General features: G+C 33.2%; 9 protein-coding genes across 9 annotated transcripts; 3 read left to right on the top strand and 6 right to left on the bottom strand.

The window, feature by feature from the left end:
• Nucleotides 1–31538: 31538 nt before the first annotated feature.
• Nucleotides 31539–33169, top strand: LOC125829248 (F-box protein At1g67340). Its single transcript, XM_049508500.1, has 3 exons — nucleotides 31539–31861; nucleotides 31944–32106; nucleotides 32209–33169. The coding sequence occupies exons 1-3, from the start codon at nucleotides 31608–31610 to the stop codon at nucleotides 32950–32952; spliced, it is 1161 nt and encodes a 386-aa protein (XP_049364457.1). The 5' UTR covers nucleotides 31539–31607; the 3' UTR covers nucleotides 32953–33169.
• Nucleotides 33170–42916: 9747 nt separating this feature from the next.
• Nucleotides 42917–44657, bottom strand: LOC125829254 (REF/SRPP-like protein At1g67360). The gene is made up of 3 exons (XM_049508507.1): nucleotides 44474–44657; nucleotides 44097–44327; nucleotides 42917–43573 (listed from the first exon to the last, which is right to left on the bottom strand). Exons 1-3 carry the CDS (start codon nucleotides 44486–44488, stop codon nucleotides 43127–43129), a joined length of 693 nt encoding a protein of 230 aa, XP_049364464.1. The 5' UTR covers nucleotides 44489–44657; the 3' UTR covers nucleotides 42917–43126.
• Nucleotides 44658–45338: 681 nt separating this feature from the next.
• On the bottom strand, nucleotides 45339–51173 carry LOC125829267 (meiosis-specific protein ASY1-like). Its single transcript, XM_049508518.1, has 21 exons — nucleotides 51116–51173; nucleotides 50926–50982; nucleotides 50183–50279; nucleotides 50021–50089; nucleotides 49837–49929; nucleotides 49503–49626; nucleotides 49336–49405; nucleotides 49206–49247; nucleotides 48588–48716; nucleotides 48391–48501; nucleotides 48239–48281; nucleotides 47888–48012; nucleotides 47784–47796; nucleotides 47515–47591; nucleotides 47303–47410; nucleotides 46371–46521; nucleotides 46199–46275; nucleotides 46090–46111; nucleotides 45815–45981; nucleotides 45553–45687; nucleotides 45339–45460 (listed from the first exon to the last, which is right to left on the bottom strand). Exons 1-21 carry the CDS (start codon nucleotides 51116–51118, stop codon nucleotides 45407–45409), a joined length of 1767 nt encoding a protein of 588 aa, XP_049364475.1. The 5' UTR covers nucleotides 51119–51173; the 3' UTR covers nucleotides 45339–45406.
• A 13096-nt stretch (nucleotides 51174–64269) lies between these two features.
• Nucleotides 64270–69007, bottom strand: LOC125829244 (cytochrome P450 78A5-like). Its single transcript, XM_049508492.1, has 2 exons — nucleotides 68069–69007; nucleotides 64270–64875 (listed from the first exon to the last, which is right to left on the bottom strand). Exons 1-2 carry the CDS (start codon nucleotides 69005–69007, stop codon nucleotides 64270–64272), a joined length of 1545 nt encoding a protein of 514 aa, XP_049364449.1.
• Nucleotides 69008–77639: 8632 nt separating this feature from the next.
• Nucleotides 77640–79635, top strand: LOC125829275 (uncharacterized). The gene is made up of 2 exons (XM_049508525.1): nucleotides 77640–77978; nucleotides 79474–79635. Exons 1-2 carry the CDS (start codon nucleotides 77640–77642, stop codon nucleotides 79633–79635), a joined length of 501 nt encoding a protein of 166 aa, XP_049364482.1.
• Nucleotides 79636–96249: 16614 nt separating this feature from the next.
• Nucleotides 96250–96848, top strand: LOC125829260 (nuclear transcription factor Y subunit C-2). The gene has a single exon (XM_049508511.1). It carries the CDS (start codon nucleotides 96279–96281, stop codon nucleotides 96723–96725), a length of 447 nt encoding a protein of 148 aa, XP_049364468.1. The 5' UTR covers nucleotides 96250–96278; the 3' UTR covers nucleotides 96726–96848.
• An 878-nt stretch (nucleotides 96849–97726) lies between these two features.
• On the bottom strand, nucleotides 97727–102879 carry LOC125829243 (65-kDa microtubule-associated protein 8). The gene is made up of 11 exons (XM_049508491.1): nucleotides 102690–102879; nucleotides 102401–102604; nucleotides 101307–101564; nucleotides 100958–101170; nucleotides 100560–100715; nucleotides 100317–100476; nucleotides 100080–100231; nucleotides 99909–99996; nucleotides 99592–99665; nucleotides 98543–98617; nucleotides 97727–98311 (listed from the first exon to the last, which is right to left on the bottom strand). The coding sequence occupies exons 1-11, from the start codon at nucleotides 102771–102773 to the stop codon at nucleotides 97988–97990; spliced, it is 1788 nt and encodes a 595-aa protein (XP_049364448.1). The 5' UTR covers nucleotides 102774–102879; the 3' UTR covers nucleotides 97727–97987.
• Nucleotides 102880–106619: 3740 nt separating this feature from the next.
• On the bottom strand, nucleotides 106620–111027 carry LOC125829245 (small ribosomal subunit biogenesis GTPase RsgA 1, mitochondrial). The gene is made up of 5 exons (XM_049508494.1): nucleotides 110285–111027; nucleotides 108543–108764; nucleotides 108251–108445; nucleotides 107939–108132; nucleotides 106620–107046 (listed from the first exon to the last, which is right to left on the bottom strand). Exons 1-5 carry the CDS (start codon nucleotides 110948–110950, stop codon nucleotides 106866–106868), a joined length of 1458 nt encoding a protein of 485 aa, XP_049364451.1. The 5' UTR covers nucleotides 110951–111027; the 3' UTR covers nucleotides 106620–106865.
• A 28516-nt stretch (nucleotides 111028–139543) lies between these two features.
• LOC125829251 (BURP domain protein RD22-like) lies at nucleotides 139544–141637 on the bottom strand. Its single transcript, XM_049508504.1, has 3 exons — nucleotides 141565–141637; nucleotides 140680–140794; nucleotides 139544–140562 (listed from the first exon to the last, which is right to left on the bottom strand). The coding sequence occupies exons 1-3, from the start codon at nucleotides 141592–141594 to the stop codon at nucleotides 139688–139690; spliced, it is 1020 nt and encodes a 339-aa protein (XP_049364461.1). The 5' UTR covers nucleotides 141595–141637; the 3' UTR covers nucleotides 139544–139687.
• Nucleotides 141638–144179: the final 2542 nt, after the last annotated feature.

Here is a 144179-nt window from a genome sequence, read left to right as displayed (position 1 = left end):
TTCATATATAATAAAGTGCACCAAACTCTGATTGCCTTCTCTAACTTTTTGCTAATGAAATTTCCCCTTTTTTCCTTGCTATATTATGTTTAATTATACCTTTTGTGTCTATTCAATTTTCAATAGTGTTACTCTCAAATATCATGTTAGCTACAAATTACTCTATCTCCAAGGGAGGAAATAAATCAAATATATTGCAACAATTTGATTACTACTACATGCACAATATGTAATATATTCATACTCAAACACAAAGTCCAACTGAACTTAAATACACTCCCGATCTTGTAACATTAGTGAAATACTCTCCTAAATTCTCATCAAGTTTAGAGGTGTTTTCAAAACTTTTATTGGATTTTTATTAAAAGTCTCATGTTTCTACAAGAGTTTGAGACCACTTGTTATGTTATGTGGTAGATTGAGGGTGTATCTAAATTTAGTTAGTAAAGTAGAAGTATTTTTAAGGTTATAATTGTTGGGTATAACAATTGTTGAGTATAGCAAGAGTTAATGAAAAATGAAGGGAAGATGAAAAGATGAATTGGGAAAGATTCTCTTATGCTTTAAGAAAGGGCATTTCTCCCTCATTGGTGGTGGAAAGAAAAATAGATGTGTTTAAATAGAGAAACACTTCTATTAGTTGTTAAAAGGGTTGGAAAAAGGGATCCCCTTCGCGTCCGCGTCGCTCACTCAGCTTCGGCTTCGGAAAATGATCAAGAGATTATTTTGTTGACAAAGTTTTGTTTTAATTATTTATTTAATTTATTAAATTAAATTAAATGGCCAAAATGTTTCAACTATTTAGTTAATTAACCGAAACGTTACGATCCGACTCGGATTCGTGCGACCCGTTTTATTTAAAGTCTTTCCCATTTTATTTTGAATTTTCCGCCGTTGCAAATGATTGTTCTGAAAGGTTGCAACTTTCAGGAACAACCATGACCATTTGAAAGGTTGCAAACTTTCATGAATGGTCGTGTGGATTCTGAAAGGCTGCAACCTTTCAGAACCAGTTCCTCTTGGCTATAAATACCCGTAACTCTTCAGACTTTTTACTTACGAAAATTTTTTATTTCTTCTTCTTCGTCTGCACAAATTTTCTTGGTCTGCATAAATTTACCAGTGAAGAAACTCCGGTGCATGCTGTTGAAATGCCAGACAGAGAAAAATTCATGATTATTGAAGCATGGAAACAGACAAACTTCCTATGTAACGGCTACATTTTGAGTGCTTTAGCGGATGACTTATATAATGTCTATAGTGCAATAAAAACTTCGAAAGAATTGTGGGATGCACTTGAGAAGAAATATAAAACAGAAGATACATGCTTGAAAAAGTTTGTGGTCGCAAAGGTTTTAGACTATAAAATGTCAGATAGTAAAACTGTTGGATCACAAGCGCAGAACTTCAACTTATTTTCCATGATCTGATTACTGAGGATATGGTAGTAAATGAAGTTTTTCAAGTGGATGCAATGATCGAGAAGTTACCTCTTTCATGGAACAACTTCAAGAATTATCTAAAGCACAAACGTAAGAAAATGAAGCTTGAAGATCTTGTGATTCGGCTCAAGATTGAGGAAGATAACAAAACCGCCGAAAAAAAGTCTCGTAAGAGTTCAACAATAATTGGAGTTAATATTGTTGAAGAAGCTCCTACCAAAAGCAAGAAGAGAAAGAAGTCCAACGGACAGAAGTCAGAACAGACCAAGAAGAAATTCAAGGGCAACTGTAACAACTGTGGTAAGGCTGGTCATACGTCTTCTGACTGTCGTGCTCCAAGAAAGGATTAAGACAAAGACAAAAGCAAAAGTCAAGTAAACATCGTGGAAGAGATGGAAGATACAGATGACCTCTGTGCAATGATCTCAGAGTGCAGTGCAACTTAGTTGGAAATCCCAAGGAGTGGTTTCTCGACTCATGTGTCACTCGACATATTTGCTCTGCGAAAGAAGCATTTGCAACGTACACTCCTGCTGAGTTCGATGAAGATTTGTTCATGGGGAACACAACAATAGCAATGATTGCAGGAACTGGGAAAGTGATGTTGAAAATGACATCCGGCAAGGTGTTGACTTTGAACAACGTTCTGCACGTTCCTACTATTAGAAAGAATTTAGTTTCTGCTGAACTGCTCATTAAGAACGAATTTAAGTGTGTCCTAGTTAGTGACAAAACTGTAATAAGTAAGAATGAGATGTTCTTAGGAAATGGCTATTTGAGGGCCTCTTCAAACTGAATGTAATGGTTGTTGACAATATTAATAAGAATTTTTCTTCTGTTTACTTATTGGAGTCAACTGATTTTATGGCATGCCCGTTTGAGACATATAAATTACAAAGCCTTGCGAAAATTGATTACTTTAGAAGTATTGCCTGATCTCAAAAGTGATAAATTGAAATGTGAAATCTGTGTGGAATGTAAGTTTGTTAAACATCCGTATAAGTTTGTTGACAAGAATTCTAAACCTTTAGACTTAATTCACACAGATATATGCGATATGAAGTCAATACCATCTCGCGGTGGAAAAAAGTATTTTATAACTTTTATTGACGATTGCACTCGATTTTGGTATGTATATTTGCTTAATAGTAAGGATGAAGCAATTGATGCATTTAAGCAATACAAAAATGAATTGAAAAATTAATTGAATCTAAAGATAAAAATAATTTGGAGTGATAGGGGTGGAGAATACGAATCTCTTTTTTGTAGAGATATGTTTGGAATATGATATTATTCATCAAACCACAGTCAAATGATTTGGCGGAACGGAAGAACAGAACATTAAAAAAATGATGAAAGCATTGATAATCAGCTCTAGTTCATCGTGAAACTTGTGCGGGAAGCCATCCTTACGGCTAACAAGATACTCAATAGAATACCCCGTAGCAAAACGCAATCAATTCCATATGAGTTATGGAAAGGAAGGAAATTCAACTTGAAATATTTTAAAGTGCGGGGATATCTAGCCAAGGTAGAGGTTCCTTTACCCAAGAGGGTGAAAATTGAACCCAAAATAGTGGATTGTGTATTTATTGGATATGATGTGAATAGTAAGGCCTGTCGATTTTTGGTTCACAAATCTATTAATCCTGAAATTCATGTTAATACGGTAATTGAGTCAAATAACGCTGAGTTCTTTGCACATATTTATCCGTAAAAAACTGAATGTGAGTCGACAAGTGAAAGACCTAAACGACCACGTGAAGAATTAATGGAAAATACACAACCTAACAAGGATCCTAGGCGTAGTAATTGCCAATGCAAATCCACTTCTTTCGGACTAGATTTTGTGGCATTCCTGCTTGAAAATGAGCCTCAAACATTTAAAGCAGTTATGTCTTCGTCTGAGTCAACGTATTGGAAAGAAGCAGTCAATAGTGAGATCGAATCAATTTTAAGTAACCATACTTGGGAATTGGTTGATCTTCCTCCATGAAATAAACCTTTAGGATCAAAGTGGATCTTTAAAAGGAAAAATGAAAGTCGATGGGACTATTGACAAATATAAGGTTAGACTAGTAGTCAAAGGATACAGACAAAAGAAAGGGTTGGACTACTTTGATGCATACTCTCCAGTAACAAGGATAACATCAATTAGGATGCTAATAGCACTAGCGGCAGTGCATGATCTTAAAATCCACCAAATAGATGTCAAGACAACCTTTTTAAATGGAGAGTTGGAGGAAGAAATTTGCATGGAACAACCTGAAGGGTTTGTAGTTTCTGGTAAAGAATAAAAAGTGTGCAAGCTTGTAAAGTCGTTTTATGGGTTCAAGCAAGCACCCAAACAATGGCATGCTAAATTTGACCAAACGATGTTGGCAAATGAATTCAAGATTAACGAATGTGACAAATGTGTTTACATTAACAACGTTCCGAATCATGAAGTCATTGTTTGTCTGTATGTTGATGACATGTTAATAATGAGTAGATATATTGACGATATAAATGCTACTAAGCACTTGTTGTCCAGCAAGTTCGATATGAAGGACTTAGGAGTTGCTGATTTGATATTAGGGATCAGGATTCTCAAAACTCCCCAGGACTAGCATTATCTCAATCTCATTATATTGAAAGAGTATTGGATAAGTTCAAGTACTTGAATTTCAACAATGTCAAAACTTCAATTAATCTAATTAAGCTTTAAATTTCAAAAGAGTAAAAGTGAAAGTGACTCTCAATTGGAATATGCAGAGTGTTGAAAAGTTTGATGTACATTATGAATTGTACGCGATCAAATATAACATGTGCTATTAGCAAATTGAGTCGATTCACTAGTAATCCTAATCAAACTCACTGGATGGCAATGAAACGTGTGTTGAGGTATTTGAAACATATCCTGCCGTGATTGAAGGATATAGTGATGCAAATTGGATCACCGGGTCAAATGAAGTAAAATCCACAAGTGGTTATGTGTTTACACTTGGTGGAGAAGCAGTCTCTTGGAAATCGTCCAAACAGACACATATTGCTCACTCCACAATGGAATCTGAATTTATTGCCTTAGATAAGGCCGGTGAAGAAGCTGAATGACTCTGGAATTTCTTAGAGGATATTCCATTCTGGCCCAAACCTGTGGGACCTATTTGCATACATTGTGATAGTCAAGCAGCAATAGGTAGGGCAGAAAGCGTCATATACAACGAAAAGTCTCGTCATATACGACAGAGACATAGTACCGTAAGACAACTGTTCTCTAGTAGAATTATCATAATTGACTATGTGAAGTCAAGCGATAATGTGTTAGATCCACTAACGAAAGGCCTAGTAAAAGAGGCAGTTGAAAGATCATCTAAGGGAATGGGTTTACGGCTTAGGATAAGTCATCATGGCGGTAATTCTATCTAGCAGACTGGAGATCCCAAGAGCTATATTCAAGGAGAAAAACAAAGTTGTGACTGACGGTTCGACATTGTGAATCAACTCAATCCATTCTCATGATGAAGACAATGTTCAGGAACGAGGTTAAAACATTAAGGCTTGTTAATGAGTTAATAAAGCTTAAAGTTTTTGATAATTTGCTAAGTTTGGCAGATTTGACCAAATAGTATATCTACGAGATGACACGGTTAAAATCACCTATGTGAGTGTGAAGTGTAAGCCGCTTCAAAGAGAATTTTATGTCAAAAGCCTATTATCTATACACTAATGAAATTATGAGGTGTTCATGGCTTAAACGAACACAACCGTAAAAACCATAAACAGTAAAGGGTTAATTGTGTGACATATGGTTGTCTAGGTATACACCAAACCTCGACGGTTCAAAGATATCGCATCTACCGATTGACCGAGTATATCCGACATATGTTCACTATGGAAAGTCCAAAGGGAAACCTTATTATCCAGATGCAATTGATCCTTGCTTGTAAAGTACACACTCGTTCGTGCATTCCTTTATGTTATGACCATTCCCCATTAATGTGGGGGATTGTTGGGTATAACAATTGTTGGGTATAACAAGAGTTAATGGTAAATGGAGGGAAGATGAAAAGAGGAATTGGAAATGATTCTCTTATACTTTAAGAAAAGGCATTTCTCCCTCATTGGTGGTGGAAAGAAAAATAGATGTGTTTAAATAGAAAAACACTTCTATTAGTTGTTAAAAGGGTTAAAAAGAGGGACCCCCCTCGCGCCGTCGTCGCTCGCTGGCTTCGACTTTGGCTTTGGAAAATGATCGATCAAGAGATTATTTTTGGACAAAGTTTTGTTTTAATTATTTATTTAATTTATTAAATTAAATTAAATGGCCAAAACGTTTCAACTATTCAGTTAATTAACTGAAATGTTCCTACCCGACTCAGATCCATGTGACCCATTTTATTTAAATTATTTCCCGTTTTATTTTGAATTTCCTGCCGTTGGAAATGACTGTTCTTAAAGGTTGCAACTTTCAGGAACAATCATGACCGTTTGAAAGGTTGCAAACTTTCATGAATGGTCGTGTGGATTCTGAAAGGTTGCAACCTTTCGAAACCAATTCCTCTTGGCTATAAATACCTGTAATTCTTCAGACTTTTTACTTACGAAAATTTCTGATTTCTTCTTCTTCTGCACAAATTTTCTTCGTGTACTTTACTGTCGTTGAGTGGCTCATTGACACCAGCATTTTGGGTATCAATACACTGGTGATTGAGATCATTCTATCCTGGGAGGACATATTCCAAATCAAACCTCGGATACTAGAGGGGAATAATTTCCTTAAGGGGACATTGTGCATTCAGTGGGCGTGATCTTCTTCCTGTTCTAGTTTTTACAGATTTTGGTATGTTTTTACATATTTTAGTTTTGTGAATCAAATTTTGTTCTTCTGTTCTTCACTGGTTAATTAAACGTTGGTAACTTCGTGTTTCTGCAAAGTTTGTTGTAATCAGTAGTACTGTTTTAAACACAGATTGATCAACAATCACTAATTCAGAAACAAAACTACTAATAATTTACATCAAATTCAGAAATACTCTAAGTACTTCTCTCTCTAAAGTAAAACTAATAAAAGGAAAAAACATTAGTGCTTGTCTGATATTTCACAAATTATTTGGAGGCTGATTATATGCCTCCCCTTCTTATGTTGACATTATTCCTTGTTTCATTCTTTCCCCACAAATTATTATTACTAAAAATGAACCATCACGTCCTGCTAATATTTTACTTATATATATATATATATATATAATAAAGTTCAATAATAGAGAAAATTTACTAATTAAGTTCCAGTGGAAATTTTAATGTGTCGCCTAACATCTCTTCACATAGAAACCTCACTAATAAATTAATGTGTAGAAATTAACAAGTTTTAATAAAAACTACCCACTCTTTTTTCCTTCCTCCAACCCTTCAATTAGGTGCTAAAATTCAATTTATTATTTTTAGTTACATTAAGTACTATAGGATGTGTAGTAACAATTATATAATGTACCATCATCAAATAACGTGGTCCAGTGGATTAGACTATTCCTCTCTTAATTAGATGTATCGGGTTCAATTTGGTGGGGAGATTTTTGCCCTACATGACGCGAATTCAAAATAATCAAACTGTAATACGAGTACCAAACACCGAATGAGTTCTGAAAAAAATAGTATAATGTGTAAGCTAATAAGTAGAGCTAAAGGGATGGCCTAGCTAGTAGTGGCATGCAGTTAAGTTGCTAATGGCATAATAAAGCAGTATTCATTCCGCCCCACCACCACCAACCTTAATGCTAAAAGTAACAAACAATGAGATTTGCATTCCACCAGATCCACATCTTGAACCTTATCACATTACTCTCTCCTAAGGGGAAAAGACATTTTACTTTTGCCTCCCACAATTAGATGGTGTTTTGATTGGCTTAAAAGTTAGTCAAATCTACTTTTAAGTTAGCTTTTGATTTATGAAAGTATTTTTTATGTCCACTTTTAATTGTCATGTTGCACTTTTCGAAAGTCAATTTGACTAATTTTTAAAATTAAATTAAATTACATTAATTCGATAATTTAAACAAAATGTTTAGATATTAAAAAACTATACGAAAAGTACTATAAATTTCAATTTTTACATATCAATATGATGAAAAATAAATTGTAAAATGTTAATCAAGTTACTATCGTTTGACTCTAAAAAAGTAAACTATCATAATTAAAAGTGGATGGATGTAGTATTTGGCAAATATAAAAATAACTTAAAATAAAAAAAATGACTTAAAATAAGTTAGGAAGTATTTGGCAAGGTTAAGAATAACTTGAAATAAGTTAAAAACCAAAAGTAGGTCTCCCCTACTTTTTGTTTTTTGACTTAGAAATCATTTTAGTTTAACTTTTTTTTAGTTAAAAACTAAGTATTTTTTAAACCAATCCAATTGGGCGCTTAGGGGTGAATCAATATGTTCTGTTCCATGTTTAATGCACTCATTGCGTAATACATGTGTTGTTTTGTATATAATTAGTAAACGTTTTGATCATGAAAATCAAAAAAATATTTACAACTTTTAAAGTTTGAAATTTTGTTTGGTAATATTTTTTAAAAGAAATATTTAGAAATTTGAATGTATTTTACTAAAATATGATTTATACCTTGTAATTTTTAAAATTAGCAAAATCATCCAACTCGACTAATTTACCTCAAACATACAGTTAAATTTGCTTTAGAAAAGTACTATCTCAAAATAGATAGTCACATAATAAAGTTTAAATTAGATATTATATACGAGCTACTATCTATTATTACAAATATTTTTTTCACTTTATTTAAAAAATTTAAAGTTGGAGTTGAAGATGAGTTGTGTTTGGTTATTGTTTTTGTAAATGATAGTTGTTAGTTTGAATGTAATTTTGATAAAAACATGAAATACGATTAAACGAAAAATATAACTTTATGGGATTATTTTTATAAAAAAATTAGGATAAATTTGTAAAAGAAAAATATAATGAAAATTAAAAAAATGAAGATAAGATTTTGATGTTTTCAAGTTATATTTAAAATTTTCATGATCAAATAATAATTTTCAAATAAAATAATCTGAAAAGAAGTAAAATATTTTGTGTATAATGAGTAAAGAAGTTATAACAAGTATAGGACATTTCATTTTTTTTTACTCCTTCCTAAAAACTTTCATCTTTTTGCTCTTTTGATAATCGAATTCATAATCTTAGAATTGAAAGTAATGAATACTTACTATCAGAGCAACTTCTCCAACTATAAAAGTATAATGATTTGTAGTAGGAACCCAAAACTAGCATGATGAGTTGGTCAATAAATTTGAAGGGTAAAGAGCTCACTTACCATGCACGTAAAGGCAATTGTCTCATAACAAGGGAGCAAAAAGCAATCTCTTTTGCTTACACGGTCCTCCAATTAACTTACTTACATTTTCTTCTTCTTTTTTTACACCTACCTAATAATTAAGCAACTTAATCCATATCCTTAAATAACAAAACTAAATATTCGTTAATGTCAAATTGCTGAATTTAAGAATTCAAACGTTGTGAATAGGATAGCTTGTATTGTGCATTAGATCTCATGATACTATGCAAAATATTTAAAATAAAATATTTTTTATAATTTTGTCAGTCCAAATTATTATCTAAAAATTAAAGTTTAGAAGAAGATTTAATTTATTTTCAAGTCGCGCTAATTAGCATGAGTTAAAAAAATTCTTTTGAACTTATATGTATTGATAATATAATTATTTTTATAGTGTCCCGTATATATATGCTATCATACTTTTAAAAAAGAAATTTAGTAAAATTAATTATTAAAGCTATTTGACTAATTATTATTTATATCTTTTTTCTGCAAATTGAGTTTTATTTTACTCTATCGAAAAAATTATACTATTTATTTTCATGATATAAATCGACTTTATTAAATTAATTTATTAATTATATTTTGAAATTTTAAATTTTCCTATAATATTACTTTATATAGTTATTTAATAATGAAAATAGTATTGGAATGAAAATAATAAATTTATCCTTATTTGTTAAAATAAATAAAGAAAATAATAAAATAAGAAAATTATTAAATGACAAAAATATCTTCTAATTCTATATTAATTTCAGAAAGCACACACGTTGATGCTGTCATGAATAAAGTAAGTCGTAATTATATTAGTACTACTTTTTTGTTTTTGTATAATAACAGTAGACATCAATCCAACCTCCTATAACCTGGGTCCAGCAGGGTATTTTATAATTATACTTAAAATAAATTGTTTGATGTTTTTCTCAAGGATTTTCTTTCCATGGTGAAAAGAAAAAATAGGTATATTTCAGCATTAGCATAATGTTATTGAGTACGTACTAGCATAGGATATTTTCGTAGATCTCAAAATTCTATGGGACTCTCTATTAGATCAGTTTTGTTTCTATTAGACTTTTTAAAGATTGGTATACCTTAAAATTTAATTTATGTATAAAATAATTATAAAGATCATATCTCACAATGATGTTGAACTCTTCTTGATAATCAAATGCTTCAAAAGGATTCACAAAATATTTTTACACGAAAATCAAATAAATTTTAAAGAGGTCAAAATCTTTTTACATTCGCATGAAAATTCTAAGAGAAGAATCAAGAGAACAAACAGATTTGTATTCATATTATTTTATTAATATAATTTATTTATTTTTATATTTTCCTTATGATTACAATTTATTTTTATCACTTAAAAAAATGTTGCAAACAATTAAATATTCACTATGTGCCTTTTTAGTTGTCATAGTGCGCTTTTTTAGAGTTAATTTTACTAATTTTTAAAACTAAATTAGATTACATTCATTCGATATTTTAAAATAAAATTTTTAATATTTAAAAACTATACGAAAAGTATTATAAATTTCAAACATTTTTCTTATCAATTTTATGAAAAAATACTTCTTAAAATATTCATCAAAATTTATATTATTTGACTATAAAATAAAAAGCTATGACAACTGAAAAGAAAAGAGGGAGTAATATTTTCTTAGAATTGTTTCCTTTTTGGGTATGGATAAGGTTTAGTGATAATTGAGTGAGATAAAACCTAAATGTGGGGTCCACAAACTCTGTTTGACCACATTGTGACTCCTGTCACCTGTGCCACCCCTCATTTCTTTATGAGATAAATAAATGTGGAGATTCATTTCAATTTTCAACAGACGGGTTTAACATTTATATGCAATTACATTTTATTTTATTTGTTAATTTCAAAATTATTTATTAAAAATATACTTTATAGTTTTGAATAGAATGGTCTAATTTGATTGATATGAACTTTAAATAATAAAAAAAGTTTTTCATCTTATAATTTTAAAATAAAATTATGTCAAATATATCAAAATACTCTTTAATCTTATGGCTTTAAGTGAAAAACTGAAATTAAAGTGTTGCAAAAAAAAGAGTGGATCATTCTCAGTGGCGTATGCATGAATTTTTTAAAGCGGTGTCACCATTTAAAGAACAAAAATGGCTAAAGAAGAGAATCAATGAAGTTTTTGCTTTACCTCCAAAAATTTGAGGCACATTAATAGTGAACTTTATGAAAAAATATTTTTCTTAAAAATATAAAATTTTGATTAAATTAAAAAAAATTAAAAATTGTTTATTCTTTAAATTAGATAATATTATAGAATTTTAAATTAAACCACTCACATATTCATATTATTAAATAAAGTTTTATACAACATTATTTAAAAGATTAACATCTTTAAAAGAAAATGGAAAAAAAATAAGTTATAGGGCCTTATATTTAAAATTGATTTAGACCACTAATTTTGTTGGATAACATTTGTTAAGAATTCAAAAAAATGAACAAATTATTGTAATAATATTATATTAGAAAAAGATGGTTCAAACATATTAATAAAGCTCAATTCAAGTACATTACTACCGTTCTCCGAGATTTCATATTTTGAAAGGTATACATAATATCCTCATTAGAAACACGACTAAAAAATTCAAGTACATAATAAAATAAATAGAATAGCAAAAAAATACTAACATGATATGGAGATTCGAGATACCGAATAACAATAATGGATGAACAAGAACGGAAAGAAAATTGAAGAAACTCATAAGTAAATATATAAATATAAGGATTTAAAGAGTCAACACTACTTTTATTTAACTATAATTCTAATCGATAAAGGACTCAAAGATTTTGAGTTTTATTTTAATTCTAAAAATAAAAAGAGTAGTTAAATTTTGAATGAATTAGAGTGGATCGGTAGGTTTTTAATGAAGGGACCTATTGTTTTGAATTTAAAACCAAAAAAAAACCAAAATGTAGAGAAAAAACCAAAAATTAAGAGAGAGAAAAAAGTGAGGGAATCGAACTCAGGACGCAACACATTCGATGTAGTGCCTCTATCATCTGTACTAGGAGCGTTCTCATATAAGGAGTGTCCTTTTAATTGTTTTTATCTTTAAATATTTATTTTTATTTTTTATATAGGTATATTCCGTAAAAAAATTCAATGAAGCCGTGTCACGTGACACACCTTTCTTGTACATAAATCAGCCCCTGATCATTCTTTTTTAAACAGACTAAAAAGAAAAGTGAGTCATGTTTTTTTTAATTAAAGGGAGTATATTTTAATAGTTTAAATTTTTAAATAAGATAATCACACATTTTAATATAGTATCTCATCGTCCTTCATTATTAAAAGAATTTCTATGTGTTTGGTTCATGAAAAGAAAAATCAGATTCATGACTAAAAAGACATGTTAAAAATATAATTAAATAACAAAAAAATCTAATATATCTCTAACAACTTAAAATTTCTATGATTCACTTAAAATTTCATATGAGAATCATAGAATTTTAACATGGTATTAATTCCACATACTTAAGTCTTAACCATGAAAAAAAATTATGTCCACATATAAATGAACGTATCGAGAATATAATTAAACCATTAGAAATATATTCAATAATAATTTAACTTTTTTAATAAGATGGGATAGCTAGTACTTGAATTCTATATCGTGAAACTTAAAATAATGACAACTAAGTAGGCGTTTGGCCATGTGATAGTATCATATCACGATATGAAATCGTGAAATGGAATCAGCGTTTGGACATGCAATTTTACGCTGATTCCATCTCATGATTCCATATCATGAGATGTGATTCCATATTCTCCAAAAATCATGATATGGGAATTTCATATCATGATTTGAGATATTTTTAATACAAAAATTGATCCACAAGTTTATATTTTGTTAAAACAACCTCACATTTATATCTACTAACCATTTATTTTATATGTAAATAAAATTTATAATGACATCATTACTTTTTAAAATTTATTAGTCTCACCGACATAAAATTTATTATTTTCACCAACATATAGTCACTTTAACGCACACCAACCGATTGTTGAGTAATATTAAAGACTAGTACACTACAATTTATGTTCAATTTTTTTTTATTGAATTAAAGTTAGATGTAACAGTTACTTAAGTGGAGAACAAATAACAATGTAATAATTTATTATGTGATTTTATAAATTTTTGTTTATTTGGTAAGATTGAATAAACAATTGAGGTTATTTTAATAATTTTACAACTTATGAAATTTTTTTATATTTATGAGAAAATATACAACATCAAAATTTCATATCGCATGTTCAAACAAAACTTTAATTTCATCTCATAATTTCATATTATGATATTATATCATACTCCCTCCTCCGTCCACAATTGTTTGTCAGGGTAAGGTCATGCACATCCCTCAAGGAAAATTTAATACAAAGTGTAATTTGACTAATATAACCCTATTATATCAAGAATACCAAAAGTCCACATAACTTTTCAATTGAACTACACAATCATTAAGGGCAAAATTGGGAAAAAGTGACTAATTATTTTTTGATTGTTTAAATTGACAATTAATCTTGGACATCCATTTTTAGTATACTTGCCAAACAATTGTGGACGGAGAGAGTAATTTCATATCATGATATCATATCGCATGGTCACACGGGCCCTAAATAAAGATAGTAATGGATATGGGGTGGATAAGAAAGGAAAGTGAAAGTATGATTTTGGCTTGGAGGAGACTCAAGCATCACGTGTTTAGAAGCGTGCTAGTATCTGACTCGAATTACGAGGACGGAATTGGTGTTTAAACATATGGAAAATGCGTTAAGCAACATCCTCTGTCATTCCCACATATAGAAAATTCATTTTTACGTTAATATATTTACATTATTTTACTAAAATATTGAATATTAAACTATCCCACTTGTGCCGTCTTAAATACTTATCTCTTTTCCTTCTTAATCTATACACGTGTGTAATCCTGAAACTACTTTAATGATCCTTCAAACTATGCTATAAAATAATAGTAGTATCACAAGTTTAACTTAAATGGATAAGATTTATCTAGCTAGGTTTAAAGTTGAAGTTCTAAAAATAGAAAATATATGAATTTCGAATACTGAATGATTAAATAAATAAGTAGTGAGATTGAACGAACCAATGCATAAACATGCATGGAGGAGGGGTAAGTATGAAATTCTCGAATTAAGAGAAAAATTTTGCTTAGATTTTACTCTGTTTAAGAAGTGGGAAGTAAGGAATTGATGAGTAAATAACATATTCCAAAAATTTAGTTGAAGAGTAGTAGTACAATATTTTGTTTTTAATCGATCTATTTTTTTTCAAAAGAAGAGTGAATACTAACGTAACAAGTCATTCGAAGATTCGTCAACAACAATCAACCCTAGGGTACATAATTTTTTTTTTTTTTACTTCATCAACACTTAATCCATAGTTAAAGAAATTGTGTCAAAGTGAATCCTTTCCTCACATTTACACTTGCAATCTTTTCTTTAATTCTACTTTTCTAATAAAGTACAAGTGGTTGACTTCTTTAATTTTCCTACTTGATCCACGAGATAGTAATAAATCTACATATATTTTATTCTTTTCAAACCTTCCTCGTGAGAATTTCACGAAATATGTTATGATTTTTAATATATATTTACATAGAAATAACAAGAAGAAAATAATTTATTTTCATACCACAATATGTGGAATATAATATTTTAATTTGAAACCTATAGTTATAATGATATAGACTTGTGGAGGGTCTCGCTCCATTATCCAATTTTGATTCAAGCAAGTAAATTAATAATGCATATTCTCTTATTCAGAGGTAGAGCTAGGCGGGGTTCAAGGGTTCGGACGCACCCACTAGCTTTTTCGTAAATTATGTATTTCTATTCGATAGTTAAGTATATATATATATATATATATATATATATATACATATATATATATATATATATTAACTGGTGAATCTCCTAATAAAATTGATTTGACAGCTTAGGCATAAGAAAAGGTAGTGAAATTTTTTTTCACGCTAGCTCCGCTGCTCTTATAAGTCTATATTAAGTGAACTGTTGAAATAATTTAAAATAAAATATTATTTAAAGTAAAAGAGGATTTTTGAGATTTTTTTCTATATTTAATCCATTTTTAGTGAAGTCTTTAACTACTTTATATTTTCTATTAATTTTTTAAAATAATCAAAACGATAATATTAAAAAATAATTTGTACTTTATGTCTTTATATATTTTCTCAAAGAGTCAGTACGTGTCATACGCCAAGAATTCACTCGGATAGATCCAGGGAATATATAATTACATCAAGCGTTTGTTTTAAAAGTCGAAATATTAAAATTTGAAATTGAAAATAAAAAAAGAGTACTACTTATTTTCTCCTTTTGAATTATACCTTTCCTTAACAGAAACTCTACACAGAATATGTAATCTTTATTTTGTGACGTGGCAGGCGCATGCAGGTGCCACGTGAACAAAAATGTTTGCTGATAGGGCATGATATTGTGCCACGTGTCTCGTTAGAAAGAAAAGGCGTGCACCATTCCAAGGGAACAAACTTTACCTGTCTTCAAACCCTCCAACCAAAAAAGTAGGACCCACAACTTTAACAAATTCTCCATATTTGTTACAAATATGAGCACACTAGTCCCCCATATTGTTACAAATTAGTTTTCCAACTCTAAAAGTTTTTTTCTATTAATAGAAAAAATCAATTCTATCTTTTTTTTCCTTTTTGAATTATTAACATCATAGTATGATCAAACAACTAATAAGTCTAATCAACCATTTTTTCAACATTCTTAACTAGAGGTTTTAAATTTGTATTTTAGATATGTATGGAGAAAATTATATTAAAAGTATCACCTTCAAATAAATTCTGCAATGCGTAATCTAAATTTAGTCGAAGCACTAATAATTGAGGATTCAAATTTCATTTTGTTACACAACATCCGTTCAAGTTATAACTAGTGTATACTTTTGACTTGTCTAAATTTATTGTAATAAAAGATATTGGTGGAGTCAGAATTTTAATGAAAACATCGAATACAAAGAAGCTAAGGAGATTCGATATCAATATCCACCATTTTTTACTAACAAAGATTATGATAAATGGTAAATACTTTTATATCGTTTTTTAGAAATCTCAAGTTTGAGTCTTTGTTAAATTCAAATTATGAACCGCTTATCCCTATGTAGCTCCATGCACCCCACTAATGAAGACATGTGGATTTACACTTGAAATATACTCTAAGAAAAGAAAGTGCATCACATGGTAGATCGATTAGAAAGTAATTTGGCATAATATAATTGGATGGTTAACTTGTGATTAATGTTTGTATTCCAAATTAATCTTTTACAATTACTTCTTTATTTGCCTCTTTTTAACGCCTTATATATACTATATAATATAATATACTACTAGCAAGGAGACAAAGCCATAACGTACGTACCTAACATATCAATTATATTACTCTACCATTTCTTAGGCCATGCCCCCTCCTTTCTTTAAATTTAATTATGTCACAACTTTAATCAACCATAACTCAATAATGCATAACTACAACAATGAACTAAGAAAACAATAATTAGAATTCAATTAGAATTTTTTATTTTTTTTTGAATGGCTTCTTCAAGCAGTTAAGTAGATTGTTACAATTATAATTAGTGCTAAAATTTAGGTCATTTTTACGGTGGTCGAGATATTAAGTGTCTTTTCCCCATATATATATACGCAACTAACCAATGAGGATGTGATGAAAATCCTGCTAGATACAAACAACGATTTTCATTTTTTTCCCTCATTTGATATCTGATATCTGATACCTATATTAAAGTTTGATTATCGTAATATTCGTGCTACATAAGATTAGTGTCAGAGCTAGGAATTTGGTGAAGGATGAGTGAATTTTCTTCTCAGATGTATTAAGGGTGTGCAAAATTAAATATATACTCATATTAACTACTCTCTCTGCCTCAATTTATGTGACACATTCTGCTTTTCGAGAGACAAATAGTTTAAGTTTGACTGAAAATTTACGCATCAATCTTCAATTTTTTTTGAAATGAAATTTATATATTTGTAATCTAGGTAAAAAGTACTATAAATCACAATACTTGACAATTCAAAATATTTTTAAAATATATGAAAATTTTATAGTCAAAGATAAACTTATTTGAATCTCAAAATCTGAAATGTATCACATTAATTGAGACGAAGGGAATAACATTTAACATCTATACATCATATAATTTTCTACGAAGGGGTGTGCACCAGACCACCCTTCGCCTAAGATGGCTCTGCCCTTACATAGGACCCTATTTATAAGAAAACGCTTCTTATCAAGAATTTTATCAATACCTAAAGCTCGAATCCCAAAATAATAATAATAGTTAACAATAATAGGTAGGATTAGAGGAACCCCACTACAACTAGATAGAGGGTGTCTTGATATTTGTTGAATCTTGAGATCTTTAGGCTTTTTATCCAAGCATGGAGAAAGTATAGAGTATCCACTTGACACCATTCTTCACCATTCCTTCCAAATCCAAACTTATCCTATTCTTTTATTTTCCAAAGTGTTAAAAAATTGACACGTGTCCCTAAAAATGAGTATTTTTTTTTCTTTTGGAAAATTACATGCAACGATGCACGTAGCCATCACTCAACGGCCCCAGCCCTATTGAAAATTTCTAACTACTTGAACAAACAAGAGGCACGCCTGCACATATTATTTATTGCCCAATTTTATTAAATTAGTAATTAATTACTTAAGCTGGCCAGTACTCTTCATAGCAATTATGAACTATTATTATTATTATTTATATTCCATTGGGCATGGGGAAGATAAATGTGTCCATCTCAAAATAAAAATCATACTATTTATTAAAAGTTTAAATCACAAAAACTTTATCTTATTATCTCTGTTTCATGTTAATTAACTTTGTTTTAATGCTTTTTGATTAGGTTCGCCTTTCTGTTATAGCATTTTGTTTGAATATTTATTTTTTAAAATTAAGAAAGGAGTACTCGTTGAGAAATGGGTAATTACTAAGTAATAAATACACAATTAAGTAACTATCAATAAATCTTTTTTTGAACCCCAGGATAACCCGCAACCATTACAACTTCTGACCTTCGAGTGAGCACTATGTGAGGAGCACTTTATACACAATGGATAAACCCCCATTGTATAATAGCCTGCAAATCACACGGGGGATAACAAATCTTTTTTTATTAAAGTAAACCATACAAAATCTTTTTGACATTTTCTTTTATAATTAAAATAGAGGTAATATCAAGGAGTAATATTGTTATAATATTCAATAAAACCTTGTCAGCTTCAATTGTAATAATCTTCTCGTCTACGTGAGATGATTTAAAGTATGAAGGTTAAATTATCTAACTTTTTATGTGAAGTTGGGCATAAATTTTTCTGAATTTTTTTAAAAATAAATTAACTTATTAGTAAATTATATTAAAAATATTATAAGTCATATAATATCCTTCAAATATTTAAAAGATTATAAAAAAATTCATTTATAAACAGACTCCTTATGATTTAGCTAATTTGGCATATTATGATTCAAAAATTTCCGTGGACCAACTCCAATTTTGATGCACTCATTCATCAGAATTTTTTCTAGTTAAACTCCTTCCAAATTTGAACACTTTTAATAAAATATTTGACTGCATCATTATAATTTAGACATATCCATTTAACAACTATCTAAATATGCATTCTCTCTTGGACAACAAATAATAAATAGGCACAATTAATTAAGAGATTTTCAATTAACTAATATAAACACAGTTTATATATATATATATATATATATATATATATATATATATATATTCGTTTCTAAAAGATTCCATCAAAATTCCAAGTTAAAAAATTAACTACTCTTTATAGTATGTAAAAATATAATACTAGAATTCATAATCAATAACAAAAATTAAGTACTCCCCCTGTCTCAATTTATGTGACACTTTTCGTTTTTCGAGAATCAAACAATTTAAGTTTGATCTCTAATTTGCGCGTATGTAATCTTCAAAATTTTTAAAATAAAATTTATATATTTATAAACTTTTCCACACACATAAAATATGTAATAAGCTTAAAAATATCTAAGATAATACTATAATAATACAATTATAACAAACTATGAAGCAATAATGTAATATAAATATAGAGATTAAATTATTATTAGCCATATATATAAAATGTTGTTATGAGCCATTAGTATAGTGTCTGATGGAAATCAACAGCTTGTAAATAATAATAGATTATATTAGAGTCATGCTTTGCTAATTTATGCCGACCATGTTATAAAGTTATTTTATTTGGTGTTTGTAGTCACAATTATTTATTAAAAAAATTCCGGGCAGGTTTATTAGCTATTCATCATGAAATCGACATTATTTTAAATTTGTTGCCGTGCCGTCATTATCGATCTTATCTGTTAATTATAAATAATATAATTATTATTTAGCCACCAATTAAAAGAAAATAATTATGCACCTCCACAACGTAACGCAGGCCATTACATTATTATTGTATGAGTAAGAGGAGAATTTAACATCAACTTGCTAATTAATCTATAATAATATAGTGACTGTAACAGGGGAGAATAACGTAACTCTTTTAATGTCCCATTCTGTCAATATTTTTATTAAATTTCATCCGACAAAATTTGTGTCGTCAAACCTACATATTCTTATTATAATGTCTTGAATCATTATCTCTTAATATCGTTTGCCCTTGAAATACAAGTTATATACGTGCTTTAAGAGAAAGTGAATTATAATGAAACAAATTACAAGATATTTAAACCCTATGGTTTCATTCCCATAAATCTCACTCGGTTAAGATAAGTTGATTCTATGTTTATCATCAGATTGTTTAGAGACTCCTATTCAAATTATTTTATGTAACGTTTGGCAAAGATCTCGAGATCCCCTTTAAAGCCTGATTGTTCAAAGACCCTTATTCAAATTATTTTATGCAACGGTTGATGAAGATCTCGAGATCCCGCTTAATTTCTAATTGTTCAAGAGACCTTTATTCTGTAACAATTGGCGAAGATCTCGAAATCCCGCTGATTGTTCAAGAGACGCCCTCTATTCAAATTACTTTTTGTAATTTGATTCGAACTTCCTCCCTTAACACTAGCCACATATGTTCTCTTAATTAGCGAGCTAGCTACTAACTCATGCCATATATGCTTGTCTTCCCCGTATTGATTCTTGATTCGAACCCCAATTAAATTCGAATTCCACCTCATACAAATACTCGTATTACGAGTTATAGTCTTTCTCAACCAAATTGTCATAGCAAGAGTACTTATATAATCGACATGAGAAAAATGTATGGTTAGAACATTGATTAATCATATAATATAAAATAAGTTCAATGTTTGCGTACGTATAAGACTATAAGAGGATGCTTACATTTGAATATTAGATTAAGAGAAGGAACCAACATGGGTTTTGGTGCACTAGTGAGAGTGTTTCACTCTTAACCAGATGTTTCGGGTTTGAGTCCGGGGTACGAAGAAAATCATATTGGGAGCATCACCCCCGAATGGTTCCTGCAGTGCGCGATTCGGATTTAGTAGGAGCTTTAATGTGGGTTTCGGACATCGAATGAGAAACAAGAAAAAAAGATTAAGAGAGGGAAAAAATATTTTATTAGGTTTAATTTTACTTCGCAATTGGACAAATTGTAATGTGTAAACAAGTTAGCACGCTTTGCAATTGAAAAATAATCTGAAACGACTAACTATATGTTTGTTCATTGTGGGCGGCCATAACTCTACGCTTAAGGCTTCTTATAGATTGAGTCAACTAATATTTTTTGTTTTCATTATTATGTCAATTCACACACACTATTTGTTTTAATTTCCAAGTCTACATTATATGAACCATATTATATAATCATATTTCATCATACATTTTAACTTTACACGTTAAGATGTTCTTACATAATGTTTATCGGTGAAGTTAAAATTTTCTTCAAGTAATATTTGACCTAGTTAGTTGTTACTCTTTTCGTCAAACAATAATTGTGCACTATAATATTTTGGGATGTCCAACAATATTTGTCTACTTTATAAAATCAATAGATAATTTTATTATAAGTTCCTAATTTATTCTTATCATTTCTCTATTACATTTTTCCAAGACATTGTATTTATTATATTAAAGGGTAATATTGTAAAATTACCTTTCTATTTATAACTGGTAAGAAATGAGTTATCAAGAGAATTTGGTTATAGCATCAATTTTTATTTATATATAAATCACAATTATTTCCTTTAGGACGATAAACTCATGAAATTATCATTTTCAAAAATATTTAAATACCATAAACAAACATTTCCTTTCCTAATTAACATGTCATGTACGTTAAAATTCTAGTTTTTAATAATAAATATATTTAACTAATATAAATCAGTATCCACTTTTAGAAACTAGAAAATACACATTACTTCTACATGACATTTAATTATTTCGATCCTAATAATTAACAACTTCTTTTATAATTGCCTTTGATGAAGAAAAAATGTTTAATTAGTGAATGAAAGTGAAATATGACAAAAATGGAACATAAAAATGCCCCTTTTGAATTTGGCTTATAATGAGTTGAAGACGTTCGAAAATCTCTAAAATAGCATCACAACGACACTTATAATTTGCATTTTTTGGTTGCCGCCATGCAATATACAACAAATTAAAAAGAATTGGCCAATGTATGAAACTCTAGAATTGCTAGTAATTGTCAGAAAATCATTCTTAATGATTGTTTTTGTTTTTGATCGGGTCTAAAATTGGGTATAAGACATTGGTTAAATTGGATAGCTAAATTAGTAATTTAATATAATGTATATTAGTTAAATAAATATATTTATTACTATTAATTAAGAGAAAATAAAGTTTTTATGATGTTTGATATTTCTTTTTTTAAAATAAAATAATTTAGTAATAATTAAATGATTTTATAATTTTAAAAGAAATAAGAAAAAGTTGTCTAATACTCGAATGAGTGGAATTAACTCTTCAAAAACATGTCTTTTTTTTGTCTACATTTGGAGTTTATATTAGAGTATCAATTAAATTTGGATTACACATTGCACAATTTATTTGGAGCCAACGCTCCTAACAAAAAATTTCTATCCTCAAAATTCAATCAGAAACTTCTGATTAAAAATAAAACAGTCATGTCACTGCATCGAACGAAATATATGTTGTATGTTTGGTGAAGAGGGAGAAGGGAGACGTGGGGCGTAGAGGATTGATATGAGTGGTCGACATCACTTGTTTAGATCCTCGTCATCTCTCAACTTATCCTTTTCTTCTTGACTACACAAAAGGCCATCCAAATAAATAAAGTGGAATAAGCAACCTAATGTTTTCAACTAATTCCCATTTACACCTTTAATTAATTTTAGATGGTATACAATTCTAATTTTGTGTTTGTATTTGTATTTGTAGAGGGGGATTTTTGTTTTTTTTTTAAACTCTTGCTCTTACATTTGACTAATGCACTTACTAATTATGTGAAATAATAATACAATTATTAGTTTTATCGTAACAAATAATAATGAAAATTATTACGTGATAATTAAATATGAAACAATTTTTATGTTGCAATTAATGGAAAATATTATTAAGTCAAATCCATACACAAGAGATGCTAGATTATCCACGAACTATTCATAACTTTTCCATGTAAAATTTTAAATATAAACACCATGATGGATGTTTAAGGTGAGGCTTTTCACGATAATAGAACGCCTAGGGTTTTGAGGAGTCCTTTGCATCAAATAAGTTTTTTAGGTTATGATAACATGAAAGTTCATCTGTCTTGTATGAATTTCCACAATCAATAATCCAAGTTGAATTATTGCAAACGCTCCGCTTTTGTTGAGGAGAACTATCGTAAGTCTTGAAGATAATTTTTACGTCAGTTTCAACATCACAACCAAACAACCCCTTAATAAATCAAATTGGAGCATAAAGTACATATCCTAAGTTAATAAATATAATTATTTTTACATACCAAGTCAAACTCTCCATCTCTATATAATGCTTATTACTAAAGTCATTATCGGCTAATCTTGATAGGAAAAAACTCTTCTACAATATTTTTAAATTTAATGCAATACATAGAATTGGAGCTCCATGATCTATTATTTTATTCTAGCTTCATGTTTTATCACCTTCTTGATTATCCATTCTTAATTTAGAAGGACAAAAATTGAAAGAATTGGACATAATTAGCACATTTGAACCATTTTTGTTTAAATTTTTTAATTCTTAGAATTATACTAATTACTTTTCAACAATAAATCTTGATTTTTGGTATGGAAATGATAGCATTCTATATAGTTTATTCTATTTCCTGTTTTTTTTCTCTTACTTGGTTATTAATTAATTATATATCCTTTTAGGCCAAAAATTAAATAATTGGTCAAAATTAGCAGATTTGAACCATCTCATTTATTTACTTAATTCCTTTTCCTTTTTAATCAATTACTTTAATTATATGACCTTTTTCTTTCAACAATAACACCTTGATTTTTGGTAGGCAAATAATGAAACCAATGCCTTTTAATTCACACCGATCATTAACAAACTTTATTATAAAGTATACACATTTAATTTGGCTATATGGTATAATATATATTTATGAAACAGAATATATACGCTTTACATGGAAAATAAATGCTCCTAAAAATTATAAAGAAATTAATTGTAGCTGATGTGAAATATAATACTTAATTAATTAATACTGTATTTATTTTGATGATAAAGAGGGTCAATGGAGAAAACGTTAGAAGGGAGATTTCATGTAAAGTCAAATTGAGCTGTCATACCATACGCATATAATTATCACAAAGTTGAAAATTATTATTAATGAATAATGTAATTTGAACTTTGCATTTATGAGGTATTTGGTTAACCGTTCAAAGATAAAATTCACGTTAGAGTTTCGACTAAATTTAAATTCCTAAGTCCTTCCATTTTAATATGTCATACTACAAAATAATTTTATGAGCAAAATGCGTTATAAGGCTATATTATGAGCAAAATAATTTAGTAACTTGAATGTACAAACTATTTCATGATAGGTTAACCATTGTAGAATGTAGATAATATAGTTCTAGTGGGAATAAAAAAACTACTAACATTTTCTTTCACTAATATAATATTTTTCACATTTATTGAAAAACATAGAATGAAATTAAGATCGTTCGGTAGTTGAATAAAAAAGGAGTTGTTCATGTATTAATTTCTTTATAACTTATACGACGTTTGATAGGTAGATATAAAATAAGTTATTCATCTGGTTGACAATTTAGAAATCCGAATACATATATAAAATTACAAGGAAATTTTATATACTCCTATTTTATACATGATAGAAAATGAAACAATTAATACATAGAAAATCAAATACTTACGTAATTAATATCTACATAAAATAATATTTATTTTTTGTTATCTCCTGTATTCAGGTTAAGAAAAAACAAAAACAGAAAAAGATGAAACAGACAGAAAATAAAATCTGAATCCATAAAACCCACTATGTTTCCTTAAGAAATTTAATCCCCTCAAGTACCCGAGGTTACAGATTAATTCCTCCCAAGATAAAATAGATTAACTATTAGAGAAGTAGCGGTACCTCAAACTTCACTAATTTCAGCGAACGCAAGAACAACAATGAGAGCACACACAGACTTAGTCGATCGACAATTTTGTTTTGTAAGAAAATGTATGCAAAGAGGAAAAAAATTTCAGTGTCGAAAACTGAAAAATACTCTCTATTTATAGTCACTTGCAGCAAGGAACACGTCTGTTTGGACAATGGTGTGTCTTGCCAGAACGTTGTGTCTTTTGGAAAAAAATAACGTCTTTTCGGAAGGAACAGGTCCCTTCAGAACTATTGTACCGTTACATGCGAATTTCAAATAAATTCCGTTACGCGAAATTAATTATGTTAATTAAGTAACATTCTGAATTAATTTATAACAGAAAGGAAATCAATTAATGAGATTGATTAAATAAATTTTGTCCAAAAATATTATCAATCAATCATTTGTCGAAGACGAAGCCGAGTGAGCGACAACGACGACGGTGTGAGCGAACACCTTCTTCTTAACCCTTTAAGAACTAAAGGAAGTGTTTTCTAATATAAGGACAACAATTTTCCTTTCTTCAACTAATATGGGAGAAATGACTTTTCATTTGCAAAGACTTTTCATTTTCCCTCCAAAATTGGTTCCCACACATTTTCCATTTTCTCTTCTTAATTCTCATTCACACCTTGCTAAAATCCAACAATCCCCCACATGAATGTGGAATGAATATTGTTAAAACATATGCATGAAAAATTTGTGTATCTCGTTAGTAAGGGTATCACATCTGGATAAGTAGGTTTCCCTTTAAACTTTCTGTACTGAACATATATCGGATATACTCGATCAATCGGTAGATTTGATATCTTTGAACTGTTGAGCTTTGGTGTATACCTAGACAATATAAGTCACACAATCAACCCTTGAACTATTTTTGGTTCTCATTGTTTTGTTCGTTTCAGCCATGAACACGTCTTGGTTAATAAGTTCTTAGAGAACTGGCCTTACCGAATTCTCTTTGAAGTGGCTTACACTTCACACTTACATAGGTAGTTTCTAACTGTGTTATCCCATAGATACACTATTTGATATACCCTGTATCAAACTTAGAAACCATTAAAAAGTCCTTAATGTTTTTATCGTGGTTACTGAACATTGTCTCATCATGAGAATGGACCATAAAATAAATTTTGACAATGTTGAACCGTCATTTATGACTTTGTTTGATCTCCTTGCACCTAGATCTTGGGATCTCCAGTCTTCTAGGTAGAGTTACCACCACGATGACTTGTTCTCGGCCATAGTCCCATTCCCGTCGATGATATCTCAACTCCTTTTCTAGTTAAGCCTTTTGTAAGTGGATCTGACACATTATCATTTGACTTTACATAGTCAAATTGTGATAATTTCACTAGAGAGTAGTTGTCTAACATAGTTGTGTCTTCATCGTATGTGATGACACTTCTCGTTATACATAACGTTTCCAGCCATTCCTATTGCAGTTTGACTATCACAGTGTATGCATATATGGGCCATTGGTTTGGGCAAAATGGAATATCTTCTAAGAAATTTCAAAGCCATTCAGCTTCTTCACCTGCCTTGTCTAAGGCGATGAATTCAGACTCCATTGTAGAGCGAGTTATACATGTTTGTTTGGATGATTTTCAAGATGTTTCTCCTCCACCAATAGTGAAAACATATCCACTCATAGATTTCGTTTCAGTTGACCCAGTAATCCAATTTGCATCACTATATCTTTTAACAACTGCTGAATATTTGTTGTAATGTAAATCATAATTTTAAGTGTCATCTAAGTACCCCAAAACTCTCCTCATTACCATCCAATGATTTTGATTGGGATTGCTTGTGTATCAACTCAGTTTACTTATAGCGCAGGCTATGTCTGGTCATGTACAGTTCATGATATACATCAAACTTCTCAATACTTTGGCAAATCCAATTGAGACTAACTTTCACATTTATTTTTAGCAAGATTAAGGTTCATATCAATTGTGGTCTTTGCCCTTTTGAAATTCAAGTACTTGAACTTTTGAAGTATCTTTCGAATGTAATGAGATTGAGACAATTCTAGACCGTTAGGAGTTTTATGAATCTTAATTCCCAATTTCAAATCGGCAACTTCTAGATCTTTCATATCAAACTTACTAGCAAGCTGCTCATTATCAGCATGTCATCCAAATATAGGCATACAATGACTTCCTGATTTGGAACGTTTTTAATGTAGACACATTTATCACATTCATTGATCTTAAACCCATTTGCCAATATGATTTAATCAAACTTTGCATGTCATTGTTTCGGTGCTTGTTTCAGTCCATAAAGTGACTTAACAAGTTTTGCATATTTTCTTTTCTTTACCGGGAACTACGAAACCCTCAGGTTGTTCCATGTAAATCTCTTCTTCCAGCTCTCCATTTAAGAATGTGATTTTCACATCCATTTGATGGATTTCAAGATCGTATACTGTAGTTAGGGCAATTAACATTCGAATTGATGTAATCCTAATCACTGGCTAGTATGTGTCAAAATAATCAAAACCTTATTTCTGTCTAAAGCCTTTGACAACAAGTCTTGCTTTATATTTGTCAATAGTTCCATCATCTTTCATCTTATTTTTGAAGATCCATTTCGAACCCAAGGGTTTGTTCCCTGGAGGAAGATCAACCAACTCCCAGGTATAATTGCTTAAGATTAATTCAATCTCACTATTGACAACCTCTTTCCAAAAGGTTGAGTCGCTAGACAACATAACTTCTTTGAATGTTTGAGGCTGACTTTCAAGAAGGAATGTTACAAAATCATATCCAAATGAAGTAGTTGTCCTTTGAAGTTTATTGCGCCTTAGACTTTCTTCATTAGGTTCATTCTCTTTTGGTTCTTCTCGAGGTCGTTTAAAGAATTCAACATTATCTGATTCCGTTACCATATTGTCATGAATACCCGGATGTTCGGACTTAGGAACCAAAAATCGACATGCCTTACTATTTGTGGCATATCCAATGAATACACAATCCACAGTCTTAGGTCCTATTTTCACCCTCTTAGGTATAAGAACCTGGACTTTGGCTAGACACTCCCACACTTTGAAATATTTCATGTTGGGTTTTCTACCTTTCCATTTCTCATATGAAATAACATGTGTCTTGCTATGAGGCACATGATTGAGTATTCGATTTGCTATAAGGATAGCTTCCCCCCACAAGTTTTGTGGTAAACCTGAACTTATAAGTGAGACATTCATCATTTCCTATAAAGTTTGGTGTTTCCTTTCCGCAATTTCATTAGATTGAGAAGAGTAAGGAGTAGTAGTTTGATGGATAATTTAATTTTTCAAACATATTTCTGCAAATGGGGATTTATATTCTCCACCTCTATTCTGATCATTTTGATCTTTTTATCCAACTGATTTTCAACTTCAGTTTTATATTGCATAAACGCATCTATTGCTTCATCTTTACCATTTAGCAAATATACATAACAATATCTAGTGCAATCGTCAATAAAAGTTATGAAATACTTTTTCCCACCACGTGATGGTGTTGACTTCATGTCACAAATGTCAATGTGAATCAGTTCTAAGGGATGTGAATTCCTTTCAATAGATTTATAAGGATGCTTAACATACTTAGATTCAACGCAAACTTGATATTTTGATTTATTGCACTCAAATTTAGGCAAAACATTTAAGTTAATCAGTTTTCGCAAGGTTTTTGTTATTAATCTGTCCCAAACGTTCATGCCATAAACATTTAGACTCAAACAAGTAAGAGAAAGCAGAATCGTTATTCATATAAACTACATTGAGTTTGAAAAGGCCCTTAGTGAGGTAACATTTTCCTACATACATCTCATTCTTACTTACTACAACTTTATCAGAAACAAATACATATTTGAATCCATTCTTGGTAAGAACTGGTATAGAAATTAAGTTCTTTCGCAATTCTGGAACATACAAGACCCTGTTCAAGTCACCACCTTGCCTGATGTCATCTTTAAGTGGATCTTGCCAGTTCCTTCAACCTTTGCAGCAACGAAGTTCGCCATAAATAACTTCTCGTCTGCTGGTGTTGGAGTATATGATGCAAATAATTCTTTGTTGGCACAAACATGACATGAGGCACCATATCTATCCACCATTCTCTTGGATTTCCAGCCAATTAGTTGCATTCTGAAAGCATTGCACAGAGATCGTCCATCTCTTCTTTGGATTCAACCAAATTTGCTTGATCCTTCTTCTTGTCCTTCTTGGGACCCCGACATTCAGTAACCTTATGACCACGTTTTCCACAATTGAAGCAGTTTCCATTGAATTTCTTCTTAGGAGGATTGCTCTTTGGACTAGATGTTTTCTTTCTTTTCTTTGATTTTGTGGGATTTTCTTCAACAATATTTACTCCAGATATTGCTGAATTACCACGTGACCTATTTTCTACGGTTTTGTTATCCTCTTCGATTCTCAGCCTTACCATGAGATCTTCAACAGTCATCTCCTTGCGTTTATGTTTTAAGTAGTTTTTGAAGTCCTTCCACAACAGAGGTAACTTTTCAATAATGGCCGCCACTTGAAAAACATCATTTACAATCAATCCTACATTAAAGATTATGTGAGCATTAAGAATAGACTTAATATGTTCAATATAGGCATTAAATAAATTTATACCTTCCGCAAGGAGATCATGGATTATGACCTGCAACTCTTGAACTTGGGTGACGACGGTCTTACTGCCTATCATCTTATAGTCCAAAAACTTTGCCACAATGAACTTTTTCATTCCGACATCCTTTGTTTAGTACTTCTTTTCTAAAGCATCCCAAAGTTCTTTTGAGGTCTTGACACTAGTGTACACATTGTACAAATCATCTTGTAGGCCACTCAGAATATAATTTTTACACAAAAATCTGATTGCGTCCATGCTTCTGTCACCAAGAATCGTTCTTCGGCCGGAGTTTCATCCGACAAAACAGGAATGTTCTCATTAATGAATCTCTGCAGACTCAACGTAGTCAGATAGAAGAGCATCTTCTGCTGCCATCTCTTGAAGTCGACTCCAGAAAACTTTACATGTTTCTTAGCCTGTGCAAGGGCAACAATTGAACGATTGTGTGCAACCGATGTTGTTGCAGCACTCACTCTTCCAACATTTACTTGACTTGAATTTGTCATTTTTCTGTCACAAATGACAGACAATTTTAGTATGTGAAATACTAACAGTAAAGAATAAATCCTTACACAGCCTGTTTCTGATTTAACGATGAAGTTTTTATGTTCTTTTAATCGTTAATCGAATGAATTTTAAAAATTCAAACAGAGTAGAAAACCATAAAGGTTTTAATCTCCAGAAACCTCAAATACAGAAACTATTAGATTTCTTAAGCTTGTTATTTCTTGTATTCAGGTTAGAAAAAAACAGAAAAGAAAAAGATGAAACAGACAAAAAATAAAATTCTAGTCCACATAACTCACTGTGTTTCCTTAAGAAATTTAATCCCCTCAAGTACCCGATGCTACAAATTAATTCCTCTCAAGATAAAACAGATTAATTATTAGAGAAGTAGCGGTACCTCAAACTTCACTAATTTCAGCGAACGCAAGAACAACAACGAGAGCACACACAGACTCAGTTGATCGACAATTTTGTTTTGTAAAAAAATGTATGCAGAGAGAAAAAATTTCAGTGTTGAAAAACGAAAAAAAGACTCTATTTATAGCCACTTGCAGCAAGGAACGCGTCTGTTCGGACAATGGTGTGTCTTTCCAGAACGTTGTGTCTTTTGGGAAAAATAACGTCTTTTCGGAAGGACTAGGTCCCTTCAGAATGGCTTTACCGTTACACGTGAATTTCAAATAGATTTCATTACGCGAAATTAATTATGTTAATTAACTAACATTCTGAATTAATTTATAAGAGAAAGGAAATCAATTAATGAGATTGATTAAATAAATTTGTCCAAAAATATTATCAATCAATTCATTTGCCGAATTCAAGCGAGCGACGACGATGACAGCGCGAGGGGGCAACTTCTTCTTAATCCTTTAAGAACTAAATGAAGTGTTTCCTAATATAAGGACACCAATTTTCCTTTCTTCTACCAATATGGAAGAAATGACTTTTCATTTTCCTCCAAAATTAGTTCCCCCACATTTTCCATTTTCTCTTCTTAATTCTCATTCACACCTTACTAAAACCCAACAATTTTTTCATAATTAATTTTTATATTTTAATACTTTTACATAACCCTAATCAACTATCCCATTTAGTATATCTTAAAATTCATGAAAAACAAATGAATAGTATGTGTAACGTAAACTGAGAATGCAAGTAAAAACAAAATAGCAGTAAAAAAGTCGTGCAATTGCTGAAATCACCCCTTTGACCTTTAAAGTGGATGGGTCGTTCAGTCCCCAAAATTTGCTACCTGAATTTTGTTACAAATGTTTCCCCTCTCTCATCTACCATACGTATTCCTCAATTTCTACTTTACCACAAATACACTATTCCTTATAAAATAGTATTTAATTTAATCACAACAAAATTAACCGCTTTTAAAACAAAGAACGTAGAAATTAAAACAAACTGTAATTAGTTGCCTATTTAAGTTAATCACAACAAAATTAACTACTTTTAAAACAAACCCCATAGAAATTAAAACCAACAAACAGAAATAACAACTACCTCGAATCTCTACTTAAACAACATTAGTAGCTCCATTGTATATACATACCATATTATTATTATTACGATTAATCAGTTTGTTAGAAAAAAGATATAGCACAAAATTAATTCTTTTGTTTGTAATTATATACATCTTTCTCTTTTTGTGAAAAAATGAATTATTTTACTTTTTTTAAACCTTTTTGGCGTATGCAGCAAATAAATAAATAAAAAATTAAAGCAAGTGTCCTCGACGACGGATCTGGTCAGCGCCGTTTGACCAACTTTTTATTATCTTCAAAGGTAGAGACCAATTTGAAGGGGTATTTAAGTCATTTCATCTGATCTCTAATCCTGCGCCTGGGTCCTGAGTTTTTATATATATTATACACAGAGCATTCGGCTTTTGTCGTCGTTGGTGTTTGTTTGTTTTACTTTACCCTTCTTTTCTTTACTCTCTCTATCTTTGTTTGTGTGTATAAAGGAATGAGAACAAGGAGAGGGCTTTGTTATCCAAATCCAAAAGTAAACATGTGTATAGAAAACAAAATTATTAAGAGGAAAAGAAATGATTTTTCTGGCATCGGAGACCGTCGGAAAAGATCTAAACTTTCGCCGGAGATTACTGGTCATCATCCTGATCTTTTTGATTCTTTGCCGGATGATCTCGTTGTTTCTATTCTCTGCAAACTCACTTCTTCTGCTGCTTCGCCGGCTGATTTCGTTAACGTTTTGATTACGTAGGTTCCGATCCTCTTTTTATCAAAACTAAACTAAAAAAATCTGTATCTAATGGGGCTATGCTTTTTTTTTTATATGCAGATGCAAAAGACTAAATGGGCTAGGTCATCATTCGCTTGTATTATCAAAAGCTTCTCAGAAAATGTTAACCGTGAAAGCACAAAACTGGTCGGAATCTGCTCAACGCTTTCTCAAACAATGCGCCGACGCCGGAAATGTTGAAGCTTGTTACACCCTTGGCATGGTGAGTATTAATAACAATTAATTTTATTAATGAGGAATTAAAATTAATTATATATATATATATATGTATATATTAAGTGCGATTTTTTATTGTTGGACACAGATTCGATTCTACTGTTTACAAAATCGAGGAAGCGGCGCGTCCTTGATGGCGAAGGCGGCGATTAGCTCTCACGCGCCGTCGCTCTACTCTCTGGCCGTTATCCAGTTCAACGGCAGCGGTGGTTCGAAGAACGACAAGGACCTCCGGGCCGGAGTTGCTCTGTGTGCACGCGCCGCCTTCTTAGGCCACATCGATGCTTTGAGAGAGCTTGGTCACTGTCTTCAAGATGGGTACGGCGTGAAGCAAAACATCGCGGAAGGTCGGCGATTCCTCGTCCAAGCCAACGCGCGTGAGCTTGCTGCCGTTTTATCGATGACACCTTCAGCTCTGACCGCCGGCGGGTGGCTGACGTGGAACCCACTGCCTCATCACCGGCACGGAGCAGGTAGCGGGTGCCCGTTACTGAGTGATTTCGGGTGTAATGTTCCTGCCCCGGAAGCCCACCCGGCTAATCAGTTTTTAACTGAATGGTTTTTGAATTCTTCAAAAGGCGGAGTCCCGGGTTCGGGGCTCCGCCTTTGTTCACATGCGGGTTGTGGAAGACCCGAAAGTAGGAGGCATGAATTCCGTCGATGCTCTGTTTGTGGTACAGTTAACTATTGCTCACGCGCTTGCCAGGCGCTTGATTGGAAGATGCGTCATAAAGCAGAGTGTACACCGGTAGAGAGATGGATTGACGAAGACGGAGAAAATGACGGTAACGGCGAAATGGGTGAGGAGGATCAGAATATGGTGGAAAGTTAAACGGCGAGAGTAACAGTGTGCTTGACTGTGAAGGTGACGGTAACGGCACGTGAGTCTCAAAAATTCACTGGCAGGTAAAAAAAAAGGAAGAAGGGCCAAGTTAGTAGTGGCCGTTTTTGGGAATATAATTATGGTGGTCTTTATTTTTGTATAGAACAAGTAAAACAAAAAAATTGGGATGTATGAAGAGGAAAAAGGAGAAAAGCAAATTATTCTGAAGTTTTTTTAGTTTGTTTTTTTAATATTTTTTTAAAAAAATATTAATAGGAGTATTAATTTAGAGTATGGTTGGAAAAAAGAATAGAAAATGAATGGGGAATATGATGATGGGTTCTCTTTATGCTTGCCTCCCGACCAAATGATATCTCTATTCCTCATTCAACTTCTCTTTAAATTTACATGAAATGTGGGCCTATACATTTTACAGCTATTCATTTTTGCTTGCTTTAAACAAAAATAATACTTTATCTGTAGTAATTTATATGAGTTATTTTTATTTAAGCCGATATTAAAGATAAAGAGAGTTTTTTTAAATTTGTGATTTAAAATAAGTTATGTAAATATTTATGAGGTTAGAAAAATGTGTTATTTTCTTTAGACCTAAAAAATTAGGTGATGAAAGATTTGGTTAAGAACCAACTATACAACAAATATATTGGAAGTAGAAATTTGTCTTTTCGTTTTAGGTTAAAAGGCTTAAAGCTGGAAAAAGTCTTGAAAAGCAAAATTCAAAATTTAATTGTGCTTTCTTTTCTACTAGTTTAGTATGTTTACTTTAAAATTTTATTTGATTCTTTCCTCTGATCAATTAATCAAATTTCGCCTTCTCTAAAAAAAAATTAATCAAGTGAATTTGTTGAATGAGATCTATATCAATTCTTTTTTGATAATGTAAAGGAGTTATGGCGAAATAATTGAACTAACAAAGTGGATAATCGACAATAAAATATTAACAAAATAACAAGAGAGAATTTTATCAGAAGATGATAAATGTTGTTGAAGAACATGTGATGAACAATCGTATTTACATAAGTAAAGCATAAAAAATTTAATACTCCCTTTGTCTCAATTTATGTGGCACTTTTCGTTTTTAAAGAGTCAAACAGTTTAAGTTTGATCGGGAGTTTGTGCATAGAATTTTCAAATTTCTTGAAATGAAATTTATATATTTGTAAACTACGTAAAAAGTACTATAAGTTACAATAATTGATAATTCAAAATGTTTAAAGGATCTATAAAAAACTTACAAGCAAAAACAGATTCATTTGAATCTTGAAATCTGAAAAGTGTAATATAAAATGGAAGAGAGAGTAATAAAGTGGAAATTAAATGATAATTGCGGAGAAGTCTTCTTTGTAAGGTAGCTAACAATAATAGTTCTCCATGACCTCTGCCTGTTTCTGTCATTACATAGTGAAGATCGTAGCATTTCATGAAATTAACTAAGATCTTGGAGTCTTGACTGAATTATCATTATTCTATACATATAATACTTAGCATTAATGTTTACTCCCTTCGCTTTATAAAGAATGATCTAGTTTGACTTGACACAAAATTTAAGAAAATAAAAAAGACTTTTGAATCTTGTGGTCCTAAATTAAAGTTATATCAAATGTATAAAATTACTCTTTAATCTTATGGCCTTAAACATGTCACGTAAAAAATTGAAATTAAAATATTAACAAAAAAAAAAAAAAAATCATTCTTTTTTAAATTGATTAAAAAGGAAAGAAGTGAAGAAGTATTATAAAAGTACTTTTGTACTGTTAAAAGTACAAAAAAAACCTGCAATTTGTACTAGAAATAAGTACTAAGGCATCCCTTAAATTTTTTTATTTATTTGAATAAACACCTCTTGTTTTGATTTACTTTTAAACCAAAGTGTTCATATTGACAGTAGATAAGTTTACCCAAAATAAAAAAGGTAACATCGCAAATGAAGAAAGTGGATTTCTTTGTCTTGTGATTTTTCAACTTCTTAATTAATTAATTTATTTATTTTGTGTTTGGTCAAATAGTGTCAGATTACTAGGATCAAATAATGTCAGAACAAGAGATTGACCAAAGAAAAAGATTAAAAAAAAAGGACTAGAAAGAAAGCAAAATGGGGGAGAACTTTTTTTCCGAGTTTAAAAAATCCGAAGGAAGGCAAAAACAAAATATAGGATTCAGGAGTCGTTTTGTATGATGTATAAGGTATAATAATCTCAAAGATAAAATACAGGATTATTTTACCCTGCGTTTTGTTGGAGGTATTAGGCAGACCTAAGATTATTTATTCCACCATTATACCTTAGTGATAAAATAAATTATCACATAGACACGATGAAATAACTTATCTCAAAATAATCAATCCTAGAATAGTTTGTTCCCAACCAGGACTTCCTTATAGACAAATACACACTAGCAAACTGAGAAAATAATTTCCACCATAAACTAATTTTTTTTAACATGTGGTAGCAAGTGACGTTGAGAATACAATTAACTAATAATAGTGTGTTCTCTATAACAGTTTATGTTTTTAGATAAGATGATTACACATTTCAACATGGTATCAAAACAACCAGAGCTACTAGGTCTAAAGTCATGACTTGATATAATATAAATACTTTTATGTACCTAGCTAGCTAGAATCATCAAAATAAAAGTTCAAAAAAAAAAAGGGTTAACAAAGTCATGAAAATTAAGGCAAGCACATGGTGGAGGTGCACTTATTCACAATAATAATAAGTATCCCCCAAACTAGCAATCACATCTTGTTGTGTATATACAAAAAGAAGGGTGGTGGAGTGGTCCAATATATATGATGTCTAACCTCAGATAGGTTTGTTGGTTAGATATGAAATATAATGTTTTCCCTCAACAGAAAGTGGTTGCGAAAGTAGAGGACATGCCAATGCTAAACATGGAGAAACAACAATATGGAAATTATTGACTTGTTAACTTCACTCCTTTTAGGAGTAACCTTGAGATTTTGCTCCCATTTCCCCTAACAATTCTTACTTCTTTTTTCCCCCTCTCTATCTTCATTTAATGCCTTACCAATTACTCCCTTCATTCCATATTAATTGAATTTTTGAGATATTTTTCATTTTTCAAATTAATTTAATTGTTCAGTTTTCAAGACCACTTTTCAACCAAATTGGTTAATAAAGAGTAATTTCTTATTTTGCATCCCTATATATATATATATGCATATATTCTTTTATGACTTATATCTTATTTTATTATTTTTAATGATTTACACTCTGATCTTCTTTGCTTTTTGCAAAATCATAAAAGTTTCCCTTTTCAATTATTTACAAAGATAAAATAGAAAAATCAACAAGTTAATGTATTTTATTTTTTTAGGATTTAACAGAAAAATTAACTAGTTTATATATATATAACTAGTGAACTTATCTGTACTTCACGCGGTCATAAAAAAATTATTTAATATCTTTTCGATATTTGAATATAATAGATATGTTACTTGTCAAGTCAAAATATATAGGTTTCAAGTTTAATCGATTTGAATATACAATATATTTTCTCTATATTATTTTTAATAATTCGGAGTTTCAAAATTCTTATTTTGTAAGCAAATATTATTACTTAGAAATTATGCAATGTATATTATTTTTAATACACCAAATCAAACCCTACATAAGAAATAGTTTTAGCATAACTAATGTAAGCATTATTAATATCAATATTACTAATACACCATCTATATTTTTTATTTATATTCAACACTATTCTTCTGCACTCTATCAAACGACCCCTAAATCTTTATGGTTAATTCCAAATTGAGTAACAAATGTGTTACGTACATTAACTGTACAAGGTTCTTTGAAAGTGATTTGGGGTATAAAGATTACTCTAATTAGGTCAAAAACAAGTTGAAAAGTACAAGTAAATCAAAAGTTCCTAATGAGTTTGCACAAAGCCTCAATTCAAATACATATAATTATTAATTGATGGTGAATTTGGGAATACTCTAGGCATGAAAGTTGTAACCCTTTGCAAATAACTTTCCAATCATATAGAAATCAGGTTAATCCAAGCAATGAACAAATTGATATGCACGATTTATTAAAAAGTATCCAACTATGATAGTCATATATATTTAATATACAAGTCATATATATGACCTACGAGATGTATATGTGATATACGAGACGTATACCAAATATTAGATGGATGTACAAAAATCATAGTTATTGGAACTTAATTGGATTAACATATGAAGGACACACGTACATGGGACATACAAGTTGTATGTTGATCGTACATGACCTACGTATAATATATCATATGTATATCACAAATATATTAAACATATATCATGAGTATATCAGTTACAGTTATACATTTTGATTGGTTCAGAGTTACCATAGGTCAAAACGACATAAGCTTTATTAATATGCATTTTAGTCGAATTGTTATATCCTATTTTATTTTTTGATCGACTTTTGAGGAGAAAAAAACTCTAGGACTTCCTCTAATGTGAGTTTCTACTCAATTCACACAATTATTACATTTATTTATTTTTAAAAAAAATTATAGTTTGAATCATCATTCTAATCCTTAGAATTCAAGAATTGAAATCATGAGCTTTTAAGAGATTTTGAGGAATCTTCAAGAGGTAAGTCCCTTGATTTATTTTTGTGATTAGAGGGTAAATTGAGGTTTGTGTAGTCTATTATAGGGGAAAAAACCTAAATATACAGTTTAAGTACATAGATAACCCCATATAATAATAGTTTGATTTTTTCCAAACATGGTAATAGAATTCTTATAAAACCCAACAAACCCAGTAAAAAAATAAGGATTAATTAGAGAAATCCACCTTTTAGTTTACTTATTACCATTATCCCCTATAAGTTTTATAAATCTCCAAAATCCCTCATTTTCACACATCAGATTAGTGTATCTCGCGTATCAGATTAATGTATCAGCGCATCAGATTAGTGTATCTCGCGCATCAGATTAGTGTATCATGTATAAAATGTACATCAGATTAGTGTATCATGTATAAAATGTAATGTATCTTACTTAACGATTAATGTATCTCGTGCATCAGATTAATATATTAGCGCTTATATTATTGTATCCATTTGAGGGATTTCTGTAATTATAAACTTTTAAGGGATATATTGTAATGTTGCCTTAAAAGTATGGGATTTCTGTAATTTAAGAAAAACCGGTAGAATTAAAAAAATAATTGCGTGTGATTAATTATTAGGGAAAATTGTATAAAATAGCAAACTATTAATTCAAATTAAATGTTATAACCACATTTTGATTTAATTGTAACCCGTAGCGAACTATTGCCATTCGCCTCTCTCCCGAGCTTTCTCGCTCGCCACTCTCCCTCTCTCGCTCGCCAGTCTCTCCCTCGCCTCTCTCACTTTATACAAACACAAATGTATAAAATACATTTGTGTTTGTATAAAGCGAGAGAAAAATATATATACAAATACAAATACATATATTTCGTCTTATAATTATACAAATACAGATCTTCCCCTACCCAGTTCTCTTTTGTCTTTCTCTCTTTCTCGCTTTATACAAACACAAATTAAACAAATTACAATGTATAATTTGTGTTGTATAAAGCGAGAGAGAGAGAGATTTGATATACAAACGTTTTATTTCGATTCAATTGTATACAAATTCAAATTTTATGCAGATACACAAACATATAAAATTGAATTGAGAGGCTACCAACAATTTATACAAACGAGAGGCTGCCATCGATTTATACAAATGAGAGGCTACCAGCGATTTATACAAATTTGATGCCCCCAAGGATTTATACAAATCTGATGCTCCATAGCAAACTTTAGAGTGTAATTATACAAACTATAACTATAACATACAAAATAATTTCTATATGTGAAAATTGAAAATATATTCAATTTTAACCATTCACTCATTTCATTTAACACTTTAATTATTTTATAACTTCCTCTAAAAGTTCATTACCTAAAACTTGGTTTCTAGAAAATCTTTATATAATACTATATCTAGAAATTAAATTGAAGAGGTGAGGTGATACTTCTCTATGACCGGCATTAATATTTATCCTTTTTGTTATTTTTTTGTTGTCTTTTTATCTCATTTTTTCAAATACAAATTAAATAAATTCATGAGAAAAAACTGAATTCAATGCAAGTATGAAAATACTATAGTAAAATCTCACTAAATTAATATTCGGTAATTAATAATCTCTCTAAAATAATATTTTTTTGGGTCCCGACTTGGGCTACTGGAAAAAACTACTCATTTCGATAAGATAATAAGATAATATATTTTCAGAAGACTCTTATATAAATATATTGTTGCGAACCAAGTTAACTCTATAAGGGACTACGGGTTAAAAGTGATGAATGAGATTGGGCCGAGTAAAATGTTGGAGTGTTTTATTGGGGATCCAGGCCCAATTAGCATTTGGGTAAAAGCTAGAGCGAGTTTGAAAGAAGGGATATGCATATTGAAGAAAAACGTTTGTTCCTCTCTTCTTCTTCTAGAATCTAAGCTTCTCATCCCAATTTTTATCTCTATCTTAGTTACTTTTTAATTCAACATTTCCATTGTTATTTAGTTGTTTGATTATTGCAATTTACGATTCTAAAGGTTTAATCACATTCCAAGTCTGTTTTTAATATAGTGAGGAATTTGGATTTGTTACATATATGGTCCCATTAATATTATAAATTAATAATTCTTTAAAAGTACAAAGATATATAAGACAATTTAGTGAAATATGGATCTATTTAATTTTATTTTTTGGTTAAAATTTAAATATAGTTGAAGCTCATATCTAACTTTCCTCATTGCATCAAAAAGTTTTGGTGTTGTCTTTTCGAATTGCACCATTAAATGGTGAAGAGTTGTAGATGCGATAAGTGTTTCCTTACGTGTAACTGGTTCCACAGGTATTATATCATCTCCAACTTTATCATCAATATTAGTTTTCCAGTGGTATCCACAATTTAACCTAAGCCCTGGACCTCTGAACATGTATCATTTCCATCCATCCAACAGGTTATTAACGTCCATTTTATTGCGGTAATCGAGATTATTAATCATGACTTCAAGTTCATTAATGACGTTTCACAAATGGGTTCATTCAATTCTATGAGATTTAATTTCAGAACAAATTTTTTGGTATCGAAACACTCTTTAAATTAATAAATATTAATATATCGATTAAATAATACCTCTATAAAATAATAATATTTCATAGTGCCACCTATATTAATTTAATGAGGTTTCACTATACTTATTGGTATTTATAGTAATTAATACTATTAATTACTTTGATTAATAATATCAACTTCACTAAATTTAAGAAATGATAATCATATATATTTAATTTAGATAAAAATATGTTATACTTGTACTTATAATAGTAATTGATACTATTAATTAGTAAGAAAATTTCAAATTTCTTCATAGTATAGTTTTTATACTTCAAAGACCGTACATGTTACAAGTTTTAAACTTCTATAATTAACCTATTAAAAGTAATTCTTTTTTTTATTAATTGATTAACGTTTTATTTCTTATAAATAAATATATGTTATTCAAAATTTAATTATCAGAATAATTTTTTTAAGTGCCAAAGAAAGTTCTCTACTTCTTGTGCATCACGAACTCCTTTGAACTGTGGTGGCTTGGGAGCCTTGTCCTAGTCTCCCTCGTCACAAAAACATTCCTAGCGGTCTCAGTTACGCCAACGTTGATATGCTCTTTGAGTGTCTCTATCTTTGCCTTCATGGCATTAATAGTGTTCAACGCCTGCATGAGCCTGCACTCTAAGGTAGTAATGGTTGGCATCGTCTCTATCTTGATCTGCATACGTCCATCCAAATCGCTCTGAATATCTTCAAGAGTATGCCCCTCAAGAACACTTAGAGTGTCTTCAACTTTCCCCAAGCGTTGGCCAAATATTTTGACGACGACGTCATCTTCCCAACATCAACTTTCGTGAACCCCTCTCTACTGAGCAAGACATCCTCAGGCTTCGCCCGCGCGAGAGACTTCTATGCCAACTGGGAATAACGGCTCTGTTATGAAAGAAAGCGGCGAACTCCACATCATCTTCGCTCGCCTTAGTGGTAGAAGGTTCTTAGGATGTAAGCCTTTCATTTGGCTCAACCTCCTAGTTCTTATTGGCGACATTCTTCTTTTTGCCATAAGTGTTAGCAACGTTGATTTCTCCATCATTTCTCATTCCCTTAGTTGTAACATTGCTATGATATCATGTTATCATGTTCTTAATCTTTTACTAAGCGCACGTGAGGCACTTGACAATTTGTTCACGTTCTTGCATTACTAGCTCACGATCTTGCTATACCAAATCAGCTAAAAATTCTAGAAATCGCTAAGAAAATAGAAGAAAGAACACAAAAAGATTGTTATGAAAAATTGTGTAAAAAACTTGTATTGATATTTGTGTGGATGATTTTACAAATGGATATCCCTCTATTTATATTATTCATTTAGAAACTAAAATATAAATAATAATTCTACATAAGTCTCTACATATTTACATTCAAGTCACTTTTCTAAAACTCTCTACATACCTAGAATATTATAAAGACATTCTACGTAATTCTATAATCTTCCATAAAAAATATTTGTATTTTTGGAATTATCCAAAATGCCAAGTCTTTCTTCTATATAAGTTATGTCATGACACATATGTGGCATGATAATGTTCTCAGCATTTTATCAAATATATTCCTATCTAACAAAACGCTATTAAGGGCTGGTCATATTCCAATTGAAATCGAAAAAACCGATTGAACTGAATTTTTTTAAATTTTAATTTCAATTTTTTGATTTAATCGATCAGTTTCAGTTTTAAATTTTAAAATTACAATTTTTTGATTCGATTTTCGATTTAAAAAAAGAAAATTCGATTGACAAAAAAAAACCGAATTCTAATACTGCACACTACTGATTACACTGCACTCTACAGTCGAGCATGTCCAAAGTGAATATCCCTTGGCATTTAGGAGTGACCTACTGTAGCGCCACCAACCCAATTCTTAAATCAACGAATCCCTAAATTGAAACTCTCACGACTCACGTCTCGACGAGACGACGTTGACTCACATTGACTCGTCTCACAAAACTCATCTGATCATCCATCACCTCCGTCCGTCCTCGGCTCTCATCAATTGTCAGGCACAATCACAGTGACTGAGACTCACTCAGTTGGCAGTTGCTGCTTGCTTTTTAATTGTTAAAAACTTTTTGTATGTTGTCTGTAAATGCCTTGAGGCTGAAGGCTGGAGTGGACGCCCGGGGCCTGGACTCCTGATACTTTTAGCAAATAGCAATTGATCTCATTGGTCCTGGACATGGAGGCTTCTTGAATGTCGTCTATTAATGTCCTTGCCCCTAAAAGCTGAACTGCTGAAGGCTATGGCCAGTAGTGAAAATGTTTACTAGAGTTGCATCTTTCGAAATGACAAGAAGTTGACTACTTAATTTGAAACTTCATAAAATTGGAGCTATTAATACATGGGCTTCACACATTGATCGCCAACAGACTGATTTTCCCAGTTTCCTATTCTAACATATGCAATCACATCAACCTAGTACCCAAGCGAAGATAAATTCTAGATTGTGGACGCCCAAATTTCCAGTGTCTGTAAGCTGTATCCTTCGTATTGAATGTAACAAGAGAGATTGGCTTCCAAAAGATCACTTCATGGGCAACAGCACAAATGGACTCAAATTACTTAAAAATGTAATCGCCATTGTCATTGGTTTAAAAATGCATTTTCTGTTGCTATCAGTAGCAAAGGAGATGACATTTCTGCAAGCAACAACTAACATAGAGACTCCATGGGAATACATTTGTCTCGCAAGGACCCAACACAAACACTTCACCAGTGACGACTTAATCAAATTAGTAAAGTGAATGCCCCAACATAAACTAGACAAAATCAAGCTTTCATTATGCATAGACACGCCACTACAGCAAGGAAACGATCAAGAAGAACACAAAGCACAAAATCATTCACATATCAGATGTGCTACAGAAAGGAAGGGAATACCCTAGCTTTGTACAATGGGTATCCCCAGACTTCCTAATCCCACCCAAACTTAAGTAAGTCTTTCAAGCACAATTAGAAACATTGGGTTTAACAGTAATACTGAGATAGTAATCTCATTCTGATTTACTTGAGGTCGAGTTAGTAGCACCTTCTTTCTTCGTTGCAGCAGATTCAACCTGTTTATATGCCTTTGAGATTTCTTCAACAGGTATCAAAGGGATATAGCTGACGATACTATAACCCTTCTCCTGCAAGTCAACTACAAAATGATTGTACTTTTCAGACCAGTTAGCAGCTGTAGGAGCAGCCATCTGTGCGATTCCGTGCAATGGTGGACAGTGATTGACATAAAACCACAGCACTGCCACTCGACTAGTAGCAAATTGCTTGGACAATTCACCAGCATGATAGATAGCTGCACGAGGACCAGCCTCTTGTATGTCTTTGGACAAGTCTTGTGCAACCTCCGATGCCTTCTGAAACAGAGACTGGACTTTGCTGACAACCTTCTTGGCCAACGGAGGAGCACGTTCATCAAATTTTGCTGTTCCATCATCCACCTGATTGCCACCCACAGATACTCAATATGTTAAAAAGGAAGCAACAATGAGGAAACCAAACCTCAATGTCCACAAAATCTTTATCAGAATTCATAGATTCGAGGAAGCTAATAACAACCAGATGCGAATATATAAATTGTACTCTAGACTTCTGAGTAGCTCATAAAGTCACATAGCAGGGTACAATTCTTCTCAGGTATATATAGCAGCAAGAGGATGAAGAAAAACACCTATTAAGTTAAATCTTTGCAAGTTACTGACACTAACTAAATCAACCCACACCTTCAAGTTCTATAAAATTCCCATCACATGATCGGTGTAGCTAATGAATGAACTACTCATGTATGCGCCTCTCATCATTTACCCTTTCTCAAACAAAGGCAGAGTCACAAAACATTTACAGAACTAAATTTTCCAGGAATGATACATGTAGACCTACCCACAAATTGTCATCATCAGATAATATACACAGTGATAACATAATAATCGATGAAAACAATAGATATAGGTGAAGATTCGATACCTTTTTGTCTAGGAAAACAAGGACTTCATCAGGAACACCTTTAAATCTCTCGTAAACAGGCCTTACGACGGTGGTTACCGCGTTTTCTACTGTACCAACAGTTGATCTCAGAGGCCCCGAGTTCTGCTTCGCATAATCATACAGATTTGACACCAAAACCGCAGTGTTTAGAGCCAACACCCTTACGAACCCTAGATGTTTCAAATTAACCTCACTTTTCTCCATCTCAGCCTATCCATCATAAATCAAACAATCACAAAATTACTAATCAAACAGAAAACATGAAAAAAAAAATTAAAAAAACTAAAAAAATTGATTGGATGAACATGAATTAAGATAAAATTAGAAGAAAAACGTAGAGGGATCAATCTACAAACCTTGTTGGTAGCCATATTTTCTGATTGTTGATCAGCTTGTATGGAAGTTTGATCTGCTCAGCTATTGGTGATGCAAATGAGAGAGTTTGTTGGGTAATAAAGGAAGTGGGGGAATATTTAAGTAAAATCACAGGGCTGTGAAGATGCCACGTGTCGCAAGTATGGGGTCAGGAGGGATTCCTTCGTCCAGAATCAATGAGGCGTTTGAGGAAATGCCCATTTCTAGGGGTGTGTGGAGGCTTCTAGAAGGACACGTGGCATCTGTTTGAAGGCAGTGCGAAGAATCTCGACATTTTCCAACTTTGTCCTTTTTTAGTTTGTTTGTGAGCATAGTGTAGTACCCAAAAGAAGAATTTATTTATTACTTAATTAAATTTTGAATTTTGACGTGACAATCTAAGCTAAGGCAGAGAAAAGTACAAATTACCGTTCCTCCTTGCTATAAACACTAAACAATTAAGACATCTTACAGGTGCGTCATACTAATACTTAATTATTCTCTCCCTACTATAATACCTGCTTCCTTTTTCAATTAGTATTTTTTTAGAAGTTCATACCAATTAGACAAAAGTATACTCCGAAAAATAAATTGGTCTCATTTTAGCTTAAGCCACTGCTATGTTAATGTGAAAAATAAATGTATCATAGGGAACATTTTCGTTTAATCTTACAACAGGCAAAATTAATTTCAAATCAATGTACCAAGAAGCTAGTATATATTTAGATCAACAGGGAGCATTTGAATCTTGGTCACATCTATTACAAATTAGTCGGTACATTAAAAAAGAAAAGTAATGAAGAAGCCAGAGCATGTGGCACCATCAAGAATAGATAAAATATCTCCTTTTTATAGTATCTATATGTTGTTACTTAAGTACTACTACTAGAGTAAGGAAACTTGCTAGATTTTTCACCACTCAAGTTAAGGAACCATCAAGCAACTTGAGATTTTTGGCGTCTAACATACTGAAGGATAGGTTCTTTTACCTGTAGATAGAGAAAAGAGAACAGAAGAACAATTAGAAATATTTCCCAAATACTTCAGCCAGGATTCTTTACTAAAAACACTGATGTAATACCATGCTTGCTTTCCTCTGACGTTTTTCCTGACTGGACCTGCTACAGACTATGTCATACTCATCAGGCTGGTTTGGTTTTCCATTAACTCTTCCATTCTCCTTACCAGGAACAAAGCTCTCCCGAGAAGCTACAGGCTGCACAAACATCATATATATCTAACTATTTGTTACTGCAGTTTCGTTAGGCGATAATCAACTAATTAATTACTGAGTTATGTTGTTAATGCAGATTATTGAGGTAATCCACAACTGATGAACCAACCTCAGCGTTGCTTGATGGTGTCTTTTCATGCTCCTTTCTCTTGGAGACAGTCTGATCGCTCATGACAGATCCGTTCCTATATGCATCACATTTGCCTCTGGTACGTGTGAGATCCGATCCGATAGAGTGGAGAGCACCACAAGTGGATAGATCTCTAAAGTTGTTGTCTAGTAGCCATACAGTAATATTAGATTTTGTGGTCTGATCTTGATGATTAGTGTAGAAGTAACTTAACTAAACGTTATCAAAATTCAGATAGGTGGTGGAATCATTACCTGATTCATGCATGTCAATATCCTGACCATTTATAATAATTAAAGATAAGAATTAAAATAGTACAAGTACAAGAAACTGTCAAACTTATATTTAATTCAAGACTATTACCATACTGTCTTTTGCTAAGACCTTCGTAACTTCAGCCAGCTTTTCTTCAGTCAGATCAGAGTGGATCACACGCTTCCCTGCAATGACCAAATCAGTCCATCATTGGGAAACTGGTAATTCGTTATGCTCCATACAAAGCAGGAAATACTGTTTGCCAGAGGCCTGAGGGTACCTAGTCTGCGGTAGCCCTTAGCCTCAATGAATCCATCTTGTGTCATTTTATCAATTAGCCTCTTCACAGCAGTTTGGTTGGCTTCTCCTTCCAGTTTACTTTGGAGTTTCGCAACACTTACATAGTTCATCGGAAGAGCATGAAACAAAGCCTGAAACAAGAGACTGTCGTTGTTAACATGCAATACAGAAAGTAACATCCAACTTCATGCAAATCAGCATTAGCGAACTATTCACAAAATTTGTATTTAAGCAGTTGAAAGAGAGTTGTTATTCATATTCCTCTCCCGAAAGGGAAATTGTTGTTCATACTCCTCTTCTAACTTCACTAGACTTCTCTCCTCTGTTTGAGTTGCTAAATGAAAATACGGAACTTCTGTCTCCTCAATCTATAGGACATTACTGGGATATGTACTACTCTTCCCAAAAATCTTAAGAGGGGACAACATACATAACTTCGCACAAATGTTCTCTTCAAGCTCCCAAATTGTATTACTCTTTATCTATAAACACCAAAGTTAGAAGGTAGTAAAGGACCAGCTCCCCCAACCCATAAATTAGTCATCATGCACAAATATATGTTCTTTTCTAGATTATAAAGGAGGAAGGGAGAAGGGACAGTAGAAATTAAGAGATAATCACTTCATATATATTACTGAAATGTGAAGGAGTAGTCACAAGGTAAAGCAGTAGTGTGAATCACAATCCCCTGCGATGAACTTTAACTCAATGGACCATTTCCAGAAAGAACAAATAGAGAAAGAGGAAAAGTAGGAGCACAAAATCCACAAGCATGTGTAATCCACATATACAGTATAAATTAAGGAATATAGACCAAATTAACTAAAGAAGATACATATATTTCGGAAGGATATTACACATATCTACTAGATACTTTTAAGCTCAATTCAAAGGATATTAATCAGGTTTCACCTTCATGTACATGTAATCTTCAACCTTGCCCTGCTGAGATTGATTGCCATTTTTGTTTTGTTGGCCCTCTGGTTCTTCTTTCACAACATCAAACACATAGTTGAATTTCTGCATTTGAGGAATATGAAATTTTGGGTGTTGGAAAAGAATATATTATGATTCAAGAGAGTAAAGATGTAAACAATTAATAAATAAGGAAAACAATAAGAGACCTTTTGCGTCTTAATGATGTAAGTGTCTGTGCCAGCACTTGAAAGAATTCCTTCCTTAACAAGCTTTTCCAAAATGTCTAGAATCAAAAAAGCAGATTAAGAAACTTTGGACAGCCTAAAAAAACCAGAAAGAAAACCTTTTAGCATCTGATCATTATTTGGCACAAAGACTTCGGAAATTGGTACTAGGGTATAATATAACTGTTCCCCTCTATAGAAGTTCAGGTTGAGAACACCTTCATCATCTGCTTAAGAGGTCATTTCATTACCTTCAATCAAGACCTGCAATCAGGATGCAAAATTAGGTGTAGGCCTGGCTAGTAAATGATGGAGAAACCAGCACTTGATAGGAAAGCTAGCAGAAGTATATTACCACTGAGATGTTTGGAAAATTTGAGAGAACATCTGTCACTTCAACTCTGTCAAGGTGGTATGCATTGATCCAATCCTTAACCCGTACAAATTGTTGTTCATCTTCTGCAAGATCTTGAGTATCATCTGAAACCAATAAACGCATTAGAGTTCTTGATAAGCTGGTTCAGTAAGAAAGTCCATAGCATTTGCTTCAAAATAAAAGTACCTTCATCGACCATATCACCTTTATCCTGAACATTTTTCTTTTCTGTAAAGAAAAAAAGCTTCTCTTTTTGAATTTATGATATTAAGAAAATACTGACAGAATCAATGCATGTACAAAACGGTCGAATAGAGGCATGTGCATTACCAACTGGTGCAACTACGTATTGGTCTTCGTCAGAGTCGCTGAACTGAAATTGATGGATATTTAACAAAGTCAGGCGCATGAACATACTTAAAAGGATAGAAAATAAAGTCAAGCTTTATAAATAATTGAGGCGGGGAGAACCAATATTCCACCTCAGTATCAGATGCACTGTCATCTCTCTCGGCAGAATCAGCTCCCAAGCTCATAACATCATCTTGATTGTCATCATTCCCATCGTCGCACGGATCAAGCACACTCTTAACCTGAGGAAGAAAAGATATCAGTGTGAGCTGATTGGTCACTGAAAAGGAAACTAGTTTTATTCATTTTCCTTTGATCTGGCTCACACCTTCAGAGCTAACACGAGATGCTTGCTGTTGACATTTCCGACCTCCAATTTCAGAGGATTTTTCGTCCATGGATTAAGAGCCTCCTCGTCAGTGCAGCCTCTAAAGAAAGGAGGCTCATAATCAGCAGGCTGCACAACCAGCAATTCTGTTACAAAAGTTCTATTTCACCAAAATATGACAAGCTGAGTGACTTTTGAAGCAAAATGACATTTAAAAGCTGAACTGGAAATATGTAAGCTAAGAAAATTCTATGAAATGTATTTTGACATGGCTAAGCAATGCTTTCTGTCTATGGGCAGGCCGAGAACCATTTATCGACACAACTACAGGAATCAATTTTGGGGTTCAAACTCAAAAATAAACTCAAGCTACATAATTACAGAAGCGAGATGACTTCTAATAGGAAAACTCTTATATCCTGAATGTCAAAAAGGGATGATAATAATTGCAGCTTCTTCAAGGCAATGTGCTTATAGATGCAAATATATAATCCGCACGGCTACAATATATGAAAGTTTTACATTCACCCAAAACTCAAACATCGAGAGGCAAGCTAAAAGAGAAAAGGGAAAAGAAAAAGGAAAATAGAAATAAAAAAAATTGTGAAAAGGGCATACCGTGACATCATCATGATAAAGAAGCTTCATCAGTATAGTTCGCTGAGAAAACCAAGAGAATCGAACCTTATCAACAAGATGATAGTAGACAATTGGAGCCATGCTTTTTAGGAACAATAGAAAGCTTTACCTCTTCTGGCATCTTATCGAGAGTTCTCATCAACTGTATCAATGTACGAACCATTTTACAAGCAGAACTCCTGAAACATACTCCCTCTCAACACAAAAGGTTCTTGTAATCGAAAAAACAACCAGTATGAGAATGAGAATAAAATGAATCATTAGACCAATAGCTACCTCATTTGATTGGGTGTTATTTCAGTGGTTGAGTTAGACTTGAATGTTCCCCCTTTCTTCATTCCAACACGATTGACATTCATTGACACTTCTTCAGAGTCAGAACTTGAATAACTGAAAGAAACTGCAAGTAGACAACCAAGTGTATAAGCTATTGTCACAAGCCAGACTACTGAAAGTATCAGCTCTTCTTTCAGCAATTTCTTTTATCTCAGGCAACAACTATGTCCTAGATAGTAATCTAGTCAGTCTCAAATGTGATTAGCCAGTGCAAATATGATACTACAACTTAATTGAAGTCATCACTTAACCAACTTATCTTGGTTTTTCTTACATGCATATTCCTCAATCATTGGTCCATCAATTGCTTCGCACACACAGAACAGAAGCGTTTTCAGATATTTATTCTGTAGTGCATCATAAACACCTAGGAACAAAGAAGAAAGAGGAGTAAGAAATGAAAAGGAATAAAATAAACTGTAAGGCTCAGTTTGCAAACTAGCAAAAGATCAACATACCTTTTTCCATCCAATCAATAAGTCTACGCGACTCTGCATCCATTGGCATTAGCTTCTTGATCTTCATCTCTGCTTGTGACTTGTAATGTAAGTATCTAGTAAATAAATTTGAAAGCTGAATAGATGGATGTTATAAAAAAAAAAATTGTAGAGAAAGTTTACCTAAGGCTGGAACAGATTTATCACTGAAATATTTCTCAGGAAAGAGGCCTCTGACGTAGCTAATGTTGAATATAGCAATACGCAAAAGGTTCCTTGTCTGTTTTGGAAAACCATGGAGAAAAAGTGACTCAATCATGTGTAATTTTCAGTCACTGGGATACGTTAGTGTCCAGAAATTACAAAATAAACCTTACGATCATAGCATTCAAAGCAGCTAAAGTTAGCAGCACTCAATTCCAGGAGACGGTGCAAATTGAAAAAAACAGATGAACTTAAACAACTTATACTTATTAGATTCTTAGATCACATTCATTGATCTAGAACATGTCTTACACATGCTGTTTTTTAATACAAACAAACAGATTCACTCAATGATCTAGAATGCTCAAAAGCGAAAATGTAATTCAACGATCTAGAGAAACAAGCAAGGTGAGTCAATCGTAGGTCAACAGGTACAAACAGAGAGTATAAATTCATATTTGCGTCACACATTAATAATTGGTTGAATGAGATAAAGTTCCACATAGAATACGTTACAAGAGCCAGAAAACTCTGGCGAACGAACTCAAAATACACACAGAACTAAGTCAATCACAAGTATAAAAAATCATTGATTAGCCCTCCAAATTTGACTCACATGTAGTCCTTATCTGACAAAAACTGATTAAGCAATAATCATACTAATCAGAGTATCTAAAACATCAAAAAGAAAAAAAATAGAACAGATGAGATCGATCATTTACTAGGAGGAGTGAATCCTGCTCCGTGATCTCCGATTCCTTCAACTTCTGGGCCACAACCTGGAAATTAGAGAGAATCGTGGTGAGAATTAGGCATGCAGTGAAGTAACAATACGTGATTCAACAAATTAAACGAATTCGAAGAGCGAGTTGGAATTAGAAAGCATATGGAGATGAAATAGGTTTTGCTCACCATTGTTGACAGAGAGAAACGAGACTCGAGTGAAATGGAGAATTTGAAGAGAAGAGTGTGTTTTGCTCAGCAAATGAAGAAAGATGGCGGGAGTAGAGTGAATATATAGGCAAGAAAAGTAATCACGGTAGCATCGGGAACTAACCTATGGTTAACTGAGCAATGCGGAGTGCGTGATGTAGTGGCTTGTTATCGTAATTTTGGGAAAAGGCAGGGGTTTTCAGTTTATCAATTGTAATAACTATAAGATGGGTGGCTTGTGTTTTCACTTTTAACCCGCCTATTCTTACCTGTTGCTATCAATTTGTTTAGGGTAGCATGCTTAGGATATTTTAATTCATAAACTTTCTAAACTATAAGTTCTATCTTTATTAATTTGTTGGGATAGTGAGCTAAGCTCATTGAATTACAAGAAGCAAATCACCTTCTTTTTTTTTTAAATCGGGAGGTAGAAGGGGAAATGGGGAGGGGATTTTAAGGCGGAGAGTCTTGGGGTTTTCTTGCTCGTTTTCTTGTTCGTTATTTTGTCCATTTCTTGTTTGTTTTCTTTAATTTTTTTTAAGCTTCAATTTTATAATCATTTTAGTTTTGGACCTCAAAATCCTTGTAATTTAATTTATTTAAAGTTAATTTTTCGGACCATTTGAGGTGTGAATCAGCCCCCATCTTCGCCCAAATTTGGAGCATGTGATCCTCACCTCTACATAATAATGGAGTTAGCTTTTAGTTTCATTATCGAGCTCCAAGGGTCGATTATTGATCTATTTTCCAATCTAATTTTTGCAATGTGGATGGATATCGTTAGTTGAGTATTGCCATGTAGTTTCTGTTTTTGATAGTGTGGCAACGATTTGAGGCTCTTCGAAGTGACGATTTATGCCGCACTTTGATTTCGAGGTAGGTTATGGTTTCTATCTTCAGACTTAGCTTAGCTTAGCTATATATATATATTGTATGGTCGTTACTCGTTAGAAAGAATTTTAGAGTAGCATTAAGTCTAAATTGATTCTTCGATATGAATTAGCCATTTTTCGGACTTTAGATTAGTACTTTAGTCTTAAGCCTTAGCTTAGGTTAATCTTGGTCTTGGCTTGATTAGCACAAAATTCTTAGAAAAGCTTTTGGGGATCGAAGCTTAGCGATAGAGGTAGCTTATTATTCGTTAAGTGTAATATAGATGATTTTATATTCTAATTGTTATTTTATCCGTGTTACTGAGATTGTGGGCCTGAGGCTTTGGATTTAAACTAACCGAAATTCCAGGTTAGTATGGAGGGTATCCACCCTACCTTGCTTGATAAATATGTTTGTTGGATTGTGCATTTATAATTATCATGCATTCACGTGCATTGCATTTACATTTAATCAAGGAAAAGGCTCAAAATAGTCCCTCATCTTTGGGTTAAGGCTCAAAGTTATCCTTGAGTTTTCACATGGAACACTAATAGTCCCTCATGTTTGTAATATTGGTGCACTTTTGGTCCTCGTCCAAAATTTTGAGTATTTTTTAACATTGATATTATCCATAACTTATGTATGAGATGTTCAATTGTCATTTTATATATTTAGTAGAAATAATAACTCCGTATGAGAGAATATGAGAAGAAAAATACCTTGTTTTGTTTAGTAGAAATCATATTGCAGGTAAAGTTGAGAGGTTCATCACGATAATTTCACGTGCAATAGTACAATTTTTTTCTTTTCTTCCAACGTCATATGTTAAGACGTTCTTAGTTTAACTGCAGTAATATTTCTACCGAACAGAATAAGGTATTCTTCTTATCACCTTCTCTCACATAGGGTTATTATTTCTACTAAATATATAAAAAAAACGATTGGACATTCCTTACATAAAATTGTAAACAAAATTAATGTTAAAAAATAGGCAAAAATTTAGGGAAGACCAAAAATGCATCAATATTGCAAATATGAGGAACTATTAGTGCTCCATGTGAAAACTCAAGAATGACTTTGAGCCTTAACCCAAAGATGAGAGACTATTTTAAGCCTTTCCTCCATTTAATCATAACATGAGTTAGAGGCAAAAAGATATTGGTTTTTAGTTTTTAACTATTATGCCTTGATTTTTACTTGAGCTCTGAGGAGTGTATTACTGTTTTACGAATGAAATTTGGACTTTTACGAAAGTTTGCACCACTTTCAAGAAGTTTTCTACTTTTGGAAAGATTGTATGTTAAACTTGTTGGTTTTGAGTTAATATCCCAATTGTCACTCAATTATTACTTTTTTTCACAAAAAGTCAATCAATTTTAATTTATAGCCTTAAAGTCACTTAACTATGTATTTTTTCATAAAAAGTCACTCAACTAATAGTTCTTTTCACAGAAAGTCACTTAACTTTCTTTTATAACCTTAAAGTCACTCAACTATAAATATTTTACCTACAAAGTCACTCAACTATTAATATTTCATTTAGAAAGTCACTCAATCAATTTTAAACTTTTTTTCATTAAATTTTATTGAAATACAATTTTGTTAACAAAAATACTAAGATGCTTATTTTAATTATTTTATTGAAACATAATTTTTTTAAACTAATTTCTTAAAATATAATAAGATTCTCATTTTCATTATTTTATTAAATTTATTGAAACAGTAATTTTGTTTAAACTAATTTCTTAACAAATAGTAAAATACTCATTTTAATATATTATTTAATTTTATTGAAAGATGAATTTTTTTAAAATAATTTTTTTATTAAAAAAAAATGGTGTGCTGCCAGGCACCAACACTGGTAACGGTGGATGCCATACAATGCATCATTTTCGATTTAAAAATATCCTACTTGTAAACCTTATTATTTTTGTATTAAAATCACAATAGTTACACAGTGTTATTTTTGTATTAAAATCACAATAGTTATTGTTTCTTAAAAAATTAGTCTAAAAAATAATAGCTCAACAAAATTTAATAAAATAATTAAAATGAATATTTATTATTTTAAAAAATAATTTAAAACAAAATAGTATTTCAACAAAATTTAATAAAATTATTAAATGAGTATCTTATTATTTTTTTTTAAAAAAAATTAGTTTAAAACAAAAATTATATTTCAACAAAATTTAATGAAAAAAATATATAAATTGGTTGGGTGACTTTTTAAATGAAAGATCGATAGTTGAGTGACTTTGTAGGTAAAATATTCATAGTTGAGTGACTTTGAGGTTATAAAAGATAGTTGAGTGACTTTCTGTGAAAATAAATATTAGTTGAGTGATCATCTATGAAAAAAATCTATAGTTGAGTGACTTTGAGGTTATAAATGAAAGTTGAGTGACTTTCTATGAAAAAAAGTATTAGTTGAGTAATCATCTGAGATATTAACTCGTTGGTTTTCTGGTTTGAAGGATATATTTTTCTGATATTGCATATGTTGATTAGCACTGGCAGACCGCAGACTGAATTCTAAATTTTATGATTACTACATCGGTAGTTGAATTGAGGCGGGTCTGTGAAATGTCTCAGGGAGCCTATGAGAGTCCAACGAGGCAGTTTTGAAGTTTTTTGTTTAATGCATTGACCATATATGCAATGCATCATTTCATGTTGTATGTCATATGCTTGCATAGATTGTGACCATTATTATTGTTATCTTCACCGTTAGTGGTTGTGAGTATTGCTTCCGGTGTAGCTTTTAATTCATAGTGTTAGCACTATCGTGCTTCTCATATTTATATAGCATCTTTTGTAGCTATGTGTAACATCTCGCAAATTAAAAGAATTAGAACGAGCCAGAATTAGAAAGAGTGATTTTTGGAAATAATAAAAAACCTGGAAAATTGGTTAAGTTAAGTTTGAGTTTTTGGTCAACTTCAAAAGACCATAACTCCTAGCTCAAGATGAGTTAGGTGTGCTTCCAGATATCGTAGAAAATATCTTGGAATAATCTTTCCAATGCCTCCGAGTTTGCGCGATTCTGAGTTTGTATGAGTGAGTTATGCCCATTGAAAGTTGGGTTGTTCAAATAAGGAAAGTCCAATCCGGATTGTAGAAGGGCATTATGGTCTTTTCACCACCCAATTAAGTTAATTCGTTTTTAGCAATTAAATTGGGGTCTAAACTGAACCACAATTGAAAATTTACGCTAGGGTTTTTGGAGAAAGAACGCAAGAGGAGAAAAGAGGAGAAATAGCAAAGTTCATCGTTCTTAAAGGTTTAACTTGTGGATTTCGTCAAGGGGTGATCCCTACGAGGTAGGTGAGTCTTTCATAGCGTTGGGTTCGTTCACCCACGCTCCAGTCATGTTTATTTCAACGAAGTTTGTTCTAGAAAGTTGATGAATCTTGAATGGTGTTCTTGAAATTGGTCTTCGTTCTTGAGTTAGGTTGAGATTGAGGAGTTCCTTGAGGTTAAAATGTTGTTTCCTTGAGTTGTTTAGGTTAGATTATTGTGTATACATACTGGGTATCTGAATCTAAAGGGAATTTGAGAAAAAGAATCGAGTTTAGGCGAATTGGGGTTAGAAAATGAAGAAGGAACATGTCGGGCAGCAACAGGGTACCAAGTCCGCGTTGCAGACCTATTCCTAAGAAGCGTAATTTTCCCTTCGCGTCGCGGCGAGGACGTGGACCTCTTTGCCTCAAAAATTATTTTTGCGACCAAAATTTAAATACACCTCTACGACGCGGACTGGTTTCCATGAAGTGATTTCTTGATCATTTCTCATGTTTAGCTATCTAAAATCATTCCTAAACATCATGATATATTTCCTATTACAAATCACAATCCTTGAATTCATAATTCAATTCAAAGAAAGTTAAGAGTCAAGTCAAGAACAGTTAAGAGTCAAGTCAAGAGAAGTCAAGAGAAGTCAAGAGTCAAGTTAAGAGAAGTTAATAAAGTTTTCCAAAAGTCTTTTACAAATGTTTTAACTTTGTTTTAAGACTTGAGTTTTGAGTTGAGTAAAGAGTAAAGTTTGAAGTTCATTTCTTCAAAAGAGTATATCGGGACTATGTATTCCCAAAGAGTAAATGTTTTCACATTTAAACAAGAAAGGAAACTGAAATTTCCAAAAGAGCCTTTGAGCTAGTTTTCAGTAAAGAGTAAGAGTAAAGTTCATTCTTCAAAGATTATACGGGAACTAAGTATATATACTCCCAAGAGTTAAAATGTTTTCACATTTGAGCAAGAAGGGAAACTGAGATTTCCAAAAGAGCTTTTAAGCTAAGTTTTTCAATAATTATCTCAAACCAAAGAAAGAGTTTTGTTTTTACAAACATATGATCTAAGTATATTTTGGGAGTAGTATTGAGCACTGATATGGGGACGAGTTTGAGTTCAGATAACTCACGTCTCTACAAACCATGTAGTCATCATGTGTAGTAAAGAATCATACTTTTTAGATGACTCCTTAAGATGCTTTTAGCATATATATACTGGTGGATCCACTTAGTTAAGCGTTCTATATGACGACAAAGTATAGGACAGTTCTGGCAGCGTGGGCAAGACATTGTATCACCACTTAGGCTCATAGTGGTGGTTGTCGATTAGAGAAACTCCCACAGAAACTATATTACTTTATTATATGAGTAAAGTTGAGTTTGTTATTGCATTTTCTTTAACGAACTAAGTTGTTTTTCTACTGTTTTAAAAGCCTCTATATATTGTATGTGTTTTATTGCTTTATGTTGAGTTAAGTTATCCAGGAGTTAAGTAAAGCCAAGGTAAGTGTTTCTTTCAGATTCTTTTCAAGCTTAAGTTATGTTTAGCATTCCAACTCGCATACTCATACATTTAATGTACTGATGCCAGTTGTCCTGCATCTTATTATGATGCAGACACATGTAATCAGGATCAGCATCCAGTGCCTCGTTGATCCAGTTGAGCACTCAGAGTCAGTTGGTGAGCCTCCTAGCTTTTCGAAGGGTCTTTCTTATTGCTTTCGGTATTTTAGTTCATTAGTTAGTGATGTTAGTTCATGAGTCTTTACTTTTCCTTTTCAGTTAAGTTGAGACTTGAGTTGCCACTTTGGCAGTGAATGTTATTATAATACATTCTAAGTTATATTTTGAGTAGTTCAGTTTACTTGTTTTAAAAATATTTATCTTGAGCAAAGTCTTTCGCTGAGTAAGTAAGCTAGGCTAAGGGTTCACTTGGGGCCAATAATGGTTCTCGAGTGCCGGCCACGTCCAGGGTGTAGGCTCAGGGCGTGACAAACTTGGTATCAAAGCTCAGAGTTCAAGAGTCTTAGGGAGTCTATGAAGCCGCGTCTGTAGATTCCTAGTTATCGATGTGAAGCGCGCCACATCTATAATTAGGAGGCTGCAACATTTAGGAAATTCCTTCACTTCTTTCATACTCACTTCGTGCGATAGAGTGTATCTCTATAAAAGTCTCTTTCTAACTCGTGCTTACGCATAACCGATTTTGAGCTGGCCTATGGTCGAGAGTGCCTTCGTGAGACGTTTCTTTCCTCGTGAGCTAAGAGAAACAAATAGATGGTTGCTGACATGAGGAGCAGTATCAGTTATTCGTTGTTGGGTTGCCTCGTCTGTCAAATAAGGAAAGTAAGGCAGCCATGCTAGTAGGTGACATGGGCATAGCAAGGCTGATGATTCATGTGCAACAAGTTGAGGAGGACAAGCTGAGGGATAGAGAAGGGTTTGAGAATAAGAGGGCTAAGACATCAGGTAATGAATCCGGGCAGCAAAAGAGTAATGTGAACCGGTCTTCTTTCCAACATAAGCAGAAAGGACCTATTTCATCATTTGCTAGTACACCTGCACCAAGGAACAAATGTGAGTACAATAGTTAGAATTCCAGAACTTCAGAGCTAGACATGCGCATTCGCAAGGTAGTAAGGCACAAGGGGGTACTAAGACTCCTACATGTGCTAAGTATGGTAGGAGCCACTCAAGGGTGTGTCGTGATGACTCCACTTGTTACTTCAAGTGTGGCCAGAATGGTCATTTTATGAGAGAGTGTCCTAAGAGAAGGCAAAGTAATGGTAATGGGGGCAATAGAGCTCAGTCTTCTTCAGTTGCTCCGCCAGATAGAGCTACATCTAGATGAGCTACTTCAAGGGCAGGCGGAGAAGGAAATCATCTTTATGTTATCGCGCCGAGGGCAAGAGGATTCACCAGATGTTGTCACTGGTATGATCCAAGTCTTAAATATTGATGCTATTCCTGAGCAACTTCTTGAGCCTTCAGTGTTTCTATACCTGATGGTGAGTTTATTCTAGTAGAAAGAGTCTATCATGATTGTTCTGTTTTCGTCAATTACAAAAGTACCATGACTGATTTAGTTGAGTTAGACATGGTAGATTTTGATGTCATTCTAGGTATGGACTGTCTTCATGCCTGTTATGCATCAATATATTGTAGAACTCGAGTAGTCAAGTTCCAGTTTCCAGTGAACCAGTTATAGAGTTGAAGAGTAGTTCAGCAGTGCCTAAGGGTCGTTTTATTTCATACTTTAAGGCAAAAAAGTTAGTTTTCAAGGGGTGTGTCTATCACTTAGTCCGAGTTAATGACTCTAGTGTTGAGATGCCTCATATTCAGTAGTAAAAGAGTTTCCAGAAGTCTTTCCAGATGATCTTCCCGGAGTCCCTCCTGAGAGAGAAATAGACTTCGGTATAGATATTATTCATGATACTCGCCCTATCTTTTTTCCACCATATAGCATGGCACCAGCAGAGTTAAAAGAGCAGTTGAAAGATCTTTTAGAGAAAGATTCCATTCGACCAAGTATCTCACCTTGGGGAGCTCCGGTCTCATTTGTGAGAAAGAAAGATGTTTCCCTTAGGATGTGTATAGATTATCGTCAGTTGAACAAGGTTACCATCAAGAACAAGTATCCTCTTCCTAGAATTGATGATCTTTTTTATCAGCTTCAGGGTACTTATTGTTTCTCTAAGATAGACCTCAGATCTGGCTACCATCAGTTGAAAGTAAGGGAGTGTGATATTCCCAAGACAACATTCAGGACCCGTTATGGTCATTATGAGTTCTTAGTTATGTCCTTTGGTTTGACCAATGCGTCTGCAGCATTCATGGACCTAATTAATAGAGTATTCAAGTATTCTTTAGATATGTTTGTTATCGTGTTCATTGATGACATACTAATCTATTTGAGGAATGAGGAAGATCATGCTAGTAATCTTAGATTAGTTCTTCAAACTTTGAAAGATAAGGAGTTATATGCTAAGTTCTCTAAGTGTGAGTTTTGGCTGAGTCTATGGCATTCTTAGGCCACATTGTGTCTGGAGATGGAATTAAAATTGATACTCAAAAAATTGAGATAGTGCAAAATTGGCCTAGACCCACATCTCCAATAGATATTAGGAGTTTCTTGGGTTTGGCTAGATATTATAGAAGGTTCGTAGAGGGGTTCTCGTCTATTTCGTCCCCTTTGACCAAATTGACTCAGAAAACAGTGAAGTTTCAATGGTCTGAAACTTGTGAGAAAAGCTTTCAGGAATTGAAAAAGAGGTTGACTACTGCCCCAGTGTTGACCTTACCAGAAGGTACGCAAGGCTTGGTTGTATATTGTGATGCGTCTAGATTTGGTTTGGGTTGTGTACTAATGCAGAATGACAAAGTTATAGCTTATGCCTCCAGACAGTTGAAGGTTTATGAGAAGAATTACTCAACCCATGATCTAGAGTTGGCTGTTATAGTGTTTGGTTTGAAAATATGGCATCATAATTTGTATGGGATTCATGTTGATGTATTCACTGATCACAAGAGCCTTCAGTATGTGTTTACTCAGAAAAAGCTTAATCTCAGACAAATGAGGTGGTTAGAATTACTCAAGGATTATGACACGAGTATTCTTTATCACCCAAGTAAGACTAATGTTGTTGTTGATACCTTGAGTAGATTATCTATGGATAGTACCTCCCATTTTGAGGAAACTAAGAAAGAGTTAGCAAAAGAGGTGTATAGACTTGCACGACTAGGAGTTCGACTAATGGATTCCACAGAAGGAGGAGTAGTGGTGATGAATGGGGCTGAATCATCATTTGTGTCAGAAATAAAAGATAAGCAAGACTAAGATTTTTTATTGCTTGAATTAAAGGCAAGTGTTCATAAGCAAAAAGTGATGGTTTTTGAACAAGGGGGAGATAGTGTTTTGATGTATCAAGATGGATTGTGTGATTGATTTCAAGGGTAATTGGGATGATCACCTACCTCTCATTGAGTTGCTTACAATAATATTGTCATTCTAGCATCTAGATAGCTCCTTACGAAGCTCTTTATGGGAGAATATGCAGATCTCTTATTGGATGATTTGAAGTTGGTGAAGTTGGGTTGGTAGGACCAGACTTAGTTCATCAAGCTATGGAAAAAGTGAAAGTGATTCAAGAAAGGTTGAAAACAGCGCAGAGTCGTCAAAAATCCTACACTAATGTTAAGAGAAGGGAGTTAGAGTTCGAAGTAGATGATTGGATTTACTTGAAAGTTTCACCCATGAAGGGTGTTATGAGATTTGGTAAGAACGAGAAGCTTAGTCCTCGGTATATTGGTCATTACCGGATATCCAAAAGGGTTAGTAATGTAGCTTATGAGTTGGAGCTACCACAAGAGATAGTAGCGGTCATTCGGTATTTCGTATTTCCATGTTGAAGAAGTGCATGGGAGATCCTTAACTTATAATACCAACTAAAGATATTGGTATCAAGGATAGTTTATCTTATGAAGAGATTTCGGTTCAGATTCTAGATCACCAAGTTCGCAAGTTGAGGACTAAGGAAGTAGCATCAGTCAAAGTTCTTTGGAGGAACCAATTTGTTGAGGAAGCTACTTGGGAAGCTGAGGAAGATATGAAGAAGAGATATCCACATCTCTTTATAACCGGAGAAATTCCAGACCAATGTACTAATACTCTTCTTATTACTCTTTAATTTATAAGTTAGCGTGTTGAAATTGCATTGCTTGTTGGGTGTTTAAGCTGAATGTTAAATGTTACACCCTTAGCCTACTAAGAGTAATCTCATTCGAGGATGAATTCTCCCAAGGGGGAGATAGTGTAACATCTCGCAAATTGAAAGAAAGAGCCAGAATTAGAAAGAGTGATTTTTGGAAAAAATAAAAAATCTGAAAATTGGTTAAGTTAAATTAAGTTTGAGTTTTTGGTCAACTTCAAACAACCATAACTCCTAGCTCAGGATGAGTTAGGTGTGTTTCCAGATATCGTAGAAAATATCTTGGAATAATCTTTCCAACGCCGTCGAGTTTGTGCGATTCCAAGTTCGTATGAGTGAGTTATTCCCATTCGAAGTTGGGTTGTTCAAATAAGGAAAGTCCAATCCAGATTTAGAAGGGCATTATGGTCTTTTCACCACCCAATTAAGTTAATTCATTTTTAGCAATTAAATTGGGGTATGTTTAGACAATTGGAAATTTACGCTAGGGTTTTTTGAGAAAGAACGCAAGAGGAGAAAGAGCAAAGTTCGTCGTTCTTGAAGGTTTAGCTTGTTGATGAGTGATTCCTACGAGGTATGTGAGTCTTTCATAGAGTTGGGCTCGTTCACCCATGTGCCAGTCATGTTTATTTCAGCGTAGTTTGTTCTAGAAAGTTGAAAGTTGATTAATCTTGAATGGTGTTCTTGAAATTGATCTTCGTTCTTGAGTTAAGTTGAGATTGAAGAGTTCCTTGAGGTTAGAATGTTGTTTCCTTGAGTTGTTTGAGTTAGATTCTTGTGTATACATACTGGGTATCTGAATCTAAAGGGAATTTGAGAAAAAGACCAGAGTTTAGGCGAATTAGGGTTAACAAACGAAGAAGGAACAAGTCGGGCAGAAACTGGGTACCAGGTCCGCGTCGCAGACCTGTTCCTCAGAAGCGTAGTTTTCCCTTCGCATCGCGGCGAGGACACGGACCTCTCTGCCTCAAAAATTATTTTGGAACCAAAATTTAAATACACCTCCACGTCGCGAACTGGTTTCCCGAAAGTGATTTCTTGATCATTTTTCATGTTTAGCTATTTAAAATCATTTCTAAACATCATGAGATCTTTCCTATCACAAATCTCAATCCTTGAATCCATAATTCAATTCAAGGAAAGTTAAGAGTCAAGTCAAAAGCAGTTAAGAGTCAAGTCAAGAAAAGTCAAGAATCAAGTTAAGAGAAGTTCATACAGTTTTCCAAAAGTCTTTTACAAATGTTTTAACTTTGTTTTAAGACTTGAGTTTTGAGTTGAGTAAAGAGTAAAGTTTGAAGTTCATTTCTTCAAAAGAGTATATCGGGACTATGTATTCCCAAAGAGTAAATGTTTTCACATTTAAACAAGAAAGGAAATTGAAATTTCCAAAAGAGCCTTTGAGCTAGTTTTCAGTAAAGGGTAAGAGTAAAGTTCATTCTTCAAAGATTATACGGGAACTAAGTATATATACTCCCAAGAGTTAAAATATTTTCACATTTGAGCAAGAAGGGAAACTGAGATTTCCAAAAGAGCTTTTAAGCTAAGTGTTTCAGTAATTATTTCAAACCAAAGAAAGAGTTTTGTTTTTACAAACATATGACCTAAGTATATTTTGGGAGTAGTATTGAGCACGGATATGGGGACGAGTTTGAGTTCAGATAACTCACGTCTCCATAAACCATGTAGCCATCATGAGTAGTAAAAGATCATACTTTTTAGATGACTCCTTAAGATGCTTTTAGCATATATATACTAGTGGATCCACTTAGTTAAGCGTTCTATATGACGACAAAGTATAGGACAGGTCTGGCAGCGTGGGCAAGACGTTGTATCACCACTTCGGCTCATAGAGATGGTTGTCGGTTAGAGAAACTCCCACAAAAACTATATTACTTTATTATATGAATAAAGTTGAGTTTGTTATTGCATTTTCTTTAACGAACTAAGTTGTTTTTCTACTATTTTAAAAGCTTTCTATATATTGCATGTGTTTTATTGTTTTATATTGAGTTAAGTTATCCAGGAGTTAAGTAAAGCCAAGGTAAGTGTTTCTTTCAGATTCTTTTCAAGCTTAAGTTATGTTTAGCATTCCAACTCGCATACTCGTACATTCAATTTATTGATGTCAATTGGGCTTGGATCTTATTATGATACAAACACAGGTAATCAAGATCAGCATCTAGCGCCTCGTTGATCCAGTTGAGCACTCAGAGTCAGTTGGTGAGCCTCCTAGCTTTCCGGAGGGTCCTTTTTATTGCTTTCAGTATTTTAGTTCATTAGGATGTCTGAGTCATTTTCCGACGTCTATCTCAGTTGTTTAGAGGCTTCATAGATAGAGTTAGTGATGTTAGTTCATGAGTCTTTACTTTTCCTTTTCAGTTAAGTTGAGACTTGAGTTACCACTTTGGCAGTGAATGTTATTATAATACATTCTAAGTTATATTTTGAGCAGTTCAGTTTACTTGTTTTAAAAGTATTTATCTTGAGTAAAGTCTTCCGCTGAGTAAGTAAGTCAGGTCAAGGGTTCGCTTGGGGCCAACAATGGTTCTCAAGTCCCGGCCACGTCCAGTCTATGATGCCTACTGAGTACCCTTGTTTTGGTACTCATACTACACTTCTACATCTTTTTCTGATGTAGCGCCTACTACGAACCATCCTCGTCGATTTTTTATCGTTCGAGGCCATCACTATTGGATTGTGGTTAACTCTCGGTTTCCGGAGACTTACTGCCTTCCTTTCTTATTTTTTTGTCTATATTTTTTATTTATTTAGACAGACTTGTTGTAAATAGCTATGCATGTACTTTAGATGCTCTTGTACTAGTGACACCAGATCTGAGGTTATTCTTCTTTATATATTCGTCAACTCAATCACTTTCAAGCTTTTATTTTTATTTTGTACTGTTTTGTCCATATCTATCATCTATGCTATGGTCCCTTTCTTATCTTATTATTGTTTCCACGTTAGTTATTTCTAATTTTGTTTATAGCTTTATATTTTTGGATTTTGATTTGCCTACTGGGGGTATGATAGGCGTCATCATATAATCCAATTTCAAATCGTGACACAGATAATGAATCTGCTCTGCAATCATAAAGTATATTTAAGGGAAAAATAAACTAGATTTAGAGAAAAGATAAAATATCATGATCATATTTTAATTACCAAAGGCCACATCAACTCATTTACATGTTAACCAACCATAGACTTTGTTTTTTATTCATATGATGATTTTGTGAGTGATAATACCAATATTTAGAATCACTTAAATGCTACTTCGATTAAATGCACGACAAGCTAGAGGTTTCTTCATCTCAAGAGAAAGTTTCAAACATTCTGAAAGATCAACAGGTTTACTTGGAAGCCATTTGAACTGTTGGAGAAGTCGGGCTAGCCATAGGTGCACTGTGGCTAACCCTAGTACCCTTCCTGGGCAAACCCGACGTCCAGACCCAAACGGAGCAAGCCTAAGATCCGATCCCATGATTGAGAAGTCTTCTTTATCAATAAATCTTTCAGGCTTGAAGGCCCATGGATCTTCCCAAATAGTTGGGTCATGTGTAATAGCCCACATATTGACCATTGCAGTTGTCCCAGCTGGAATGAAACACTTGTCAATATAAGTATCATGCATAGCTAAACGAGCCCAAGAGAGTAGTGGGCCTGGTGGATGTAATCTAAGAACTTCTTTTACTATGGCTTGCAAATAAGGAAGGTTTTGTATATCTGAGTCTTGTACATTTCTATTATGACCCACACATGTGTCAATTTCTTCTTGTGCTTTTTCTTGAACATCTTGATGTAAAATCATTCTTGCCAAAATCCACTCTACAAGGATGGCAATTGTATCTGTTCCTCTAAATACCATTTCCTATATCAAGTAAAAAAAAAAAATCAATTCAATTTATACCATTGTACACTTCTCAAATGTAATGGCATATATACCGTTAAAACTCTCGTATATTTGATCTCTAACTTGCTTGAAAGTAAGACGTGTTGTATGTTGTAGTTGTACAATTCTCAATGCGCGCTTGTTTTAGAAAACAAAATATTTGTACTTTGTGTAATTCATAAACACAACTAATTAATTTGGTACTCCCTCCATTCCATAATAGATGTGCATCTTACTAAAAATATTTGTCTCATTATTTGATCCACTTAATAAATCAGGATAGAATAAATTATTTTTTTCGTTTTACCCTTACAATTAATATGACCTTTGGAAGTTTAAACAAATTTTGAAGATCAAAAATTTATTTTTTCAAAAGGCTAATTAATATGAATAAAAAACAAATAGTAAAATTGATCAAAATATTAATAATATCTTAATCACAGTATAAAATAGAAAATGTCAATCTAATATGAAATGGAGGGAGTACATGGGTAGAATTGCCTTTCTTTTATTTATCTCTTCACAAGCCCCACCTTAAGAGGCTAATCTTAGAATTAATAAAAGGTTTAATTTAAGTGGCACACACGTTTATTAGTAACTGGGAACTTATAGTTTAGAAGCATCGTTTAGAAAATAAGCATAGTTTAGTAAGGATTTGGCTTCTCTTCATACATCTCCTTTTCATTTTTTTGAGTGCATATTTAGATGAGTGACACTTGTTATATTTAAAATCAAAAGGTTTAGATTAAATTAATTTAACAAATCTCTTAACTATAACTATGGTAAAAGAATAAGTTAGAAAAGAACTTTACCAACTTTAATAAGAAAAAATTCATCATAGACAAATTTTAGCTCCTCATTAATATAATTATTTCCATGATATATGTTTTACATCCCTATTAATATCATTGCCGTAATCTAAATTGAAGAATACTCTCTATGTTTTTTATTTATTATTAGCTGACCAAATAAAACCAAAGATAAAGGTATAATGAGATCATACATGAGTTAAACATCAGTAAAATAATTAAGAAAAAAAACGACTGACTTTATTTTTACAGAGAAAATAATCTACTAAAGTTGGTGAGTTTTTTTTCATAATTCATTTTTTTACTTATAATTAAGAAGCTTGTTAAATTAATTTAATTTAGATTTTTAAATTTTAAATATGACAAGTGTCATTTATCAAATATGCACTTGGTCAGGAAATGAAAAAGAATATGTAATATAGAGAAGCCGTAATATGCTGGTAGACTTATTCATAATTATAAGTTCTATTGTTATACTTAATTAAGTTAATTATCTATCTACTTATGCACTTCAGGAAATGAAAAGAAAATGTAATATAAAGAAGCCGTGCTATGCTAGTAGACTTATTCCTAATGTAAGTTCTATTATTAGATTTAATTAAATCAATCATTAATCTAAATATGCACTTGAGGAAATGCAAAGAGTACTTAATACTCTCTCTGTCCCTAATTACTTATCCACTTTTGAATCGGCACACCTATTAAGAAACCAATTATTGATATAGTGAGTTTACCATTTTACTCCTATTAATTATGGAGTGGATGAATTAAAAACTTCAAATTTTCAAGAAGTTCTACATTTTTTAAAGTAATTAATTGAGGGTATAATAGGTAAAAATATTTTGTCCTTTCTTGATTTGTCAAAATGGACAGGAACAACTAAAAAAATAAAATAGACAAGTAATTAGAGACAGATGGAGTAATATAGAGAAGCCGTAGTATGCTATAAGTTCTATTGAGGAAATGCAAAGAATACTTATAATATAGAGAAGCGGTAATATGCTATAAATTCTAATAAGGAAATGAAAGAATACTTAATATAGAGAAGTCGTAATATGATATGAGTTCTATTAAGGAAATGAAAATAATATAGAGAAGCCGTAATAGGCTATAAATTCTATTAAGGAAATGAAAAAGAATACTTATAATATAAAGAAGCCGTAACATACTATAAGTTCTACTGAAGAAATGAAAAGAATATTTAATATAAAAAAAGCCATAGTATGATTGATATAAGTTCTATTATTAGAGTTAATTAAGGTCGTTGTTGGCGGAGCTGGAAAAACTAAAAGTGAAAAATTTATTATATATATATATATACCACATGCAGTAGACTTATTGTTGACGAAGATAAGTAAATTTTGTAGTTGACACGATATGACACAAAGTTTAACTTTTAATAATGAGTCATTTCACTTTAAAGCATCAACGAATCTTAACTATCAACCTAGTTATTAATTATTCCCTTCATTCTATATTTAGTTAATTTTTGAGGTGTTTCACACCCTTTAAAAAAATAGATTAAGACATAAATTAAACCTAGTTTTTCATTTTTACCCTTATTAATTATTGCCAAATTTATGATTAAAATAACTAAATATTAATTAATCACTAATTCCAATACTAACTAATGAAGGGTAAAATTGAAAGAACACTCTAAAAGTAGTCTTGAAAACTGAACAATTAAGTTAATTTGAAAAATGCCTCAAAAATTAACTTAATATGGAATGGAGGGAGTATTATATACTCTAGATATGTTCAACGAGTTGACAAGTTTTTTTATTATTTATAAAATACTTCCTCGGTCCCAATTCATGTGACACTTTTCGCTTTTCGAAAGTCAAACCGTTTAACTTTGACCAAAAATTTATGCGTCAAATCTTCAATTTTTTTAAATGAAATTTATATATTTGTAAACTACGTAAAAAGTACTATAAGTCACAATAATTGACAATTCAAAATAATTAAAAGATGTATGAAAAATTTACGGTCAAAGATAGACTTGTTTGAATTTCGAAATTCGAAAAGTGTCACATAAATTGAAACGGAGGGAATATTATTTTCTACATCCTAATAAAAGGTTATCTTAGCAAAAAGAAATTTGTTCTAAAATAAGTGTCATCTTATATTTTTTTCAACTATACCTTTCTATACTCCATTTAATTACTAGTTTTCAATTTTCAAGAAACATTTATTAACTAGGGATATTTTAATAAACTACATATTGTATTGATTAATTTTTAAGTCAACCTGACTTTTATTAAGATGACACTTATTTTGAGATCGAGAGAGTATTCTAGCTAGCTCTAAGCATATGGAAAGAAGTTAGATTCAAAATTGAAAGAGGCAGAAGTAATCCTTACCCACAAAATAGCCACCATATCTTCATCTTTAAGTTGATCTTCTTTTGCCAAAGATAGCAAAACACTAAGGAAGTCATTTTTCATATTTACTAATTCTCCCTCTCTTCTCCTTTTTTTCATTATTTCACCAACTAGTTCATTCACTTGAGCTCCCAACTTATAACACCTTCTCTTAGTACCCCAAAAGTCTAATGGAAAATAATCTGACCAATTAAATTCTCCAATCAATTCATATCCTTCTTTCACCATTAACCCTAACTTCTCACCTTCTAACCCTAAAGTACTCCCAAACACACTTTCAAGGATATTACTCAAAGACCCTTGTCTCAACAACCCTCTAACCTCAACAAACCCACTCTCATTCATCTCCTTGACAACTTTTCCTATCATGTTATCGGCTATAAGTTGTCGAAGACTCTCAAAACATGAAATTCTCCTAGGAGAAAACATGTGATTCGTAGCAATTCTTCTTAGGTTTCGCCAATAACTCCCATAGGGAGCAAAACCAATGGCTCTTTCAAACATGAGAAGTTTGGTTGATTCTTTCAAGGGACGGCTAGAAAATGAGGCACTCCATAGAATTTCCTTCGCAGTGTCAGGGTGGCTACTAATGATAACTCGAGTAGCACCAAGGCTTATTGTCATTAATCGAGTTGAGCCTAGTGATGAAGCAATCATGGCTAGTTTCCGGTGAGCACAAGACCCCATTTGAGGTAGAAATCCCAAAAAGGGCCAAGAAAAAGGACCATGAAGTTTATTAGGGTTTCGATGATGATAGTGAGTATAGTTTCTCCATGCAAACCCTCCGGGCACTAGCCAATAGTTCAAGAGGAAATTAAGTAGGAGGGAGAAGAGGAGAGTTGCAAGAGTGAAAGTCCATGGATAAACATAGTAAGAAATAACTAAGATGATGAAGAGGGCTAGCATGAAGGGCTTCATGATTAATTAATTTGGGACTTAAAAATGTAAAAGGTGCACAAGTAAAATAACTAAAATATTGGAAATGGAATCTTGTTTGTCGTGAGAGAATTGCATGTGGAATGATTAGTATATATAGGGTAAGTGGAAAGTAATTAAGTTTGGTTAATTATTTGGTTTCTTTTTGCTTAACCCTGGTTAAGGGACCTTTTTCTTTCGACAATGATAACAAATGATAATTAATTAATCATTGATACTTACAAAAGAATAGAATTGACACTCAGAGAGAGTTTGCGGGTGGTATCACTTTGTATTATAACATAGTTTCCTACCCCTGCACCCCCTATTGGAAAAAATGATAATCTCATCCCAGATAATATTCATGCTAAATAGCAATGATAAAATAGTAACAATGGCACCTGGGTATGGACTGTTTCACCCTTAACCAGAGGTTTCGAGTTCGAGCCCTGGGTATGGAGAAAAATCTATTGGAAGCGTCACCCTCGAATAGGCCCTGTAGAGCGTGATCCAGATTTAGTCAGAGCTCTAATGTGAGCTTTGGACACCTGGTGGAAAACCAAAAAAAAAAAAACGACACCAAATATTATAACGAAAAAATAATAAAAATCTCACTCAGAATAATATTCACTCTAAATAGCAATAAGAAGAGAATAACAACACTACCAAATATTATAACAGAATAAATATAATACCCAAATAAAATAGTACAATCACAATGACTCAATGATTACAACTTGATAGTATCAAAAGATGACACTTGTCAATTTAACTCCTACTTGGTAAATATAGTGAAAAAGAAAGAAATTGAATATTGATGCTTTCTATAAATATATTTTTGGAGGTCGACCAGTGTTCTTATAGTTGCTAACAGTAATTAGAGTCCTTTTCTTGTTAGTATTCTTTATTGTAAGTGTTAGGACATCATAATAGTGAGGTTACACATATGTAGTAACTATATTCTATTAAAATTCATATTTATAGTTTATCTCTAGGGGAGTTTATATTCAACTACACTTTATGTAACATCCTATATATATATTGAGGAAGAACTCTTCCGTAAAATACAATCGAGGTTTATTGTATTCATAAAATCTCTACGGTAAGAATATGCCCATTTTTTTTCTTCCATCACTTGGAGGATTAAAGTGTATATGTTCTGAGTTCTCACTTACCCTTTAGTTAGACTCGAATTTTCAACCTAAAGATTGATAGTGGAGGTGTTTAATCATTTAAGCAAGTCTCACTTGTTACTTCACCATTTATTTATTTTCTTTTTCAATTTAAATTTTGCATGGATCTTAAAAAATAATAATTGATATGAATATTTTATATATAATTCTCATATTAATTGATGTTCTATCTTAAATTTGAGAAATGATTTAGAGAATAAGTAATTAATTAATGTTAAGGGTAAATAAAATCATTATTTATTAAATATTTTTCTCTTGTTATATTATAAAATGACATGAGAAATAAAAATAAATATATATGTTTAATATAATGAACAAATAAAACAATTTTGTAGTTGTCTCAAAATTGCCCCTAGTGAACTGGATATACCTAGATGTTGTAAGTGACCTAATAACTTGAATATAATTAGGTTTTCCACATTTTGTTGTCAATTGTGTTTCTTGAAAAATATTTTTTTGAAAAACAAGTTGATTTCTAATTTATTTTCTCATGTTTAGTTATGAGTGTTATCTTCTGTATTCAGGTTAGGAAAAACAGAAACAGAAAAAAGATGAAATAGAGAGAAAATAAAAATCCGAGTCCACAGAACCCACTGTGTTTCCTTAAGAAATTTAATCCCTCAAGTACCCGAGGTTACAGATTAATCCCTCCCAAGATAAAACGGATTAAATATTAGAGAAGTAGCGGTACCTCAAACTTCACTAATCTCAGCGAACGCAAGAACAACAACGAGAGCACATATACTCAGTTGATCGACAATTTTATTTTTGTAAGAAAATGTATGCAGAGAGGAAAAAATTTCAGTGTTGAAAAATGGAAAAAGACTCTATTTATAGCCACTTGCAGCAAGGAACGCGTTTGTTCGGACCATGGTGTGAACGTATCTGTTCAGACATGTCTTTCCAGAACATTGTGTCTTTTGGGAAAAATAACGTCTTTTCGGAAGGAATAGATCTATTCAGACAACTTTACCGTTACGCGCGAATTTCAAATAATTCTGTTACGCGAAATTAATTCTGTTAATAAACTAACATTCTGAATTAATTTATAAGAAAAAGGAAATCAATTAATGAGATTGATTAAATAAATTTTGTCCAAAAATATTAATCATTTGCCGAAGCCGAGCGAGCGACGACGACGGCGCGAGGGGACACCTTCTTCTTAACCCTTTGAGAACTAAATTAAGGAAGTGTTTCCTAATATAAGGACAGCAATTTTCTTTTCTTCTACCAATATGAGAGAAATGACTTTTCATCTTCAAAGACTTTTCATTTGAAATGACTTTTTCATTTTCCCTCCAAATTGGTTCCCCCACTTTTTCCATTTTCTCTTCTTATTTCCATTTCACACCTTGCTAAAACCCAACAATCCCCCACATGAATGGGGAATGACTATTGTTAAAACATATGTATGAAAAACTTGGGTGTCTCGTAAGTAAGGAATCACATCTGGATAAGTAGGTGGTTTCTAACGGTGTTATCCCATAGATACACTATTTGATATACCATGTATCAAACTTAGAAACCATTAAAAAGCATTATGCTTTTATCCTGGTTACTGAACATTGTCTCATCATGAGAATGGACCATAAAATAAATTTTGACAATGTTGAACCGTCATCTATGACTTTGTTTGATCTCCTTGAACCTAGATCTTGGGATCTCCAGTCTTCTAGGTAGAGTTACCGCCACGATGACTTGTTTTCGGTCATAGTCCCATTTTCGTCGATGATCTCTCAACTCCCTCTCTAGTTAGGCCTTTTGTAAGTAGATCTGACATATTATCCTTTGACTTTACATAGTCAATTGTAATAATTCCACTAGAGAGTATTTATCTAACAGAGTTATGTCTTCATTGTATGTGACGAGACTTCCCGTTGTACATAACACTTCCAACCCTTTCTATTGCATCTTGACTATCGTAGTGTATGCATATCGGGGCCATTGGTTTAGGCCAAAACGGAATATCCGAGCTCGCCCCAAGACCAAAAGACAACATCTATCTCATTTTCAAGGATGAGATAGATGAGCTTGATCTTAGCCAGCCGTTTTTCAGCATTTCCTGCCTGAGTTGTTGACTATCACCTGACCTCACACGGGAGGCCCCGCGCTGAGTGATTCTCCCCCAAAAAAGTGTAGGGCTGAGGATCCAGCATCCCAACCTGAATTAGAGGGGAACTCCAATTCGAAGTGTGGGATACTAATACTAAGGAAGGCCCCTTTCCATATCGGGGAGAGTCTGAAATAGTGTTTTGGAATTCATCGATATCGGTCTTCTAAGAAATTTCAGAGTCATTCAGCTTCTTCACCTGTCTTGTCTAAGGCGATGAATTCAGACTCTATTGTAGAGCGAGCTATACATGTTTGTTTGGATGATTTCCAAGATATTGCTCCTCCACTAATAGTGAAAACATATCCACTCGTGGATTTCGTTTCAGTTGACCCAATAATTCAATTTGCATCATTATATCCTTCAACAACTGGTGGATATTTGTTGTAATTCAAAGCATAGTTTTAAGTGTCATCTAAGTACCCCAAAAATCTCTTCATTGTCATCCAATGATTTTGATTGGGATTATTTGTGTATCGCCTCAGTTTACTTATAACGTAGGCTATGTATGGTCGTGTACAGTTCATGACATATGTTGCTCCCAATTGCACGCACAAATGTACGTGGTCGCGCAAGTAATATAGTGGCTCTTAAAAGAACCAAATTATTGAACCCAAAGGACTTGTCAATTAACTATTTTTACTAAATTATACTGATCTAATTATTTATTTAAGAGAGCCAAAAGAGAAGAATGCAGGAACAAAATAATAAAATTACTTACAATTGTTGGAAAATCCTAGGGCTGCAGCATGTATTGGATTTCATGTTTCATATTTTTGGCTTAGAACTAATTTTAGTTGTCAAGTTACCGGTTTATAGGGTTGATGATATGATCCGGGTTATACGCCTCTTGTCGCCTACCCCAGTTAGCTATCTAACTACATCGTTGAGCGGGGATAAATAGACTAACTGGTGAACATTTATATTTCATCATATTTCGTAACCAAGCAAGGTGTTAGTCTGGGCGTCACTCTTGAACACTAATCACCTCAATTTAATGAGTGGACCGAGCTCTCTATATTCTCTGGTCTATCTAACCTCTCATTTCCCGATTTTAAGATTAGACAATATATTTATCTTATGGTGCGCAAGCATAAAATACTAAAACAAGAATATAGCTAGAAGTAACTTACAATGACAACCAAGAATTAATTCAAAGACCTTAAATAATCAACATTGAATCCATAGCTACAACCCCAAAACAAGAGCTTTAGCCACTAATATCTAAGAAAACAAGAAGAAGAAAAGAACCCTAAAAAGTATTGACAACTTTCTCTTCAAAAGTGCCTCCTCCTTACTATATATTGGTTGTCCAATAATTATTTCTATGGACTATTTATAGATGCAGAAAATCCTAAATAAAATAACTGAGACCAAAATAAACGAGGAAACCAAAACCAAAACTGAGTTGGAATTGTTGTACGCGTTCTGTCCGCCGCCTTTAAGATTGTGCGCAGCTCCTCAATTGGCCACTGCCTTCAGAATCTGCCACGTGGTTGGCAGCAATATTCTCCATTCAAGTTTCCAATTGAATGTGCACTTTGCAGCATATCATTTTATATATTATTATATTCAATTTAATCTATTAAGCTGTCTTCTTGATTTTCTTCTATAATCTTTCATTTTTAATTTGTTTTAGCTCCAAACTTTTTCAACTTTACATCAATTTACTCATACAAATAAAATATACTATTTAGCACAATTCATAAAATTAATGCTCAAAAAGACAGATATAAATAATAAATGTGAGGCAAATAATGATTAAAAATATGTATTTTTGGCGTCACATCAACATACATCAAACTTCCCAATACTCTGGCATAATCCAATTGAGACTGACTTTCACCTTTATTCTTAGCAAGATTAAGGTTCACATCAATTGGAGTCTTTGCCCTTTTGAAATTCAAGTACTTGAACTTTTCAAGTATCTTTCAAATGTAATGAGATTGAGACAATGCTAGACCGTTGGGAGTTTTATGAATCTTAATTCCCAATATCAAATTGACAACTCCTAGATCTTTCATATCAAACTTACTAGCGAGCATACGCTTAGTAGCTTTTACATTAGCAATGTCCTTGCTCATTATCAACATGTCATCCACATATAGGCAGACAATGACTTCCTGATTTGGAACGTCTTCAATGTAGACACATTTATCACATTAATTGATCTTAAATTCATTTGCCAACATGGTTTGATCAAACTTTGCATGCCATTGTTTTGGTGCTTGTTTTAGTTCATAAAGTGACTTAACAAGTTTGCATACTTTCTTTTCTTTATCGGGAACTACGAAACCCTCAGGCTGTTCCATGTAAATCTCTTCTTCCAGTTCTTCATTTAAGAAGGCGGTTTTCACATCCATTTGATAGATTTCAAGATCGTATACTGTAGCTAAGGCAATTAACATTCGAATTGATGTAATCCTAGTCACTGGCAAGTATGTGTCAAAATAATCAAGACCTTCTTTCTGTCTAAATCCTTTGACAACAAGTCTTGCTTTATATTTGTCAATAGTTCCATCATCTTTCATCTTCCTTTTGAAATCCCATTTCGAACCCAAGGGTTTGTTTCCTAGAAGAAGATCAACCAACTCCCAAGTATGATTGCTTAAGATTGATTCAATCTCATTATTAACAGCCTCCTTCCAAGAGGTTGAGTCGCTAGACAACATAACTTCCTTGAACGTTTGAGGCTCACTTTCAAGAAAGAATGTTACAAAGTCAGATCCAAATGAAGTAGTTGTCTGTTGACGTTTATTGCGCCTTGGACTCTCTTCATTAGGTACATTTTCTTTTGGTTCTTCTTGAGGTCGTTTAGACCCCCCCCCCCCCCCCACTAGATGACTCAAGTCTAGTTTTACACGGATAGATATGTTCAAAGAATTCAGCATTATCTGATTCCATTACCGTATTGTCATGAATATCTGGATGTTCAAACTTATGAACCAAGACATGCCTTACTATTTGTGGCATATCCAATGAATACACAATCCACAATCTTTGGTCCTATTTTCACCCTCTAAGATATTGGAACCTGCACTTTGGCTAGACACCCCCACACTTTAAAATATTTCAAGTTGGGGTTTCTACCTTTCCATTTCTCATATCGAATAACATGTGTCTTGGTGTGAGGCACTCTATTGAACATTCGATTTGTTGTAAGGATAGCTTCTCCCCCCCCCCCCTCCCCCCACAAGTTTTGTGGTAAACCTGAACTTATAAGTAAGGCATTCATCACTTTCGTTAAAAGTTTGGTTTTTTTTTTCCGCAATTCCATTAAATTGAGGAGAATAAGGAGCAGTAGTTTGATGAATGATTCCATTTTCCAAACATATTTCTACAAATGAAGATTCATCTTCTCCACCTCTATCACTTCTGATCATTTTAATCTTTTTATCCAACTGATTTTCAACTTCAGTTTTATATTGCCTAAATGCATCTATTGTTTTATCCTTACCATTTAGCAAAAAGACATAACAGTATCTAGTGCAATTGTCAATAAAAGTTATGAAATACTTTTTTCCACCACGTGATGGTGTTGACTTCATGTTACAAATGTCAATGTGAATTAGTTCTAAGGGGTATAAATTCCTTTCGACAAATTTATAAGGATGCTTAGCATACGTAGATTCAACGCAAACTTGACATTTTGATTTATTGCACTTAAATCTAGGCAAAACATTTAAGTTAATCAGTTTTTGCAAGATTTTGTTATTGATGTGTCCCAAACGTTCATGCCATAAACATTTAGACTCAAGCAAGTAAGAAAAAACATAATCTTTATTCATATCAACTGCAATTACATTGAGTTTGAAGAGGCCCTCAGTGAGGTAACATTTTTCTACATACATCTCATTCTTACTTACTACAACTTTATCAGAAACAAATACACATTTGAATCCATTTCTTCGTAAGAACTGGTATAGAAACTAAGTTCTTTCACAATTTCGAAACATACAAGACCTTGTTCAAAGTCACCACCTTGCCCGATGTCATCTTTAAGTGGACCTTGCCAGTTCCTTCAACCTTTGCAGCAGCGGAGTTCGCCATAAACAACTTCTCGTCTGCTGGTGTTGGAGTATATGATGCAAATAATTCTTTGTAGGCACAAACATGGCACGAGGCACCAGAATCTATCCACCATTCTCTTGGATTTCCAACCAAGTTGCATTCTAAAAGCATTGCACAGAGACCGTCTATCTCTTCTTTGGATTCAGCCAAATTTGCTTGATCTTTCTTTTTGTCCTTCTTGGGACCCCGACATTCAGTAGCCCTATGACTATGTTTGCCACAATTGAAACAGTTTCCATTGAATTTCTTCTTAGGAGGATTGCTCTTTGGACCAGATGTTTTTTTTTCTTTTCTTTGATTTTGAGGGGTTTTCTAAATATTGTTGAATTACCACATGACCTCTTTTCTGCGGCCTTGTTATCTTCTTATATTCTTAGCCTTACCATGAGATCTTCAACAGTCTTCTCCTTGTGTTTATGTTTCAAGTAGTTTTTGAAGTCCTTCCACAATGGAGGTAACTTCTCAATGGCCGCCACTTGAAAAGCATCATTCACAATCAATCCTACATTAAAGATTATGTGAGTATTAAGAATAGACTAACTATGTTCAATATAGGCATTAAATAAATTTATACATTCAGCAAGGAGATCATGGATTATGACCTGCAGTTCTTAAACTTGGGTGACGACGATTTTACTGTATATCATCTTATAGTCCAAAAATTTTGCCACAATGAACTTCTTCATTTCGGCATCCTCTGTTTTGTACTTCTTTTCTAAAGCATCCCAGAGTTCTTTTGAGGTCTTGACACTGTTGTACACATTGTACATATCATCTTACAGGCCACTCAGAATAAAGTTTTTACACAAAAAATCTGAGTGTTTCCATGCTTCTATCACCAAGAATCGTTCTTCGGCCGGAGTTTCATTCGACAGAACAGGAACGTTATCACTAATGAACCTCTGCAGACTCAACGTAGTCAGATAGAAGAACATTTTCTACTGCCATCTTTTGAAGTCGACTCTAGAAAACTTTGCAGGTTTCTCAACCAGTGCATGGGTAGCACTTGAACGATTGTGTGCAATCGATGTTGTTGCAACACTCTCTATTCCAACATTTACTTGACTTGAATTTGTCATTTTTCTGTCACAAATGACAGACAATTTAGTATGTGAAATACTAACAGTAAAAGAGTAAATCATTACACAGCCTGTTTCTGATTTAATGATAAAGTTTTTATATTTTTTTAATAATTAATAGAATGAATTTTAAAATTCAAATAGAGTAGAAATGTCCTCTGTTTTAAAATAGAGACCTACATATGGTGTTCATTGACCTTGAAAAGGCCTATGACAAAGTACCGAGGAATGTCCTTTGGAGGTGCTTGGAGGCTAAAGGTGTCCCGATGATTTATATTAGGGCGATAAAGGACATGTACGGTGGAGCCAAGACTCGGGTTAGAACGGTTGGAGGTGACTCGGAACATTTCCCAGCTGAGATGGGGCTGCACCAAGGATCAGTCCTTAGCCTATTTCTATTTGCTTTGGTGATGGATGAGTTGACGCGGTCTATTCAGGAGAGGGTCCCATGGTGTATGTTATTTGCGGATGACATAGTACTGATTGATGAGACGCGGGACAGAGTTAGTGCGAGGTTGGAGGTGTGGAGACAAACGCTGGAGTCCAAAGGGTTCAGGTTGAGTAGGACCAAAACAGAATATTTGGGGTGCAAATTTAGTGATGCGTTAGATGAGGCAGATGTGGATGTGAGACTAGCCACACAGATCATCCCCAAGAAAGAAAGTTTTAAGAATCTTGGGTCTGTAATTCAAGGGAGTGGCGACATCGATGATGATGTCACACATCGCATTGGGGTTGCTTGGATGAAATTGAGGCTTGCCTCTGGAGTCTTGTGTGATAAGAAAATTCCACCTAGACTTAAAGGTAAGTTTTACAGAGTGGTAGTTAGACCGGCCTTGTTGTATGGAGCGGAGTGTTGGCCAGTCAAGAACTCACATGTCCAGAAAATTCATGATGCGGAGATGAGGATGTTGAGATGGATGTGTGGGCACACTAGGAGTGATAAGATTAGAAATGAAGTTATCCGGGAGAAGGTAGGAGTGGCCTCTGTGGTGGACATGCTGAGGGAAGCGAGATTGAGATGGTTTGGACATGTGAAGAGACGATGCGCAGACGCCCCAGTGAGGAGGTGTGAGGGGCTGGTTGTAGATGGTACGCGGAGGGGTAGAGGTAGGCCTAAGAAGTATTGGGGAGAGGTGATTAGACAAGACTTGGCTCAGCTTCGCATTACCGAAGACATGACTCTAGATAGGAAGGAGTGGAGGTCGTGTATTAAGGTTGAAGGTTAGTAGGGCTAGCGTGTTGTCCTCTCTTGAGAGGGTATGGGTTGTTAGTGTTTGTAGTAGTCCTAGCCTTGCACTTGTAGTTCCTGTCTGTGTTACCTACAGCCTTTTGTTGTTTACTGCATTTCACTTATCGCATTGTTCTTTGGATGTTATTGTCTCCTTTGTTGATTATATACTTTCTTTCTTATTGGATTTTATGTTTTATACATTGTTTTCCTCGCCTTTTACTTGGATTTGATGTACTTGAGCTGAAGGTCTCTTGGAAACAGCCTCTCTACCTCTACGAGGTAGTGGCGAGGTCTGCGTACACTCTACCCTCCCCAGATCCCACCTAGTGGGATTTCACTGGGTATGTTGTTGTTGTTGTAAATAGAGTAGAAAACCATAAAAGATTTTAATCTCCAAAAACCTCAAACACAGAAACCAAATTAAATTTCTTAAGCTTGTTATCTCCTATATTCAAGTTTGGAAAAAACAAATATAGAAAAAAGATGAAACAGAGAGAAAATAAAAATTCGAGTCCACAGAACCCACTGTGTTTCCTTGAGAAATTTAATCCCCTCAAGTACCCGAGGTTAAAAATAATTCCTCCCAAGATAAAACAGATTAACTATTAGAGAAGTAGCGGTACCTCAAACTTCACTAATTTCAACAAACACAAGAACAACAACGAGAGCACACATAGACTCGATCGATCGACAATTTTATTTTTGTAAGAAAATGTATGTAGAAAGGAAAAAATTTCAGTGTTGAAAAACGAAAAAGACTCTCTATTTATGGCCACTTGCAGCAAGGAACGCGTCTGTTCGGACCATGGTGTGAACGTATCTGTTCAGACATGTCTTTCCAGAACGTTGTGTCTTTTGGAAAAAATAACGTCTTTTCGGAAGGAGCAGATCCCTTCAGACGACTTTACCGTTACACGCAAATTTCAAACAATTCTGTTACGTGAAATTAATTCTATTAATTAACTAACATTCTGAGTTAATTTATAAGAAAAAGGAAATCAATTAATGAGATTGATTAAATAAATTTTGTCCAAAAATATTATCAATCAATTGCCGAAACCGAGGCCGAGCGAGCGATGACGACAGCGTGAGGAGCACCTTCTTCTTAACCTTTTAAGAACTAAAGGAAGTGTTTCATATTATAAGGACAACAATTTTCCTTTCTTCTACCAATATGGGAGAAATGACTTTTCATCTTCAAAGACTTTTCATTTGAAATGACTTTTTCATTTTCCCTCCAAATTGGTTCCCCCACTTTTTCCATGTTCTCTTCTTATTTCCATTTCACACCTTGCTAAAACTCAACAACGAGTAAGAAAATATTTTCTTAAGAAGTGGAGTAATAATAATGCTCATATGATTATTGGACAAAAGAAAAGATTTTCTTAAAAATAAAATAAATTCAATGATTGAATAGTGTAGGCCACCACCATTTAAGTACTATGTCAAGCATCGAATGGATAAATCATACGAACATATATCCTCCTTCATCTATTTTACAACTTGATTTGACCAATCAAAAAAACCAATTAAAGTTACTTGGACCAAAAAACAAAAGAAAAGAAAAGGCTCTAGAAAGGTAATCCACAATTGTTTTAAATTGTTTTTTCCATAGAAGATCAACCAGACCATTTTTCTCCCAATAACAATGAAAATCATGAACTAGCATGACATAAATGTTATCACATATGAACATATAATCAAGTTATCTTAACATTAGATGCAAGTAGGTTTTTGATGTCAATTATTAGAAAATATGTGCGGAAGTATTTTAGAAACATATTGTTTATATGAATAATATATATATCCTAAAATACATATTAACATCTAATTAGAATATATAAACTTGATGAAATTTAATTCAAAAAATATTTCTCAAAGCGTAGGCAAAATCTTCAAATAAATTCATAAGTGTGATATCAATTCTGCAGTCTTTTATAATAATTGTAAATTAATCGTCGGACGCTTTCAATATTCGGATGGACAAGTAGGGTGGAAAAACTCATTATTCTTCTTCGACATTAGAAAGAACCTATATACAGGCCTTTTTTTATCCGGTCCAAAACCCAGACAAAAATGAGTGTCTTTCCCTTTTTCACCAAGAAATAAGATTTTGAATACTAATTAAATTATATGAGCATGATAGGGGCCAAAAAATTAATTAGCAAGGTTCCATATTGTGGAAATACTTTGAAAATATGATTTGAATTATTTTTACCAAATTAAATTACAAATCATTTCACTATAATTCGTAATTGAATACTTCATTTATATTTTGATATTTTTCATTAAACACTTGTGTAATTCCCCATATTAAGACTGCATATTATAATCAATAAATTAAATTACTGACAAATAATTCACTATTAATTTTCTTTAGAGCACTGCTTAACTTACTTCATATGTCGAATTCATAAATTTTCTTGAAAGGTTTGACACAATGCAAACTTCTAAGCTTTTCAAAAAGATGTATGATCAATCTCTATATCGAGACATGAATTTCATTAATTAACTAATTATTTCACCAATATATATTATTATCATCCCATACATATTGATCAATCTCAGGATTTCACATTTTAATAAATCAAAACGATAATTAGCATATACAACTCAAAATAGTAATATCATGATTGAGAATATGAGTATGTATATAACAATTTTGGAGAATATGTTTTTGTCAGTCAATCTAAAACCTCTATCTCTACTAGTTCCGTTCAATACATACAAAATGCGCTAGCACAAATAACATAATCAAGATAATTGTATTTCATTTTGTGATATAAACATATCGATAATTTGTCCAATTTTCATCTTAAATTGTAAAGTTAAAACTTTATATTTATAAGAACCGATAATTTAATCTCACTGTATAATCTAAAACTATATACACCAAACTATCTATCATATAAGTAAATAAATGACACATAAGCACCTAAATGGTCTATTAAATCTTTTATTAAAATATTTTAAATAAATACTTTATAACAAATACTTTTATCTAAATATATACTTATATAATAATATATATCCAACAATATATATACATATCATTGATGTATGGGATTTGGAACTAACATAACAACAACATAATCTTGAGAAACATGATCTTGAATACACAATTCTATGATAGTGATAGCGGACGCGTGGCTAGATTTCACACGCAAAATCTCAGCCCTTTTATTTATATTATATCTATCATCTTTACTAATTAAAAGAATATACATATAGCTATGTTCCAAATAAATATATAAAGTTTATTCCACTAACTTTTTTACATGATGAGCAAAGGATTATTCTAGATAGCTATTAGACGAAAGAAACATATAATGGCATGTTAAACTATTGTAATGCAAAGTCTTTGATGAAATCCACCAATAATCGTACGAGACCAAAAAGTTGTGGTATTTTGGACAAGAGTAATTGTATGCATGCACTCACAATCGTCTATGTTTTTTTGGTTTACGGGTTCGGAAGAACTGTTTTTTAGATTTTTTATTTGTATTAGAAAATTAAACAAATATATATGTACATTAGTTTGTGGACATCTTAACAGAACTCTTTGATGGCTTAGTGGTAAGAAAGGGATTGTGGAAATGCATTTCATTAATAGATTGATCAACTTTACTATTTTGCTCTTTGTTTATATTAACTAGCTTTTTGAAAAAAGAAATTCTTAGATCTTTAAAATTTGTTTAAACTTCCAAAAGCTATATTGATTATAGGGGTAAAATGAAAAAAATAATTATTTCTATCTTAATTTAGTAAGTAATCAAGTAATATAAAACAAATATTTTTAATAAGATAACGAAGAAAGTAAAATTTATTTGCAATAATAGGTAACTCTTTAAATGTAATATGACATGCTAATCTGGAAAATAAAGAAAACATGTTATGCAAGGTATAATGCATGCTAATTTTATTTTTTACAATTAAAAATTCTTCTTTATATATAAAAGCCGCTTGGGAAGCAGTTGGCAGTTGTCATGCCAATTTGTTGTTTAAAGGCTATTTTGGTCATTTCAGGTAAAATAGTTATTTTTCTATTTTAATTTAATTGTTTTTCTTTTTCATTCGTTATATATTTAAAAAAAATACATAAAAGTACTATTAATATAAATTGGGACAGAAGAAGTAACATATATTATTTAAAATAACGTAAAATGTATTATATAAATCACAATAATAAACAACTTAAAAATTTAAATACTACATACTATTTAAAGATGATATAAAAGTACTATAAATCATGACAACTGACAACTCAAAATATTTAAAAAAACATATAAAAAACAATTGATTGACGTTCGAAATTCTATCAGTGCTACATAAATTAGGCCAAATAAAAGTAACATCCATGATTTGAAATGACATAAGAAGTACTTTAAACTGCAATAATTAACAATTTAAAATTTTAGAAGACATATACAAAATATGGTTGATTCTTGAATTCTATGGTATCACATAAATTGAAACAGGGAGAGTAACATATATTATTTTAAAATTACGTAAAAAGTACTATAAATTACAATAATCAGCAACTCAAAATCTCCAAAAGTGATTTTTAAAAATTGATTGATTGTTCAAATTTTATGTGTATCATAAAAATTGAAACCAAAAGTACTCCTTCTTTATATGTCACTTTTCGGGTTATGAGGTTCAAATAAGTACTCCCTCCGTTCCATTTTATATGTCACCTCTTTACTTTGCACTTGCATTAAGAATGATGTAACTTTAATCTTCTACCCTTATTTAATGTTTTCTTAAGTCAATTTTATAATAAATGATGAATACATTTTCAAGATTAATTAACTACTCTATCAAGGGTATAATAGGCAAAATACGGTAATTTATGCATAAATTTTATAAAATGACAAGTATTGTGGTCCAACTATTTATAGAAAGGGATGTCATATAAAATGGGACGGAGGGAGTATATCTTTGATCGTAATTTTTTCATACATCTTTTAAATATTTTTAAATTATCAATTGTGACTTCAAATATTTTTTACGTAATTTTAAAAAAAAAAAAACTATTTCAAAAAACTTAAATTTTCATGCCCAAATTTCACGATCAAACTTAAATTGTTTGACTCTCGAAATTCGAACGTTACCACATAAATTGAGACTAAGGAAATAATATATATTGGGCATGTGCTACTACAAACTCTGTATCTAATATTCCCTCCGTCTCTTTTTACTTGTCAGATTTTGACTTGACATACCTATAAGAAAAGAAAAGAATGATTGATATAATGATTTTACCATTTTACCTCTATTAATTAATAGAGTCTTAAAACATATTTACTCACTGCATTTTTCAAAGACATTAACTCAATATTAATAAATTGAGGGTATAATAGAAAGAAAAAACTATTCTTTCTTGATTTGTCGATAATGATAAGTAAAAACAAATCAAATTAAAAAATATTTAACAAGTAAATAGAGACAGACAGAATATCAGTTGCACCCGATGATCTCACGTTATGCGTCTACAATCACAAAGTAATTATCTAAGAATGGATAAAGAGGTGCCACTCAATACTCAATAGAAAATGAAAATAAAAACAACTTTTCTTTTGAGCCAAATATACGATCTTTTAATTTTACTGCATAGACGTGTCTAGGTGCAACCGAAGAGACGATTGGTTCTAAAATTTAGCCAAAGTGGATACCCCACTTTACTATATAGTTTATTTGGATTGTAAATATAAGATATTTAATTAATTTGTGTAACTAGATTTGTTTCCACTAATAGTAGGGTATCATGGACGAATATGCCAGCTTGAAACGCACTTCATACTATTAAAAGAAAGCAATATGGTATAATGAGTTAGATAACCATAACTCACATTAAAATAAATAAATTTCCCCAATATTTTGGAAGGGAGAAGAAAAGCTATGGATCTTATGTTAAAGAGTTTGTTGATCTTAAAGAAGATTTCCCCCTCAATGATCCATGAGCAGTTTGTTGACTAATTTAGTCACATTAGTCTCTTGAAAGTTGTATTGTTTGGTTCCTTCATTTGACTTAAGTGGATGCGTCCATACTGGTTACTTTGTATAGATATTCTTCAAATATAGACCAATTATCAAAACAACCAATACATAACATGTACATGAAAGTTAAAGGCAGCACCACCAACAAGGGTTATGGTTGAACAATAATTAAGTACTCCTTCATCCTTAATCAGAAGTTTTGGATTCGAGTCTCTCTGGGGTACAAAGTCACGTTTGTTAGGAAGCGTTGTATCCAGGGGTGCAACTATAGCCATCCCAGGGTGTCCGGGTGTCCAGTTGGACACCCTTCGTTGAAAATTATATTGTATATATATGTCAAATTCTACATTTAAATGATATATATTTAAAGTTGGACACCCTTAACAAAAGTTATGCCTTTGGCGTAGTGATAATGAGTGTCCATTTGAATGAAGGAGTTTGAGTTTGATCCCAAATAGCACAATATTTTTTGTTTTATTTTGACAGCCACACACCATTATTTTTGGACACCCTTAATAAAAATCCTGGCTTCGGCTCCACCACTGGTTTCATCTCCCCATATGACTTCCCAGCACGAATTAATTTGGATTTAGTCGGACTCCAGTGTGGATACCAAACACTGGACACCGGGTGGAAAACCAAAAAATCTAAATTTAGGAAACCGAAAAAAAGTCAAAGGTGACTCAACTCTAAAATCTAAATAAACTTCATATTGTTGCAAAACATAAGCAATATGAGTAGAATGTAAAGATTATTTTATTCAAATGTCGTCCAGTGTCACTTACAAGTTACAATAATGAATGACAACCCTATTTATAGGTTGATAAATCACTTCAAAAGTCACTATGTTAAATCCCCAAATTAATATGTAGTACATTCTTATTCAAAATGATTCATAGAACCTAGGAAATAGGTATGCATGAATGTAAGTAGTTCATGTATTAACTCAATGGACAATCCACTCATTCAATGTATAACATATGTTTTTATTTTTAAAAAATCAAAATTTTAGATGCAAATATAATTACTTAATATCTTTTTTTATAATTGATTTTATCGAATACCTTCTTTTAATTATTAATTTTAGGTAAGAATTTATCAATTCAGTTGAAAATATCTTTTTACTAAGACAGTCATTATATGAATTGTTAAATTATGTATTTATTCTTTAAAACACATTTTTCTTTAATTCCCTCTAAGTGGTATTCACGCTTCAATTTTTATTTTTTTGGGTGCACCTTTCTCCTTTAAATATAGTTCTACTCAAAACTCAACTAACTCTTTAATTAGCTTTTAAAAGTTCATAACATATCAAGTGCTCACTGGAGGTCATAAGTTCAAAAATATAGGTCATTCAAATCAAAAGGGTTAGGCTTGTAGGGTGGTTTCTGCTGGGTTCAATTTGTACACACAAGTGTATATGGTCAAATAAGTAATATAGTAATTTTTATGAGCCAAATTATTGAACTGAAAGGACTTTTGACTAGTAAGTATCTAATTTTGTTTATAACTATAATTAAGTACAAGTGTGCAAAAAGAGTCCGAATATTGTTTTTAACTAAACAATTGCAATAAACAACTACGAAACTTAAATATCAACGATTTGAATTCGACTTGGGGTTCAATTCAATTATCAATAAATTGGGAAATTCTAGGGCTACGGTTTTACTATAAATTCATGCAAAAAAAATTTCACTTTAGACTCCATTTAGTTAGCATGTTACTGATCACTTACGAGTTTAATAATACGATTATGGTCTTTCGAACCTCAAACCGTCTTTTAAAATTGATAACTTAACTACATCATCAAACGAGATAGAATTTACCAACTACGAAGCATTATGCTCTCTTTTGTTTTCTTGATTAGCTAGGTAAACTAGGTATATCCCCATCCTAGATACAAATCAACTTTTATTTTCACAAAGAATGATCTTGATTTTTATGTTCCACGTTCTATCTCTCAATTCCTCTCCCGAGTTAAAAAAAAATGTATATCTCAATAGTGATCAAACATTAAAACAATGAAAATAAGAACACAAGAATAACTCATAATGATAACCAAACTTCATTTAAAGCTTCAATACTTAACATTATTCATAGCCGCAACTTAGAAAGATAGGATTTAGCTACTCATAATTCGATTCTCAAGGTTTAATTCTTCAAAATACATTAAATAATTAAAAGATGAAAAAGAGTAGAAAAAAAATCCTACAAATTGATGTAGTTTTTTCGCCCAAAAAGTGTGTTGCAAATCTGACTACCAAGTGAAATAAAATTTCACTCCCCGGCTTCGTGGCACGGAACCAAACATATTCCACTTTATTTAAGCTCCATTGCCACACGATTTCACCCTACCAAACGCATACTTACATTGGTTAACACAAAGACATGATTACAACTTAAACATGCAAATATAAGAAATTTTATTCTCAAACTTAGCCATATTATGAATTCAATCTTGACTTTTAGGCATATAATTTCTCAAAAAGTAGATCAATGGGGTAAACTAGGATACATGTAATTAGGTCTGTCAATGACATATATGAATTAAAAAAAAACATCTCTACACATCCTAGATTGAACAAGACCTCTCATTTTGCCTGCAAATGAAAGTCAAGAGGGGCGGGGCTGAATTAAATTTTCCTTTAGTCGACTTCCTGTAATGGCCAGTCGACTCACCTGCACGTTAGTAGAATAAATAAATAGTAATAATAACTTGCAGTAAGTAAATAACACAGAGTATTTTTATACTGGTTCGGATCACCGATGTGGTGCCTAGTCCAGTTCCCTTGGGTTACAAGGGTTTCCTTAAGAGCTTGTTGAGAACTTGGGTGTTACAGAATGTTACAATTAAGAGCCCCGTCTGATATGCAAATCAGATCTTCTTCTTCGACATAACCTCTAACCTACACTCATATCTTTCGTTCTCTTTTCTTTTCAATTGATCACTCAAGTGTGTACAAAGTTTTATGAAAGATAAAAGAAGATTACAATATAAGTTCAAGTGAAGTGCATACTTCACATCTAAGTTTGAGGGGGTATATATATATAAACAGACTTGTGCTCTTGTAAGGAAAACCCAAGGGAGTTATACTTTAATCAAGGATTTGAGGAATCCCTTGATTGAGACGATTTTCTGATATATGTCCATATTAGATATGTGCATGGTAAATCGCATTCCTTCCTTCTTGATAGATATGATTCGATTATGTGCTTGGCTGAAGGATTTATCCTGAATCTTTGGCTTGATCTTATTTCCTTTCTTCTCTTGATGGCTTGGCTCTATTCTTGGCCTGATTGATGATTCCTTGATCTGGTCCTATCAATCACGATTTGCTTGATTGATCTGCTACCAGCTTATTTGCTTGATTGATTTGCTGCCAGCTTTAGGCCTTCTGTTAATGATTCTTTAATCCCTTTGATTATGCCTTTCCGTTATGAAGTAATTGTAAGGATCAGAATATATTGCTTTCCATGTTGGTGTTGTTTTGCTTGGATCCTTTCCTTATTTGATCTACATGCCTGCGAGAATTGTGAGTAGTGTGTTAAGTGTCATTTATCAGAATTCACATAACATTAAGAAGCTAACAATCTCCCCCTTTTGATAATGACAATTAATTCACAATTTTAAATGGAGTGTGGAGAGACAATGATACTTCCCTGAGATATGGCAGTATGGGTAGCTCCCCCTATATATGTGGCTCCCCCTTCCTTGAAGGCTTCATGAATGTGTCGAACTTTGAACTTGGTTCCCCTGTCTTAAAATTGTGGTGGCAAATTTTCTCCCCTTTTGGCATAATCGAAAAGAACAAAACACCAAATATAAGCAGAAACATGTAAAGGCAACTTAAAGAGTAATGCCAAGAAACCTGGTACTTAATTAATAAATAAGGTAATGCCAAGACATTTTTGAAGGAAACAAAATATTTCCTCAAGTAAAGGTTTTGTAAAGATATCGGCTAACTGAATCTCAGAATCAACAAATTCAAGCACAAAATCACCATTTTCAACATGATCACAAATAAAATGATGCTTGATATCTATGTGTTTAGCTCTAGAATGATGCACGGTATATTTAGATAGACTAATAGCACTAGTATTATCGCAAAAAATAGGTACTCCCTCAAAGGATAAATCATAGTCGAGAAGTTGATGCATCATCCAAAGTAGTTGAGTGCCACAACTTCCAACTACCAAATACTCAAATTCATTAGTTGAGAGGACAACGGAGATTTGTTTCTTACTATGCTAGGAAATAAGAGATTTTCCCAAAAATTGGCATGTTCCACTAGTGCTTTTTCTGTCATTTTTATCACCTGCAAAGTTAGCATCTGAATATCCAATTAAATCAAAACTTTCAGAAAAAGGATACCATAACCCACATCAGAGGTTCCAATCTAATGAGATATCGAATGATTCGTTTCATAACGGTGAGATGAGATTCCTTTGCAGCGGATTGAAATCATGCGCATTTGCAAACGCTGGACATGATGTCTGGTCGACTAGTAGTGAGATATAATAGAGACCCGATCATTCCTCGATAAAGTTTTTTGTCAACTGCTTTTCCTGTTGTATCGGATTCTAGACAAGTGGAGGGACTCATGGGAGTTCCAAAGGCTTTACCCTTTTCCATTCCAAACTTTTTGATCTACTCTTTTGCATACTTACCTTGATTTATAAAAATTCCTTTATCTGACTGCTTAATTTGAAGACCGAGAAAGAATGAGAGCTCACCCATAAGACTCATTTCAAATTCACCTTTCATGAGATTTGCAAAATTCTCACAAAGAGAAGGATTAGAGCTAGCTTTATTCCGAATAACCTTTCCATTTTCGTTCAATTTGTTGCGAAATACCCACTTGGTTCCTATTACTGAACAGTTCTTAGGTCTTTCAATAAGAGTCCACACTCGATTCTTTTCGAATTGATCAAGTTCTTCTTTCATTACTGTATCCATGACTCATCTTTCATTGCTTCATTAATTTGTTTTAGTTCCATTTGGGATATGAGAACCAATGAAGCTTGTTTCTTGAGAGAGGACATTGTCTGGATTTTGTCATCTAGTTTTCCCAGAATGAAGTTTTCAGGATAGTGGACATTGTGTCTCCATTCCCTGGGAATATTTACTTTGTCAGCTGGAGTAGTCGACTCTGCTTCTGCAGTAGCTGGCTTTTCAGTGAGATTTCCAATGGACACTTTTGGAATATCTTTTGCTGGTTTGAATGAATCAATTTCATCCTCGCCTGCTTCACTTTCCTGTATTCTTATATTAGTGTCATCAAATACCACATGAACAGATTCTTCAACACTCAAAGTTCTTTTATTAAAAACACGAAAGGCCCGGCTAATGGAAGCATAACCTAGAAAAATACCTTCGTCACTTCTTAGATCGAACTTACCAAGATTATTCTTATCGTTATTGTGGATGAAGTATTTTCATCCAAACAGATGAAAGTAGTTGATGTTCGGTTTATTACCTCTCCATAGTTCATATGGAGTCTTCTTTAGTATAGGTCTGCTAAGACACCTGTTAAGAATGTGACAAGCAGTACTTACAGCTTCTGCCCAAAAATGATCGAGAAGATTTCGATCGAGAAGCATAGTTCTTGTTGTATCTTGTAGTGAGCGATTTTTTCTTTCTGCAACCCCATTTTGTTGAGGTTATCTGGGTGAAGAGAAGTTTTGAGTGAAACCATTTTGAGCGCATAATTCTTCAAAAGCTTTATTCTCGAATTCACCACCATGATCACTATGAATTGTTGTGATGAAGTAACTTGTATCTCTTTGAATTTTTCTGCAAAAACTTCAAAGTTAGCAAGAGCTTCATTTTTATGAGTGAGAAAAATTATCCATGTGAACCTTGAGAAGTCATCAACAATTACGAGTGCATATTGTTTACCTCCAATGCTAGTAGTTCGAGTAGGACCAAACAGATCCATGTGAAAGAGCTGAAGGGGTTTAAAAGTACTTACAATATCTTTTCCTTTAAAGGATGAATGAGTTTGCTTACCCATTTGACATGCGTCATAAATATGATCTTTCTCAAACTTTAGTTTAGGCAGACCAATGACTAGTTCAAGTCTAGAAAGTTTTTCAAGAGCATGCATACTTGTGTGTCCAAGCTTTCGATGACATATCCAAGGATCACTTGAGATTGCAGTAAGAGATGGAAAATCAACGTTATTTAAAACATATATGTTATTAACTCAATCTCCGATAAGAGTTAGCTTTTTCTCAGGATGTTTGATGATGCAGCTGGCTGTGTTGAAAGTAACTTGAAATCCAACATCACATAGTTGACTAATTCTGAGAAGGTTATGTTTGAGTCCCTCAACTAGATACACTTTGATTAGATTGCATGATGAGCTGAGTGTAATAGTCCCGACTCCAGTTACTTCCCCTTTAACATTGTCTTCAAATCTGACACATCCCCCATCTATTCTTTTTATAGTTTTGAAGTTTTCTTTCTTTCTGCACATATGTCTGAAGCATCCACTGTCAAGTACCCAAATTCCTTTTCTGTAGGTTTTCTTGGATTGCTCCTGCAAAACAATAAGATTAGTTTCTTTTAGGTACCCAAGCATTTTTGGGTCCTTGATGATTAGTAACTTTTGGTCTCCAAATCCACTTTCCAGAAGAATATTTTCTACAATTAAAATATTTGTGACCAAGATCACCGCAAGTGAAACAAATAATTTTAGTAGAAAATTTAGGAGAATAAGATTTAGAATTAGATCTATTTGAGATGTTGGAACTACAATTAGAAGAATTTCTTCTATAGATCGTAGTTCTGTTAGATCGGCCAGAACTATGACTTAGAGACTCTCTGATGTTGTTCAACTGCATTTTGACTTCCTCTAATTCTTTTGTTAGTAAGTCGACTTCAACCTGACTTGCTTCGAGAAGAATCTGCCAATCTTTCTTTTCTTGAGCGATTTTATTGTATTCGTCAATAACCTTCTGTAATTCATCAGCAACAATGTCCAAAAAATTTAGTAAGTCATTACAATTAGAACAATTAAAGGATCATACCTCACTTGTTTCACCTAGTGCCATGAAACATAGATTGACCATTTCATCATGATCATCTTCGGTTGTTTCTCCTTGATCCCATGCTCCGAGACTCTTAGGGTTCTCGTTTCTTCGATCGTTTCTTCTTCTCCGTTATGGGCAGTTTTGTTTGATATGTCCTGGTTTTCTACAGTTGTAGCAACGATCATCATTTCTTTTGAAATCATTGTTCTTAAAGTCCTGTTGAGGTCTCTGTCCTTTTTGTCTAAGCATTTGTCTCACTCCTCGATTTATAAGAGCCATTCCTTCGTCTTGATTTTCATGGACTTCTTCTCCAATTTTATTGTACTTGTTGATATGATTTTGTTCATAGGCCATCAAGTTGCCTCGAAGTTCATCGTATGTCATTTTCTGCAGATCTCCATCTTCAAGAATGGCAGCCTTAGTTTTCCAAGCTTTGGGAAGACTTCTAACAAATTTTCTAACTTGAAGTCCATTTGAATACACCATTCCAACTGATTTGAGTTCGCAGACAATTTTACTGAATCTTGAGAACATAGTTTCTACATTTTCATCTTCGGCCATTTTGAACAATTCATATTCATTTACTAGTGAACTGATTCGAGCCTCATTTACCTTGGTGGTTCCTTCATAAGTCACTTCTAGTTTGTCCCACATTTCTTTTATAGTTTCACATGTTGATATCTTGTAATAATAAGCTCCGCTCACTGCACAATATAACAAACTTATAGCTCTAACATTAGTTTGAATTACCTCTTGTTGTTCCTTAGTGATGTCAAATGATTCAGGATCAAATGGTTTTTCAGTGCCATTTTTGTCAGTCAGTCCAGGAATAGGCTTTGGTCCGTTCTTGATAACTATCCATGCTTGGTGATCATTTGAAGAGACAAAGATTTTGAACTTGTCTTTCCAGTGAGAGTAATGTTGTCCATTGAAGTATGGTGGTCGGTGTGAAGAATGTCCATCTTGAAGTAGAGCACCATGAATCTGATAGTGTGCCAGTGGATCTTTGCTCACGTGTGGTTAAACACTTAAAAGGTGAGACCTACTCTAACACCAATTGAAAGTCAAGAGGGAGGGGGTGAATTAAAATTTCCTTTAGTCGACTTCCTGTAATGGCCAATCGACTCACCTGCATGTTAGTAGAATAAATAAACAGTAATAATAACTTGCAGTAAGTAAATAACACATAGTGTATTTATACTAGTTCGGATCACCGATGTGTTGCCTAGTCCAGTCCCCTTGGATTACAAGGGTTTCCTTAAGAGTTTGTTGAGAACTTGGGTGTTACTGAATGTTACAATTAACAGCCCCGTCTGACATGCAAATCAGATCTTCTTCTTCGACACAACTTCTACCTGTATAACCTACACTCAGATTTCTCTTTCTCTTTTCTTTTCAATTGTTCACTCAAGTGTGTACAAAGTTTTATGAAAGATAAAAGAAGATTACAATATAAGTTCAAGTAAAGTTCATACTTCACATCTAAGTTTGAGCGGGGGGGTATATATATGAACATACTTGTGCTCTTGTAAGAAAAACCCAAGAGAGTTATACTTTAATCAAGGATTTGAGAAATCCCTTGATTGGGACAATTTTCTAATCCATGTCCATATTAGATATGTGCATGGTAAATCACATTCCTTCCTTCTTGACAGATATGATTCGATTTTGTGCTTGGCTGAAGGATTTATCTTGACTCTTTGGCTTGATTTGATTTTTTTTCTTCTCTTGATGGCTTGGCTCTATTGATGATTCCTTGATTTGTACCTATCAATCACGATTTTCTTGACTGATCTGCTGCCAGCTTATTTGCTTGATTGATTTGCTGCCAGCTTTAGGCCTTCTGTTAATGATTCTTTAATCCCTTTGATTATGCCTTTCCTTTATGAAGTAATTGTAAGGATTAGAATATATTCCTTTCCATGTTGGTGTTGTTTTGCTTGGATCCTTTCCTTATTGGATCTCCATGCCTGCGAGAATTGTGAGTAGTGTGTTAAGTGTCATTTATCAGAATTTACATAACATTAAGAAGCTAACAACAAACACTTGCAAAATTCTAGACATCAATCACATGCATTGAACATATTAAAAATTTCAGATGGCCCTGAGCTTCTGAATGTTATTGACTTTTTACTCATCATTAAAAATAGGTGAAACAACGTAAATCTACTTATTTAGATCATAATTACTAGTATTCACAGTAGTTTCAAATATTACTTTATGTATCACATTCGTTGGTTGGATACATCATGTATCTCGTATCCGCAAAATTGACAAAACAAGATACATGTTTAATTAAGGATTGTAACTAAAATGTTTAATTTAAGGAGGAAATCAATCCTTTAGCAACAACAAAGTGAACAACTTTTCTTTTTTGAAATTCGAATTTGTTTTTATGAATTTCGAGCTTCCTCTTCGAGATACACGTATTCGAAATATGTCAATAGTAGATACATTACAAACGTGTGTCTATTTATGTAGCATAACATAATTGCTCAATTAGTGGAGTAAATCACTCATTTAACAACTTTGAGTATCTGTTCTACCATAACAACTTCCTAAAAAATATCAAAACTTTCAAAATCATTTCCTTCTTTTTGTGAAAACTACCTAAAATAATGTACATTTCATGTTTCTACCAAAATTTAAATAACAATGTATCTCAAAATAAACACGTATATCTGAGATAAATAAAAATTAAAAGAATAATCATAAAAGCTAATACACATTTCTTGTATCTACATATACATAACTAACAATGCATCTAAATTAAAACATAATGTATACATGTAAATCAGATACATACGAAAATAATCAAACACATTGTAATAACATAACAAATACATATAATAATATTAAGATATTTTCTGAAGGTTATTTCTACTAAGGATGAAGCTTTCTTAAGGCTAATAGTTCTCTTGAGGCTTTGGAAGCTGATTGTATGTGGTTTGCTCTCTTCAATATATCCTGGTGTTTTTAGTGCTTCATCTTTTTTTCCTATTGTGTATGTTTTGGGACAGATACTGATGGAGTTGGAGATTGGAGGAGGTTGATGAGAGAGAAAGATATTTGATTGTTATTATAATGTAATTAATTGTGGAGTTTAAATGTAAAGATGATTAATCAATCTTAATTTTAAGGAATATGATATTTGATTGTATCTTTAATATAAATAGTATAAAATATTAAAAGTGGTAATATATGTAACTGTTTGAATAAAGGTAAGATAAGAATATATGATAGTGATATATGTCTAATAATTTAGTTTATCCTTAAAAATATGTCACTGCATTAGATTTATTTAAAAATAATAATTAATCAACAGATATACATGCATATACAAAGATGAATTTGTATATTTGATTAATCTAAACTATGACATAGGTTTGTTGCATGGATATTTCCATTTTTAGTTCGCCAGATACATGTATCTGACACATCCAAATCATGTATCTTGAATACATGCGAAATACATATATGTAATTATGTATACTTAAAAATTAAATGGGTGTAAATCATGTGTATGATAACTTACAATTTTTGAGTAAATCATCACGAATTATATCTTTTCTTGAAAGATAATGAATTTTCACTAATACATCAAATTAAAATTTTAGTATTATTGTATTTGGACTAGAATTTACAAAATTGTATATGAATTATACCTTTTTAGCATATATCTGGAACTGATTTAATGTATCTAAATATTATTGTGTTTACTTATTATTTAAAATTGTATCTAGATTAGACTTTAATAAAAAAAAGATAAATTAAACTACAAATACATACATAAACAAAATTTATGTTGTATATGATTCATTGAAACTATGACAGAGTTTGTTGCATTGTTATTATATGAAACATTAAATTAAATGTATATGAACAACTTTATGAAGTATGTATCATAGTCATTGTATCATATATCATGTACACGTTCAATGTGTATCAAATACATAGTAGATATAAGTAATGAAATTGATCAGACACTAATAAATACATATTAGATACATTACAGAAGTATGCATCAAATACATGATGTAGTATCAGATACATAAAGTGTGTGTATATTTTAATGTAAAATGATGATAATGTCAAAATTACCGCCTTCATGAGCACTAGCAATAACAGTCTTAGAACTTGGTGGAGGGGGCTGGTTTTGGGGTAGGGGTTTCCCGGGCTGGGGGTTGGTTTAAGCCTTAAGGGTAGGTGTAAAATATATATATAAAAATTTAAAAATAAGAAAATTTAAGAATTTAAATTTATCGGGTACAAAGTACGGGGCAAGTCAAGAAAAAAATATTGAAGAATGAAGTAATTTTTCTTAACTTTTGAAAGGAAAGTCATTTTTTCGTTAAATTTTTAAAAAATGAGTTAATTTGAATAACCTTTTGTTTGAATCATTTAAACCAACCGAAGGTGAGAAATAAAAAATATTTTCCTTCCTGCCAAACACACCTGATTTTCCCCAAATCTGGTTAGGCGGCAAGGCAAAAACACATTCCCGCCAAATTCAGAAGGCGTTAAAACCCAATGTTGACTTCAGTTGTCTTCGATGACCAGAGCTTTCGATACAATGGCCGGAGAGGATGAAGAAGGAACCTCCACCGTCGCTGTCGCCGTCGCCGGAGAGACCCACCAACTCCAGATTCCGATAAGCCGAGTGAAGAAAATCATGAAACTGGACCAGGACATCAACAAGATAAACTCAGAAGCCCTACATCTCATCGCTAGTTCCACCGAGCTTTTCCTTGAATTACTTGCAGAAAAATCTGCACAAGTCGCTCTGGAGAAGAAGAGAAAAACCATAAAGCTCGAGCATTTAAGAGTTGCCGTAAAAAGGCATCAACCTACTAGCGATTTCCTTCTCGATTCGCTTCCCATGCCTTCACAGCCATCGGATCGGTCTCCAAAGGTTCAAAGTCGTCCTCGATCATCGACAGATAAGCCACTTCCTTCCGGAACTCGAAGAATTGAGGCATTCTTTCAGAAGTGCACTTAAAACTCTGTGTTTACATACTATTTTGAATGGTTGTGCGAAATTATTATATTCACATTCAGAGTAGAGCTTATGATTATAATTTGAAAAGAAATTGTTATTTTCCGTAGACTTGTGATTATGCATTGCCAGAGGCCAATCTATGATATTTGAGACATTAGTTGCTGATTTTCTCTTCATACTTGGATTGAGAGCTTTGTATGAATATGAACTGCCCATGTGAGCTCCTGGATGTTTTTCTAGATGGAATTAATACAATGGCCATTTTGATTTGATTGGATAATTCTAATAAGCCTTTATTGACATAATGATCCATACATGAGCATCCAGAACTTGAAAGTAGAATGAATTCCTTGTAAAATGAGGTTCATATAGAACTCTAAGATGTTCATGTATCCCATTAATTCATTCAACAATGCCTTCTAAAGATATTCTGGACTGGATGCTGCCAACTCTGTTTCACCTTCGTTACTTTTTGTTCTATCTTGCATTTCTCCATGGAATACTCGACCTTCCGGGACAATAAAGAAAGCTTGTAGCCATCATTAAATTACTTATGTAAGCGCTTACCTAAATGTGGTGTTTATCTCTCAAAGGGATGGTCAAGACTAAGTTGAACTTTTGTAAGGCTAAAAGAGCCAAATGTTTTACTTTGTTTTCTTATTTGATGAATGATTGCCTGATTTAAGTCTTCCTAATGCAGATTAAAATGTTGTAAATTTCGCAAATGTCACTTAAACAACTCCACTTCATCAATGACTAATGAATAAAAAATGGTCTTGTTATGCTTTTATCTGTTCAAAGTAAAATCTGCCAAAGAAGGCAGGTTGTTCATTCATACTCATGCTGCTGATGATAAGATACAGGCTTTTGTGATCTTTCTGAAAAGATCTCATGGCGTAGAAGCCAAACTGCAGTATTCCCCTTGCATGAAACCTATTGTGTAAGATCATCTTTATGTGCTTGCTCTAAGAAATAAGCATAACGGGATTAACGAAGTAGCCTTTGAGCAAAAACAAACAAAGAGTGAATGTATTGATGCTTGTAACCAGGGAACTAGACACTCTACTTGGGTTTTTATTTGTACATACTCGCAGAAACTGCCCTCACTGTCTATTTGTGTCCTTTTTGAATAAGGTGACACAATTGTAGAAAGTCTAGACAATGTAAATTATCTTTTGCATGATTTTACTTTCCTATTAAGGATTTATCTGAATTTATCAAATTAGTGAACTCAAATAAATTCAAAATCTAACACACAAACTCTAAGGTGAAAAGGGGCCTGAAAATGATGAGACTACTGAAGCTGAATCATCTCCTGGATGAAAAGCAAAGCGACTACGGGAGAGGATCTTTCTGTGGTCTTCTTTCTTGGATTTCTTTAAAAAAGAAATGCTTTGCTGTGGTGTGTTGATGGGAGTTGATCCTAGCTGTTGTATACCCAAAGAAGACTTTTTATTCACAGGTGTAACATTGTTGAACCCTCCATTCAGGCTTCTATCCGAAAGACGTTTGCTGCTGGTGCTTGGCCTTAGGACAAAGAGATTCTCTTGCCCAACCGGCACCTGATTCTGCACTTTCTTCATTTCCTGAAAGAACAACATTACATCTTGTAAAAGGAGGTAATGATTAAGTTTTGAGGTACACATTGTTCATTTATTTTATGTGAATGTTGGATACATTGGAAATGTTCCAACGTATCTTGGATTTGAGATTTTGTTGTTGTTGAAAAGATTGGAAGTTAAATATTGTACATAGAAGCTGAGAAAAGTGAAACTGTGAATAACAAAGGAAATTCTTTACATGGTTGTGGTGCTTACCCGTTGTCTTTGTTTCTCTTCATCTCTTTCTTTCCTTAGCAAATTATACTCTTCCAACATTGCAAACAGCGGTACCTGGGGGTCAGGCACTTCTGTTATGTAAGATGTGACTAGGTAATAATTGAATTAACCTATAACTGGAGGGCCAAAATGGTTTACTACTTTCATTGCTTTCTCAGAGTTCAATTCTATTGCATTCAGATATCCCGGCAGTTAGAATATGGCCAGGTCACTTTAATTCTGTTAGCTAACCTTCATCTAGTTATTCAACATTTGGAAAAGATTCGTATGCATTCCTTATGTCTCTGTTGCAACACCAAATTAAAGGGCAATGTTGTTTATGCCATCTTTTTCCATGACTACTTGTTGCTGGTCCTCCCTAGTAGCATTTCAGTCTTAAGTTGATGTTGTTTCTGTTGATGAACATGTCTTATAAATAGGCGCAGTTAGTAACATCAGTTCTTTTTTTCACCCTTTTTCTGAAAATATATTCGATTAAATTCTGCAATCATTTTCATTGCATCTCAAGTTTCTGGCCAAATTACTTTGTTATTTCTTTTGAACCCAACATGGTTAATGAGGTCTATAGTTAATTCATTAAGATGCTTATGTTTGATTCTACTTCTGTTACGTTTTCCAATGCTTCTTAGTGATTCTTTTCACATTTAGAAAATGTTAGAAAGCAGGCATACTTTTTGTTGGCTGTTTCTTGGTGTTTACCAAAAAGATTGTTTATATTCTCACCAGATAAAGGACCCCCTACCTCTCTTATTTACGTATGCAAAAAGCGTATATATAATGATGAAGTAGACTAGGATTGAAGATGTTACTGAACTGTCATGGTGTTCTATACTATCAGCATTAGCTTCTGCATGGTCTAAAGGGATGAAAACTTAAAAAAACCATGGATAAATCCAAATCAGTTTCTCTTAACTTCAAGTGAATGAATGATAGACATAAGCCCAATACTTCATATGAAACTATGAGTAATTCTTTGTACTAACCAATAAAAGTATTTTATTTGGGGATATGAGTTACTAAGTTCTTACCTCATCGTATAGAAAAGGTTTCTTTCTTTCTTCTTCCCAGCTTTTAGTCTTGGCTATCAGCATATCCACCAAAGCTGCAAATAAAACAAAAAAAGAAGGCAACAAAATTAACTAATCCTTGATCCAGAATCTAATCAAGTTTTCACCTTTTACTGGATAACACATAATGGATCTGTCTAACTTGTAGAAGCACAATTTGGTTAATTGATTAAGTCATATTTTCATTCAACAGGTAGTTGTTTAAGTCACAATTATGGCTGCCCATTACTAGGCTGATATTGGTGATGGCAAGCCATTAAGCAGAAATATTTTGATACCTGGTATTTTGTTAACCATGACTCTGGCCCGTTCTGCTCTTCTCAAATTCTTGTGAGCACCTCTGCTTACAGAATACCGGTTGTCGTCCTGAAAATATGGATGTTTAAGATGAACAGAGGTGATGAAAAAAAGTAAATGGGCTACTGAGTCTCATAGGTGAAGGAACTGACCCTACTATACTCTTCTAACCATAGCTCCTCATCACGAGCTAATATCCATTTTTCTACCTTCTCCATTATAGCCTTCCTGCTAGATGCCTCTTCTTGTGCTTGTGTTATCTGTTTATTCATGCTGGTGAGGAGATCAGCATGGTCAATCTCCCCTTTTGGAGGTTTTGGTCAGTATCAATTTCAAACATAGTATGTCACCTTAATAATTAAAAAATGGAACACTTAAATTGGACCAACCAGAGTTCATTAGTTTCATAATACTTTCCATCTCTAGCCGTGAGGGAATTTCCATGTGGGACCGTTTGCATATCTCCTCAAGATCTATTTGTTTTCTAAGGAAAAGCTCTTTCATCTTGCTTGCTTTTAGCTGATCCAGTCTCCTGACTTCTGTCTCAGCCTTGGAAATTTTAAAAAAATTCAAAATCTCTTACCTCGTAGTACTGGAGGATAAATAATTTGTAATTTTATTATGTCACTGACCTGCTGTATTATGTCCAGAGTAAGGCTTCCAGGAGTGGAGATATCTTTTGATGACAACGATATCAAAGCAGTGACATTGGAGAACCTTGCACGGTCTTTCTGGGGTGTGTCCATGAGATTCCACAAGTTTGTCAATGATTTCCCTAGTTGGTGAAGCTACAAATACACAAAGCATAGTGAGGAGAGTAATTTTGCTGATTTTATTGATCGTTTTGCCTGTACTTACAAAACAAATAAAGGACAGAATTTGCCCCACTTGAATTATGTTTCTTTACAATTTGCTTAGTCAGTGGCTTTCGAATACTAAGTCTGCAATTGTCATGAGTTGTTGGCTACTTGAACCAAAAAAGAGCATACTTGTTTTTAGATAAGAGAATGTGCTGAGTTGATGAGATTACCTTTTCAAGCCGTGCTTTCTTATCTGCTTCTAATGACCGAACTGTGCTGCCAAGTTTTTCCAATATACTGTCACTAATGTTTTTTGACAGTCCAGATAACTCATTCAGGCTTGGATGAACCTTTGTAATGATCAAAGAAGAATCTGTTCCCAGCATTGCTGCTAAGCTCCGGATCATGCTAATGTAGCTTTCAACCTTTTGAAGTCTCTCGATCTTCGATGCAAGAACAGAGTAGTAAAAGGCAAAAAAGGGAAGAAGATAAATGGGTAAACAAGAAATTTCAAAACCTTTCAGTTGATGGCATCTTAGCTATAGTGCCAGGCACAAAGGTTGAGTATCTCATTCGTACCTTCTCATTTTGAAGCCGCTGAAGCTCATTCTGGTACTCTTCTAGTTTTTTTAGTGATAGATCATTCCCATGTACTAAAACATTTGATGACAAATCATTGTACTCTGATTCACCTGCTATTTCAGCAGAAATCTTCTGAATTTGTCCTTGTACAGCTCTGAATTGTTTCTCCCTTTCTTCTTTTCTAATTCGCATTTCTCTCAGAGCAGGTGCAATCGACTCTAGCTGTTCTTTTAGTGTTCCAGTCATCTTTTCTGGCTGCCGAATACAAATTCATTCCTTGTTATGTAAGTTCAATCACTGAGTATCTCTTATGCAAAAGATCCAGTGGTGTGTTTCAATTTTAAAAAAAGAAAAAGCATGTATATCCTCTCAGGTCATTGATCTAACTAACATCCTAGTCATAGTCATGTCATGATGCTAACAGACAGTAATACTATCTGTGTGGGTGCGTGCTCCTCGTTAGGGAAAGAAGGGGAAGGCGATCTGTTGTCTCATTGATGTTTGTTTTTAGACTGGTCCACCTTTCACCATGAGCTTTTGTCAATATATACATTTTCATTCGGATACTTTAGGAACTGATGTCCATTAAGCCGGTAGAGGCAAGCTACATTGCATAGATTTAGAGTTCTTTGGTCATGTTCAGCTCATATACATTTTCATTCATTCCTCTGACTGTACATCTGTCCTCCACTTCTTGTTTATTTGTGTGATTTTAGTTTTATTAGCATTCTTGATTCTGTATCAACTTATGGAAATGAATTCGCGAAATTAAGGTTGGCACAATTACTGAAAACTCACACTCTTTAATTTGACAAGAAAATGTTAGTACATATTACCAGCAGTGGGTAATGGAAAGAATCACGAGGGTCGAAGCTGATACAGTAGCTCTTTTATCTGTGAATTACTCAAATAGTCATAGCAAGAAATATATAGCACGACTTTTAAATATATTTCACTGCTTCAATTTTGCTAATGACATTTTTAGATAGATTCATTACTGTGCTATATATTTGCATGCATGTAGAGGTGATCTCACCCTCTAAGCATCAAAATTTGATTAGCATGCTGGAAAAGGGAATTCAGAAAGTTACCCTTCCGGGGAGTGATCTTTCATCCAGTAACAAAAGGAGATGGGTGAATTCAGCTTCTGAATCTGCCAATTCTTGATGCAGTTGAGCTCTGGATATGTTTGCATTGTCAACCTTCTTTCTGTAAACGTCCAGGCACTCCTGTTCAATGTTCAGTAAGACCTTTTCTCTCTCAAATTGATCATCTCCAACTTCATCCCAAATCATCTGTCTTACCAATAAAAAAAAAGTTCCTTTAGTCCACAAATGCACTTAGTAACATAATGATGCACACTATAATTAGAGAACATGCCTGTAATTCTTGCAGTAAATATCCGCATGATGTCTCGAGCAATGCTGAACTTCTTATTCCAATTGGCGTTTGAACAGATCCCATATGAAAAGATTAGCTACCAAGTGGAGGGAACTCAAGTCTGGAGCTCGTCTTTCTCTGGTAATCAATTAAATTTTTAATGTCCTATAGAATAGATTATATGAGGTAATAAAAAAATGAGACAATGATGAATTGGGATCTTTGAGTATGAAATAGTTGCTTAAAAGAAAAGGTTGGTCAGGTTAGGTGATGATGAAGCTTTGAGTTCAAGGGTTCCCTATGGTGTTCTATTCTGAAAGTTGTTTGTTATCTTATTTTTTAACTTTAAGAAAACAATATGCATTTATGTCTTTATCTGTCAGATATAGTTTCTCATTCAGTTGCAGAGAACTTAGATTGCACTATGTTTGTTCCTCCTGGAAGCTTTATCCAAACTTCATTCCTAAGCAATCTTTATCCAAAATTTGTAATGTGCTTTATGCATTGCTGCAGCATATATTCGTCTGTGTTGGAACATGGCTAACACACTTTTTTTTAAATTAACAGTGGTATATGACCAAGTATACGCGCACTTCAAATATTTCATTATATACATATTACCTCACCAAAATAGGTATTATACTTTGCATGAACACCTTGACTTTTTTATTAGACTTAGTAGCTATTTTAATTAGACTGTTGTTATAGTGTGATTGATTTCCTTCTCTTGGTTAATATTATTATCTCAGGGGTACTATGACTCTTAAATCAAATTGAGTATTTCACAAGAAGTATTTGAATGGAAAATCACTAACAATAGCAGTTGTATCAAGAAAATTTGACTAAAGTTGTTGATTGTATGTGTTAGAATATATAGAAATATGACTTGTATATATATCCTATTTGGAGAAACACTGCCATATTGTGTTTATAAATAAGGCTCAGTATTATAATAATGTAGGTAAATAATTCAACAACATTTTTCTCCTTTATTTTTCACATGATATTAGAGAATTAAAGGGAAATTAATTGTTGTGCGAATTTTCAACAATTTTAGAAAAAGAAAATTAGGTACTGTGCAATTTTCTAGTAATGTACTTTTCATGCGCCATTAGAAGCGTTAGATTCAACAACGATTAAAGTTCATGCGTCGATGTAGGTTGTTTTTCAGTGAGATCTAAATCTTTTAGACAATCAAATTTCTATTTCTTATTATTTTCAAGTCAAATTTCATAAGATGTTAGATGTGTTTGGATGTGATAAATCTCTTTCCATATTTTCGTGTACAACCCTTCTCGAGAATTTAAATTTTGAGTCCCATGATTAATTTAGAATTCTTAATGAGGAGCTCAAAAAATCAAAAATATGTTTTTCTTTGCATGGTCGACCACCCAAGAATGCTCATGTTACGTAGATTGACACTATAGATCTAATCAATCAACTGATTTATTTATGTAAAAAGGATTACAATCAATATTTTTAATACGAACAAGTAAGAAGACATCACCACAAATAGCCTCAGTCACATAGTCTAATACCCTTAGATGTCTTAGGATTCTAGTGTGTATGATAAAATATTATTGATGATAAATCACTTTTGTCAAATATTAGTATTTATTTCTTCCGGCTATTATTTTAGCCAATGAAATTCAAACCAAAGCAAAAGGAGTTGTACAAGCTAACCCTTGTCCTCTATCAATTTAAATTTTGTTTTTTTATGTCCCTAAGTGTCCTTTTAATTTTGCATCAGTCAATCATTTGACTTGTGCATATTATTTTTTGTGAACTCGTTTGCCATATAGGACCGCAATACAAGATAAAAAAAATAAAAATTGGTGTAGAATATGAATTACACAACCTTAAATATTTTACTTTTCCTATAACTCTTCCATAACATGTCTAGTTACAAATCTTCTAAACTTAATTCACAAACATTTGGGATATTCAAGTTTGTTCAAACTATAAAAAATGGTGCCTAGTTTGCCTAATATGTCCACATAGTCGTACCAATGTAAAAAACACAGGCACACTATTTTAGTATCTTTTAGCATAGTGTTGAGAATCATGCATGATTTATTTTTTTCTTAGTCCACTCTGATATTTGGGATCCTAGTAGATTCAGTTCAACATTAAAATTTTATTATTTTATTAGCTTCATTAGTGATTATTCAAAATGTATTTCTTCATATATGCTAGCATGGACCATTTGTGAAGCTGTAGTTGCAACTACTTGATCAATAGTAATGTTCATAGCAATGTTAAGTTTGAAGTACCTCAAAGTGCATTCAATTTCAAGATTAAATAGAGTAAAATGATTTTCTTGGCTCTGTTTATCGAGAATACACAGAAGATATAACCTGAGAAATAATGATCACTCAATAAAATTTTATAAATAGTAATTTCAAAATCATACTTTACGACAAGTACGTTAAAATTATACCTTTTAAATTGATATAAAACGATCACTTTCAAGCACAGAACCTAATAAGATTGAGGTCTAGTCCCACAAAACAGCATGGTAAGTAATTATAATGGGAAAATTACGTATATAAGCAAACATATAATAGTTAATTACTTAACTTAGCTATAGTTTGCCTTAATTACAATTCGCGGCCTACTTTTAGTCATAATTACGCAGCTCAACTTTTTAGTTTTGTATAATTCGCACATTTGTATAATTCGGATTTTGTATAACTCATAATTTGTATAATATATTTTGTATAATTGTTTATATTTCTGATGTTTGTAATTGTATAAATTTGTTATTTCGAGTTTATACAAAAATAATTGAATTATACAAATGTACCCGCGAAATATACAAACCTGCGAATTTATACAAATTCGCGAATTATACAAACGAGATAGCTTAAATCTGATAATTTATTGTGTTTTCTGCTTTTTGATCATTTAGACATCAAAATCCTGTACAAAATAATTAACTAACATAAAAATACAAAAGAACATAGTGAAACAAGTCGAAGAATATTCATAACACTAAGAAAATGACATATAATATATGATATTTTCTAGGCACATCAAATTGTACCAGGGGTTAGCCTGTAACTCATTCCTATTTGTTTTAGTGATGATTTCTCAAAATGTGAACATGAAATGCATTTTTGAGAATCACTACATCAATTAATAAAATTTATAAAACGAAATTCTTTTGACGAAATCACTGCTGCGCGAGTAGCGATTTTTATTAAAAAAATAATATATTTTTAAAGAAATCGCGCAATTTTCTCAAGGAAATTTTATTGTTTGACGGCGTTAATGAGGTTAAAAATGAGCAGAGATATCACTGATGGGGCAGCAATTTGTCCGATTTGGTACTAAAACAACAGTGGTCTTTCATGCATTTTGGAAAAAAAGAGTAGCCCTTTTGACTTCAAACTCCGATTTATGATAAATCGAAGATATATTTTGTCATTTTTCCCTTTTAAAAAATATAAATCCAAACGAGACTAAAAAATATATTAATTTAATTAATCAATTTAGTTCAATTCTCAATTTGAAAAGATTTTTAGATAAACCTTGAACGGTCCTATCCTATCCATTTGAACTAGTGCAATGCAATACGATCACTAATCAATATCTCAAAACAAGATATTTTTTTTGCTATTTTCCCCACAAGATGCCCTGCAACACTTACCAAAACAATTATTAGTGAGTTTCCAACCCAACACCAAGGGGAGTAAAACTTGTGCAGATATTTGTTCAACATCCATTTGCCCGCTCGTAGGGAAACAATATTCAATCGAAAAAGACGATGGAACTCCAATATAGGGCTTCGTAATATCCTGAAAGGGGTACGATCAGCAACTTCCAGACACGAATAATGGGTACCGACTATGACTTCATTCATTAGGATACCCGGCATAATAGCATTGCCAAATAATCACAGAAAGATGGAAAAAATTGAGGCAGAAGGAAATGCATATCACCTTTTTTATCAAATATACTGCACTAAGTCGTCGTGAGAGCTTCCACAGCATTGAGACACAGTGCCAGCCAGAACATTTGTTATCTACAACATCTTGGCAATCCCGTCAATCACTCTCATCTTAAGAACAAGATGTTACAACAAAATCACTATTTACAAGCCAAGAAGGATTGAGGTGTAAAGGATGCATGCCTACTGAAAATTTTCAGAATCTTTTCAAATGTTTAGCTTTTCTATTTATTTTCTTCCCTCAATGCTCTTAGAATAGGATTGTCATCCTCTGGTGTATCGTCTTCATCGTCATCCAGTTCATCTAGTAATGACTGATTCACTCTTTTACGAGATTGTCTCCTATATTTCTTGGCTTCCAGCCGCGGTTCAGCTTGCACAACTCCCTTGTCTCCTACTTTGCACCTGCAAGATGTTTTACATAAACATTTATGTTTCTTTAGGAAGGGAGGTTAGAATGATTTTTGCATCACCCCGCAGATGAAATATACTTGCTATTTCAGGCAAATGGATTAACAATAGGATTATAGAAAATAAAATAAACAATTGAGTAGGGAAATAGAGCACAAAAAAACCATAATAGTAGGCTAGTCACTAAATTGCAATACTTAAGTTTTACAGTACTGATGGACAAGAGGTACCTTTCCATGAATCAAGTGTTCAAGTACTCTGATGAAAAGAAGTTCCCTTGCATGAATAAGGAAATGCCGAACAACAACAAGTTTAAGCTACCAGCACAAATTTTGCCGAGGAAAATGTCCTTTTATTTCCATATTTGATTTGTGAAGAAATGTAATCCTTCTCATTGGATTATGTGGTGTAATAATTAAAGCATATGGAATCTCAGTGTCTAGAAAATAATAATCTCAAGAAAGTGTAAATCAGCACTTCATTCTAAAAGTAACATCAGCAAAAATACAAATATTAAAACAGCAGGAGATTCAAGGATGGCAACACACTTTTAGAGTTTTCAGTGTGAGTTTCCTTTAATGGAAAAGCTTTACAAACGCCAATGCCAAATTTAAGCAACCTGCTATAAGAATACTTGGTCATCAAACATACACAGAAAATTTTATATCTCACATTCAATACTATAATTTAAAAAAGATATAACATACTTTAAAGAACTCGGAAACACAAAGAACCTGATTACCATACATCTCTTGTACTTGACCGACTCATAGTATTATTATCTCCGACTTCTTACTTTGTGCAGAAATTTTTAAGTTATACCTTTAGTTGTGTACAAGTGAATTGATAAATATCTCATAAAAGTATAAAGGCATTCCGAACGTACCTAACATCACTTTCTCGTTTAGTTCCAATGGTCCTCAACTGAAATTCCTCCCTGATCTTAATTTCGTCAAGCAACTGAAGATAATATGGGTATCTTTCCCAATCACCTTTTATAAGGCACCCCGGTTCACCAAGATGCAAGCAATTATTGAATGCACACTTTGCAGGTTCACTATCTTTAAGCACTTTGCGAATCTGAATCCATAGTAATAAGATTGGAAGTTACTCATGAGATCCACATAGATAGATTGAATCAGATATTGTTCAACAAATAAACAAAATTTAGAGACGAAGCAGCGCCATCAGGACAGACCTCCGGAAAATGATGTGCAAGAGAATTTTTTGTCACTTTAAGCAAACTAGGCTGGTTAAATCCTGGAGTATCAGCAAGATACCCCCCATCAGGCAATGGAAGCAAAGACACGTGCCTCGTCGTATGTTTTCCTCTGCCACTTCTTACTGACACTTCCCCCACACGTTGCTCTCCATACCACTTGCTCCCTAGAATCTGCTATCATAATAAAGAAAAGGAAACACTAAACCACAGGGTTCTAAACAAAATAATGTTATACATAATATAAAATGATGAAAAATGACAAACGCACAGGATCAAACGAGTTTTGCTCTTCGACTGCACCAAGAATGTGCTTATTGCCTCTCAAAGCATTGATCAGGCTGGATTTCCCCACGCCACTTGGACCAACAATGACAGATGTTTGTTCTCTCATAATAAACTGGAGTGTATCAAGTCCACGCTTGGAATCAACACTGCAAAAGATTGGTTCATAGGCCCAACTACGAAGCCTAGATTTCCATGCTTTTATTTCCTGCAGAAGTTGATCACTGGCTTTCAGCGTCTAGAGAAATGACCACAAAATATAAACAGGAAGGAGGAAAGTAGTATCAAAACTGAAGCACATAAAGAAGTAGTCAATAGTGCATAGAATGTTACATGATTTTCTCAGTCAAAACACATTTTCATAAATAGACAATCCAGAATCCTCCTTGTGTGTTCTAGTTTTTTTTAAAATAAAAAAATGATACTGTTAAAATTGTGTGTTCTATTCTTTTGCTTCTCTCTTTTGTCAGTTTGAGTTCACTCTTTGAAAATATAACAATCTGGTATTGTATTTTTCACCTCACATCCTAGCCCATTACAAAGGTAATACAAAAGCAAAGACATGTGTATCCCATTCTAAGAAATGGTATATAAATCTAACGTCAAACATTGCAACTAGTACTTGAGAAAATCAAAAAAGAAATGACAACAGACATGTAAAAGGATGCATAAACAAATTAACAAGTAACCACTCACTAGGAATCATCCCAAGGCATAGTGATGTGCTGATAAAGGACCTGAACTGTGAAATGGCTACACATAATTCATTTAACCAAACCAAACAAGTTTGGGATTGAGATGTAGTTAGTGGCAGAGCTACCCTATTGAGAGGGGGGCTCACGGGCACCTGCTAACCTCAGAAATTTCTTTGTATAAATCTTATATACCATGAAAGAATGATCATATATCAAACCAGAACCTCTGAAGCACAAAAGCTAAATCGGCACGCTGGTGCCCCTCAACTGTGCCCCTTTACTCAGTTACTTGGGATCAAATCTTAAGCTACAACATTCCATAATGTATTCTTTTTTATTTGGAGTTTAACGTATGCCTTACTGTTGGGCAAGGCCATAATCTTTTGACCTTTTCTACTAGGTCAATCATAAATTGAAAATTCTATATTATAGAGAAAACTGTATATTTGGTCTCCAAATTAATGAAAATTTTGATTTTGGTCCTTGTGACGTATAATTCAACACATTTAACTTTCAATGAATCAAAATGTGTGTTTTTGGACATGGATGTAGGAAATATGCTATATTTGAACTATTTTTGAAAGTATATTACCCTCAAATATGATGATATTAGCTGAAACTGTTTTTTTCAGTCAGTCTTTTCTCTATTAATGTTGAAGCCCCTGATTATGAATATGTAGCATTAAGTAGGAATAAGTAGCGTTAAATCTCCTCCCTCTTTTTTCAGTTAGTCCTTTTCTAGATGGTTGGAGTATATTGTGACTGCATTTTGTTTATGTTGTTATTTATTAAAATGAAAAATGACTACGTTCATGGAAGCACGGGTGACTTTTTGCCGCAATATTGGCGCCCCCTCCACGCTCAAATCCTGGAGGTAGCTGATTGATATAACAATATGCTCATCTAACCGGTGGGTTACTATTCATCTACTAGTGGCAAAAGCAACTCAATTTATCCAAGCAATAAGTACTTGTCAACTAATCAAATGCTTGAATACATGTGGAGTGAATATCAGTGTTTGTGTATTTCTAACCTCTTGAGAAACAAGTTCTGATTTATTCAAGGCAAGAGTGAGAGGAATTCCGGTTGATTCAGCTTCTACGAGGAACCTAGTGAGTGAGAATGGTTCAATTTTTGGCTGATCCATAGAGAACAACACTAGCAAATGATCCACATTAGCTACAGGAGGATCCAAAATCTCTGTCTTCCTCCGAAATACATTCTCAATAGCTCCGCGTTTATCCACCCAATCAATTGAACCTACCAAAACCTTATCCCCAACCAAAACTCTCCTCTTAATCTTCTTCAACACAGCCTTCACCACACACAACAACTCCACTCCAATTTCACCCGAACCCTTACTGAAGCTTCCAGAAGGATCCACAGAAGTTTCTGGAGGAATATGTTGGACTATAACGCGCATGAAATTCGCTTGTGCAGAGGCCACAGTTCCTACGGCTTGGTCGTGAGAGAGTTGAGGCTTGTCTTCCAGAGAAAGAATCGGTGCCAGAGTAGAGAAATGTTTATTGATAGTTTCACGAGCTTTGAGGAGATTTTTATTCGGTTGTTGGAGCTTCCTTGAGACATTGTTAGGGTTTTGGTGACGGCCGGCGGCGACGATGAAGGCGGAGAAGAAGCGATGACGAGTGGCGGAGACGGTGAAAGGAAGCCGAAGAAGTGAAAACGAAGCAATCTTCATTTGTGTAAAAGGAAGAGTGAAGTGTTAGCAGAAAGAAGTTTTGTAGTGAAGCTCTGGAGAGTCGCTGGGTAGAATCCAGTGTGTTAAGACACACACCAACTATGCAGGTTTAATTTGGACACAAAAATGTGATTTTTTTTGGGTAACTAATTTGATTTTATTACCAAAGTGGAAGTTAAAGAGCATAAGAAACATGTAAAGGGTCACAATTACAACATGTAAAGGGCTAACTTATAATCTCCAAAGAATAATAGATAAGTGCATTTAGCTTTGATCTCGCAAGAGTGCTTCAGAATATCTTTGTTTCATCTGGAACATACTAGTATTCCTCTCTTTCCATATTGAATACAAGCAGCATGCTAGGGACAATCTATATAAGCTTGCATGTGATGATTTGCCTTTTGCATAAACAATTGCGCAACTTAGTTCATCCTTCCGGTCCATTCAACATCTCTGGATGTTCATCCATTGTAGCACCTTGTCCCATATTGCAGCAAAAAAAAGGGCATTCGAAGAAAATGTGATGCAGAGTCTCGTCTACATTGATACATAACACACATGAGGTATAAGTAATTAGGGTTGGACATTCGGTAATTCGATTCGGATTCGATTTTTTTTTATTTTATTTTTTTGAAATTATTGTACCGAACACCGAACCAAATTAATTCAGTTCATTTCATTTTTAAAAAAATTTAGTTTGGTTTGTTATAATTCGGTTCGGTTTATTAAATTCAGTTTTTTGTTATGGGCCTGCTTAGTGGGTTTTTTTAAAACTTCAATTTTTTACAATTTTTTGGTTTGATTTTTCAGCTTAAATGAGCGAAAAAGATTGATTTCCCACACTTAAGCGAAAATCAAAAAAACAAAAAAGAAAACTAAAGAAGAAAACAGAAAATGATCAAATATAGATCGAATAACTGGAGGGTGGTCGTCGCGGTTGAAATCAATGGTTGTCGGTCACCTATCGCTGGTCGCGACACTACTGCGGAACTTGAACCGAAATAGTAACTTGGAAAGTTGGAAAAGAAGCAGAAGCTATTAGCGAAAACCTACCGAAAGTTAGAAGAGAAGCAAAAGCTTGGAAAGCTTGGCGAAAATTGATGTCACGATCCGAGCCTACATCCTAGACATGGGCGACATTCGAGAACCATTACTAGCCCTAATCGAACCCTCATCCTGGTTAACTACAAGCGGAAGACTAACTCATGCATACATAAACATCAAACTAAAAGAAATGTTAAATTAATAGTGTAATAAATCTCAAAACTCTCTAAATATACTGAGTATGAAATATAAGTTTTAAATAAAATATCTGAAACTGAAAGACTCTCTAAAATTGTCTATCTATGAAGCCTCTACTGTACAAAGATGAGTGTTGGGACAAGACTCACGGCGCCTCAAGGGAACTACTACTAACAACCCATAAAATCGAAGTCCTCTGGAAGCAAGAAAGTTTCACTCAAAAGCTGACGAGCGGATGAAGTGATCGCAACAGACTCTTGCTGAGGATCCCAAGAATCTGTATATGCATCATTAAAGATGCAGGTCAAATGACATCAGTACATTGAATGTACGAGTATGTAATATAGTTGTGTTGACACCCAATTTTGGCCCTCCACTATTAAATTAATTTTCAAGCTTCTTAAATTTCAAACAACTTGAAGTAATTATTTTGAATAATAAAAAAATTACTTTTGAAATCATTTTCAATGCAATTTCCCATTTTTCTATAAAATATATCTCTATATACTTAAAATATATAGATTTATATAATTTTCAATTTTTGAATAAATATTTAGAAAATCATTTTACCGAAAAATAGAGTTTTAATTAAATACTCATCTTATTTCCTTTAAAACTGATTAGTTCACAATTTAACTAAGATTTTTCTTTTCGAAACAATTATTTTGTGTTGTTAAAAGTTAAGAAGATTGAGTAATTAGTTGAGTTTATAATTCGTTTCATTCCCGTTTTATCAATTTAAATTTGATGGATATATAAATCAAAGGACTTGTTCCCTTTGAAACCATCTTAATGGACTTAATTCACTCCAAATTTGGACCATCAAATAGCCTTTAACCAAACATTTTGTAGCGACCCAACCCATTCTTAAGCCCAGAATCCTCCATGCTCTTCTCCTCATCATTCTCAATACAGAGACGCGAGAACAGAACAAACCAAAGAACGAACTCATTCCCAAATTTTCCGCCTTAAATTTCCCTTTTTTTACTTCATATTCGTACAATCTGCGTGCTTAGCACGAGCCTAAAGACACGCGGAGCTTCCGGAGGCAACCATGGTGTGGTCCATTCCAATTTCCTTTTTCTCTTCATTTTCATTTCAAATTCGTACACTCTCCAGCTCATACACCTTATCCACTGCGAAAATTGGAGATTTCGGCCTCTCCCACATCGTTTCTCAAACGATTTTCAATTTGCAACAGTCCCATATCGAGATTTCTTCTATTTTGGTTTCTATATAAACCAACCCCATTTACTGTTCAAAGGGACGGTTTTTGGAGATTGAGAGTACCCAAAAAGGGTTTGGGAATTCTCATCTCAATAGTTTAAAGTTTTGTGGCTTTTGTGGTCGTTCGAGTTGAAAGAGGTGGTGGAACCGTCTCCGTCAAACTTGTCGTCCGATTCGCTGCCCACAACCAGGTAATCTTCTCTTTATTTCAACATTTATGTTGGCTCTTAATTATGTCTTGTTCATTGAAATGTGTTTTGCATTAGCTGTTTAAGTATTTTTCTAATAGCTTAAAAAAAATAGCAAAATTGCACATTTTTGAACTCGGTTAATTTATATGTAAGATAGTCATGCCTTAATTTCAGCATTTGCGATTGTCTTGGGATAGGTTTAATTAGTGTTGAATGGAGTTAGAGTTGTGATTTTCGTGTTCAAGCATTCCTAGCTGTTAGGTTGGAGTCTGTAACTTGTATTTATTTTGATTTGGAAAAGCTTCTGAAGTATCTAGTTTATCTTGATTGATTCACCTATCTAAGTGGTAACGAAAATCTGAAATATGGAGTTTAGTTTTATCAGTTTTAAGGTTTTCATCTTTTGTTTTTTTTTCTTTGAAGCCTGTATTTGTTGCTGAAATGCCATCTATGTCTGTCCATTTTGTAAAATCTGTTGGTGTGATTTGTCAAATAACAGACCATTGGCACTCAATGTCAATCGAGAGACTGTTTGAGTGAGAAATTGCTTACCTTTGGGGCTGCTCTTTAGCACTCTCCCAAGAGTTAGGTTGGGATGGATGAAAGCTCATATCATAGCTTTTATACGTCCTAAAATTTATTAGATTACTCTACTTAGATCCTTGTTTAAATTCTCTAAGTTATTTTATATCTCCCTGCTTTTTCTTGTTTGTCTTTCGTATATGCTAAATGAATTGACTTAAAACTTTGATTAAGTTGAGTCTAAAGTTGTTTATCTTTAAACTATACTTGAATCTGTTTCGAACTCCTTTTTGGTTTGATCAAAGGTTGTGTTTAAGTAGGAGTAGGAAACCTCTGTTTAGTTGTTGTCATATTTAAGTTGTGGCTGCCTATTGTTGTTTATTGCCTCCATCTTGGACAGGTTATTTTATACATTGATTCTGAATTGCTTATGAAATTATGTGATGTTTAAATAATTTTGACATTATTATAAATATGTTCTCGTGTTTATTTACTGATTTTAGGTGCAAATATACCAGTCTTTTCTTTACTGTTTGTAGTTAATCTAACCTCAACTGTCGTAAATCTTCAAGTGCTACCCTCGATTGCCCTTAGATGTTCTTTGCTGTAATTCTGGTTCAGTAACTCTAGATAGAGTTCTACTTACTTTTGATAGTTTTTTCTTCATTGCTGTGTTTGAATATGGCTATATGTGTCATGTCTTAAATTAATTCATGTTGACATCAGCTTGTTTCTTTAAGCAGTAAGTCCATGTTTACTTGATATAGTTCTTTTCTCTAATTTATATTTACTTTATCTTTATTTTTTCTGTGATTAATAGTAGTATATGGTTAAGTTTGGTATAATTTCAGACATGATAAACATGTCATTTAGACTTTTGAGCTCACATGACATTGTTTGTTTTAAGCTCAAGTTGATATCATCCAAATGTTGTTTTTAATCTTTTCCCCTTTTTTTCTTGGCATGAACTCTCCCGTTTGAGTCCAATTGGACTCCTATTCTTGCATACTGCTCTCCTTGAGTCAACCTCCTTTAAGCCAATTGAAATGAGGTTAATATTACTGGGATAAAACCCAAGAGCCAGCCACTACAGCAGCCTTGAAAGGCTGAGAAACGAGAAGCGAAAATTGGGTTAAAAACCCAAAATCAAAAGCAACAATAGGGGCACAAAAGAGCTGAAATGAGAGTGTTTTGGGTTCAAATTGGCCGAAATTAGAACACTTGGTTTTTGCACCAGTTTTAGCAGTCTCAAAAGGCTGGAAATAACATTTTTTGGACTTAAAAATGTTCGAAAATAGCACCAGCACCAGCAAATAAGAAGCAACAAGTGGACTTAAAATTGTCTAAGTTCTATTCGTCCTTTTATTCTCCTTATATTGTGATTTTCTGATAGTTGCTGTTAATTTCTAACATTTATTTTTTTAATTTAGAAGAATCCTTGGGAGAGATATTTTTTATTTTGTTATTCAAGTTTTCAAATCCCAAAATCCATTTGAAGTTAGGTAATTTAGTGCCCGTTTGGATGACTTTTAAGTTGGTTAAACTGACTTAAAAGTCAGTTTTTGACTTGTGAGAGTGTTTGACAATCATAAGAACAATTTAAAATAAGTCAAAAGTGACTTAAAATAAGTCAAAAGTTAAAAGTAGGGTGACCTCTGTTTTTTTTTTTTTTAAACTTAAAAGTCATTCTACTTTGACCAAGTATATTATTTTTTTACCCTCAATTCTTTTAAACTATTCCCAAATTCTTTAATGTGATCTATTCAAATTATATATTTTTGAAATTTAAAATAAGTTGCACATTTAAATTAACTTAAATATTAAGTTATTGAAATTGAATTAAAATATAAATTGATTTTTTTAAATTTTTCTTAGAAATAAAAACCTTGGATTAATCAACTTTTTATTATGTTAGTAGTTTTAAGGGTATTTCAGACATTTTGATAAAACAAAGTGTTTAACAATACTTATTTGCCAAACACATCAACAACTTTTTTTCAACCGCAATACTTTTATCCAAATACATAACTACTTATTTTTAAAATAACTTTCAACACTTTAAAAAGTTACTTTTTTTAAGTCAATCCAAACGGGCTCTTAAACTTATAGAATGACATAAAGAACCTTTAATGTTCTTTTATAGTTATTGAAAAGCTTTGAATCCATGTTTATGAGTTTGAACCAACTATTTAGTTCAAATTTTTGAATATGATATAATTGTTAAGTTTCTTATGATAAATTAGTTGTCCTTTTATTTAACTTAGTACTTTGTATGAATGACTTAAGGATTTTTAATATCCTTTCATAATTGTTAAGCAAGGTCTTTAATCCATTTTTATGAGTTTGAATTAATTGTATGGTTCAAAACATGATTATGGATAAAAGTTTTTAAGTTAAAATTATTCTTGAGATTTTTATAAGTAATCCTTTTTTATAAAATTAGCCAAGCTTTTAAATTCGTCGGTCAATCGCGTGTTAGCAGATTCTCTAAGATTCCTAAACCCTTTCTTAGAAAATTATTTGAACCCTTACCCGACTCTAGTTTTATTTAAAATATTTTCTTTCAAATATTCCCTTCTTAAATGATTTTCTTAATTTTTCCTAAAATTTAAGTGACGACTTCCAAATTATAAATTTTTCCAAAACTTAACAAAAATTGCCAAAGTTGTGAAAATGGTTTCGAAATCTTATGTCACGCCCCGAGCCTACACCCTGGGCGGGATCGGCACCCGGAGACCATTTCTGGCCCAAAGCGAACCCTTGGCCTGACTTTCTTAACTCAGCGGAAACCTAACCCAACAGAATAACTCAATGCAAATTCAAGATTACAAAACAACTTAACTTATAAAATCTGGCCACAAAGACAACTCAAATCTCAAAATAGAATATTAACATATATACATAAATGAAAGACTCAAAACTAACTGACTAACTGTCTATGAAGCCTCTAAAATACTGAGATGGATGTTGGGACAGACCCCGCAACACCCTAATAAAACAAAACTAAGAACACAAAATAATTGAGTCCTCCGGAATGCAAGAAGGCTCACAACTGACTCTGGAGTGCTCAGCTGGATCAACGGCGTACTGGATACTGATCCTGGGTACCTGCGTTTGCATCATAATAAGATGCAGGCCAACTGACATCAGTACATGGAATGTACGAGTATGCGAGTTGAAAAACTAAACCATAACTTAAGCTTGAAAAGAGTAGAAAGGAACTCTTACCTTGGCTCTGTTCGACTCATGAATAACTGAACTCAATATGTAAAGCAATAAGACACATGCAATATATAAGGCTTGTAAAACAGTATAAACAACTTAGCTTGTTAATGATAAAACAATAACAACTCAACTTTACTTATATAAAAGTAATATAACTTATGTGGAAAGCAATAAGACACATGCAATATATAAGGCTTGTAAAACAGTATAAACAACTTAGCTTGTTAATGATAAAACAATAACAACTCAACTTTACTTATATAAAAGTAATATAACTTATGTGGAATGTTCTTTAATCGACAACCACCACTATGAGCCCTAGTGATGATACAACGTTTTACTTCACGTTGCCCAATGACCATCCTATACCTTGCCGTGTTATATGAAACTAACTTTACTAAGTGGATCCACTAGCTTAACTTTCGTGATCATCTAAAAAGTATGACCCGAGAAATCTCATGTTGGCGCATGGTTCTTATGGAGAGTTGAGTTAATATAAACTCGTATTCCCAATTCGGTGCTCAATACTACTCTCAAAAATACTTTGGCTCATAAGTGTCTTTAAACACATCTTTCTTTAGTTGAGATAATTACTCAAAACTTAGCCCAAAGACTCTTTTGGAAAACATGTTTCCTCTCTTACTCAAATGTAAAAACATTTATAAACTTCTTTGGGAATACTTAGTTCCCTAATAGCTTTTGAGAAATGAACTCGACTTTAAACTCTTGACTTAACTTGAAACTCTACATTCTTTACTTAACTTGAAACTTGAGACTCTTTACTTAGCTTGAAACTCTATACTCTTTACTCGACTTGAAACTTGAACATTAAAATGAAGTTAAAACGTTCAATAAAGACTCTTGAACAACTTTGAAAACTAGTTTTGACTTACTTAACTTCTAAGCTTGGCTCTAACTTCACTTGACTTGGAAACTAACTCTCCTTGAATCGGATTATGAATTCAAGGTGTTTGATCACATGTTATGGATGAGTTTGGGATGTTAAGATGTACCTTAAAGTATTGGAAATAACTATAAAACATAAGTACTTTACCAAGGAACATGTATGAAAAAGTGGAAAATGAAGGTAACAGGAAAGTTTGACGTCTTTGGCGCTCTAAGAGGTGTGGGGCGCCAGCCCTCAAACTTCAGAGGGGCCTGCTGGGAGTTCTGCCAGGCGCTCTGCCCCAAGGGGAAAGTTCAGCGTCCCTTTTTGGGGTGCGCTGGCTGGCGCGACAGCCCAGCCCTTTTTCCCTTGTTTTTTTCCAACTCTAAACCCTCTCAACCTTAAAGGTTTCAGCAACAAAATCGCAACCAAATCGTGTCCCAAATCAACAAGGAACTTCAACACCACAATCAACAACACAACCAACAACTTCAACAACACAACCAATCTTTTCTTGAAAATAAAACGAATTTGGAGTGTGGGGGGAAGACCAACCCCAACACTAAGGATCATAAAATCCCTCAACATACAAGAGATTCAACTCAAAAACACAACCAAATCATGTTCCAAATCAACAAGGGATTTCAACAACACAATTAACAATATCAACAACACAACCAACAACATTTCAACAACACAATTAACAATATCAACAACACAACCAACAACTCCAAACAACACAACCAATCTTTTCTCAATAATAAAACGAGTTTGGTGTGTGGGGAAAAGAATCAACCATCACTATGAACTCACATACCTAGTAGGAATCACCCCTGACGATATCCACGATGATCTCCTTGCTTGATCTTTCCTTTCTCCTCTTCTTCTTCTCTTCTTTTTTTCTTATCTCCCAAGCCCTAACTCTCACTCTTTTAAAATAGGACAAACTGATATAAAAATCAGTCTAACACAACAATATAACCAAAAGAATTGGTTAGGGAAAAAACCAAAATACCCTTAAAATTTCCGGACGAATTTCTCTGCCAACTGCCGAACTTCTAAAGGGCATAACTCCCTCATACAAATTCGAAATCGAGCAAACTCGATGGTGTTGGAAAGATTATTCCACAAGCTTCGCAAACATAACTGGAACTACTCCTAACTCATCCTGAGCTAGGAGTTATGACTGTTCAAAGTTGGCTAAAAATTCACTTTTTTTCACACTTTATCAAATTTTCAGATTCTAAACTTAGCCAAATTTCTAGATTCTGAATTTTTTCCAAAAATGACTACTTCCAATTTCAAGGTTCTTCATATTCATTTTAAATTATCGGATGTTACATCTTAGTTTTCGAAATCAGATTGTAACAAATGGCGATTCCGCTGGGAATTCATCTAGGTTCTAACCAAAATGATTTTATCGTTTGACTAACTATTATTGTATTATTTGTTACCTTATGCAATTATGTTTTTAAATTTTAAATATTCATTGTCATTGCATTCATGACATTTTCTGATGTATTTATAGTATATTAAAAACAATTTCTATATAATTGCAGCCGAACTTTATTATATTCAATCATTTTTCTGGAATGATTGACAATTTATTGGTTCGTCATGCATCCAATGGTTGTCGTGAGTCCAGCCTAAGTTGTCTACTTAAATTTTTGATCTTTCAAAAGCCACTCTTGGTTAACTAGCGTACAACGAGACCAAATCCCAAATTTAGCTCATTTTGAACTAAGTTGGCCTAACACCCAGGGTGTGTTGGGCCAATTAGAAGATCACCTTGTGTATAATTGACCCCCGATCAATACAAGACGATCATCCACTATTTGTTAAATTTGAAGGATATGCATGTCGATTTGTGCGGACCATTGTCCTTGTGGTAGAGTTTTTATTTTATAAGTAGTTTCTTTGTTAAGTCAAAGGAAGATCTCCTTCATTCGAAAGAAATTTAAAAGCATTAAGAAGTTCGGGAATAAAAATTTCATATGAAAGCTTAGTTTAGTTTATCATTGTGCCCTTGCGTGAGACTGCTATTTATTTTCCTCTCTTTTATTATGTATCCCATTTTGTTTTATTCATAAGGTTTGTCTATATATTTTGAGGCAATGAAACATTTCACAACCAATATACATATCCTTCAAACGTTATGCTTACCTTTGGTTTAAAATGTCACATGTATGTTAAGAGGCGTTATATATTGTCTGTGTGTCAAATGTTATAACTTTTGTATCGTTTGTGCTTGTTTGACCTATGCGTTTATAGACATGTTTTGCTTTAAACATAATTGGTCAATTATTTCATTCTAAAGTCTTAGAACGTCATTTAACATATAAACTCAATTTTCAAGCCTTTAAAAATACACTGACTCCATTATCAAAATACGTTCAAAATCACTTAAGTTCTAGGTTCAATAGATCTCAAAAAAATTATTAGGTCATAATTCAAATTCACTTTGACCTCGTTGTTCACTTGAAAATTATTCTCAAAAGGGCTTTTCAATTGAACCTTCCAAAAGATCAGCATTTGAATTTTTACTCAAATCACATAGTTTTCTTTGTTCAAATTCCTTTCTTTCATTAAAGTTTTAGTTCACAAAAGGATCAATGTTTTTTCCATTTGGTCACCTTTTAGAGTCTCTCCCTCCTCGAATTTTGGACTAATTTGTTTCGAGTAAAACAAATGTTATTTGTTTTATATGTTACTTTGGTTGATTATTATGATTAATGGATTAACTATCTTACTTTTTGAGTTTTTTTTTTGAAGGATAGACTGATTTGTGTTGGTAATCAAAACTTGTTTACTTCACCAAAGCATTCGCTGACAGAACATTCATATTTTACACGGTCTAAGGTCAAGGAAATTTCTACAGACTCTTCATTTCTTACTTGGACTACTAAGAGCACTCGTTCAAAAATGGATTCCACTATCAACACATCTACTTCATCTGAAATGATCCCTACTTCATCTATCGCGGCCAATCCTAGTGCCTTAGTAGCAACAGAATCACCCATGAAAGTCATTGCTCATCTAGAGCGACAAATTGGTGAACTGAATCTTCTGGTAACACAATACCAAGATACTTCTCAGAACCTACCACCTAATGCTCGCCAAAAAGGGCTCATGCCACCTTCGTTTTTGACTTCAAGTGAGCTCAATCAAGGAGATTATTTTACCACCTCTCAGCAAACTCAAAGTGCTTTGCTCACTCATTCAACTCAAGATATTCCTCTTGTGTACACATTTGCACCTCCAAAAGCTCAAACGGTAACACATCATGCTCCACTAGTGTACACTTATGTCACTGCTCCACCTGTTACCAAGGCTCAGGAGTTTCACCGCCAAGATGTTAATCACTATGTTGAAATTGAAAATGATACAAAATCAATTGATGCTGAAATGATAAATAGAAAGATGAAAAGCTTAGAAGATGCTATGAGAGGCCTTCGTGGTTTTGATAGTAGCCAGAGTGTGATATATGAAGAGTTGTGCACATTCCCTGAAGTTGAGCTTCCACCCGGTTACAAGATTCCAAAGTTTGAAAAGTTCAGTGGATCAGGAAATTCTTTCTTCCATTTGAAAATTTACTGTGAAAAGTTGATTGACATCGAAAACAACGAAGGGATAAGAATCAAGTTATTCAATCAAAGTCTGACTGGAAAAGCCTTGGAGTGGTACTCAAAGCAAAATGTGACTAAATGACGTACTTGGAATGATCTAGCGAATGCTTTTGTGGATCACTATAAGTTTAATGTTGAAATCGCTCCAGATAGGATCTCTATTACCAAGCTAAAACTAAAGTCGACTGAATGCTTTCGAGAATATGCCATTCGTTGGAGGGAGGAAACTGTTATGGTGCACCCACATATAGAGGAATAAAACATGATCACCTACTTCATTCAAGCTCAAGACTCAAAATACTATGAGCGAATGGTGACAATGGGTGGAAAGACATTCGCTGAAGTTATCAAGGCTGGAGAAATGATTGAAGACGGTCTCAAGATTGGCAGAATAGCAAGTTACACCTCATCTCAGTTTGCTAATAGGGGGTATCAAACTGGTTCCTTTGGAAAGAAAAAAGAGAAAAAAGTCATGATGTTAACGACTCAAGGAGCTACCTTATATAACCATCAACCACCTCCAGGCTATCTTAATTCACAATATTATGTTTGCAACAATCAAGCGACATTTTGTTCTCCACGACCAATGCAAAATCCTCGAAACAATGCACCTCATCCCAATTTTGAGAAAAAGCCTCCCTGAGTCTTCACTCCATTGTGTGAGACACGAACTTGACTTTTTGAGAGATCGAAAGAGACAGGAATATTGCAACTAGTGGAAGCCAAGACTGTGAATACTTCAGTCGATTGGTATAACCCAAATAAGCGTTGTGCTTATCACTCAGGAGTTATTGGGCATGATACCGAGAAGTGTATCACTCTCAAGCACAAAATTGAAGATCTGATTGACAACGAGGTGGTAAAATGTCATGCCCCGAGCCTACACCCTGGGCGGGACCGGCACTCGGAGATAATTGCTGGCCCCAAGCGAACCCTTGGCCTGACTTTCTTAACTCAGCGGAAATCTAACTCAACAGAATAACTTCATGCAACGCAAAGTCATAAGACAACTTAACTGATATAAATCTGGCCAAAAAGGCCCCTCGAGTCTCAAAATAGAATATTTACATATATACATAGATAAGAGACTCAAAACTAACTGACTGACTGTCTATGAAGCCTCTACAATACTGAGATGGATGTTGGGACAGGCCCCACAACATCCTAGTAGAACAAAACTAAGAGAACAAAATATCTGAGTCCTCCGGAAAGCAAGGAGGCTCACCACTGACTCTGGAGTGCTCAGCTGGATCAACGACGTGTAGGATGCTGATCCGGGGTACCTGTATCTGCATCATCATAAGATGCAGGCCAACTGACATTAGTACATGGAATGTATGAGTATGCGAGTTGGAAAAAACTAAGCAACAAAGGCTAGAAGGAAATCTGGAAGAAACTGAAATAACTTACCTGGCTCAACTCAACTCAACCTGACTGACTTCTTTCAATATAAGGCAAATTTTAAAACAAGTGCGATATAAAGAAAGACTGTTTAAAACATGTTATAAACTCTGTGTGTATACAAAGACAATAAGCCTGAGATGTATATAGAAATACAATGAGCTGATGTATGTAAAAATACAATAATGTATGTGTATGAAAATACAATAAATGTTGTGGGAGTTTCTCTAACCGACAACCATCACATAAGAGCTATAGTGATGATACAACGATCGACCTTACACTGCTAGAGCATCTTATACCCGGCCAAAGGTATAAGACCTGAACTGCATAATGAATCCACTAGTCTATCTGGAAAAGGATTTATCTAAAAAGTATGATCCTTTTCTACCCATGGTGGCTAACATGGTTCTATGGGGGCTGTGGGTTCTTCGAACGCTCCCCCAATTCGGTGCTCGATACTACTCCCAAAAATGTACTGGCTCTTATGTTTTTAAAACATATGTTTTCGTGCTGATTTGAGATAATTACTCAAAAACTAGCCCGAAGGCTCTTTTGGAAATCTCAGTTTCCAACCTTGTTTAAATGTAAAAACATTTCTTTAAAACTTCTTTGGGAATACATAGTTCCCTAATAACTTTGAGAAATGAACTCAACTTTAAACCCTTTGCTCAACTTGAAACTCTTGACTTAACTTAAAACTCGATATTCTTTACTCGACTTGAAACTGTATACTTAAATTGGAACTGGAGCCTTAGAATGAAGTTAAAATGTTCAATGAAGACTCTTGAAAAGCTTGGAGGACTTGCTTGACCTTACTTCTTAACATTGCTTGACTTGACTCTAACTTCACCTTAGCTTGATACTAACTCGCCTTGAATTGAATCAAGAATTCAAGGTGTATGATCACACGTATTTAGATGAGTTCGGGATGTTTAGAAACACTTTGGGGTGTTGGAAACAACTAGGGAACATATGTATAACACCTAGGAACATGCATGAGAAAGTGGGGAAGGAATGGGAAAGCTTGGCGCTCTTGGCGCTCTGAGAGGCGCGGAGCGCCAGACCTCCAACTTCAGAGAGGTCTGGTTGGGGCTCTGGTAGGGGCGGCACCCCAAGGGCTGGACCTTAGAGTCCCTTTTGGGGCGCGCTGACTGGCGCGACGCTCCAGTCCCTTTCCCCGAAAACTTGACTTTTCTCTTTCCTTTTCCAACTCTAAACCTCCCTTACCTTCAATGGTTTCAACCCCCAAACACTAAGGATCATAAAAACCCTCAACATACACTAGATTCAACTCAAAAACACAACCAAATCATGTCTCACAACCAACAATAACTTCAACAACACAATCAACAACATCAACAACATCAACAACACAACCCAACAACTTCAACAACATATCCAATCTTTCTCAATAATGATGAGTTTGGGGTGTGGTGGAAAGGATCAACCCACACTAAAGACTCACATACCTTGATAGGGATCACCCCCGACGAAAATTCACGATGATCTTGACGAATCTTTGCTTGATCTTCTCTTTCTCCTCTTCTTCTTTTCTTCTTCTCTTCTTCACTCTCAAGAACCCTAACTCTTTCTCTTTTAAAATGAGACAAAATGATCCAAAGATCAGCCTAATACAACAATATAATCTCAAAAGAAATGGCTAGGGAAAAGACCAAAATGCCCTTAAAATTTCCGGACGGATTCCCTGCCAACTGCCCAACTTTTAAATGGCATAACTCGCTCATACGAACTCGGAATCGAGCAAACTCGGCGGCGTTGGAAAGATCATTCCAAGGGATTTCCAAACATAACTGGAACTACTCCTAACTCATCCTGAGATAGGAGTTATGACTGCTCAAAGTTGGCCAAAACTCACTGATTTCCCACACTTAACCAAATTTCCAGATTTTAAATTTTTCCAAAAATGACTATTTCCAATTTCAAGCTTTTTCATAGTTATTTCAAATTGCCGGATGTTACATAAAACTTGCACATGCTCCACCAAATGTGAACACCAATCCACTACCCAAACACAAAGAGTAGTCATTGTCGTAACTAGTTGCGAAGAAGAAGCAAGTTTTTCTGAAAGTCACACTTTTGGCGTCTTTTAGTCTTGTATTTGAAGTTTGTTGTTTTATTTCCATGTAATTGCATTTCTATCTCTTTGTTTCTTTTGTATTCGTTTGTTTGGATTTTATTTGTAAGGGTTTCTCATCTGTAATGAACTACGTCTGACCTGATTCCTGCTCAGCGAGATACGTAGGCGTCACATCGGCTCGGTCATATTCCTCGTAAGTTTTTCATTTCCCTTTATGATGAAAACTGGGGAAGAATTTTGAGAGGATCTCAAAATTTGTTAGAAGAGGAATTTTTCCAACAAATCAGAATCAAGGATCATTTTAGAGTTGCAACTAGGGCAGAATTTTTGAGATTCACTAAAAAATTCAACCAAAAACTACAGAAAGTTCAAAGTTATGTTATGATTTAAGCCGGGGCAGAATTTTTGAGGAGGGCCCTTAAAAATTCTATCAAACGAGATTTTGAAATCTGACAAGCTTGTAAACCAGACGTCAAAAGAGCATCAGGATGGCAAGGCAAAACCAACATAAATCAGTCTCTCAAAACTAAGAATCACAGGACATCGTTAGATCCATTGTGGCCTTGTCATAGCTCAGCTGATTTCTACTCTTACTCAACTTCTAAATGTTTTCCTTTCAATTTATTGTGACTATACATTCTCAATTTTACTGATGAAGTAGCTTGGCACAATGACGAAGACCATAAGACGTTATCCAGACCAATATAAGTTGAACAACTTCATCTGAAAATTTATCTTTTAATTTAATAATTTTATCTTTGTTAACTAATTACATTTGAACTCTGCAGGTGTCGTTAGAATCAGAGTCAGAATTTCAAGAGATTCTTCTAAAGTTTTGAAAGATTAAGCGAGACGCCCACAGAAAAAGGACGTTGGTCAATCCTTTTCAAATATGCTATTATCAAAGATTTTGCACCAAGGATCCAATCCAACAAGATTACTCTTATCCTCTATTTTTACGTTGACGAGTTTTGCCCTCTATTATTTCTAATCCCTTGACTTTTCTCTGACAAATCTTTCATTCTCTTTGAATTCCGTTAAGCTTCAGGTTCGAATTACGTCAGACTTGATTTTTTGTTCCAGCAAGATACGTAGGCAATCCTATATAAGGATCGGTCTTCCTACTATTTCAAATTACAGACCTTAGAGGAAACTGGGGCATGTTTTTGAATCAGTCATTCTTCATTTTTTGCAAAGTACTTCAGTTAAGCACTCTTGGACTAGAAACAAGGGCAACATTTTGAAATAGTTCAAAGTTCTCAAAATATTCGTTCAAATTCAAGTTTCAGATATTCTTTTTCAAGAAAATTCTCTCTTTAATAAGAGATTCCAGACTAAAAGTAGGGACTCACTTTATGTGACATCCCTAATCGGCCATTATTACCTTGTTTCAACATTAAAAGTTCTCAAAACGTTATTCCAGAATCCCGCGTTCTCTATGGTTACCAGATCATCATGACGTGTTCAAAAGTCTTGACATGTGTTAATTCTTGTTATCTATTAACAAATTCTTTATGAGCGCGGGAACAACCCTTTTTAGACAATCACAGATCTTACCAGCTTCAGAAATTACAAGAGACAAACCACATTACTATGTTATAACCTTACTCCTTATTTTTAAGATTTGTTCTTTATCATTAGGGTATTATTATTGGAGTGTCACTTCTTTTAACGTGACACATTATTATATTGGAGCGTCACGTCCTTCAATGTAACACATTATTATTAGAGCAACACTTTTTTCAACATGATACATTATTATATTGGAGCGTCACTTCCTTCAACGTGACACATTGAATTATTATTGGAGCGTCACTCCCTTCAACGTGACACGTTATATTATTGGACCGTCACTTCATTCAACATGAAATATTATATTATTGGAGCGTCACTTCCTTCAATGTGATATGTTAAATTATTATTGGAGTGTCACTTCCTTCAACGTGACACATTATATTATTGGAGTGTCACTTCCTTCAACGTGACACGTTATATTATTGGAGCGTCACTTCCTTCAACGTGACATATTATATTATTGAAGCGTCACTTCATTCAATGTGATACGTTAAATTAGTATTGGAGCATCACTTCCTTCAACGTGACACATTATATTATTGGAGCGTCACTTCCTTCAACGTGATACATTATATTATTGGAACGTCACTTCCTTCAACGTGACACGTTATATTATTGGAGTGTCACTTCCTTCAATGTGATATGTTAAATTATTATTGGAGCGTCACTTCCTTCAACGTGACACATTATATTATATTGAACAATCACTTCCCTCAAAGTGACACATTATTATAATATTGGGACATTACCTCCTTTAAGCACAAGGTTATATTATATTGGGAAATCACCTCCCTAAAAAATGACACGTCGGGACATCACCTCCCTAAAAAGTGACACGTTGGGACGTCACCTCCCTAAAAAGTGACACGTTATATCATGCTATTGAATCATCACCTCGTTCAAATCGACACATCACTTTAGATCACCACTTTCTTCGTGAGTAGTACATTTTAAATTGGGTCGTCATCTCTGACATGTTAAATCAGGTTTGCACAAATTATATTTGTGTTTATGTTACATTTTTCTACTGACAATTATTTTCCAGACTTTTCAATACACAAAGTTGACTAAGTCAAATAGAACACAACACAACGTGGAACTTTTTCTTAGCAGCGAACTGGACAAAGTCCAAAGAGGAGTATCAAACTCTTAGGACGCGAGTTGAGGAACAACTTCCACCACAATCAAACCACATCCCTATCATAAGGTGTGCAGGTATTTCTTGGGGTTTAACATTTCAGTTTCGCATTCAGTGAAAATTTCAACTCTTACTGAAGGCAAATTTTCAAATTCGAGTGACAATACACATAGATCTTTGAAAGTTTGTCCATGTAAGTTCTTACATATGGGTGTGAAGGGCCCCACATTTATTAGTGAGATGTTTGCAAGCCTCTTTTCTGCGCTCAATTAATTGTCACTCATCCTTAAGCTAAAGGTTAAATCCGCATAAGAGATTTCCTTTTCAACCGATTGAGTCGAACTACAAGCAGTATGATTACAAAAGTTCAAGGGTATGTAGGCGGATTTAGTGTTGAAAACTCGACTATACTCCAACAATTCTATCATCACTCCATTCTCGAGCTTTTCGGTCTCTCTATACTTCGACATTGGAATAACTTTTGGAATTCTTTGAAAATCGTGCTTAAAATCAATCGTTTCAAACTACAAGTAACCTGAGTTCACATGTAATCTGAGATAAGTAGGAAACCCAATACCATGGCCCGACCATAATTCTTCAAAAAAAAAATAGCTATTCTTACTATTCACCATTCCGAAGAAATGAATTAGTGGTCGGACAAAATTGGATTTTTTAATTTCGTTTGCCTCAGATCTCTTCCATCCATCCCAATCAAACGAGAGGCAGTTGTTGACACCCAATTTTGGACCTCCACTATTAAATTAATTTCCAAGCTTCTTAAATTTCAAACAACTTGAAGTAATTATTTTGAATAATAAAAAAATTACTTTTGAAATCATTTTTCAATGCAATTTCCAATTTTTTCTATAAAATATATCTCTATATACTTAAAATATATAGATTTATATAATTTTCAATTTTTGAATAAATATTTAGAAAATCATTTTACCAAAAAATAGAGTTCTAATTAAATACTCATCTTATTTCCTTTAAAACTGATTAGTTCACAATTTAACAAAGATCTTTCTCTTCGAAATAATTATATTGTTTTGTTAAAAGTTAATTGAGTAATTAGTTGAGTTTATAATTCGTTTCGTTCTCGTTTTATCAATTTAAATTCAATGGATATAGAAATCAAAGGACTTGTTCCCTTTGCATAAACATTGATGGTATATCTAGATACCATACTGCTTAAACATTGATGGCATACTCGACTGTCATACTAATCACGTTTTAAAACTCTTTCTCAAAACTCATCTTTGTTTTCTCAGAAAATCAGTATAAGGCATAAATATCTGTTTTAAAAGATTTTCAAAATTTTTAACTTAAAATAGGGTTCATCCTAAAATATAGACATGAACAAATCAACTCAATGATCTCAATAATAATATGAAAAACTCAATACTCAGAAATCAAGAACTCAAAACTCAACTATACTACTCATCTCAAGAATACTCAATTCATAGGGTTCATGTTGAAATATTGACATGAACGAATCAACTCAAGAATCTTAATGCCTAACAAATAGCAATTCAATAATTAGGAACATAATTTCAAAAGAATCAGGAACTCAAGAACTCAAAATCATCTAATCTCAAGAATACTCAAATCTAGGGATAAAATCCTAGATTACTTTTTTACTGATTTGAAAGTAGATGTAGGGCGTAAAGAAGAACTAGTCCAACACTATGATAACCTTACATACCTGGAAGAACAAGGTTCTTGAATAATCTTGAAGAAGAACTTGATTAGAAGCCTTGAAACCCTAGCTTGAAGGAGAACACTCAAAAGATCCTTTCTTGAATTAGTTTCTTGAAATCTCTATGGCCAAGAATTATAATTTTTATTAGTGATTCATAATTGTATGGAAGAATTTGAATTGGAAAGAATGAAATTCTTGGAGAAGGACTTACCTTGAAAAAAAATCTTGAAAAAGATTGAAAGAATCTTGAATGGTGAATGGAAGTCTTCTACTTTGATCTTTCCTTAGGGTTTTGCCTTAGGGTTTGAGAGAGAAGAAAATGAGGGATTAAGAGATGAAAATAGGATTTTTTGGGCCTTTAATTAGTTAGGAAATTCGTTTAGGGTTTTCTTAGAGGTAAAAGACAAAAACAACCCTTTTTAATGTTTTCCCGTCGGCTAATTCATCACTACACTGTATCAGGTTACTAAAATTGTCATAACATTTTACTGAAAACTTAGATTGTTGTGAAATTGGTGGCGTTGGAAAGAATATTCAAATACATTTAATATAATAGGTTATGGTCCACGTAACCCTATATATTCTAAGAGATATGGTTGTTTGAAGTTGACCCAAGTAGAATCTTACATCAAAACTTAATTGGTATAGAAGCGTTCAACCCAACTTTGTGCTAGGGGATTCTAGTGACCTAACTCATATCCAAATTCATTTCCACATTAAATAATTGACCTTTACATACATGAGAAATTTAAGAATCATCCGGTACAATCTTATTTACAGATGAAGAATGATTTGAGTCTTAACTTAGAAATTTTTGGGGTGTTACAATTGAAAAGTGAAATATACATGTATATTTCGGTTAAACCAAAAATACAAAAACACATACCGAAATCGAACTGAAATGCTGAAAACACAAAAACACATACCAAAAAGCGAAATACCAAAAAAATTTGATTCAGTTTGATAATTTGATTTTTTGATATTTATGCCCAACCCCATCAGTAATAGTCTTCCATTTGGCTAGTCTATCGCTGGTCAACAATCTCCTCGAAGTAACTAAGAACAATATAAACTTCCATTTTGGGGCACCATGATTGTTACATAATATTCTTCTCAAGTGTACTTTGGTATAAGTTCCCCTTAACTAAGAGTATATTAGCTTTGTACTCTACTTATTTATAGCAACCACTTCCTACTCATTATATCCAGTAGCTTCAAAACTATCATTGGCCTTAAGAATCTTCTTTATCATCCAAGATGCGTGGGGGCATTTGTATGCTAGATCAGCCCCCTTTGATATAATATGCATGAATCCATTGGATCCATAGTCTATATTTCTTCAAGAAAAAGTTACATAGATGTTTGCAAATTGCAGCTCTATTCCAGTTTGTAATATCCAGGAATCCCATTCCCCCTGCTGCTTTTAGATTGCATAATTTCTCTCATGCTATTATTGATGTCTTTATAGTGTCAGCTCTACCAGACCACAAGAACTTTTTACACAATGATGTTGCCACTTGGATCACCTTTTGTGGAAGGATGAAAACTTGCGACCAAAATACTTGGATAGAAAATAGGATATTTTTTTTATCATTTGCACCCGACCTGCATATGACAAAAATCTAGATGTCCAGAATTTTATCCTATCCAACATCTTATCTAGTAGTGATTTATATTGGATAATGATTGTCTTATTTGATGTGAGAGGGATGCTAAGATATTTGAAATGAAGGATACCTTTGGCAAATACCAAACTCTGTAATATTGCTTCCTGCTCAGCCATTGGTACACCTCCAAATTAAATAGAGCTCTTCTCAATGTTTGTTACCAGACCAAATGCATTAGAGAATACATTAAAATATTCATATATCATACAAACAAATGTTAGATCACCTCTACTGAAAAGTAGTAAGTCGTCAGCAAAGCCAAGATGTGTGATGGACAACTTCCCACACTTGGGATAAATGTTAAAATCAAGTTGGTTCTTCAAAGTTGGTAGTTGTCTATTCAAGTATTCCATAGACAACACAAAGAAATAAGGGGACAAGGGATCACCCTGTCTAAGGTCCCTTTTTGCATTGAACGGGACAATAGGCACACCATTATTGAGTATAGAGTAAGACACTGTGGTAACACATGTCATAATCCAATTCACAAATAGAGGTGGAAAATTGATAATTTTCAATACCTGCTTTAGAAAAGGTCATTCAATAGAATCATAAGCTTTCTTCATGTCGATCTTCATCTTGCATATTCATCATGCATATAGGGGATATATGCTTCCTTCCGTACCACTTGATGATATCATGGCTCATGATAATGTTATCAGTGATCACTCTCCCTTGAACAAACACAGATTTACTAGCAGGCACTAGCCCATCCATTGTCACTCTCATCCTAGCAGTTAAAACCTTTGAGATGGGATTATAGAGAATAGTACAACATGATATTGGCCTGTATTCAATGATCTTAGTTGGGTTCTTGACTTTAGGAATCAGTGTTATAGTTGTTTAGTTTATGTCCTTAAACATTTTTCAGTTGAGAAGTATTCCAAGATAGCATTTGTAACCTCCTCGCCTATGACAGTCTATGCTTTCTTAAAGAAATAAGTGTTGTAACCATTACATCCTTGTTCTTTTGAGTCCTCTATCCCTTTAAGTGCATTTAGGATTTCTTTCTTAGTAACAAATTCAATGAGTTTCAATTGATGTTCTCTATCCAGCATAGGGTTGGATTTACGGTAGGTAAGTGTGTAGCTACAGTTCCCAGCAGACCTCTGTAGAAGTTGATTATCTCATTTTTGATCTCATCTTGTGAGAGTAGGACAATACCAGCAGATGTAGTAAAACTCTTAATTCTGTTATGGGATATTCTAGAATTTATGCTAGCAAAAAAAAGGATCTATTTGCGTCTCCTAATTTTAGCCAAGTCAGTCTAGATTTCTTCTTTAAGATACTCTCAACAATGTTGTCCCATTTTTGTAGTTATAGCTTAATGCCAATCTTTTTTTTGAGTCTTCGCTATCGTGGGCTTGAGGGATAGCTAGTAGTTATGAGCAGCAATCCTCTAACTATAGATATGAAAAGATGTAGAGGTGTGTTCTCATGTCTAGAAATATCATGATCATGTTCAGGATGCCTCATGGTGGTTTGGATATCATCCAACTGTTGTCTTAGAGTGTTAAGTTGATATCAATTTAAGACTCTTCCAAACACTTTTCATATACCCTTCTCTTCTACTATGAAGCCACACTCTCTGCACAACCCCAAAAACTCTTCATGATCGACAATACAATTCAAGAATCTGTAAGGTTTTGGGTATTCATAGTTTTCCATAGCAATCTGGACTCTAAGTGGAGAATGGTCTGAAAATTTTGGGTCCATAACATGGACTTCTAGTTGTGGGAACATTAACATCCACTTCCCATTGACTAGACTCTATCGATCTTGCTAGAAACATGTCTGTTAGTCCAAGTGAAACTTCTACCACTTGATCGCATTTCAATTATACTACTATCAAGTAGGAATTCATTAAAGTCCATAATTTCCATTTCTCTAACTAGATTTCCTCTTATTCTGTCTTCAGAATCAAGTATAGCATTATAATCTCCCAGTGCTAGCCAAGCCCCTTGTTGATTCATATGTATCTCCTTGGGATCCTGCCATAGCATTTTCCTATCCTCCATCTTATGAAGCCCATATACTTCAGTTAAGTTGAACACAATTTGAGAGCTTTCCACACATACTCTATAATGTGAGGCAAAATTACATATTTTAAATCATTATTTGTCTCATATTTATTATTTTTATTTGTTTTTTTTGGGCATGAATTTTTGTGGATTGTACTTAATAGTATATTTTATTTGTAGGATTAAATTGGTGTGAAAATGAAGAAGTTTGTAGCTAAAACGAATTAAAAATGAAAGGTTGAAGAAGGAAAGCAGACAATTTGATGCATTAAATTGAACATTATATTAATATTTATATACATTCAAATGTACGCAGAATTGAAAGGAAGCGGATTTTGATAGACAATTATCTTGTTGCCACACGGCACTGAATGAAGGCACCTCAAATTTCGTGTAGGTTTTGGTTTCCCAATTTGTTTGGACAATATTATTTTATTTAGGGTTTTCTACATTTATAAATAGGGCATAAGAATAATTATTGGGGGATATACAGAGACTTTGGAAGGAAAAGTTGTCGATACTTTTTAGGATTCTTTTCTTCTTTTTTCTCTTCTTAGGCATTAGTAACTAAAGACCTTTGTTCTAGCGTTGTGGCTACATGATGATTGTATAGTATTGGATTTTATGTATTAAAAATTGTTATCGCATAAAGTGCTCTTTTGTTCTTATTTTAGTATTTTGTGAATGACCACCATTGAAATAAATATATTGTCTGAATTGATCTAGGGAGAGGAATAGGATGATAGAACGTGGGACAAAAAGAGCACGATCTTCTCTAGAATTAGTGTTGATTTGTATCTAGGATAGGGATATACCTAGAGACCTTGCTTGGTTACTAAACAAGATGAAAACTTAATGCCCCGCAATTGATTCAGTTTATCCCTGATCAACGATGTAGTTAGACTGCCAAGAGGTCGAGGGACCATGATCATACATTTAACCTTGTAAATTAGCGATTTTGATAACTAACTGAAGTCCATAGAAGAAGATACCATGCATGAATTCTAAGTAAGTTGCTGCTCTAAAATTTCCCCAATCATTAGTATACGTCTTTTATTCTCGCATTCTAATAAGGTAAATTCTTTTGGTACGCTTTAATAAATAATCAAGATTAGTATAATTTAGTAAATAGTTAATTGAAAAGTCCATTGGGTTCGATAATCTAGCTCTTTTAGGGCCACTATATTACTTGCGTGACTACGTACACTTGCGTGTGCATTTGGAAGCAACAAGTTTTTGGCGCTGCTGCCGGGGACTTAGAAATTAATTATTCTTCTAGGTTATACTTTTTATTTTTATTTATTTAAGATTTTTGGTTTTTTATTAGTTTTTTCTAAAAAAATAATATATTTTTCTTTGAATAATTTGGTGCTCTTATTGATATGGATGATTGGAATAAATGGTGGTTGGATGATGGTTATCCTTGTAAATATTGAGATGTGCCCCACTTGGATATTGAGAGTCCTATATGTCGTATATGTGGTGGTCAATATGGTCATTGGAAATGTTGTCCTAACTCTTATTCCCCTCTCTGAACCCCTATTATGAATGTTCTGTCATTTGTGATGTTGGCGGGGATGATAAAGTGGAGAATGATGAACAAGAGGCACTTAATATTTATTTGAAGCAAATTATAGACTTGTTCGACAAAAATAATTTAACACTCATGAAACTGGAATTAATATTCCCGGAACAATGAGCAAAAACCATGGAATTGTAGGAAAAATTCATGGAACTGCAAGCTAAGGTTGACCCTGATCAATTGTAAGTTACAGACCTAGGTAATGCTCAATTAGAGGAGCTGATTGAATGCCAGTAAGAAGAAAGTTGTGAAGAAGCAGAGATAGTGAGCCAATCTTGGCTACAAGAACAAACTCAACTTCTAAAATTTTAAGAGTCTATCTGTGATGATTTGACATACATGACAACCCAACTTATAGATTGAAGAGTTGAACTCACACAAGAAATAGATTAAGTTGGGTCCGATATTCATGACTTGAAGGCTCACTTGAACAAAAAAGTTGAGATGTCTAATGTCCAATCACCAATTGTCATGGATGATGACCAACTAGTGGAGAATAAAGAGGAATTCCAACCATTCAACTATATTTTATTCCTTAATGTCGATGTTTAGAAAGAGTACAAAAGTGTGAATGTTGTAAATAATGCAACTTTGAAGTTGAGGCATCTTGGACCTCATTCAAAATATTTTTCTACATTATGCTTGGATGACGACATGAAATTCGAGTCATCTGAATTAATGGAGAAGTGTATAGATGAGGAGCAAGGCCCCTACATCCTAAAGTTCTCTAGTCCACGAAGACAAAACGAGATTCCTCACATAAGGGCCAAGAAGTGCAAGATGCGGCATGTATTACTTGGTTCTTTTATCTTTATACCACCGCCTCTATAGCGGAAAAAAATGATGCAAAGTTAGGGGTGCAATTCATAAGTTCAAAGTGGAAAGAAAAGTAGTGAACTTAATTAGATCGTGCCACAACGTTAAATCATGCGCTTTTTGGGAGGCAACCCAATTTATAGTGTAACATCTTATTTTCTTTTTTGTGTTGTTTTTACAGAATAAGGGGAAGTCTGAGTACCCAAGAATTTGAAGCAAAGGAGCACGTTTAAGCTTAAGTGTAGGGTGCATACGACCCTAGATGACAATTAAAAGAACATGCGACTAACTACGCCTAACGGTCTTAGGGAGTTTTCCTAACCCTTGTTTTAAATATTTTAATTGATGTTTTGGGGACATATCATCTTTTCAAGTGTGGGGTAGGGATTCTTCCGCATATGTTAGTTAGGGTGAAGTGTACTTTAGAGTTATTTAGTATTAATTTTTTTTAAAAAGATTTTTTTTGGATAGTGAAGTCTGTATCCGTGCCGTGTCGCGGACCTGAATACGAAAACAATTTTTGCAAAAAAAAAGAAGAAATTTTAAAAAATAATATTATTTGTTAGTAGAAGCACACTTAGCCCAACCCAAAAAAATCTTTCTTTCACTCTTAGCTAATGTTGTTGCACTAGGGACAATGCCATGTTTTAAGTGTGGGGTGGAGAAATAAATTTCTAGTTTTTACTGTTTTATTGAGTCTTTTTTTAGGATGGGTTCCTTGAGTTTTGGTTTTGGTTATTTTCCTGAGGATAGTCCCTTTGAACCGATTATATTATATATTATTTTAGGAAGTACATATTATTTTTTAAATTTTTTTTGGAGAGAAAAGAAAAGACCCTTTTGAGTTGTGTGACACTTGCTATTTGGGCCTAATTTTGAGTAGTACTTTCTTGTGAATGATTGATTGCTAGTGAAATTGCAAACTCTTTGAAAAAGTGAAATTGATCCATCTTGATTGATACTTGTGTCATGTGTGGAAAGAATTTATTTATTTCATGTTTTGCATCTTAGTCTAGAACTTGCCCTGCATGTTATTGAAGCGAAACAAAAAGTGTTGCTTTGTTTAGGGGATGATAATAGAATTTCTTTGATTTATCTCGTAAATTTTTGTCTTTTCAAATATTATATCACTTGTTAGCCCTTTTGAGCTTGTAGCCTTTTGTTGGTAGCCATATTTTTGCCTTGATTCTTTTGTTGAATCCCTAGTTTTTGCACCTTGCTAAGCACTGTAACATAGACTTATTATAATTGTTAATGTTGAGAATTTTCTCGGTTTCTCTGTTGGTGGTACAACAGTTCGGGTTGGTGCAGCAACAACCACCGTAACATTATTTGTCATTTCTGATAAACAAAAATCGATACAGACTTAGTAAGCAATAACTTAAATTGCAAACTTAATAGGAGTATAAAACCAAGAAGGTTTTTGTCTCCACGAGAAACACAGACTAAAAAATAAATAATAATTTTCTTAAGAGTGTTGCCAATTTATGTTTAAAAAACAGTAATACTGATTACCAGAAACTTTGCAGAAACACGAAGTTACCAAAGTTTCCAATGAACCAGTGAAAAACAAAAATTAATTAACAAAACTAAAATCTGTAAAAACGTACCATAATCTGGAAAAACAGAATAGGAAGAAGATCAAGTCCACTTAATGCACAGTGTCCCCTTAAGGAAATTATTCTTCTCTAGTATCCGATGTTTGATTTGGAACATGTCCTCCCAGGATAGAATGATCTCAATCACCAGTGTATTGATACCCAAAACTCTGGTGTCAGCGAGTCACTCAACGGCCGTAAAGTACACGAAAAATATTTGTGTAGAAGAAGAAGAAATAAAAAGTTTTCGTAAGTAAAAAAACTGAAGAATCAGTGGTATTTATAGTCAAGATGCACTGGTTCTGAAAGGTTGCAACCTTTCAGAAACCACACTACCATTCCAGAAAGTTTGCAACCTTTCAAACGGTCATGATTGTTCTTGAAAGTTCCAATCTTTCAGAAAAGTCATCTCTAACGGCGGGAAATTCAAATGAGAAAGTGTTTTAAATAAAACGGGTCGCGCGGATCCGAGTCGGGTCGGAACGTTTCTGTTAATTAACTAAATAATTGATATGTTTTATCCATTTAATTTAATTTAATTAAATAAATAAATAATTAAATAATTAAAACAAACTTTGTCCAAAAAATAATCTCTCGATTGATCATTTTACCGAAGCCGAAGCCGAGCGAGCGACGACGACGCGAGGGGGGTTCCTCTTTCCAACCCTTTTAATAACTAATAGAAGTGTTTCTCTATTTAAACCCTTATATTTTTCTTTCCACCACCAATGAGGGAGAAATGCCTTTTTACTAAAGCATAAGAGAACTTTTCAAGTTCCTCTCTTTTCATCTTCCCGCCATTTCCCATTAACTCTTGCTATATACCCAACAAAATACTATAGGTTGTTGACATTGCTCCAAAGGGATTAAAACCGTCACTAGCTAAACCTAGTAGTACATTTCGAGGATCTACAACAAATTCAGGATGAAACAAGTAAAACGTTTTCCAAGACTGAGAATCCCTAGGATGCCTCATCAATCCATCTTGTTTACACCCCAATAAATTCCATTTCATAGATTCAGCAATTTTAGAGCTCATGTACAACCTTTGAAGCCTCGGTTTTAGTGGAAAGTAACACAAAATCTTTGCAGGTTGTTTTTTTATTATCCTTCCACCTAGAAATACCTATTAGAGATTTTACGTGATTATGTTTAGCTTTTTTCATCGTAATCATGTGAGAAGTGTAGCTAGGCATTGGCGATCCATGTGTTATTATTTTATATTATTATGACAAAGAGTCTATGAATTCATGATTGTTGTATATGTGATTGACATATATATATTCATGACATAGGTGCAGACGACGATGATCTCTGACAGCTTCCATGTTTCCTTTCCTTACGGTGGGAGTTGTGTCCTATTTTCTTGTATAGAATGTACTTCCTTAGTAGCTCTTGTATCTGTTTAGACTAGTTCCTTGAGGGTTGTTTCACGGTATTTTGTAAAAGAGTTTATTTAAAGTTTTGTTCTTCTCAAGGTTTATGAGCTTTGTAGTAGTTAGTTTATTCTTCCACTTGTTTAATCTGGTTTGGATGGTAAGAATTCTCCTGTCTAGGGTGTTAGAATAGGTGCCCGGTGAGTTGGGTCATGACAGAGGATAAAAGTCAATGAGTTCACTCTATGTTGGGAAAATAGAGCCAATCATGTCCTTATAAACAGGATAGGACTGATTTCACTCAAGTTTGATGTGGTTCCAATAGAATGCTGCTACATATGACCTATGGTTACTTCAAGAAGTGAGTTGTGGACTTCATTGGTGGCTTAGTACTTTATCCTTCTACAACTCTGCCAAGTGAGTTGGAGAGCTTTAATTGCTTTTATTAAATTTCCAACAAAATTAAAGGAATGAAAAGCCAGTTACAATTGACTGGTATTATAATGACTTTTGTATCTAAAGATTTGTTGACAATGGAAGGTTAGTAGTACATAATATTAGTTTATATTATTGGTAGGTTAGCAATGTCATTTTATGGTTGTGAAATATAAATTAATTGTGACATATCTTTCATTATTAATTAGTAAGTTTAGCAACGAATAACTATCAATGATATCATTGGGGATCATACAAAAAATAACATGAAGCAAAGGATCATTTCCATTTATTTATAAAGATAAAGATACATTACCCATGAAACACAGAAAAGGTAAACGACTACTCTTAGAGGACGATTTAGGGTGGCGTCTGAACGCTTATTTCATAACTCCAAGTAGCCTATTTAGATAGGTACAAAGACTATTTGATCATCTTGAAGAAAATGACAAATTGGCGTAGTTCCAGGCTTAACCTTGAGAACTACAAAAGGGATCGCGTGTGCATTCCAAAAAGATGTATCTTTGTGGCACACTGATACTGCTTTCACTTTTGTTCCATCAACACCGACCATAGATACCATATATGTTCTTGTACTTCCTCCAACATGACAATAATGTAGTGCATACGCGTAGTTAAGCTTGTGGCAAACCATGTTATCCCCATCAGATATTTGTTGAACTTGTTCAATTGTGTATCGTTGGGATGCTTGAGTTTCCCCTTGTACCTCTGAAGTAATCGCGAGGATATTGTTTGTCCCAAGTACAGATAACCCAAAATCTACCATAGACTCCAAAGAAGTCACACAAGTTTTCTTCTCTTTATGTTTCACTTCTGACTCTTCACAAAGTTCGATTGTTTTTTTAATCGTTTGAGCATCCTTTGATTTACTATCGATTGAGAAATGGTTGAGGATCTCTGGGAATTTCTCCATCGAGAAGGGAATTGATTCAACAAAATGTCTAGGTAAAAATGGTGCTTCGTTTTTATTTAGGAGAGAGGGAAACTCGATAACTTTCCCGTTCTCCAAGTCCTTCCCTAAAAAGAAGTATTGTTTCAAAGTATCATAATTTACTTTAAGATCAGTCTTGAAACTACTTCCTTCAGTTACTTGTTTGATCAAATTCTCGTTAGTAGCATGATTCGTGCTGGGGTTTTTCAGCACGAAACGTTGAAACTCCAAATTAGCAGCATGATGCCAGCTAATCGGAATATATCCACCTAAACCATAGTACACTTTCTTTTTAGTGTTTTCTTGTTTAAGCTCTGGAACAACGCCGTCTGTAAAATCACAATCACAATAAATTGTTGAAAATCATGAGAATTCTCATAGTATGAGGTATGCCCGTAATACTATCCTCAAAATATAAATACATACAAAAAAATTATATTGTATACCTGATTGAGGAAGGAAAGCTTTGATGACTTTGGGGATTTGAGTATTGGGCAATTTTATTTTCCAATAAATCTCCGGAGATATCGCTGCATAAGTACTTGCTAATACAAAAGCAAGCTACATATATATTTGAAAATGAAGTCAGTTATTATTATATATATATTAACTTGAAATCGTTATAAAAACTCATATATTAAACTTAAATTTGATTTCGTGTCTATATATCTTTAGCTCAACGAAATATGAAAGTTCAAGGAAGTTGTCCTTAAAAGATAATGGAATTTAAATTGTCAAAGAGTAACATATGAGCATACAATATATAGATTGTCCGTCCAAACTTCTAAAAAGTTCATCAAGTTTTTTACTGAGTTGAGATTATTATTTTTTTGATTAAAACAAGGTACTTATATTAATTAATACTAATAAATATGCATCAGTACATAAGAGTGACATGACTGCACGCCTGCTAGTATCATTAGGGAGAGGGGGTAGAACATAGTCATTACTATGACATGCATTTACATCAAAAGGGGGCTTCACGAACCTAACAAAATGAGTTCCCGCTTTGTTTGCTTCTAATTTCTCGAAGACAAACAAGGATTGATCAAGTAATAAAAGTTATTTTTCAAAAGCTAAAAAAAAGTATCTCGTCCCAAAAAACACTTAAAAAATCTTGGTTCATCACAAAATGCTACAAATTGTTACCCTCAAGTCACATTCTTTTTCCTCTTCAAAATAAGCAAATTTTAATAATTTAGTGAAATATATTACTTCCTAAGTATGATAATATTTTCAAAATCAAATGATAACCTAGAAAAGGACCAAACTTAAATAAGTTGTAAAATGATAAGATAAAAACTAGTGTATAAATAAAAATGCTACTTTACCAAGAAAATGGTAAGGGCCTGCAACTTCATTGGAAAATTATTTGCTATAGATGTATTGTAGAAATAACTAAACTTGGATGGAATTCAGAAACAAAAATTATCCTTTATTTATAGGCATAAAATTGCAATATGTACCACTTAATGATAATATAAACTAATTTATATTATATTATATTGTAAATAAAAAATATGTATGTACCACTTAATGATAATATAAACTAATTTATATTATATTATATTGTAAATAAAAAAATATGAGTGGATTATTTACTGGAATATTATATAGTGGATCAATGCTCACTATATACGTACAGATCTCAATAAATGGAACAATTAAAGTTTGCTATAATTCAATATTATTTGATTTTGTAAGTAAGATTTCACTAAATTAATACTCTATAAATTAATAATTTGACAAGGCATGAAATTTAAGAAAGAAACAAAGACTTTTGATACTTATGATCTAAAATAAGTTGTCATGAATGTTTATGTGACTATGAATCATCTCAATAAGTGTAAAATGAGTATTTTAATGTTAAATTATTACTTTTAACTATGAAAGTGTATCATTCTTTTTTGAACTGACCAATAAGGAGAATGTGTCATATAAATTGAGACAAAGAAAATACTTAGTATTTTCATTTTAGGATAACTATGAAGGTCAATGATCAGTAAATTAAGTATTCGAGTAAAAATATTCAAAAGATAAAATAAAAAGAAAAAAGTATTTTATAACTTAGGGCTTTGGCGTACAAGTAACATTAGTGTTTCCAAATATTTTATATTTAGTACTAATAATTGCACAATTATATATTAAAATATCTATATATAGAAAAAGACTTGTGTATAACTTATTTAGACTACTAGGGACATTGGCGTACAAGTAACGTTAGTGTTTCCATGTGAATTTCTAATTTCAAATGCCAGCTTATTAGATATGAATTTTTTTTCTAATTATAAACTTGAATGTGGTATCTAAAGTTTCAAAAATAGGTTTTGAAAAATGTTCCATTTTTTTAAAAATCAATTTTGCTGCAAAAATAAAGTATTTTAACTAATAATTACTGCAAATACAAAGGGCCGAAATGAAATAATTGAATCTCTAAAGTTAGGGATATCCAGTAAATTGGAATAAGGAAAACAAAATAATCAAATTTCTAATTTTAAGGATATCTAACTAAAATATATAAAAGAGAATTTTAGGCCTGCCTACGTGGCTCCCTTAGAATTCCTTCATACTTAAAGGTTTTTTGTAATGAACCGGTCAGTCATTTTTGAAAAGTTTTATGAATTTACCATTTTTCTCCTTCCGATATCGACCCCGAGTCTTTCATGCTTGAGTTTGAAAAGTTGATTTCGAACTTTGAGCTAAAAGTTGAGAATTTTGTAAGTTAGTTTGAGAGGCTTATATTGTTAAGAAAGTGGTTTTCTTTGCCTTTTGGAGTTTTGAGTGTTGAAATAGAATTTTGTTGATTCCATCAGTCCTGAAATGTGAAATCTAATCGGTGAGAGTTGTCAGTTTCTGATTCTGAGTCTTCTTGAGGATTTGGGGTCTTTAGTTGTGAAATTATGAAAATTTAGCCTTTGGGTTGACTTTGGTCAACATTTGAGATTTGGATGCTCGGATCGGAATTCCGAGGGTTTCGTTGGATTCGGGGGTGATTCTAGGCCTAGGTGAGGTCTTAATGGATTTTCGAGAGTACCCGAGCTTATTTTAGCCTTTTTAGGCGTTGAGTTAGTTTCTTGTGATTTTCACGGATGTTGGGTCAAGGAGACCTCAAATTCGTACATTGACCGTTTCATTGAGTCCGAAATGTCGAGTATAATTGATTTGTATATGTGATTTGTGTGCACAACATTTCAAACGAATCCCGAGGGTCTTTTCGATATTTTGAGTCTTGGCTGTTTTTCTAGTGCCTGAGTTCTGTACCCTTCACTTTTGTGATAGGCCTTCCACTTAAGCGAAGGCATGATCACTTATTAAGTGAAGTCCAGACCTTTCGAGGGGTTCGCTTAAGAGAACTATGGCTCGCTTTAGTGATGGTCGCTTAAGCGAAGTCTGGTTCGAACAAGTGAGACCCCCAGTTTTTGTGGGGTTCGCTTAAGCGACATTCGAGGGGGGTTTTGACCTACAAATTTTAGGGTGTAAGCCCCATTTTTCATTTTGGATCTAGGGGAATCCTTGGTGGTGATTTTCGAAAGGTTTTCCTATGCTAAATCATTTGGGTAAGCTTTCAAGATCCTAAACCTACATTTTCCTTTGGTTATTTGGGAATTCTAACATCAAAATTTGGGATTTTGATTGGTAAATGGTACGGTTTTGAAAAACTCAAGTTCTTAACTAAAATTGAGGTTGTGAATTATTTTTGAGTCTTTTCTCAAACTGATTTTCCGCAATGAATTCTTAAAACCTTGAGTAATGTTTTCAGGTATTAAATTTCAAATTCAAACCTTAATTTTGGAATTGAGTATTGAGTTGATTGACCCATTTTTTCAAAGTAATTGATGTGGGTATTGTTGTTTTCGGATTGTGATGGTGAATACTTGCTTGTATATAGATTGTGGCTTTGGAAGTGATTCGAAAGGGGAAGACTCAACTCTTGGAGTGATTATTG

This window comes from Solanum verrucosum, unplaced genomic scaffold (assembly GCF_900185275.1).
Source record: "Solanum verrucosum unplaced genomic scaffold, falcon-dt-bn FXZP01000028.1, whole genome shotgun sequence".
Classification (NCBI taxonomy): Eukaryota; Viridiplantae; Streptophyta; class Magnoliopsida; order Solanales; family Solanaceae; genus Solanum; species Solanum verrucosum.
Note: the sequence above shows the minus strand (reverse complement) of the source record. Positions and strands in the feature narration are given on the sequence as shown.

What these genes read in the sequence shown, in the direction of transcription:
- LOC125829275 (XM_049508525.1), top strand. Translation starts at nt 77,640, where the DNA reads ATGGTGTTCATTGACCTTGAAAAGGCCTATGACAAAGTACCGAGGAAT. An exon ending in GAGTTAGTGCGAGGTTGGAG is followed by an intron (nt 77,979 to 79,473) that starts GTGTGGAGACAA and finishes GGCCACTTGCAG; the next exon opens with CAAGGAACGCGTCTGTTCGG.
- LOC125829251 (XM_049508504.1), bottom strand. Translation starts at nt 141,594, where the DNA reads ATGAAGTTGCAGGCCCTTACCATTTTCTTG. An exon ending in AGGCCCTTACCATTTTCTTG is followed by an intron (nt 140,795 to 141,564) that starts GTAAAGTAGCAT and finishes ATATATATGTAG; the next exon opens with CTTGCTTTTGTATTAGCAAG. An exon ending in AGCTTTCCTTCCTCAATCAG is followed by an intron (nt 140,563 to 140,679) that starts GTATACAATATA and finishes GTGATTTTACAG; the next exon opens with ACGGCGTTGTTCCAGAGCTT.
- LOC125829243 (XM_049508491.1), bottom strand. Translation starts at nt 102,773, where the DNA reads ATGGGATCTGTTCAAACGCCAATTGGAATAAGAAGTTCAGCATTGCTC. An exon ending in AGCGGCTTCAAAATGAGAAG is followed by an intron (nt 101,171 to 101,306) that starts GTACGAATGAGA and finishes CTTGCATCGAAG; the next exon opens with ATCGAGAGACTTCAAAAGGT. An exon ending in GGTTAGAAGAGTATAGTAGG is followed by an intron (nt 99,997 to 100,079) that starts GTCAGTTCCTTC and finishes CCATATTTTCAG; the next exon opens with GACGACAACCGGTATTCTGT.
- LOC125829248 (XM_049508500.1), top strand. Translation starts at nt 31,608, where the DNA reads ATGAGAACAAGGAGAGGGCTTTGTTATCCAAATCCAAAAGTAAACATG. An exon ending in TTCGTTAACGTTTTGATTAC is followed by an intron (nt 31,862 to 31,943) that starts GTAGGTTCCGAT and finishes TTTTATATGCAG; the next exon opens with ATGCAAAAGACTAAATGGGC. An exon ending in CTTGTTACACCCTTGGCATG is followed by an intron (nt 32,107 to 32,208) that starts GTGAGTATTAAT and finishes TGTTGGACACAG; the next exon opens with ATTCGATTCTACTGTTTACA.
- LOC125829267 (XM_049508518.1), bottom strand. An exon ending in AATGATTGAGGAATATGCAT is followed by an intron (nt 49,627 to 49,836) that starts GTAAGAAAAACC and finishes GTCTACTTGCAG; the next exon opens with TTTCTTTCAGTTATTCAAGT. An exon ending in ACATCATTAAGACGCAAAAG is followed by an intron (nt 47,411 to 47,514) that starts GTCTCTTATTGT and finishes CCTCAAATGCAG; the next exon opens with AAATTCAACTATGTGTTTGA.
- LOC125829260 (XM_049508511.1), top strand. Translation starts at nt 96,279, where the DNA reads ATGACCAGAGCTTTCGATACAATGGCCGGAGAGGATGAAGAAGGAACC.
- LOC125829254 (XM_049508507.1), bottom strand. An exon ending in TTGTTTTCCTAGACAAAAAG is followed by an intron (nt 43,574 to 44,096) that starts GTATCGAATCTT and finishes GGTGGCAATCAG; the next exon opens with GTGGATGATGGAACAGCAAA.
- LOC125829245 (XM_049508494.1), bottom strand. Translation starts at nt 110,950, where the DNA reads ATGAAGATTGCTTCGTTTTCACTTCTTCGGCTTCCTTTCACCGTCTCC. An exon ending in AGCAAAACTCGTTTGATCCT is followed by an intron (nt 108,446 to 108,542) that starts GTGCGTTTGTCA and finishes TTATGATAGCAG; the next exon opens with ATTCTAGGGAGCAAGTGGTA. An exon ending in TTGCACATCATTTTCCGGAG is followed by an intron (nt 108,133 to 108,250) that starts GTCTGTCCTGAT and finishes CTATGGATTCAG; the next exon opens with ATTCGCAAAGTGCTTAAAGA.
- LOC125829244 (XM_049508492.1), bottom strand. Translation starts at nt 69,007, where the DNA reads ATGAAGCCCTTCATGCTAGCCCTCTTCATCATCTTAGTTATTTCTTAC. An exon ending in ATATGGTGGCTATTTTGTGG is followed by an intron (nt 64,876 to 68,068) that starts GTAAGGATTACT and finishes TACTTGATATAG; the next exon opens with GAAATGGTATTTAGAGGAAC.